General features: G+C 36.8%; 1 protein-coding gene across 1 annotated transcript; it reads left to right on the plus strand.

The window, feature by feature from the left end:
- Window positions 1-40,921: 40,921 nt before the first annotated feature.
- LOC150102417 (muscle-specific protein 300 kDa-like) lies at window positions 40,922-91,916 on the plus strand. Its single transcript, XM_090399585.1, has 5 exons — window positions 40,922-41,125; window positions 51,357-51,479; window positions 59,709-59,921; window positions 88,412-88,669; window positions 91,869-91,916. Exons 1-5 carry the CDS (start codon window positions 40,922-40,924, stop codon window positions 91,914-91,916), a joined length of 846 nt encoding a protein of 281 aa, XP_090255711.1.
- Window positions 91,917-144,179: the final 52,263 nt, after the last annotated feature.

Here is a 144,179-nt window from a genome sequence, read left to right on the forward strand (position 1 = left end):
GACTATGAAGTATTAACATATATTTTCACTTTTCTTCACAACAGATGGTTTATCATCCTTAGCACCATGTGATAAAGAGGATACATCAACGTTGTATGTTGAACAAGGTAACTTTTATGAACTAGAACTTGCTCTAATGGAAATGCAGGAAAGGCTTGATTCTACTGAAAGGATTATTCGCTGCCAAACTCCTGATGGATTTGAAGCTGAAAGTGCTGCTCAGAATTGTGTAGGTATTCGAAGATTCTGAAATAATTAATATAAGTGTATATCTGAATATACAATGAATTTATATATCATCATCATCAAATTCCTGACATGTACCCTCAAGGGGTGTACAGGATATGATAGTACTACATGAAAAATTTACATCATTACTAACTTCCTATCTACAATTTTCCTCCAAATCAGTCTATTACTTGTCAAGACTCCAATATTATCATTATCAGATCTTATATTTCTATCGTCTAAGACACATTGTACCGTATCAATCCACCTATATCTTGGTCTTCCTCTGGGTCGTTTTCCTGCCAACCTGTCAGAGAACACTTGTTTTGCTAATCTTTCCTCGCCCATTCTGTTTAAGTGACATACCACCTGAGATTAGTTCTGCTAGCACATTCCTGGATGCCGACAATGTCAAGTTCTTTCCTAATATCCTCGTTTTTAATATGATATTGCCATTGATGCCATCTGTTCACGCCTCTCATCTTTCTCAGGACTCTCATATCTGTGGTCTCTAGTCTTTGGTCAAGTGTTTTACTTCTGGCCCAGCTCTCAGATCCATAAGTTAAAACTGGTTTGAACACTGTCTTGTATACAGCTGATTTAGTGTTCCAACTAATTTCTCTCTTATCCCATATGAATTTATTCAATTGACTTCCTACCATACCAGCTCTGCTGATTCTGATGTCTATTTCCATATTTAATTTACCATCTTCAGTAAAAATCGTGCCTAAGTAGCTGAAATGTTTTACTTGTTCCACAGGTTCAACATTCAACACAGTTGACATTTTCAACAGTTCTACCTATTGTCTTTGTCTTTTTAATGCTGACCTTCATACCATATCTATTACAACAGTTATTCAATTTACTCAGGGAATCTTTCAAACTTGTAGCAGATTTATTCAGAAGTATAACATCGTCCACATAAAGCAAAGAGCTGACATTAACATCTCCAATTCTGATATCATGTTTAATACCACTTTCCTTCATAATGTGATCCATATGATTCACAATGTACATAACAGAGGGGATAATGTACATCCTTGTCTCACACCAGATTTAACATTAAACCATCTTCCTGTACATCGTTCAATTCTAACTGTCGACTTACAACTCAAATACAGACTAAGTATTGCTTGATATAATGCCCGATTGACACCATATAACTGTAGTGTATTGAATAGCTTCTTTCTTGGCACCTTGTCATAATCCTTTTCCAAATCGACAAAACTTAAATACAGATCTTTGTTATATTCCCATGCTTTCTCGACTATTTGTCGTAAAGTGAAGTCTGATCCTGACAGCCTCTATTTGGCCTGAATCCGGCTTTTTCTTCACCAAGCTTTTCTTCCACAATTCTTCTCAAGTATACTTGCATAGATCTTGCCAGGATCACTCAGTAGGGAAATACTTCTGTAATTTTCACATTCAGTTTTATTTCCCTTCCTATATACGGTCACTATTAGAGTTCTACACCAATCATCGGGAATTCGTCCCTCTGTCCAGGTTTTCTGAACTATGCAGTGCAGCCACTGTAAGACTTTTATACCACCATACTTCAGCATTTCTGGTCAAATATCATCTACTCCTGCTGCCTTTCCACATTTCAAGCCTTCATGGCTTTTTCTACTTCACGTATGGATATGTATTCCTGACTGTATGCCTGTTGAGTGTTTTTTACCACTGTGCTATCACTGCTTGTTTCATTTAGCAGTTTTTCAAAGTAATTACTCCATACTTCAAGGATATCTTTTTCTCCTGTTTTCATGTCATCTTTATCATCTCTAACTCCTTTTACAGTACTCTTTCCTCCATTTCTAAGCTTCTTCAACAACCTCCAGAATATCTTACCACCTTCTTGATATTTATTATCTATGTTCTTGCCAAAGTCCTACCATGACTTTTGTTTAGTTAGTTTTACACAGTGTTTTGCTACTTACATTTGTCTCTGTATTCTCTAAGAGCAAAAGCTGATTTATTTGCCAGAAACACTTTTGATATGATTTCTTCTTTTCCTTCCCTGCCTCTTTAACTTCTTGTGTCCACCATGGAGTCCTGATTTTTCTATCCTTGCAGACAACCTCACCACATGCTTCTCTGGCTGAATCAATCAGGGTTTTCTTCAAAGCTTGCCACTGAATCTCTAAGGTTTGGTTCCTGTTCTCAAACTCTTTCATTTTCTTTTCAATAATCTTTGTGTATGTTAGTCTACAGTTCACATCTGAGAGCTGCTCAACTTTTATTCGCTTTAAAACTTTCTTACATGTTATTCTTTTCAATATGAAATTCAATTTTATCCTGCTCAAGACTAAATAGTGATCACTTCCAATTTCAAATCCTCTGTGTACAGAGGATTTGAAAACATCACTATCAATAATAACGTAGTCAATGAGACTTTTCTTATTCCTTGCCTCTTCTCTTCATGTGTATTTGTGCACATTTTTATGTTGGAACATGGTGTTAGTAATAACCAGTCCATGTCCTGAGCAGAAATCCAACAGGTATTTGCCATTATTATTAGCTTTGCTCTTTTCTCCAAATTTTCCCAAAATATTTTTGTATGTCTGACAATCATTTCCTACTCTGCTATTCAGATTCCCAACAAGGACCAACTTTTCCTTTTTCATTGTCAGTTGCTTTTTCTAAAAGCATCAAAAAATTCCTCCACTTCTACTTTAGTAGAACCTTCTGTGGGACCATAAGCACAAATAAGTCTGATTGTCTAGTTCTCCATTCTCATATTTGCCCACATCACTCTACTTGAGGCTGCCTGCCATTCAAGAAGATTAGCCTCGTATTTTGTTGTGTTGAATACTATGGCTACTCCTTCTTTTCCTTGATTGTCATTGCCTGAATATAACATTTTTTATTTATTGCTCAGAAAGATCTCACCAGTTTTGGTCTTTTTGTTTCAGTCACCCCTATTATGTTGAGATGGTACTTATCTAATTCCTCAGCTAGCTCCATTTCTTTGCCATTCAGGCTTCTTATGTTGATAGTACTGATCTTTAACTCACAACAAATCTGAAAACACACCCCAACTCAACTGATGTTGAGTTGGGGTGTGTTTTCAGATTTGTTCCAGTAACTGACTTTTCACTGTTCGCCCTGGTTCCCTGGTGAAAACAACGGGGGCCTTGTTTAACTGGACGACGCCCCAGCCATCATGAAATTTTGTCATGTTGTACCATCATTTTTTTATTTTGGTTTAACCAATAAGAATACAATTTGGTTGGCTAAATCCCAAATCGCCAGCCCATCCTCGTTCGTTCAGTATCCAGGTAGATACCCAACAGGGTGCACCATGAGAAGGTGAGGATTGGACATTAGGTCAGAAGCCCTGGCCACATTCCTTTAAAGGCTATGTGGAGGTCTCCTCTCAGTTATACAGCTTTGACTTTTAAATAGTTGGATAAATTATTTACAGAAAATTATATATTAAAAACTTGTCTATATCAATGTCCTAAACATATCAGTTCACACTTCATGCACACACAACAAATGAAACTCAGAAAACAAAAACAGCAACTCATGACAAATGACAGCATTCAGTTTGATTGGTTGATACAATTATCAATCTCAGCCACTGATTTCTGGGTATTATTGCCTCAGTGATTTTAAACTGGTTAGTTTTAAAATCACTGGAATGCTAAGAATTTGACCCACTGCACCATCTGTATGTCTGTTGAAAAGAGAATACACACCTGATATATATATTTGAAGTAGATTAAATGACTGGAACCCAAGAAATAACAACAGAAACACTATTTTTTTTATTTAATTAACATCGCGACTAGTTTCATTGTCTTAGAAGACTTCTTTGGGTGCATTACATATAAAGAGAAAAGTTATAAATTAAATTGCCAACGTATTTGTGACTGCACACCCTGCTATTAATGTGAATGTAATGTAATGTTAAATATCAAAAAGTGTCATCTTCATGAAGCATTAGTATATTGTGTTTATTTTTAGGAATCACGTGAATCCAGGAAACAATTAGGGGAGTCTTTAACAGGAATAAATGCAAAAATATCCTATTCCTATTAGTGGTCCTAACAGGCACTTAAAGCACCCACGACCTTTCCAAGTATTCTTGGACTTCACAACCACAGCTGTAACTGGAGGATAAGGTTAGCCCTATGCCTCCCAGTGTGTTCTATGGCTGTAGATGCGTGTATTCAAGGGGCCAGTTTGCCTGTTCTGGGGGACGAAAAACCCGAGCTTCCAGGTGAAAAAAAAAAAAAAAACCTGATCTCCGTATGAGACTGACTAACTCACCTTTCGTTGAAAGAGACAAGATAAAGGTTTTTCACATCACTGACAGGAATTGAACCCAGGTCTTTCTGACCAAAGGGCTACATCTATACCGACTGAGCTACCGAGGTTCAAATGCAAAAATGTAATATTGCACCCTGAATATACACCCGATATATATATATTTGAAGTAGATTAAATGACTAGAACCTGAGAAATAAAAAGAGAAACACTATTTTTTATTTAATTAACATCACAACTAGTTTCATTGTCTTAGAAGACTTCTTCAGGTGCATTACATGGAAAGAGAAATACAAAAAATTACAAGAGAAAAGTTATAAATTAAATTGCCAATGTATTACTGACATTTGAAGGCATCCCAGATAACATTGTATTGTTGGGCACGTACATGTGGTTATGGTCTCATGAACCCCAAAGTTGGATAGAAGAGCAGTGATAATCAGAGAGATTATAGCTGAGGTTAATGTTAAGATGTAATGGTTTGAGGGCAGTTTCCTTAGATCCTGCAATGTTTCTCTCAAGTTTGTAACAGCATCTAAAGATGTTCTCTGATTTGTTCCAGATGACTGGATGAGTGACTGAATTTTAAACATTAGGGTCAGCAGAATTAAAGACATGATTAGACAGTGTGCTGGCTCTAGTTCTGCAATTTGTGATGTCTATTGCACGTTCTTCCAGACGTAATTCATTCGATTTAATCTTCTTCAAATGTCTCCAACCTCTGATTATATATATATTAAAGATATATATATTAATTCACTAGAGATCAGACTAATAGAATCAACAATTAGTCAAATCAGCAATAATTTGATGCACTAGTGTGTATTGTAATATAACTTGTTTCTTTGAATGTGTGCATTGCAAGATGATGGCCTTAATATGGAGGTACTGCCACTGAAGTGATTTAATAACAGCACAACTTTGTCTCTATAGCAGGATTTATCTGACTTTTTGCCCATTCTCATGGTGCTAGTGTATGACATGCCTGATGTTCAATATAATTTGTTTATACCACCAGCTCACGAATAACAGATGAATGCATCCAGAAGAATGTTTTTTTTTTTTTCTCTTTATTTTTTCTCATATGGAGAAGGGCACAGACAAGGTGAGTAAATGATGCATATAATTGAAGTAAGTTCTAATTCATAACAGTTCTTATGAACTCTTTTTAAGGAGAAATTTAGCAGACCTGAACATCACCTTTAGCTTAAATGCATGGCATACATACTGAAGGAGAGTGTCCTGTAACCTAGTTCTTACAACACTATAAATTAAAGATGGCAAGAAATTATATTTTGGTTCAATCCTCTATCCAAGTGCAAGCAAATAAAAATTTGTACATAAAGCAGCATCATGACTGGGCTACTTGTATATATATATATAGAAACTAATGACTTCACATTAATTGCCTTGTTAATATGAAGTCATCAGCCTCTATAGTAGCCCAGTTGTGATGCCACTGCACATGCAAATCTTTATTTGTCACACTTGGATAAAGGATTAAACCAAGAATATAATTTCTTGGCATCTTTAATTTATAATATAACCAAGTGAAAAAAACTTTCAAACTGCTTACAACACTGTTCAGATAAACAACATCTGATGCAGTCAACACCATGAATCGCCATCAAACAAGTTTTAATAAATCACGGAGACTACAACCTTGTTCAGAATGATTAATTTAATTTCCCAACATTTTCAACCTTCATATTAAGATCGTCATCTGGGAACACACACACACACACTATATATATATACACACACACACACACATATACATTCTAGGGGGCTCTGGTGCCCAATCCCCCCAAGTTCCGGGCTGGTAAGCCGGTTCTCCATTGTTTTGAAACGTCCAACAAATTGTTGTCTCATAAAAGCAAACACATTGTTGGATGTGAAACATTTCAAATTTCAGCTTATCAGCTTAACCTGGCTCAAAACAACGAAGAGACAAAAAACGTAACAGAAAAACATTTCAAATTTCAGCTTATCAGCTTAATCCAGCTCAAAATAATAAAAACAATAAAAACATTTGAAATGTCGGCTTATCAGCTTAATCCGGCTCAAAATGATGAAGAGACAAAAAACGTTTCAAATTTCGACTTATCTTTTTATATATACAGTGGTATCTCGCTAATCCGAACCTCTTTAGTCCGAACCCTTCAGTAATCTGAGCTGCAATTTGAAAGGAAAAAAAATTTTATTACGTATTATTATTTTGTATACTATTATTTTTATTTAATAATTATTATTTTAACTATTATTATTTATTTTATTATTATTACAGTAAAGTATTTTTTTCATACTGTCGATTGTACAGTTATACTGGAGGCCTATTTTGATTTATTGTGTGTTCACGTTTGATTTTTTATACTGTATTTACTGTATTGTCGACATGAATCACAAATATACACAAAAAGAGGAAATTCAAAATGTGCATAATTTGGTTAAAAATATAAATCCAGATGTTGAAAATTCACAAACAGATGTTACGGTGTGAATTACAGGTAGAACTGAAAGTGAATTCGAAATCAAATCAGATGCTGAAATTATAAATATGATGCTATAGAATGAATTAGAAGACGATAATGATGATGAAGAACTCGAAGAAAAAAAAGTAAAGCACGAAGAGGTAGTTGACATATGTGTATAGAATGTATAGTTTTAATGTGTGTATAGAATGGGCTAAGCAGAATGATATGCCATTACACAAAGTTTTATTGCTATTGCAGCTCCGAGAAGAAGCATTCGAAAGAAGTTTAGCTTCCAAAAAGCAAAAGAAAATCAGTGACTTTTTTACAAAGAAATGAAAAATTTTTTTTGTGTTATTTTGTGAAACATTTTTTTGTGTTGTGTACAAGAAAGTGATATTTTTTATGCAAATTAAGTTACATACTGAGCTATGCAATTTTATAAAATCAGAATCCTCAACAATACAGGTGCATACAAATTATATTTTTTACTAAAATAAACTTGTGTACTGTATTTTTTTTTTTGTTGTTGTTTTACATTACAGTACAGTAGCTTTTTTTCTATCAGTTAATTTATTTACAGAATTAAATTGATGTAGCATTCGAATCTGATTATTGTCTTAAACGCTAGTCATTGTTGTCTCTTGGGGGAAAATTCACTAATCTAAACGAGCACGGTTTTTATTAGTTCAGATTAGCGAGATACCACTGTATATAGAGTGGATATATATATATCAGCTAACGCTTTTTGTTACCATATAGAGAGTAGGCGAGGCCGTTTTAGCGCTATCTAACTTTTGGAGATTGAGTGGGCAGTTCAATCTTCACTGGTAGCCAATCAGAGATAGTTGGCTATCAAGACTATCACTAATTAACTGATACGCAGTGAAGAAGGTGGCTAACAAGTGCTGCCGTCTCATGATCCCTAAGACTAACACAATATTTTAATGTCTGAAAATAGTGCGAGTTTGACAGACAATTTTCTTGAGTTTACGGGAAGAAAATCCCGAGTGTCCAGGAAAAAAAACCCACTTGCCCGTGCCAGAAACTGACCAACTCAGGAACCAGTTGAGAAAAGGTTTAGAAAATGTTCCTCCAGTCAATGAGTAGACTTGAACTTATAAGTCTTTCTTCGTGTGGTTAAGCACCGTAGAGTGCAAACCCCACTTCTACTGAGCTACACGGGCTCAATATATATATATATATATATATATATATATATATATATATATAAAAGTTTCAGTAAGGAAATACCATGAGTAGACATATTACTAACTATTATAATAACGAAATTAACTGACATAAATTATTCTTTATTCATAGAATTTTCACCTGGGTATCACAGGCATCATCAGTACAGGTACAAGGCTAATTAAACAATAACTGTTATATTCACAAAGCGCCACCTAAGTAGCGAAGGTTAAATTTCCTAAATTTATTTAATTTTTTTAATTATTTAATTATTAAATATTAATTATTTTATTACCCAATTATAATAATTTTTAAAAAAAATAATTTTTTTTTTTAAAATACACATATATATATTTAAAATAATTAAATATATATATGTGTATACAATTATATGTTAGGAAAGCTTTGCTGCTTTATAAAGTACTATCTCCCAAAAGGGAGAAAGACGTAGACCATCGGATCTGTTAAAGTTAGGGGAGTGAAATAATGTTTCACATGTTTCTTTGTATAGCCGTTCCATTAGGAACCGACTTTTGTGAATGACTTTTGTCTTCTTCCACTTAACTCTATGCCTGGTGTTGATGGCATGTTCTGCAATTCCAGACTGTTCAGGTTCAAGGTACTGGATATACGACTGGTGTTCTTCTAACCAGATCTGAGCAGATTGTCCTGTTTGTCTGAAATATGATGATTATTACGAATTATTACGTAATTATTATGAAAGCTGATAAAGGGAAGGCTGTAGTCATCCAAGACAGAAGAGAATACGAGATTAAATATCACTGTTACTCCACGACTATTCAACTTATAGGCCCCTCACTTCAGATCTTACCAGTAGTCAAATAAAAAAGCTTAATGCCCTCATAGGAAAAATATCGATATGGGACGAAGATACAAAGAAAACACTAAAGACCTCTTTCGGGCGCCCACTGAGATCATATGTCTTCCAAAAGTACATAAGCTAGGAATTCCATTAAGACCGGTTGTAGACTGTATAGGTTGTCCCACTTACAAAATATCAAAATTTCTGTCAAATTCACTCACTTCTTCAACTAAAAGAACTGCTACTTATATAAAAAATTCTGTGGACTTCAGAAATAAAATTTCCCATCTGCATCTAGACAATTCGGAGATTATGATTAGTCTAGATGTTGTTTCGCTATTTACGAATGTTCTGTTGGCGGACAGCCTTAGTTGGTGAAACTAGTTGGTATAACATAGTTTTTATTATATGCACTTGATCAATATAATCCCATTAAAAGTCATTCCAGAGCTTTTTGGTCAAGAAAATTAAACGTTTTTTAACATAGTTAATGTCATGTTATGTCATGTTAATGTTATGTTATGAGATGTTAATGTCAGTTCTTTGCTTTATGCGGATGATGTTATACTTCTAAATAAATCCGCTACAAGTCTGCAAGATTCTCTGACTAAATTGAATAGCTGTTGTAATAGATATGGTATGAAGGTCAGCAATAAAAAGACAAAGACAATGAAAATAGGCAGAATCATTGAAAATGTCAACTGTGTTGTGAATGGAGAACCTGTGGAACAAGTAAAACATTTCAGCTACTTAGGCACGATTTTTACTGAAGATGGTAAATTAAATATAGAAATAGACAACAGAATCAGCAAAGCTGGTATGGTGGGAAGTCAGTTGAATAAATTCATATGGAATAAGAGAGAAATTAGTCAGAACACTAAATTAGCTGTATACAAGACAGTGTTCAAACCAGTTTTAACTTATGGATCTGAGAGCTGGGTCAGAAGTAAAACACTTGACCAAAGACTAGAGACCACAGATATGAGAGTCCTGAGAAAGATTATAGGTGTGAACAGATGGCATCAATGGCAATATCATATTAAAAATGAGGATATTAGGAAAGAACTTGACATTGTCAGCATCCAGGAATGTGTTAGCAGAGTTAATCTCAGGTGGTATGGTCACTTAAATAGAATGGGAGAGGAAAGATTAGCAAAACAAGTGTTCTCTGCCAGGTTGGCAGGAAAACGACCCAGAGGAAGACCAAGATATAGGTGGATTGATACGGTACAAAGTACCTTAGACGATAGTAATATATAAGATCTGATAATGTTGGAGTCTTGACAAGTAACAGACTGATTTGGAGGAAAATTGTAGACAGGAAGTTAGTAATGATGTAATTTTTTCATGTAGTACTGTCACATCCTGTACATCCCTTGAGGGTACATGGCAGGAATTTGATGATGATGATGATGAGTAATATATACACACACACACACACACACAGTGAAATATTTATATATTTTATAAACTACTCCATTCATAGCATTTGTGACAGCACAGTAGTTTGAAAAACAGAATGTAAAATTACAAAAGTTACCAGTTACTTTTAAATTCAGAACTACTGCCAAACTTGAGAACAGCTCTACCTATTATAACAAAAGCATGATTTTCTTTCAAGGCTCAGTATTCCTTTTATATTCCGATTATGATACTATTATATCATATTTTATATATTGATGAGAAAATTTATGAAGAGGCATTGATGGAAAGGCAATTTGAACATAGGTAGCTTATCAGACTCACTTGAAATCTGTAAATGGTATTTTATTTATCTGTGTTCATATTTGTGTTCATAATGCAATAGCATGAAAAGATAACCATTTATATAGTTGAAAATGAACCAGATTGAGTTTTTTTTTTATCATATGCATGATCTGTATGATAGCAAAAGGCACTTGTTTATGTATATGTTTATGTAGTAAAGTGCATGATAATCATTCCCGTTTTTGAAGAGGCATTGATGGAAAGGCAATTTGAACATAGGTAGCTTATCAGACTCACTTGAAATCTGTAAATGGTATTTTATTTATCTGTGTTCATATTTGTGTTCATAATGCAATAGCATGAAAAGATAACCATTTATATAGTTGAAAATGAACCAGATTGAGTTTTTTTTTTATCATATGCATGATCTGTATGATAGCAAAAGGCACTTGTTTATGTATATGTTTATGTAGTAAAGTGCATGATAATCATTCCCGTATTAGCACTGTCTTCAGGCTAAAGCATGTAATGTGAAAACTCAGAGTCGGAAACTATCCTGGATCCAATTTACATCATCGATTAATCAAACAACCAGTGCAAAAATTGTATGGGATAAAATCTAGATATAGAATACACTCATTGTCTACCTTAGAACATATTGGATGTATTGTTGCTGATCCCATAACTGTTTTATACCCTCTGGGAGAAAACAACAGTTTCATATCCTCCTGATTTTCTAATTTTGAAAGCACACCAAGAAAAGCATCAGCTAAGCATTTTTATCAAGGTGATAAAGTCGTATAATCAGTCATATAATATTGTTAAGGACAACTCAAAAGAGCACTTCTCCTCTCTCACCCTAGTGCAGTAAGCTCTGATGGCACATCCATTATGAGATGATTAAACACCTCCCTTGTATCCTGTATGGATCTTCTCTTACTATACAACAGAATATTTACAGAGGAAGAGTTTTGGACTTTTGGCATAAGTTAAATAGTCATTGCTATCCAAACCTGATAGGGATCCAGCACAGACCAACAATTATTGCCTGATTGCTCCAACTAGCTGTCTTCGTAAAAAAAATTAAAAAATAAAAAAATAAATAAAAGTAATCAGAACACTTCTGCCAAGTCCTTTAGTCCCAAGTTTTTGGGACTTATCTTTGACAGAAAGCTAACATTCGTTACATACATTCATCTTCTTTGGGAAAAATGCAAAAAAAAAAAGCATTGATTATCTTCTGCACTTTATCCTCTATTAAAATGGAGTACTGATAAATTTTCTTTGCTTTACATTTACCAACGCACATCTGATGGCATCAAAAATGAAGAGTTTTGGACTTTTGGCATAAGTTAAATAGTCATTGCTATCCAAACCTAATAGGGATCCAGCACTGACCAACAATTATTGTCTGATTGCTCCAACTAGCTCTCTTCGTAAAAAAAAAAAAAATAAAAATAAAATAAATAAATAAAAGTAATTGCAACACTCTTCTGCCAAAAACGCACTCTCTATCCCAAGTTAAGAATGGGACAAACTGCTATCCCAATAGCACCAGAGTTCAAGTTTTGGGGACTTATCTTTGACAGAAAGCTAACATTCGTTACATACATTCATCTTCTTTGGGAAAAATGCAAAAAAAAAAAGCATCGAATATCTTCTGCACTCTATCCTCTATTAAAATGGGATACTGATAAATTTTCTTTGCTTTACATTTACTTGTATATTCAAAGCTCAGTTATGGATCTGAGGTTTACAGTTCTGCAAAGGAGAGCACGCTCCAATGGTTTAGACCATATCCATCATCTGGGTATTTGAATGGCTACTGGTGCTTTTTGCACATCACTCATTCAAAGTCTTTACATTGAATCAGATTAATTCCCCATTTTGAAATGCTGATCGATTTTCTTTGCTCTGCATTTATCATTCACTTGTATGTTCAAAGCTCGATTCAAGGTTTACAGTTCTGCAAAGGACATCCTGCACCTCTCACTTTGCCAGCTACAGAAGTCTCATACACCCTCATCTGTCTGTCTACCTTCAATTTTTCAGTGCACACAGAGCAGTCCACTCTGATTTCTTGTCCAAATGTTTTGTCACTTAGATGAAAACATTTGTCTCTTAATTATGTCCTGAAAATAATGTCCCCTTACAGATCATCTTACATTGACTAGACTATGCTGGAAGGGCCTCTATCACACATCAGACTGGCATTCATCATTTTGATATGTGCATTAAAGAGACTATGGAAGCTATTTGCATGACATCCTGCAAACTGTCACTTTGCCAACTACAGAAGTCTCATACACCCTCATCTGTCTACTTCAGTTGTTCAATGCACACAGAGCAGCCCACTCTGATTACTGGCCATCTATACTGATGGTTCAAGATCAGATATCTCTGTTGGCTGTGCTGCTGTCTTTCCTAACATTACTATCTTCAACTAGATCCCACTCAATTGCAGTAATTACACAGCAGAATTGCATGCCATTCAGCTTGCACTTGGACATATCAAAGATAATTCTTACCAAAAGTGTGTAACTTATACAGACTCTTTGAGTTCTTTATAAGCTATCTCCTCTCTGGTGTATAATCTGCATCCAGTGCTTGGTGAGGTGTTATGACTTTTGTACAAAATAAATAAATAAAAATGAGACTAATCCTGATATTAAGCATTGGCAGTCTAGTCAACATAGGAATAGAAAAGAGAAAGTTTCTTACTACACTCTGCATAAATAAGTCACAGTCATCTTACACATTGTTAATTAAAATCAAATTTGATTTTAAATTTGTTTATATATAGATACCACATTCTTGATACTAAACCTTGTTTAATTTATAATGTATTTAATTTACTCATTTATCATCTTCTATTTATTAATACCTTTATAAAACTATTTAATAGTTCTTTAATATGCAGATACTTCACACCTTGTACATGCTTTTTATCTTATTATTCACTAATTTATTTCCCTATGAGTATTTATTTATTTATATAATGTTACTGCTGTAATCTGTGTCCTGTTGCAGTATGCACCTTTGCTGTCCTTGTGCCATAAAACCACAAATCAGTCAATCATGTACTGTTTGTCAGTCCCCTATAGAGACAGTAATAAAAGCAATTAGTTAATCACTAGCTGTCATCCTGGGAGGAAACACTGACAAATGAATTGTATAATATTAAGCCTGAAATAAAGCATTGGTATTCTAGTCTATGTAAAAGCAGTAGAGAGGAAGTAGTACTTGCTAGACTCTGCATAGGTCACAGTCATCTTACACATTGTTATCTTTTGAGGGTTGATGACCTGCCTTATATATGAATAATGCAATGCTCATCTTACCATACATCATGTTCTAGTGGAGTACCAGCACTTTATTCAATACAGGAATGCACCTTTTTACTAATACTGCTGAGCCATATATACTCAGTCAAATAACAAGTTGTCGGACTAGGACAAATTGTATGACATTTTTAAATTTTTAAAAAGAATGTATGTATAGAATTGCATTTGATCATAAATGCTGTTTATGTGTAGATGCAGCATTGCTCAGTTTTTTTTAAACATTTGTTTTTTTTGTACATAACATTATTTACGAATTTACCTATTTATTTTTTTATTAACTTAGTCCCCCTCCATCACATGCTGCCTTAAGTAATTATCCCTTAGTAGGCATATAAATTCTATTTCCTTCCTGCCATGTGAACTTTCTTCCTTCCAATCTATATCTCCATAGTTGAAGTTCCCCATAATAATCACTCGACCTGTACTCATTGTACTAATTTGATGATGCATGTCTTCCAGATCTGTGGAACTCCCTGGTGTTGGATTGTCCATCCTGTCTTTTGATCTGCCATCTTGTTTTAACGTGTTCTTATTAAGATTAATTAATTGTATGTTGATTACTAATCCAAATATAGGGAATTTCTATTATACTGCACCACCCTATATTCAGATTAGTCTATGCAAAATAGTAAATCAAATATTAAATAACTTTAGCAGTCTAATTTTTATATATAGGCTGAATTTGACATCAACATTTAAGGTTCCCGTTAGGTCCGATAATTTTGTGAACGGTGCAGTGGAAAAGAATCAGGCTAACAACAAATTGAAATCAATAAAACAAAACATTTAATGCAGGGTTATATAATATATACGTAAGCATACGTTGGATACAAGATAATGCAAAATTAATTCTGTTCAACAAACAACTCATGATATTCACTCAACTCTTAGTATCAAACATTGAGTCTTTAAAATCTAATTTCTCCCTAATTAACAAAGATAGTTCTAAAGTTCAATATCACTGAAATTCACAGCAAATGTTGAACATTAGAATTTAACAGGAGGAGTTAATTCTTATAACTTCACTCTAAAATGTTATGAAGTATAACTGTTCTTACCGGAATAAATCCTTGTACATATTATTCACTGAGGCACACTTAAAATTTAGTTAACTTAAAATTTAGTTTACATTTCAAAAGTAATCTTTAAATTAACTTAATCTTTAATCCCAGCACATCACAAATGCAGACACACTTGCACTAGAAAATTCACTTATTCCTCATATACTACTTTGCAACAGAATCAACTTTTCACTAATCTTCCTTGAAAGCTCTGGAATTCAACATTAACTTCAGAATTCCATATCAATATTCTGAGTTGTCAATTTACATCTCGATTCTTCGTAATCTGATTACAGCACTTAATTCTTTGTACTACAGCCTCTTACTTAACTCCGTGCTGCTAATAAATTATTTCCTCATCTCTATTGTACTGTACTGAGTGCTCCAACTGTACTCAGTCCCTAGTTCCCCAGTTCTAGTGCTGACTGACTGCCTCCTCTATTTACTCTCGCTTTCCATTTATATACCTTCACTCCTTTTTCCTGCCAAAACTTGTTCTCACCGTCTAGCTCATATCAATTCCATCTAACATCCATAACTCACGTGCTAGCATGCTTGCGCTTTCTACTTTTAACTCCGTCTCCATGACAACAATTATAACAGTACATAAGCATTACATAACATTTTACTTTACATACAGAAATAAAATAAAAGGATATTTTTCAATTCAAATAATATGCAATTAAATATGATGAACACAAATTCTTCTACTATTAATATAGGAATAAATAAAATAATCTGAACGTTATTTTTATACAAAGTCCTTTCCATTATTAATACATATCCTAGATTAAATAATTAAATAAAAAAACTCAAAGGTAATTATATGAATAATAATTTATAACAAGAGATTTACATTAAATAATATCTACAAATGTAGTCTTTGATATGGTGGATTATGTTGGATTCTGAAGGGAGTATTAATAATTTTAATTTCTCTTCATTCAGAATCCAACACTGGCCTTAATCTCACACTAGACTGCTTCAAATGGACAGCAACCCTCCTGCCTATTTCCTATTCTTTTTGGCTGCAAATCATCTGATATCATCAGCAGTTTCAATCCCCCCATCCTATCTTCCTGAAAATACGAAACCCATAATTATCATTTTATATGATTCTCCTTACCTAACACATCCATTACCCTATCATAAAATGCAAATAAATTACTACAGCAGTACCTACCCTTTACAAATCCATGCTTGCCATCATAAAAAATGGTATGTCTGCAGACTGATCTTTAATTGGAAATTACTGTCCTAGAACCATGCTTGTGGAGTGGTAGTATTTTTTTTTCTTTACACTTCTTAGGAACTGTTACCCACTGCAAGACTTTCATTAAATAACCAGGTCAAGGGCATAGCTAACTGTTGTCCACATGTTGTCATAAGGAATGTGCACAATAGTTCATACATAGTGATATGTCATCCATTCCCACAGCCTTATTAACATCTAACCCAACCAACACCTGATATAACTCTGATTCTTTCACTTCCTATTCTCCTACTGCAAAAAATCCTGGTACAGCTCAAACATTGTTCCGAAGCTTTCCATGCTACTGACGTGTGCTTCTTGATGGATTCCATTTTCAGAAGCAGTAAGAACAAACAAATAGCAAAACACAGTATATAAACAACAAAAAATTCCAACAACAACAACACTGAAGACACTTGCATCCAAACTGAAAAAAGTGCAGTGCAATTTGCTATAAAAAGTCACACTATACACTAATTGAATACTTTTTTTTAGCACAGCTCAAATCTACTGCCATGTTCACTCATGACTATAGCACCACTGTTGGATCCTACTACTACTTAATCTATACTTTGGATCTGACATGATTACTATTACGCTGTTCTTAACTAATTGATAAGTTGTAAGTCGATTTCTAACTCAAATAAGAAAGAAAATTTATATTTAAAGACTGCACCACTTTATATTTGAATTATAAATGGGGGGCGCTAGTGGGCCAAGTACTGCGGACGTGTTTTGAAGAGCTCCTGATTCAGATAAGTTTTTACTAGGAATAATTAAGTATATATGTGTAATTGTTTGAGTAAGAGCGGCTGTAAACGTTGTACGCTACCGGTATTATTAGTGTGGGTTTTTTTTTTTCTTGTCTAAACTAAATTACGAAATCGTTATTATTAGACCTATTACCGGCAGAGAGAAAAAAAAAATGGCGGCGGCATTGTCATTCCATGATTTGAATGTAGATTTCAGTCGTTTCGTTAAGTGTGAGGTCTGTTATATGTATTCCTTCGATTACATAAATGATTTGTGGATGTTTAGTGCGGATGGAAGAAGGGTGTGTGTGAAGTGTGACCTGAACGAAGAACTAATGAATGCGAATATGAAATTGATGACAGAAAGTGCTAGTACCGATTGTATCGCGATTGCACGTTTGAAAGAAAAGGATAGTGAGCAAGAGAAGCGAAAAAATGTTAAAAAATCAGGAAAAAAGAAAAAGAGCGATTTGACAACCGTAACGGATGTTAAAAGGGACGAAAGTGAGGTGGAAAGAAACGAAATTGAGAGAACGAATGAAAGTAGAACTTGCGTAATGCAGAAATCGCAAGTAAAAAAAATCGAAAGAATAAATGATGGCGAAAGTTCGACGCATGTTGGACCGAAAGTACTGAAACAAAGAAAGATGAATGACAGTAAAAGTGAGAAGAATGATAGCGAAAGTTGGACGCATGTTAGTACGGAAACAAAGAAAGATAAATGAGAGTGAAAGTGAGAAGATTGATAGTGAAAGTTGGACGTATGTTAGACCGAAAGTACGGAAACAAAGAAGGATGAATGAGAGGGAATGTGAGAAGAGGGGGTCGAGAGTTAGAAAGTTAGAAAGATTTAATGATAGAGAGAATGTGTCGCGAAGTTCGGAAAGTGAATTAGATTGGATGAGGCAAGAAATGAAATGGATGCGGAATGAAATTAAGAGAATTCAGGTCAAAACTATTACAATAAATCATGATGGCATGAAAGAGTTAACGAAAGATGAGCGAGTGGCGTTGTATGGCGACTCCATTATTAAAGGTGTGCTAGAGGATAAAATGCACAAGGTATGTTTTCCAGGTGGTAAAATAAGTAGAGTGATTGAAGCATTGGATATGAGGCGGGCGCGAGCAAAAGAGTTAATTGTATTAATTGGTACAAATGATTTGAGAGAGAACAAAGAGCATGTCAAAATGAATGTCAAGAGACTGCTTGGAAAGATAAAAGAGAATAGTGTGACAGGAAGGGTGGTCAGTGTGTTGCCTAGGTATGATTGTGGTGAAATGAGGCGGAGAGCAAGGATTATGAATGGTATTCTGGCTGAAATGTGTGAGGAGATGGGAGTACAGTTTGTTAATGTGTGGAATGAGTTTGAGGGACGAAGTGAGCTGTATGGGAGTGATGGACTGCATTTGAGTGGTTATGGTGTGAGTCGCTTGGAGAGACTGCTGCTGGAAGGTAGAGAAGTGAATAGAGAAAATGAATCAGATCGAGAGGGGAATGATGTGGAAGAGCAGGAGAGTAAGACGGGAGAGATTGAAGAAGTGGAAATCAATGGAGAGGTGAGTGGTATGAGTATAGAAAATGAGAGAATGGGTGTGCAAGAGGAGCAGGGAAACGGGGAGGCCCAGGGTGGACAGGGATACACAGCGTGAGAAAGGTGGATGCTCCAAGAGGAGGTGAGAGCACGTGTAGGCAGGAAAGTAATGGGATGACCAGGGATCAAGAGGAAACAGATGTTGTTGCAAAGGGTTCTAAAATGAAGAAGCAGAAAGAGAAATGGCCCCAGTCCAGCATGGAGAGAGCACATCGAGTGAATGGTATCAGTGGAACTAGCTGTAGATCCAGAAATGAGTTGTTGTGTTTGTATACCAATGCTAGAAGCATAAGAAACAAGGCGGATGAAATGGTTGCACTAATTGCGTCTGTGCACCCAGAGATTGTCGGAATAAGTGAGACATGGTTAGATGAGGACGACATCCTGACAGGAATAGAGATGGAAAGGTATGATGTGTTTCGTGAGGATAGAAGGGATAAAAAGGGAGGGGGAGTGCTATTGATGATAGAGAAAGAGTTATGTCCATACAAGGTAGAGATGCAAGATGGAAATAGGGCCAGTGGTTTTGAGGCAGTATGGTGTGAGATAGAGGTGAATAAAATCAAATACTTGGTGGGATGTTGTTATAGACCTGGTAATGTGGATGGTGGTGATAGTGAAATGTATAGTCAAATAAGCCAAGCAAATAAGAAAAGAGTGATCATTATGGGTGATTTTAATTATGGCAATATAGACTGGAATGAAGAGATAGCGACTGGAAGTAAAGAAAATGAGTTTCTTGAGTTTTTGAGGGATAACTACCTCAGACAGTATGTAACAGAGGGCACACGAGGATTAAGGGGCTTGGATTTGGTCATCTCATCGGAGGATGTAATTATAAATGAGGTGTCAAATCATCCACCAATTGGTGAAAGTGACCATGAGGTGATTACCTGGGTGGTTGCCAGCAGTGCAAGGACCCCTGTGAAAAAAGGGTATATGTGGAACTACAAGGGGGGTGATTATGAAGAGCTCAGGAGACGGCTTGCAGATGTAGCATGGAATGAGGAGTTAGCTGGAAAAGAGATCAATGCAGCTTGGGGGATTTTCAAAAACTATTTAGTAGATGCAATGTCTAAATGTATACCATGGGTGAGAAGGTTAAATAAGGTAGGTGTGAGATGGATGAATAAAGAGATTAAGCATGCAATACAGAAAAAAAAAGGCATTGTGGAGACAGCATAAGAGAAGTGGAAGTAACCAATTTCATGAGGTCTACAAAGACCAGGCAAGGAGGGTGACTTGGTTGGTGAGAGTAGCTAAAGAGAGGTATGAACAGCAGTTAGCTAATGAAGCCAAAAAGAATCCTAGGGAGTTCTTTCGATATGTAGCCAGCAAAAGAAAGAATGATTATGGAAGGATGACATTGATTGGAGGAAATGGTATAAAGACAGCTGTTGCAGAATGTGTTGTGGAGATACTTAATGAGCAATTCATAAAGATCTTTCAATCTTGTGAATGTGACTTCGTGGAGAGATTAAGAGCAGTTGATGATGGGGAGGAGAGACTGACTGTAAGTGAGCAAGAGGTGTTTGGGGAGTTGAGTAAACTAGATGTAAATAAGGCTGTGGAACTTGATAATATATCACCACGTATTCTGAAGGAGTGTGCTAGAGAGTTGACACCTGCCTTGACATATTTTTTTAATACGAGTCTTGCACTTGGTCAAGTTCCTAAAGAGTGGAAGGAGGGCAAGATTGTGCCACTTCATAAAGGAGGTGATCGAACTCAAGCATCAAACTATAGGCCTATCTGTGTGTCAGGTGTTGTGGTTAAGTTGTTGGAGAAGCTTGTGAGAACTAGGATCCAGAGTTGGGTTGACAACAATGGTATAATTTTTGATGGACAGCATGGATTTGCTAAAGGGAGGTCATGTTTTAGTAATCTATTTACTTATTACAATAAAGTGACTGCTTCCTTGGACAGAGGAGAAGGATACACAGTAATATACTTGGATTTCGCAAAAGCTTTTGATAGAGTACCTCATGATAAGTTGACAGTCAAACTAGAGCAGATGGGGTTGGATATTAGATTAGTGCATTGGATTGGAGACTGGCTATCTGATAGGTATCAACAAGTTGTGTATGGGGGTGCAATATCCAGGAAAAGGAAAGTCACTAGTGGAGTGCCTCAGGGGTCTGTTTTAGGGCCATTACTATTTAACTTATATATTAATGATATTGGTGAAGATTTGGATGGAGATATTCAGTTGTTTGCAGATGATGCAAAGTTGGGACGAACCATAAAGAGTAGTGAAGATGTTGTGGCCTTGCAAGAAGACTTGAATAAATTGAGTGATTGGGCAAGCAAATGGGGATGTGAGTTCAATGTTGCAAAATGTAAGGTTTTAAAATTTGGAAAACAAAGATGGGATGCAGAATTTATGCTTGGTGAGAATATATTGTTGGAAGTAGAGGAAATAAGAGATCTGGGGGTGATAGTGGATAAGGATCTAAAATTTAGGGGACACATCGCCAAAATTGTGAAGACAACACAAAGACTTCTGGGAATGATGCAGAGGACACTGACATGTAGAAGTAGGGAGATACTTGTTCCAATGTATAAGGCTTTGATTAGGCCACACTTGGACTATTGTGCCCAGATTTGGTCACCGGGTTTTCAGAAGGATGAAGAGATGTTGGAAAGGGTCCAAAGGCGAATGACTAAGGTAGTTTCTGACCTCTGGAATGTTGAGTATGAGGAAAGATTGAAAAGATGTAATTTGCAGAGTCTCGTGGAGAGAAGGAAGAGGGGAGATATGATAGAGACCTACAAGTTGGTAAGGGGTTGTTATAGGATCAATGGTGGTGAAGTTCTACAGAGAATAGTGGGAGATCAGGGGAGAACCAGAGGTCATCCATGAAAACTGTATAAGGAGGGTGTGAGTAAGGGAGTGAGAGGCAGGTTTTTTTCGTGCAGAGTTGTGAGTGATTGGAATGCCCTGTCTGAGAGCGTGGTGGCTGCAAGTAGTTTGAATGTGTTTAAGACACGGTATGATGAGATGTGTGTGTAAGATAAAAGGACCTCCTAGATGAGTCTTTGACTCCATGAGGTCTTGTTTTAATAATAATAATAATAATATTAGTTCAAAAATTGAAGATAAACCAACTCTTAACTACCCTTCCTTTATATGTTGTAAATATATATACTGGCCGAGTATATTTAACTTACTTAATTTACCCGCTTTAGTTCGAATATTTTATGAATGGTGCAGTAAAAGAGATTCAGGCAAAATACAACTTTTGATTAACAAAAACAAACATTTAATTTTAGAATCATAAATTTTACCCTTAGATTCAAATCAGTAATTAAGATATCACAAACATTTTAACTCCTCAAATAAATTCAATCATACAACTCATACAATGGTAAATCTGTTATCTCTATAATCTCGCAGTTCCTAAGGTTCCAAATACGACAAAAATTGCAGTAACATCTCTTCACAAACAAACACTTTTAATTTTACACTTCAGCTAATTCTCACCAATAGTTACTGTTAAAATAAGGAAATTCTAGGATGAAACTCACACACTTCTCTGTATAGAAATATTAATGGTTGGAATAATCTTACAGATAATCTTTTTTCTTCTTCTACTTATACGTAAACACTTTAAACAGTATACGGCACTCATCAAATAAATCTTCTAAGCAATAACTAAATTAATCGTCGGTCACTATACACATAAACAAACGTTCTTGCATGAAATACTACTGATCACTTATGAATTAAGGCAATACACAATAATTCCTAAACTTGAGGTTTTGTATGCACAGCTGTTCATTCTTCCTGCATTCATTTAATTCTTTAGGCAATATTTTTCTAAGCACAGCTAACAGTAAACTTCAGCTTTACAGCCTCTACTGTTCGCTAATAACTCTGTGCTTTGCTTCAAGGTTCTGTATGTCCTTGAAAGGTCGGCCCTGAAATTGAATCTCAACTCAAATATCGCTAGTCTATTTAGTAGTCACTCAGCTGTCTTCCGTAGCTATAATTGTTATTCTACAATTTATTAGCTAACCGCCTCTCGACTAGTAGACTTTATTAGCTGCTTGAGTGACTTGCCGACTCACTATTATCGCACGTGATTGCTGAATGCTCCAATTCCAACTTAATGTCAATCCTCTCCTTTCTCTCTCTCTCTCTCTCTCTCTCTTAATCTGTCTAATCTCCCTATATTTTCAGTGTTCTCCCCTTTTTATATCCATTTTTCCCGCCTAAATTATTCTCGTGATTTCTTTCTAAAACTCTTTTCAATAAACCTTCTCTTCACATGGTGTTCCAAAACTCGTGCTTGCTTACTTACATGCATCTCCATGACAACAAAACAAAACATAATAAAATTGAGCTATTGCATAAAATTAAACTTCTACATTTATTTATTTATTCGTAATATCTATTTATTATATCTATTTATTAGGAATAAATAGAGAATATTAACATTTCAATTAATGCGCAGTTAAATTATCAAATACAAGTTCTTATAATATTAACATAGTAATAATTAAAATAGTTTAATAATATTTAATACAGTCTTTTCATTATTAATACATATATCTTTGATTAAATAATTCAATATTAGACAAAATTAAAGTAGTTATATGAATATTAAATTGTAAAATAAGTTGTTTACATTAAATAATATTTACAAGTCTAGCCTTTGTGATGGAAGATCATGTTGGATTCTGAAGCAAATAATAATTACTCCAATCTCTATATATTCAGAATCCAACACCACCCCATCATACCAAATCCTGTGTATAAGAAATTTCTGCCCCAAAACACCACATTTGAGTTGTTTTAACACTTCCATGTTATTGTGTATCAATATGGTGTTGTTCTTGACACCATCTTGCGAACTTGCTTAGGAAGCCCTAGCTAGAGTTAAATGAAAGCAAAATATTCTAAGAATTTCTCAAAATCAAGGGATTGTTGCTAACTGGAAAAATAAATAATTAAGGAAGACTGTGCCACACACAAAGAGCTATCTGTTGTGGCCCATTGAACTAATCAGGTTGCCAAGGGAATTTCAAGTGAGCTCTCATAATTTTATCCAGACTCAAGGAGATGCCATACCATCTGGCGCTGAGAAATCAGTATCATACCTATACTGTATTATATTGATGAAATTTTAAGTTACTCATGTGGCTAATTGCATAGCAAACAAGATTTTCACCCATTTTATCATCAATTGTCATTTTTATAATTTTTCATGTATTATTTATTCGGACTCTAACCTTTTTGTTCTGTTTACCTCTAAGTCTCGATTGTTAGCAGCATGTCACTCAAGTATTGATATTGTGAAACATCTCAGCAAAGAACTCCAAGCAAAATCATCCATTACAGAAGTATCTATTGCTCAAGCAGAAGGTATAGTTAAAATTTTTGTTTTTATTTTGAAAATACAATTTAATGCAATTTTAGAAACAAATCAATTTATTATTTTGATAAAAATCTTGTTTTAAACAAAAAAAAACTCCTTTCTTGAAATTGTATCACAAAGATATATTGAGTATTTTGAAAAGTTCTGTACACCATGCATGCATGGCCAATGGGATGATTTAATAGTTTTTGAAAACCTTCACATCAGCTGTAAGTTGGACTCTGATTAAAAATGTGTGCCCTTGTTTTCTATTTCTAGTGTTCTTGTTCCATGAAATTGTGCAGTGACTAGTACATCAGAATTGAAGCCTTACATGCAACTGACATTCACAATTCATTATATGTGATGTTTGTGGAAATAGTATAGCAAATTGCATCATATTGTTTTGATGGCCATCTTACTTCTGTGAAAGTCACAAGCACGAAAGTCAATCTAAGCAATTGCAGACCATTGACAGTTATGAATGACATATCAGGTGATATGAAAATTGTTTCTTTACTGAGTTGATGCTTGTTGAGCATTTCTGATAATCTTGAGGATGAAAGTTATTCTCGATGCAAAGGGGAAAATTCAGTGTCATAGCACGGAGCCATATATGGATGCCCACTATCCTGCAAGCCATGTCTGCTGTCTGAAGTGGAATACCAGGACAACCCAGAATGGCATATGTCACCACAGCAATCCTTGGTTCCTGTTCCTCAACCATCTGGAAGGAGAAGGCTTGCTGGTGTGACTGTCAGGATTCCCCTTTTGAGTTGTCCATGGGTTGCACTGCACCTGCAACACAACAGAGAGTGTTGGATCTGGAAGATAATGGGGGTCTGGAGGATAGGAGAGTGAAAAGACTCAGGAGAAGTAGAGCAAAGATTATTGGAAGAAAAGAATAGAAACAGATGTAAAATGAAATGGGCCAGTACTATCACCAAAAGATTCCTCCCCCACCACCATCACCACATACTACAAACAAGTGCCCCACGTGGACAAGGTTGATGGTATCAGTTATGGATAAAACTGAAGTTTGCTCACTAAGCTGAGTGAAGAAAGTATAAATGAGCCTTTTACCCAAGTAGAGAATGGTTCTTCAGATTCAAACAAACTGAATTTACAATGTTTGGTTAAAGGAGAAGCTACAGGCACTAATGTAGAGGCCTTGTGAAAATTTCAAGTGCATTTCATTCTTTCATTGTAGATGATGGTGAATATCCTACCATGTAAAGTGTTTTCTGTTTAATTTCTGAGCTAAAATAGATGAAGAGGTAATTCAGAGTGGAGGTGATTTTATAGGAATGTACCTAAAAACTTCCATTATATAACTTTTTTTAAACCTCATTTTGCTATAAACCAGCCCTCTCCCCCAATATATTTTTTAACTCCAAATCTGGGAGGTTCTCATAAGCATTCTTTCTTGGTTAGACAACCAATCTAAATATACTTAAAATGACTTTATAAGGGTCATTTTAAACATTCCGCAAAGTATACTCTGTTAATACATATTTTTTATTTAACAGAATACATTTACAGGCCGTCACTATAAGCCCCATTCTGCTTCATCACTGCTGCCCAATGTTTGGTTAAGTCATATTCCTGTTGACAAACATTTTTTTGTTAATGTGTTTGATATGCTTGGTCACCTCAACAGAAAAGTATCAGTAATACTAAAGCATTTCTCACAGAGTGGGGTTCTCTTCAACTTGGGAAACAGATTGAACTATGTGTTCTGTGTGTGTGGGGGGGGGGGCTGTGTCATTGTGGAAAAAAAAAAAGCAGAGAACATCTGAAACACTTACAAATATATGATCTTTCTTCATTATTCATTCAATAGGTGAACATCCAATCATAAAAATATCAGCCTTTTTTATTCAAAAGGGGTTTGAAAGGGTTAGGAAGATTCCCAAAATATGTTACAAACTGTTTGGGAGATATTCTAGTTAAAACAACTTGCTTGCCTGCCAGAAACAGTCCAATTAATTCTTTCATCCAACATCAATTAGCAAAATACTAATTGTGGAAACCTACCACAAAACTTTAAACTTTTCGAGAAGAGTAGTATCAAAACAAGACACGCTAACTGTTTTTGACGAGCAGATTTTCTCTGAACTAAAAAGAACTAGTCACAGTCATATATAGAGAGAAGATGGAATCATGCAGAAACCTTAAACATCAGCAAAAATAAGGTATCTCACTTTCTCTATTCAGCTCTATGTACTGAATCCTTTATGCTGCTTCAAGTGACAGAAATACTGTCATACTCAGACTGGCTGTGCAATCTGTGCCCACATTTATCAGGTAGCCCACAGTTAGCACATTTGGGTGGTTTACAAAAGCACCCAAATGTTCTAACTGTGAAGATTATCTACTCTATTTCCAAGCATTCCACTGGTGGGTGGATGGAGAAAGAGATTCAAAACATGAATACCTAACAGAACATACCATATCAGCACCAAAGTGGAAGTAGACAGAACAACATCTACTTAAAAACCATCTTACAAACCATTAAAAAGGGTTATCTAAAGGGACATTAGCACATTTCCACCCTCTCACAATTATATCATCCCTGAACAGTTGATGTAATTAAAAAAATTGATGGAATAAGCTCCTCAAAGAAAGGGGGACCTGTCTCCAGACACACCAGTAGATGGGACAGATACCTTTGTTTTCCCCCAGAAGAAAACAAAACTACCAAAATACCCATTCTGCTAGATAGAGTTGAATTTTATGGCATATCAGATGTTTTTCTTGACCATGAAGAGACTGATGATAATTGTTCACAATTCTCCAAAAATGCAAAATCCAAGGCTAATAAAAGCAATGCCTAACAGATTAAAAAGAAACTCTACCAAATTAAAATCAAAATTAAATTATGACAGATTAGTATGTTCAAATATATTTTTTAAGATTTTTCAACATGCTAGTCAATTAATCTTATTTTAGTCAATTGATCTTATTATTTCAATGAATATAGCCATTTTTTGACCTAATTTCTCTCACTCTTACACACTGAGGTAGATTGTATGAGAATCTGAATGTATCTGGTGTCTTTAAATTTTTAAAGCATACTGACATATAGTTTTGTTTCAAGTATATCATTGTGCAGATATTTTATGTAGTTTTATTGAATTTGTATATAAAAACAGAATTTTATATATTATATTTTATTTATACACTGTTACATTGTTAATCTGAAAAATTGACATTGCAGATTATAGCCATAGTTGCTGATATGTCTTAAAAATTCAAAATAATAGCAGTCATAAACCTATTAACACAAGCAGCTTTTACATCATGTGAATATGCCATCATGAAGAAGCTGACAAGAACTGATGATTCAGAAAATTTTTTGATTTTCTTAGATTTCTTTATTATGATTATAACAGTTTGATAGGAAAAGTTCAGAGCTCCACACACTGTATTAGGTTTCTGTCACTCACTAATCTGAATTCTTCCAATTTGGACTCCAAATTTATAACTTGTATGCCTTCATATTGTCATGTTTGCTAGTTTTTATTATTATTGACCATCTTTTATTTTACTTTATATATTTCAAGACTGCCTGTATTGATGAAGCAGAGGTCACTACAGAGGTCTTGCACTATCTCATTTTGTGAGATAGTGCAAGACTACAAGGAACCCCCTTTCTGGATATCTATGGGTCACATTGCATGGAAAACATGGCAAGAGGTTATTAAATCCCAGTGATGGTGTTCAGGAAATTAGAAGAGTAAAAAATATTCAGGAGAAATAAAGCAAAGAATATAATATGTGAAGAATAGAAGAGATAAAGATGAAAAATGAGAATTGTCAGAACCATCACTAAGAGGTCCACTCTGCCACGAACAGGTGTCCCACATGGAGAAGATAGTGTTGTACTTATTAATCACAAATTCAAACTAATACAATTGCAATGTTTATTTATTTTATTCTAAGTGAATTAAACCTTGGTGTATGAAGCCCAGCTATTCAAGACTGCCTGTCTTGAATAGGGTATTTACTTTCCCAGAGTCTGAGAGACAGGATTTAAGGCTTGCCATGTGATGCATTGCACCCTTGCATTCCACTCTAAACACAGTTATTGCCAGATAGCAGGCATCCATGCATGGGACTCTGGGGGTGGGAAGCTCTGCTGCTGACTTCTCCTTCATTTAAGAATGAGTCTTTGATACTAAAGTTTATGTGAGCCTTGTGAAGCTTCAATCCAGTACAAAAACCATTTGTTCATCAACTGACAGCAAAAGCAGCTAGAATTGTGCATTCTTTTTCTGATTATAAGAGTTTTTTAATAACCAAAATCTGTGAAAACCCCCATCTAAGATATACTCTCATTGATTTAGGAACCTCCTAAATGTTCCTCACAAACAGATTTGCTCCAACTGAAAAGTGATAGCTATAAGAATAATCCTCACATGATGGTAGGGATGGTGTCCTAGTGCTGAGGAAATACATCTTTAAATTTAATAGTTCAAAAGTTCCAACATCAGTGAAAATAGAGTAACTCAGTTCCCTGTTAATCTGTATAACCCAAATCCTTTTTGCTGCTTTAAATTTCAGAAATATGCTCATGTTCAAATTATCAGATCTCTACTATATGTGTCCAGTATGGCAGTAGAGAGAATGAGAATAAGACTATACATGCAAAACATCTAAATGAACTAACTGATACAAAGAACATCTAACCTGCTCCCAAGCTTGCCAAAGGTGAAAGAATGAAATTCTTTCACCAAATTCTTGCCAAAGAATTTGGCAAGAATTGAAATTCTTGAAATTCTTGCCAAAGGCGAAAGAATAACTAACTGATACAAAGAACATCTAACCTGCTCCCAAGCTTGCCAAAGGTGAAAGAATGAAATTCTTTCACCAAATTCTTGCCAAAGAATTTGGCAAGAATTGAAATTCTTGCCAAAGGCGAAAGAATTTCATTCTTTCACCTTTGGCAAGCTTGGGAGCAGGTTAGATGTTCTTTGTATCAGTTAGTTCATTTAGATGTTTTGCATGTATAGTCTTATTCTCATTCTCTCTACTGCCATACTGGACACATATAGTAGAGATCTGATAATTTGAATCTTGATCTTTTGAATCTTGCCAATCTTTGCCAAGATTCAAAAGATCAAGCAGAACATACCATAACAAGAGGTAAAGAAGAAGTATACCACAACACCAACAACAGTAACACCATCTAGTGGAAAACTCCCCTATGCTCAGAAAATAATATAAAGAAAGTGTTAAAGTGGATATTAACACGCATGTCTATCCCATCATCACGCAGTTACATCATTCCTGAGTGATATGATTTACTCACAATTATCATACAGTAAATTAGAGGGTTTAAAAAAAAATCTGACCTTACCCCTGAAAACACACCAGAAATGATTCCACTATGAGGTTGGTCTGAAAAGTTCTCGCCCTCGACCATAGATGGCAACACTATCGGCAAGATTTTTTTTTTTAAGTTGTCTGTCATAAGCATCCATGTGAAATTGCAAGTCATCCTATCAAATAGTTGGTGTTATACAGCTGTCTGAAGCAAAAGTGTTGTCTATATCCCTTGAAATGGATAAAATTGAGTATCATGCGGTTATAAAATCCTTTGTAAAAGAAGGTTTAACGCCAAAAGAAATTCATTCTAAGTGCATAAAAGTTTATGGGCACTGTTCTTCTTCATTTTCGACAATTAAGAAATGGACTGCCAAGTTCGTGGCTGTACTAGCCTTGAAGATGATCCACATGAAGGATGTCAAAAAAGTGTAACAACACCAGAAAGCATTGATCAAGTGCACGATATGGTATTGGATGACCGGCGAGTTAAAGTGTGTGAAATTGCTGAGACTATAGGCATTTCAAAAGAACATATAGGATATACTTAAGTATAAAGAGCTAATAAGCTTCATTTCGGCAATGAAAACATCGCTTAAATTAAGGGGATATTAAATCCCGCATAGTTTTAAAACCGAATAAGAAACTCAAAGATCGGAATCAGAGAGTTTCTTGCCGAATATAGTAAACTATAAAGTATCGGCGACACTAGTGTTAGCCAATGCAAGTGATCCTAGTACGTAGTACAATACCGAGCAACTCGTTGCAAAGGTGGAGGAAGTTCAAATCGCTATTCTTAGGTATTTTCCATAATGTAAAAACACATTTCCTAGGAAATGTATGCTGTTATTACATTATGGAGGGAGGTCACTACCCAGACCGGTTTCAGCCTTTTTTGAGGCTTCATCAGTGAGTAGCTAGACCTAATACCAAAGTGTATAGCGAAAAGAACTTATTTACTCTGCGAACGAGTTTTCCAAACAGGAGCAACCATTAAGTTACTTGAGTATAAAGAGCTAATAAGCTTCATTTCGGCAATGAAAACATCACTTAAATTAAGGGGATATTAAATCCCGCATAGTTTTAAAACCGATGCGGGATTTAATATCCCCTTAATTTAAGTGATATAGGATATATTTTGCATGAAGAATTGCAAATGAAAAACCTTGCACAAGATGGTGCCACACTGCTCACAGCAGATCAAAAATGCATTTGCAGTTCTGCAGTTCTGCAAAATGGTTTGCAGAAGAAAAACATCATCTTTCATCAGGACAATGCATCTGCCCACAAAAGTGTTTTAGCAATGGGAAAATTAAGGGATCTGTACTATGAATTGTTGGAACATCCATCGTATTCCCTAGATTTGGCTCCCTCTGACTTCTTTCTCTTCCCAAAACTAAAACTCTCTTCCTCACTGGTCAGAATTTTACTTCAAATCAAGAGGTGATTGCAGCTGTAGAGGGGTATTTTGCAGAACTTACTGAGAACCACTACAGGGATGGGATAATGGCGCTGGAGCATCACTACTGGAATAAATGTATTAGTCTTAAGGGAGATTATGAAAAATAAAAATAATTTTTAAATTATAAATTTGTGTTTTCATTGTTAGACCACCCTTGTACATCAAAGCTTGCTAGTTAGAAAAATAATTCATTGTACACTCCAAAGAATAAAAGTCATGGCTTCAGATTTATTAATAGATGGGGTGTACTGCTACCCCGTTCCCAATTTAATTAATGAAACCTTTAAAATACAGTTGTCCTGGATGGAGTACAGCTTGCCAACATTTTGAATATTTTTCCTGAGGAGAAAGATATCCATACTGGTTGTCTGCAATTCCCTAAAAATAAATGGTCAGACCGATAAAAGCAAATCCTCAAAAACCTGGATGCCAGGTTTATCCACCAAGTACTGTACATAAAGAACTAACAAATTCCCACAGTGGAAGTGGTGTGGGTTTTTCCAAAACATGGATGATGTCATGGACCTTGCAGAAGAATAAACCAGAGTATTTCGGTCTGCAAGAAACATATTAGAAACCTCGTAGAGATTCTACATTGCAGTATACATCATCCACAAGGGCAGGATATGGATGGACCTACCCATGAAGGAAATGAACTACCTTTGTAAATTCTTCCTTAACCGTTTTCCTTACTACATGCAACCAAAATAAAATCCCTACCAGTCCATCCCATATGACCATGTATTTTTTTTGTTAACTTCACCATCAATTCAGAGTGAGAAAAAGTGTACAAAGCTTTTGGACTGCCACATGCCCCTTTGAGTTCATTTGCTTTGTATAAAGATTAGGAATAGGTGATGTTCAAAATGCTCCAGTTATAGTTCAGACAGAGTGTTGGACCAAATCAAATAAGTGTACTGTTTCTTGTTGAAGCATAGTCTTGATACCTATAACTGAGTATTCATCTGATAAGTGCTTGATATAAACAGAGCAATGAACATTTGTCTGCATTCAGAGGTGGAAGCAAGGGCATAAAAGATGTTTTGTCTTTTTTCAACACTTATCATGCAACTAAAGTATATATGATGCTGAAATGTTAGCCTTTGTTGAATATGAGTCTCAAGAACCTTGCTTCTGTTGGAACTGAGATTATTTGTCTTAGTCTTAGCACTTGGTCAGAATGAATCACACCTAGGTGGAAAAAAATATATGTAAACACTTTTCTGTGATGAAATTCTGAACATATTTACAATTTGTAAATATATTCAGAATTTGAAAGATGGATACAGCCAAATTCATCATACAGCTTCTCCTTATGAAGATAAGATCTTTCAAATATTCAGAACAGTGCTTCAATTTTGTACCTGTCTATGCATATGATTCAAAATTAGTCTCTAGTGGTGACTGCATCTGTTTTCCCAGATAGAATATTATCTAATCATATCCTACCATAATATACCAACTATACTACTGATTTGTATGTAATGAGAGCTTGCATTAAATTACATAGAATTGAAATGCTACCAGAGATGCATTATTTGTACAATTCAAAAAGTTCTCTTCAGGTACTTCAAACTTCAGGTATAACAGCTTTCAGCACTCCCTTTCCAGTTGTTCTGGAATCCATCAGGATGTTCACCTGTGTAGGATCTCAATTCATGTCATGATTGAAGGATACAAGACTGCAGCCAGGTCAGCTGTTTCTCTAAGATCATCATCTGCTTGTCCCCTGCACAGATTACAGGCAGATATTATAATGCAATAATTAACATTAGCAAATATCATTGCATACATAGAACAGTAACAAGCTATATTAGATTACACTCAAAATTACACAAGGTTCGTAGAGAGGAAGTTGTTCTTGCTCAGCTCCACATGGGTCATGCTCATCTCATACACTCCTTCCTATTTATGGGTGATGATATTCCTGTGTAATTATGGTTCATCTGCTGTAATCATTATCATATTTTAATCAGCTGCTATCAGTATATTAATAAGAACAGTTATGATTTTACTTTTCTTAGTAATAAATAATCTATCTGAGCATTCTACATTCAGATTTTATCCAATACACCATATATACTGTGTGATTTAAAAAATTTTTATGAAATTAATCTGCACAAATATATAATATTTTAGAATAAAAATTAGTACATGTTTTAATGTACTAATTTTTATTCTATTTTATACATCAGATATACCAATTTTAAATTATTTACAATTACCAATTATAACTTATTTATTTTCCAGTTTTAACCTACTTATTTATTTGTTAGTTTTGTTTTGGCTTTTGGCCAAATTTTTTTGACCATATTATGGTTTGAAATGATGAGGATAAAAAAACAACAACAAACTCACTACATGAATGAAGGGAACTCATGTGAAAATTTCTTTGATTTATGGGAAATTATACATTTTTATTTTCTTATAAAATTTTTGTTATTGTTTTAATTTTTATTCTTATTTAAACTTTTCTCTTTACAACCAAACTGACATTATTCTTAAGTAGTATAAACAAATACACCCCCGCTGTATATGATTATACACCATTATGCTTCTTATATTTGTGAAATATGGCATCTGCCAGTAAGTTAATCCCTTCTATCTCCATGAGTCTAGATTTCCACTAGCAAGACATCAGTAATGGTTGAAACCAGTTTGGAAAGTATATTTTGCTTTCATTATACAAGTTAAGTAGTCTTGAAGATGCTTCACATTTCATTGTTTTAACAAAGAAACTTATTATTATTATTATAATGGGTATCTCCATGGAGTCAGTAGACTCATCGTGGGAGACCCAAAATATCAAAACAATATCTATCATATCTCTTCTTGAATTCATTTACAGACGAAGAACTCACAGCTGAGGCAGGCAATGCATTCCACTCATTCACCACCCTCCAGGCAAAAAACCTTGTTCTGACACCCTTGTTAACCACACTCTTCTTCAATTTCCAGGGATGACCTCTTGTTCTTCCATCACTATCACACAGCTGAAACATTTCCCCTGCATCAGTCTTATAAAAACCTTTTAGTAATTTAAATGTTTCTATCATATCCCCTCTTCTTTGCCTATCAACCAACATCTGCAATCCACAAGCTCTCAATCTATCAAAGTAGGGAGCATTTTTTATATCACTCACCAACTTGGTCTTCAAATTCTCGATGTCTTCATAATAGTGTTAGTATTCCACAATCCTGATATCATTTTTAACACTATCCTTTGCACTCTCTCCACTGTATCATAACAGGAAACCATGACTCCAGGCCTGAGCACAATTGTCCACATGAGATCTTATCAAGGCCTTATAAAGAGGCAGAATGACATCCTAATCCTTGCACATTAAAGTTTGTTTCAGCATTGCAATTATCTTTTGAGTTGTATTTGTAATTATTATTATTATTATTACAGGTATCTCCATGGAGTCAGTAGACTCGTCACGGGAGACCCAAACTGTCAAAACAATATCTATCATATCTCTTCTTGAATTTATTTCCAGGCGAAGAACTCACAACTGAGTCAGGCAATGCATTCCACTCATTCACCACCTTCCTAATCTCTGCTATATGGTCCCTGAACTTCAACTTTATATCTACTAACACTCCAAGATCCCTAGCTTGATCAGTTTCTTCTGACATAATCCCACCAATATAATACAACATTGGATATCTAATCACACCAAGGTGCATGACTTTACATTTGTTGACATCCATTTTCCTATGCCCACAATTCCAGCCTATTCAAGTCATTCTACAAGTACTGCAAATAAGCTGCATTTCTGATTATCCTACCTATCTTTGCATCATCAGTAAATAACTATAAGGTGCCTGTCAAATCCTTTCCAATGTCATTAATGTATAGATTAAATAACAGTGGACAAAGGACTAATCCTTGTCATACATGACTAGATACCTTAATTCTTACATACTTACATTCCCCATATACCATTTTTATCTACTGTATATATATATATATATATATATATAAAAAGATAAGCCGAAATTTGAAATGTTTTTATGTCACGTTTTTTGTCTTACCGGCTTACCAGCCTGGAACTCGGGGATTGGGCGTGGGGGGTGTATATATATATATATACCCCCCTAGTATATATGTGTGTATATATATATATATATATATATAAAAAAGGTTTAATGACTATTACCGAGAGAAAAGATGACAAGATATATTTAACAAGATTTTACTAGTTTCGTTACATGAACATCCTCAGGAATCATAATCAAAGAAGTATATAAAAAATTACAGAGACTTAAAATTGTACTAACAGAACAAGTATAAAAAACAGTAGCGTGCTTGAAAAAAATGCAAGTATGAGTTCCAAACAAACGAATGCTACACGCTGTCGCGAGTGCGCCAGTACTGAACAGAAGCATCGTATGCGTCAGAGAGATTGTAACTCAGGCTGTTGTTGATATGAGAGGAATCTAGAGAAATTTCCCTAGATTCAACAATCTTTCTTTCGAGTTCATCGTAGCACACATGGATGTTAGCAGTTTGAGTCCAGCTTACAATGTGCTGGCGGCCTTCGTCTGAGTTAGCTGAAAAGAGAACGTGGCTAGAGAGAGCGCTAGCTCTAGTCCTGTTATAGGAGATATCTCTACGGTGTTCATCCAAACGTAGAAGGATGGATTTAGCAGTCTGTCCATAGTATGGCTTTCCGCAATCACACAAAATCTTGTATACTCCTGGAAACTGAGTAGGAAGATGTTTCTGTTTATGTTTGCAAAGTAATGAACGAAGTTTTGGAAGCGTAGTGAAGCACGTTTTGAAGTTGAATTTCTTGAGAATCTTTGCCAGTTTTGGTGAAAGAGAGCTGATATAAGGCAAGGAGATAAAGGCTCTTGGGGAAGAGGGATCTTCAGAAGTAGTTGAGTGCCTGGGGGAAAGAAATTTGTCAATTTTCTTTGGAGAGAAACCATTGTTAACAAACGTTTTTTTTAAGAAAACGGAGTTCATTTTCAATTTCTGTTTCTTCTGTAAGTAATGATTTGGCTCGGTGGGCTAAAGTGGAAATAATACCACATTTTTGTGGGGGGATAATGATGGGAGGAAGCATGAAGGTATCTGTCAGTATGAGTAGGCTTTCTAAAAATTGAGATTTTAATGCTCTCAGCACATCTGGTAAGTTTGAGGTCTAAAAAGGGAAGGCAGTCATCTGATTCCAGTTCGTGGGTGAAAGAGATTTTTTCATGGCACTTGTTTAGGTGGTCTAAAAATAAATAGAGGTTATTGACGCCGTCTTCCCAGATGAGGAAAATATCATCAATATAGCGGTACCAGACTTTTGGTTTAAAGTGAAAGGAGTTAATAGCTTTTCCTTCAAATTCGTTGAGAAATATATCTGCAAGAATCGGAGAGAGTGGGCTGCCCATAGCCAGACCTGAGTTTTGTAAGTAGATCTTGTTATCATATTTGAAGTATCCTGACTTTATGCAATGGGAGAGAAGAGCAAAGAGTTTTTTTGATAATTTGTTCTTGAGAAGATCGAGGACTTCTTGAGCAGGAACATTTGTAAAGAGAGAAACAATATCAAAACTGGCCATTAAATCTGTTTTTTTAAGTTTGATGTCCTTGATTTTAGAAACAAAATCTGCAGAGTTTTTAATATGTGAAGAAGAAATTCCAGAAAGATTTCTTAGAAAACTCGCTAGAAATTTGGAGAGATTATAAGTGGGAGAGTGTATGCCCTCAACTATAGGTGTGAGTGGGCAGTTATTTTTGTGAATCTTGGCGAGACCATACAGTCGAGGTATCAAGGGATGAAGTGACCGAAGAGAAAGCCGAATGTTTCTTTGTAACTCTAAGGTGGTTTTTAATAAATAATTAGTTCTATTGTGTAGTTCCATCGTAGGGTCATTAGCAATTTCTGAGTAGGTATCACTATTTAAAAGTTCCAAGATTTTATTATGGTAATAAAATATTAAATAAAATATTCTCGGTAATAGTCATTAAACCTTTTTTTTTTTATAATATTCCAACCGAGTAAAAATGAATTTTGAAAAAAAAAAAAAAAAATATATATATATATATATCAGCCAGCCATCCTCTTATCCATGCTAATATTTTATAATCCAAACCCATATTCTATAATTTATGCAACAGTCTTTCATGTTGTATTCTGTCATAAGCCTTAGCAAAATCTTGCAAAGGCAGCAAAAGTTTGCTGCTATATCAAAAATGATTCCATATCTTGATTTTTTGCACAATCTTTCTGGTCTTTCAAGTGATGATGTCAACAAACTATGCTTTGAAGTTGCTGCTTCACTGTTTAAATCTGGGTTACCTGCATCTAATTTTATCTGTAATTGAATTCCATGCTGCTTTCACTGAAACAGAAAAACCGTATATTTCAAAACATAGTAGAAACGTATAAAGATGACTATGAAAGAAAACAGACCTCGTTTTACAGGATATTCTACTTATCAGGAAATTAGTTTTAACCTTATAACAGAGATTGGGCAATTAAATAAGCTCCTTGTTGAAGCTGTTAACTGGAATGATAATACTTTGTAGAAACTACGTATTCATTTTGGAAGTAGCCCTTGTTTATATGGTCTTCCGAAAATCCATAAAAGAAAGATGTCCTGTATGTGACTCTCTCTCACATATAGAACATCTTTCTTTTATGGATTTTCAGAAGACATAAGATGTCCTGTATGTGACTCTCTCTCACATATAGAACAACAAAGTTTCTGTATTGTCTATTACAGTGTTTCCCAAACTGTGGTTCGTGGAACCCCAGGGGTCTGCAAGTAATTCAAAGAGGTCCACAGGATAGTTTATTTTCATTAAACTTTATCTTATCATGTTGCTCACACCTGGCCTAATTGATATGTTCATATTCTTCCAAATATCTCCATTTATAACAGTATTGCATTGTCATAAATGACACATTTAGTGTTTTAAAATTATAATTTATTATTACTTCACCTTTATGATACGTAAAATATAAAAAATTTCCATTTTGGATTTTATGAGGGCCATGGTGAATTAACATTCGCTACAGGGGGTCTGTGACATATTAACATTCACTACAGGGTATCCGCGACATCAAAAAGGTTGGAAAACACTGGTTTATTAAGTACACAATATCGGTCAATATAGATCATTTATCAAGAATTCCACACATAGTCATACCAGCACATAGTATGACTACACACATAGAGCAGCCAACATACTACAGAGTGTAGTATATTGGCTGCTCTTCTAACCATAATACCCAGACCAGTACTTAGATCATCTGCAGATGATTCAGTGCAGCGTGGGAAGCAGCAGCTGCATAGTCTCAACAGATGCATCATTTTGTATTGTCTCTCTCTCTCTCTCTCTCTCTTTCTCTCTCTTTCTTTCCCCCCCCCCCCCCAGCTGTCATACACCACAGCAACATGCCTCTGAGTGGCCCACCAACTTTTTATTTGTTTGTTTGCACTGCAGTAAATGATTAATTAAATTTAATAAAATTATTAAATTTTATTAATTTACTTTAATTAGAAAATTTAATTAATTATTAATAAGGAAATATTTGTTTAACTATACAGAATTTTCAGCTGTTTCATTGTTAATGCATGCAGATGAAAAGATATAAACAAATTATAATAACACTAGAAATTTAAGCATATGACAATATATGGCATTAACTGCTGGAGGATTACTCCATCTGTAACTATACTATTAGAATTCAGAAAAATTTTAAATAATAATTATTAATTCATTAGACATATGAATGAAGAATATTATTTAGCAGGACTTCCCAAAATTGGGAAAGTTTATGACACTCATTCTTGTTGATGTTCAGTCTATGGATATGGGTGTCGCAACTTTCTTTGTATAGTCTTTCAAGTAAGATAAATAACTTGTATATAATGATAATTTCAATAACTTGGTATTTTATTCCAATGAATTCTATGCCTGATGGATAAGGCCTGGCTGCCAAAACCAGACTCATGAGATAGAATATAATGTTGATGTTCTTCTGTACAAATCTGATCCAAACAACCCATCTGCCATTAACAACAAAAGCCACAACAACATGGAATGAAGTAAACTTCATGATGAGAAAGTGGAGGATATTTATCTTATGGAGAGTCTAGTCCAGGAAGGAATTTAATTTCATAATTGAATGGAAAGAAACTTGAAGGACGATTTGGCAGGCAAAAAAGTCTCACAATTCTTTCCAACACTCTCTTTACATATTCTTGAAAACTCTTCTAAGCAAGGATTTTCATGAAAGCCGTAATTACTAAATATATGAAGAGCCAAAGGCTTCATTAGGACACCACTTGGCAATTCTCATAGAAGGGATGTAAGTTCTGTTCGCTACAAACTTGGTATTAATTAGGTCTACCTACTCACTGATGAGACCTCAATGAAGGTTGAAACCGGTCTGGGTAGTGACCTTCTCTCATAATGTAGAACAGTAATACAGCTCCTAGGAGCTAAGTTCACATTATGGGTAAATATCAAGAATAGTGATCAGACCTTGCTCCACCTTTGCTATGAGTTGCCTCAGCTTGCACTACCTTAAGGGTCAGTTGCTGCTATCCAGATATTTGCTTACGCTTGGAATCGCCAAACTTTATATAATTTCTATATTCGGCATGAAACCCTTTTGAGTTTCTTATTCAGCTAAGAAACAATACGGGATGTAATATCCCTTAACTTAAACAAGCCATAATTACTAATTATTATTTTTTTTGTTGTTGTTGTTGTTGATTATTTTGATATCCATTAGAGATGAACATAGCTCTGATAAAGGACAGTTCTTTAAAGTGAACCAGTAAAACATTGTTCATATGCATATTGAATGAAAGTTTTAAAAATTCCATATTTCTGTGAAAATACATCAGTTCCGTATCACATCAGTGTGATGCACACCAATGTATTTTCCAGTATTAGTTGTTTTTCTTGGATTGCCTTGACACACTTTTTGTAGAAATGAGAAGCTGGCTAAAGGGCATCCAACAGATAAAGTGACTTGGATTAGGTTATGGTCTGGGTATCAAGAAGCAGGAAATATCAACAGTATGTTTATCAGAAAAACTGGTTAAGAAGAGATCAGTGGCATTAGGAGAATGGAGAGGATTATCAGGTATTCTGGTGGGTGGGCAGACAATTTGTGAAGCTGCTGAAATATTTCGATTTCTCTTTAACCTTGATTAATGAAATTAGAGAAGGGTATCCAGTCTGTGTAACAATAAAGAATATAAGGAAGATGACCTCACCATTTGAGTATTTGGACTATAGATGATCTGATCAGTAATGGAAATGGTCAGAGTGGCAGTTGATTTTGAGGGATAAAATAGGAAATGAATACAACTGACAGTGGGATAAGGAACCAGAGCCAATTGGAAAGAGGAGATTCAAGATTTGCCATTTTGTGACACAGGATGTCAGATTTAACAAATACATAGATTCACTCACAGAGTAGAAGGAATCATACAGAATCTAGTTTGAAAAATTGAATGAACACCAGTAGTTGAAGGTGGCAAAAGTTGTGATTCTTGAAAATAAGAGGATAGATTTAGATTAGTGGTGGTGGTGTACATAATTTATATTGGTGTTTAGACCACCAGCCTACCATTAAGGTTAGTTCTGTTTTCAGTAACTAGAGCAAAATGCATGTATACTGCTGTTTGTTTAAGATACTGGATCAATACTATAGAACTTAAAGCGTTACAAAATATACAATATTTTTCGGAATATTTTTAATTGTAATTTTATGAAGTATTAATATAAAAATGTTAAAATTCCAAATCTTTGGATTACTTTGATATTGCCTAAGAATAAGGTCATAAGATCACTTGCTTTGGAAGTGAGATATTGAAATATTACTCTTATTATTCCTCCCATCCTCACTCCTGATATTTTATTTCTTATTGACTTGATACCTTTTATGCCTCTTGGCTTTACAATGTTGAATGGTTATTGAAAGGCTTTTATTTCTTTAAAAATAAGTATTTCTTCAATTTGTATCTTAATACATGTAAAGCAACTTATATAATAAAATTCTGCATGAAGTACAAGCTTTTTTTTCACATTCTGCATATTTGGATTTTAGGTATGATCAGGCATTGGGAAAGTTTGCAGCCAAAAGCAGTGGAAAAAGAAAAACGGCTTCATCATGCTCAAGCTCAGTGGCAGCAGTTTCTTGAAAATTTATCTACAATAGAGGAATGGTTGCAATCAGCTACATTTACACAACAAAGTTGGAAAATTAAGGAAGAAGATGTCATTAAATTAGAGGCCCTTATTCAGATGCATAAGGTAAGTAAATTTCTTTACTGCTGATATGCAAATCTGTGGATATATGGATTTGAGGATGTATATCAAGTAAGTTATTGAAAAGGAGAGAAATAACAGTATGATGAGAAAGATGGTAAGTATGCTGTCCAGGTATGAGAGTAATGATATGAGACAGGCAGGTAAAATGATATACTGGGTGCTGCAAAGCTGTGTGGAATGAATTTGAAAGACAGTAATAGCATGAAAGAGAGAGAGAGAGAGATGGATTGCATTTTAATGTTTAGTGTGTTGAAGATTTTAAAAACTTCTTATTATTTGTAAAAAAGTTTAATTTTTTAAATCTTATATATAATGATAATATTATAGATAATGGCAGATTTCCTATTCCTTGTCAGGGATACAAAAAGTTCAGACTTGACAATAAAATTTTCAAATTCAAACACTGTCTAATTTTTCCTTTAATGGCCTCTAAAAAAAAAAAAATTGCACATAACTGTTGCTCCTTTCCACTTTATTCAAGATTCACAATCTTTTTTTTTCTCGTATTGTGGATTGGATATGGATTGCACCATTGTGAATAAGTTTTAAACCATTAAATCTTGTCTACTGCACCTATTGTAAAAATAATTTGTGTGTGCTATCAGATTTCTATACTGAAATTTAAGCACACAAGTAATATGTGTATTTGTGTGATTTTTGTTGTGATAACTCTATTATTTTCAAAATTCAAGCTTAGCTTCAACAATAATTAAGTAAATTGAGTCTTCACACCTATATATACATATATATAAAACAAAGAACAGTTTCATAATATTAAGATACATTTTAATATATATATATATATATATATATATTATTAAAAAGTTTTAATGACTGATACCGAGAGATAAAGAGATGACATGGTTTATTTGAAAAGATACTACTAGTTTACTAGTTTCATTGAATTGATCAACATCTTCAGGTATCACAATCAAAGAAATATATAAAAAATTACAGAGACTTAAAATGTATTAACAGAACAAGTACAAAAGACAGTAGTGCATTTGAAAAACAGAATGCGACCTTGAGTTCCAAATAAACGTAGACCACGCACTGTCACGAGTGCACCAATACTGAACAGAGGCAATGTGTGCATCAGAGAGATTAAAGCTTAGGCTGTTATTGATATGGGAAGAATCTAAAGAAATTTCTCTAGATTCGACAATCTTTCTCTCAATCTCATCATAGCACACATGGATGTTGGAAGTTTGCTTCCAGTTCACAATGTGTTGGTGGCCTTTGTCTGAGTTAACTGAAAAGAGAACTTGGCTGGCTAGAGAGAGCGCTGGCTCTAGTCCTGTTGTAGGAGATATCTCTACGGTGTTCTTCCAAACGTAGAAGGATGGATTTAGCAGTCTGGCCATATTATGGCTTTCCAGAATCACATAAAATCTTGTACACTCCTGGAAACTGAGTTGGAAGATGTGTTAAAGATACCAAGCTATTTTCAACCTGGTTTTACTCCATTTCCAAAGTAAGCAAACAGACAAGTAAGTCAAGTTTACGCCTGCAAGTATTGCAAGTCTAGGTGATCCCACACGTAGTGCAAGACCAAGGCAACTCATGGTAAAAGGTGGATAAGCTCTGATCACTATTCTTAATATTTACCCTTAATGCAAAGCACATCTCCTGGAGGAAATGTATGAAATGCAAGGGGCCACTACCCAGACCGGTTTCGACCTTTATTGAGGTCTCATCATCATCTCATAAGTATTTTACCAGAACAAGTTACCATAAGGTGTTTTAACCTTATTAAATAAAAATCTCAGGAGGAGAGATAGATGTAGAAAGTATTTTACCTTGGGTATAATAAATGTTAACACGTTCATTGCCAAGCTGAAAATTGGAATTTTGTGTGGTGGCCAAATTTTTTTTACTTGATAGTGACGTCCACGCAATAACGCGTGATCGGCCGTCCGGTAAGAACTCGCATCACGCGATATCGCATGATTGGCAATGAACATGTTAAAGATACCAAGCTATTTTAAACCTGGTTTTACTCCATTTCCCAAGTAAACAGACAGCCAAGTAAGTCAAGTTTGCGCCTGCAAGTATTGCAAGTCTAGGTGATCCCACATATGATGCAAGACTAAGGCAACTCATGGTAAAAGGTGGATAAGCTCTGATCACTATTCTTAATATTTACCCTTAATGCAAAGCACATCTCCTGGAGGAGATGTATGACGCTATGTAAAATTTGAAAAATAGAATGCGACCTTGAGTTCCAAATAAACGTAGACTACACACTGTCACGAGTGCGGCAATACTGAACAGAGGCAACGTGTGCATCAGAGATTTTAAAGCTTAGGCTGTTATTGATATGGGAAGAATCTAAAGAAATTTCTCTAGATATGACAATCTTTCTCTCAATCTCATCAAACTTCCACATGGATGTTAGAAGTTTGCTTCCAGTTCACAATGTGTTGGCAGCCTTCGTCTGAGTTAACTGAAAAGAGAACGTGGCTAGAGAGAGAGCACTGGCTCTAGTCCTGTTGTAGGAGATATCTCTATGGTGTTCTTCCAAATGTAGAAGGATGGATTTAGCAGTCTGGCCATAGTATGGCTTTCCGCAATCACATAAAATCTTGTACACTCCTGGAAACTGAGTTGGAAGATGTTTCTCTTTAGGTTTACTAAGTACTGATCAAAGTTTTGGGAGCGTAGTAAAGCAAGTTCTGAAGTTAAACTTCTTGAGAAATTTTTGCCAGTTTTGGTGAAAGAGAGCTGATGTAAGGCAAAGAGATGAAGGCTCTGGGGGAGGAGGAATCTTCAGAGGTAGTTGAGTGACTGGGGGAAAGAAATTTGTCAATCTTATTAGGAGAGAAAACATTATTAATAAAAGTCTTTTTAAGAAAAAGGAGTTCATTTTCAATTTCTGTTTCTTCTGTAAGTAAAGATTTGGCTCGGTTTGCTAAGGTGGAAATAATACCAAATTTTTGTGGGGGGTAGTGATGGGAGGAAGCATGAAGGTATCTGTCAGTATGAGTAGGTTTTCTAAAAATTGAGATTTTAATACTCTCAGCACATCTGGTAAGCTTCAGGTCTATGATATTTTCCTCATCTGAGAAGATGGTGTCAACAACCTTAATTTATTTTTATACCACCTAAACAAGTGTCATGATAAAATCTCGTTTACCTTCGAACTAGAATCCGATGACTGCCTCCCCTCCAGGAGATGTGCTTTGCATTAAGGGTAAATATTAAGAATAGTGATCAGAGTTTATCCACCTCTTACCATGAGTTGCCTTAGTCTTGCACTATATGTGGGATCACCTAGACTTGCAATACTTGCAGGTGCAAACTTGACTTACTTGTCTGTTTGCTTACTTGGGAAATGGAGTAAAACCAGGTTTAAAATAGCTTGGTATCTTTAACATTTATTATACCCAAGGTAAAATACTTTCTACATTTATATCTCCTCCTGAGATTTTTATTTAATAAGGTTAAAACACCTTATGGTAACTTGTTCTGGTATGAGACCTGAATATGGTAAATTTTTGAAAAATTGGTACAATATGGCAAAATCCCGTCAATGATAATACTACCAAAACAGACTTCCCGACACGTATGGTCATCAAATTGCCATACATCCAAAACACATACAAAGCCTACAAATACATTTTCAAAAACATGGACTATAAGCTAGTATTCACCATGAACCAACAGTTAGCAACTCTCCTAAAACCTAAAAAATCTCTCACACACAAAGAAATATTCGCACTCCACAACGTTGTCTACAAATTTCCTTGTCAAGAGGATTGTGAGGTCACCTACACTGGCTCCACAATTAGGTCCCTACGGACTAAATTACAAGAGCACTTCAGGGATTGCAATATTCCCATTCTGGAATATCTGAACACAAAAAAACATCGCAACACCAAAAAGAAAAATAAAACACAGAGTACAGGAAAGACTGAGATTACAGCTTACACCCTTGAACTAAAACATATCCCCCAAATTGACAAGGCCATAATCATGGACAAACAAGACAACGAAACAATTCTAAGAATATCCGAAACTATTGCCATAAAATGCGATGAAAATTCTATCAACGTCCACCGCCCCTACCTAATTTCTGAATGTTGGACGTTCCAGAACCTACAATTTAAGCCATGCCTCCAGCCATTTAGCGACAACTAATACCCTTATTTGGCAGTTGCAAACTTGCCCTGACATAGCCCCACACTCATTTGCAACAAAGTTCCGAGGATGGTCACACAACCGAAACGTTTCCACACCCCGTTAACCTTGCCCCAGTTGCCACAATAGTCTTTACCGTTCCTCCCCCCCCACAAAAATGCACCCTAATTCAAAATAATAACATTTATATATATATATTATTAATATTAACCTGGGTTATCCAAACTTATTTTTCCTGCATCTAAACACTCTCCTCCCCGCTTGTAAACAACCTTTCAGCAAGATCATGGAAGTGGAAGACATCGTAGAATCAATAAAGGTATGTACCAAAAAATTTTTCCACCTCCTTTATTCTACCTTAATTGCTTTCTATACTCACCAATAATGCCCTAAATATATATATATATATATATATATATATACCCCTTTGAGTATTGATAGTCAATGTATTTAAATAAGGGTCACTCCTAAACAAAAACAGGCTATAATAGCCGTAATTATAATAATTGTAATTTTTTGATTTGGAGGTATATACATTCTTATTTCTGTCCATTTACACCATTTTTATTATTTTTAACTTGTATCCTGATATGATCATTTATTGTTACAGTATGACCACAACTGTCCCTTGTACTATAAAACATCACACGAACAAATTTCCGCACTTCTTCCCTTGCCTTCAAAATACTTCCTATACAAGCATTCACCAGTCTAGTTATTCTTCCACAAGTCTTTCACTCTATATGATGAATATATCTCACAAGCACTACAGCTAACAAAATCTCATATGTTAAATTTACATTCCATTGTTCTGCTGTGCATTAGGGCCATAGCATACAAATAATATCATTTTTCTAATATCTACCTAAGCATACTCTTAAAAAGCAGACAAGCAAACACTCATACACATACTCTTATCAAAGCAGTAAGGCACTAAAAATGAATCCAATATGCCTGGTTATTTTCAAAATAAGACAGATTTCAGCAGGGTGCTTAAGGGTCAAAGCTGTATAACTAAGAGGAGACCTCCACATAGCCTTTAAAGGAATGAGGAGAACCGACCAGGGCTTCTGACCTAATGTCCAATCCTCACCTTCTCGTGGTGCACCCTGTTGGGTATCTACTTGGATACTGAATGAACGAAGATGGGCTGGCAATTTGGGATTTAGCCGACCAAATTGTATTCTTATTGGTTAAACCAAAATAAAAAATGATGGTACAACATGACAAAATTTCATGCCGGCTGGGGCATCGCCCGGTTAAACAAGGCCCCTGTTGTTTTCGCCAGGGAACCAGGATGAACAGCAAAAAGTCAGCTACTGGAACAAATCTGAAAACACACCCCAACTCAACATCACCAGAGTTAAAGATCGGTACTATCAATGTAAGAAGCCTGAATGGCAAAGAAATGGAGCTAGCTGAGGAATTAGATAAGTACCAGATCGACATAATAGGGGTGACTGAAACAAAAAAGACCAAAACTGAGATATTTCTGAGCAATAAATACAAAATGTTCTATTCAGGCAATGACAATCAAGGAAAAGAAGGAGTAGCCATAGTATTCAACAGAAAATATGAGGCTAATCTTCTTGAATGGCAGTCAGTTTCAAGTAGAGTAATGTGGGCAAATATGAAAATGTGTAACTGGACAATGAGATTTATTTGTGCCTATGGTCCCACAGAAGGTTCTACTAAGGTAGAAGTGGAGGAATTTTTTGAGGCTTTAGAGAAAGCAACTGACACAATAAAAAATGAAAAGTTGGTCCTTGTTGGGGATCTAAATAGTAAGGTAGGAAATGATTGTGAGACATACAAAAATATTTTGGGAAAATTTGGAGAAAAGAGTAAAGCTAATAATAATGGCATATATCTGTTGATTTCAGCTCAGGACATGGACTGGTTATTACTAACACAATGTTCCAACATAAAAATGTGCACAAATTCACATGGAGAGAAGAGGCTAGGAATAAGAAAAGTCTCATTGACTATGTTATTGTTGATAGTGATGTTTTCTCCCTGGTGCAGGACACCAGAGTGTACAGAGGATTTGAAATTGGAAGTGATCACTATTTAGTCTTGAGCAGGATAAAATTGAATTTCATATTGAAAACAATAACATGTAAGAAAGTTTTAAAGCGAATAAAAGTTGATCATCTCTCAGATGTGAACTGTAGACTAAAATACAGAAAGATTATTAAAAAGAAAATGAAAGAGTTTGAGAACAGGAATCAAACCTTGGAGATTCAGTGGCAAACTCTGAAGTAAACATTGATTGATTCTGCCAGAGAGGCATGTGGTGAGGTTGTTTGCAAGGATAAAAAAAATCAGAACACCCTGGTGGACACAGGAAGTTAAAGAGGCAGTGAAGGAAAAGAAAAAAGCATATCAAAAGTTCCTGTCAACTTGTGCTCTTAGAGGATATAGAGACAAATGCAAGAATGCTAAACACTGTGTAAAACTAGCTAAAAAAAAGTCATGGGAGGACTTTGGCAAGAATATAGAAAATAAATATCAAGAAGGTGGCAAAATATTCTGGAGGTTGTTGAAGAAGCTTAGGAATGGAGGAAAGAGTGCTGTAAAAGGAATTAGAGATGATAAAGGTGACTGAAAACTGGAGAAAAAGATATCCTTGAAGTATGGAGTAATTACTTTGAAAAACTGCTAAATGAAACAAGCAGGGATGACACCACAGTGGTAAAAAACATTGACCAGGCACACAGGCAAGAATACATATCCATACTTGAAGTAGAAAAAGCCATTAAAGGCTTGAAATGTGGAAAGGCAGCTGGAGTAGATGATATTCGACCAGAAATGCTGAAGTATGGTGGTATAAGAGTCTTACAGTGGCTGCACTGCATAGTTCAGAAAGCCTGGATAGAGGGACGAATTCCCGATGATTGGAGTAGAGCTCTCATAGTACCCATATATAAAAAGGGAAATAAAACTGAATGTGAGAATTACAGAGGTATTTCCCTACTGAGTGTTCCTGGCAAGATCTATGCAAGTATACTTGAGAAATGGTTGATAAGAATTGTGGAAGAAAAGCTTGGTGAAGAACAAGCTGGATTCAGGCCAAACAGAGGCTGTCAGGATCAGATCTTCACTTTATGACAAATAGTCAAGAAAGCATGAGAATATAACGAAGATCTGTATTTAAGTTTTGTCGATTTGGAAAAGGCATATGATAAGGTGCCAAGAAAGAAGCTATTCAATACGCTGCAGTTATATGATGTCAATGGGGCATTATATCAATCAATACTTAGTCTTTATTTGAGTTGTAAATCAGCAGTTAGAATTGAAGGAAGTACAGGAAGATGGTTTAATGTTAAATCTGGTGTAAGACAAGGATGTACATTATCCCCTCTGTTATTCATTATATATATGGATCACATTATGAAGGAAAGTGGTATTAAACATGATATCAAAATTGGAGATGTTAATGTCAGCTCTTTGCTTTATGCGGATGATGTTATACTTCTAAATAAATCCGCTACAAGTCTGCAAGATTCTCTGACTAAATTGAATAGCTGTTGTAATAGATATGGTATGAAGGTCAGCAATAAAAAGACAAAGACATTGAAAATAGGCAGAATCACTGAAAATGTCAACTGTGTTGTGAATTGAGAACCTGTGGAACAAGTAAAACATTTCAGCTACTTAGGCACGATTTTTACTGAAGATAGTAAATTAAATATAGAAATAGACAACAGAATCAGCAAAGCTGATATGGTGGGAAGTCAATTGAATAAATTCATGTGGAATAAGAGAAAAATGGCTGTATACAAGACAGTGTTCAAACCAGTTTTAACTTATGGATCTGAGAGCTGGGTCAGAAGTAAAACACTTGATCAAAGACTAGAGACCGCAGATATGAGAGTCCTGAGAAAAATTAGAGGCATGAACAGATGGCATCAATGGCAATATCATATTAAAAATGAGGATATTAGGAAAGAACTTGACATTGTCAGCATCCAGGAATGCGTTAGCAGAGGTAATCTCAGGTGGTATGGTCACCTAAACAGAATGGGCGAGGAAAGATTAGCAAAACAAGTGTTTTCTGCCAGGTTGGCAGCAAAACGATCCAGAGGAAGACCAAGATATAGGTGGATTGATATGGTACAAAGTGCCTTAGACGATAGAAATGTAAAATCTGATAATGTTGGAGTCTTAACAAGTAACAGACTGATTTGGAGGAAAATTGTAAATAGGAAGATAGTAATGATATAATTTTTTCATGTAGTACTATCATATCCTGTACAACCCGCGCGGTTAGTCTAGTGGCTTTGCGCTTTGCAACCATATGCCTGGGGAAGGAGTGCCCCAGGTTCGATTCCCGTTGTAGACGTGAGGAATTTGCGGATCTTCCTCAGGCATAGCCAAGTTAGCCGGTCTTGGGCGCGGTCAGTAGGGTTTTTTCCGCCAGTTTATCTGGCGTTTTTCATCCCGCAAACAGGCAAACCGGGCCCATGAACATACGCCTCTACAGTCAAAAATATATCCCCCCCCCCAGCGGCAGACCAGGCGACAGGTCGGTTGGGAGTAGTACTAACAAGAAGTCGCATTGAAAGTAACACGCGGACCCTGCATGGGAAGCGGGAAATAACGCGTAGTAGAAGAAGACTATCATATCCTGTACACCCCTTGTGGGTACATGGCAGGAATTTGATGATGATGATAGCTTTTAGCTCTGAATATCACTGTTGGTATCAACAAGTCATCAGATCCTTTCACAGAAAGCATGAATATCTAAAAACATAAAAGTATGAATGTGGATATTCCTCGAGCACACATTTATATTTTATATATCAAATGTAGATGTACCTTGACTTACATAAATTTGGACTTATGGAAATTATTCTGTAAAAGCTATTAATAAAAAAAATTTTAGAGTTAAAAAAATTTTACTTAATGTGAGTATGCTACTCGCATGCCACCAACAGTTTTTTTGCAAGGCCCATGCAGTGTATGCATGTGCCTTTCTGATTCTCCTTTTCTTCACTAATTATTTTATTATAATTTTTAGCATTTACATGCATTGTGTAAGAATACAATCATGACTGGGTAAAAAAAAGGAACAAAAGTAAAAAAAGTGAACGCATGCAGAAATGCAGCAAAATTAATCTTGAGATGAAATGAAAATTTTAAAGAAATATGAAGTTGGATCATGCCTAATAGTCATAGGATATGATCACGGTCTTGTATCATCTACAGTGAATACAATTATGAAGCATGGTGCATGTATAACGGAATATATGAAATGATCTATCTCTTTAAAATCAAAAATAATTTAAAAAAAAAAAACATGCTGATGCTATTCATTATATGGAAAGATTGAGCAGCCAAACTAAACATTTTTATTTTAAATTCTTTATTCTCATACTATTTACTCGTATATATTATATTATTTAGCATTAATAATTACACATTGAATTCTAATTTGTGTGTGTGAGAGAGAGAGAGAGAGAGAGAGAGAGAGATATCCTGTAAATGATATTCATGACAGAAACAACCTTTAAAAACTTAATGTACTACTGTATGTATACAGTAGTACGTTATGAAGTGGATTAAATCCGATTTATGTAAAATTGGTGTTACAGGAAGGTTTGCAGATTGCAACTCTTAGGTAAATTGTATATTTGAAATATGCATGTGTGTATTTCAAAACTAATGGAAATGCATATGGTGTTGTGTAAGGTCCTGTGAATGAAGCCCTTGAAATTCCATAACTATTACATGTTTTGTAAATATTTTGACTTCTTATAATCAGACTGCTGGTCTGATTATAAGAAGATTATAATTTAAAAAAGAAACAAGACTTTTCAAAAGTATATTTTGCAAACAAAATGAAATTATTAATAAAGTAAATAGCATGACATTTTTTTTATTGAAAATACTAAAGAATTGATCATAAATATGCAGAAATTAGTCATCTAGACTTCAGTGAGAGATTTAATTAGCAATTTCTTCAAGTACTTCGACATAGATTTACTTAAAAGTACTGCAGAAATATATGATTACTTGAAGTTTTGAGGAACCCATTGGTGTCTAAAAATGAACAAATTTTTTCTTACAGCAATTCTTATTAGATATGAGTAGTCATAAAACCACAATTCTTTCACTTAATCAACTGGGACAGAAATATATTGCTTCAGCCATGGATGGAACAGAAAAGGAGAAACTGAAATTTAGACTTAAGGTATGTGATTGAAGTAATATCATATAAAGATACTTTTAATTTATGTTGTAAAGAATTACAGTTTTGATTTAATGTCATTAAAAGATAAAAATTTTCTTTAATAGAATTGTCCTTTATTTTTTTTTCTCTCAAATATAATATCATCGTTTTGAATTGAGCACTTCACTATCTAGTCAGCATATGCAGTATACACAGAGTACGCTCTATTGTGTGATATTATTCTAATAATAACATTAAAATAATATAGAATTTTTAATAGTATTACAAAATGCTATTAAAAAGTTTTATATTCTGTGCATATATGTATATAGTCTCATCTTCTCAAAATTGGAGAAACATTAATTCTCAGCCAAGGCTATCTGTGAGCACCTAGGGTGCTGGTAGCTTGCCTAACACCTTCCACTTATTTCATGCATATTATTATATTTTTATGATGCATCCCAGATGATGTCTCTATAACACAAAATCTTGGAAGTATTAAACTTGTATTTAATTTGTTCTTTGTGCTATTTTCATTCTAGTAAATAGGAAGATGAAAATGTAATCTTATTCTTCCCTTACATCTCAGGCTCAGTGGCCTATTATGGCAATGTAACTTGGTTTTAAGAAACCTAATCAAATGCTCTGGTAGTGTGGATAATCTTACCGATATAGCCTGTCAGTTTCATGTATTGTGTGACCAGTTTTTCTGTCTTGCATAACAAGACAAAATTTATGTGAAAATAAAAAGCAACTACGGTCAGAAGAATCATTTTCTTTATTTTCAGTATAATCATCCCTTTACTCAATACAATGTTCACATCATTCATACGTATTTTTCAAACAATGCTGGTAGGCATCTAAAAGTATAGTTGAGCTTGGGATCACACTCTTCTGGATGACCTCCAGCAATTCAAACTAGCATCATTGGAATTTCATTTTCAATTTTGGAAACAGAGGTGATTTTGTGGGAAGAATGGGTGTGTATAAGATAGATGGCCTACACTCGAAAGCATTTGGTATCAGGATTCTTGAAAAATCATTATTTACTATGAGACCTAACACAGAGAGTTGGGGAAAATATTATGAATAAATTATGATGGAAGGAATGGTGAGTATCTGTTAGTATAGGAGTGACAATGTTAATCATTAACTGTGTTAATGATTGAAGAGAGAAAATTTTCAGTGGCCTAATAGTTCGTCTGGTTTGGACTTAAAGAGTTAACCATTCTCCTTCCAGTTGGTGACAATGATTATGTGGTACTCACTTGGAAAGTAGTTAAGTTTATGAATATCCCATTCAGAAAAGGTTAATATGCTGAACTACAAAGGAGAATTATGACCAGCTGAGGAGTATGCTGGGTTCTTCACCATGGTATTGGTTGTTGGATAGGAAGGATATTGACAGTACATGGGAAGCATTTAAAAAAAATACTTAAATGATGCAATATCAGAATGTATCCTTAGAGTTCAAAGAATAAATAGGATAGGGGTGAATTGGATGTGTGATCTTATTAAACAAGAAATTCATAAGAAAAAGATTATGTGGAAGGAATACCATGTGCATAAGCATGATGTCAGTTGTGAAAATTATAAGAAGCAGGCCAGAAGAGTCACAGCTGTTTTATGGAAAGGAAATTCTGAATATGAAAAGAAACTGGATCTGCAAGCTAAAAACAACTAAAAAGAATTATTTCACTATTCTGCAAGTAAAAGAAAGAGTTAATATGAAAGAATAACTCTACTGAATGCAGATGGTATGTGAGTGACAGATGCAGAAGAGATTCTTCAACTAACACATGTCCATTTTGCTAAAAAGTGCCAACTTGGTGTGTGTGCAACATTGAGCTCACTGCTGCTTCTTAACTGGATGTATGTGGAGGAGGTACTACAGCTCTTCTGCAAACTGCATAAGAATTTGGCAGTAGGGATTGATGGGATATCATTATCATTATTATTATTTATTATTTGATCAGCATGGATGCTAAAAGGGTGTTCAGCTAAACTGGCTATTCCTTTGATCAAGCTATATAATTTAAGTCTCAGAATGGGGAAGATTCCACAGAAGTGGAAAGAATGTGTAGTAATCCCATGTACAAGGGTGATGCAAAGCATGATTCAGCATCAACTTATCAGTATCTCTGGAGTGGTGGTGAAGATTTTGAAAACATTGGTTAAGACTCACATACAGAAATGAGCATGGAAAGGTAAGGTCATGTTTGAGCAACTTGCTCATATTCTATAATAATGGGCTCTGTTCTTCGACCTATGTTATTTAATTTGTACATAAATTATTTAGGAAATAATTTTAAGGTATATATTCTGTTGTTGTTTGCTGATGATGCAAAGTTGGGCAATAGTTAATCAAGGTAATGTAAAGAGCTTGCAGGTTGATTTAAATAGACTGACAGTATGGACAAAACATAATGAATGTCAATTTAATGTGGAGAAGTGTAAAGTTATGCATTTTGGGATACAAAAATTACAAGCTGTGTACCACATTGAGGAAACTGTACTCCAGAAAATTGATGAAGCTAGGGATTTTTGGGGGGTGGTAGTAGTAGATAGAGAGTTGAAGTTTAGAGGCATATTGCTTGGTTAGTGGTACACACTAGCAAGCAGAGATATGGGAGTTATCATTCCTCTTTATAAAGCTTTGATACAACTACATCTGGATTACTGTGCTCAGGTCTGATCACCTGGGCTTCTTGGGGATGAGGAAGTGGTCGAGAGGATCTAGAGGCAAGTGACCAACATGATTAGTGGTCTGTGGAATGCTTCCTGTGAAGATAAATATATTGAGGGTTTGGGGATTGCAAAAGTTGGTCGATAGGGAAAAAAAAGGGAGGGGGGGGAATACATTGAAGGTTACTTAAAGAATTGTATAGGATTGATGCAAGGGAAATGTTTCAGCACTTGGTTAAAGGAATTAGAATGAGAGGTCATCCTTGGAAGTTGGGTAGGAGTGGGGTTAGCAATTGTATGACGACTAGATTGTTTGATGAATGAATGAAATGCATTGCTTGAGTCATTTGCAATGTGCTTTGTCTGTTAATTGTTTCAAGGAGATGTATAATAGATATTGTGTTGATAGTGTTGGTCTCTCATGATGAGTGTTAGGACTCCATGGAGGTGCCTGTGCAATAATAATAATTTCACCATTGAGTTAGATAAGAGGGAAGGAATAGATTATTGTTATTATGATGATTATTATTAACATCTGACATCCATGCAATCAGAGACTCATTGTGGGAGGTACACACAACACTCATCCATCCATGCCTTAAACGTCTACATTCACTACACACTCAGGCAATCCATTCCACTCTCCATGCAAAGAACCTTTTCCTCACTCTCTGCTCACACTCTCCTTATACAATTTCCAGCGATGGCTTCTTGTTATACCCCCCACCCCTCTGTAATTCTATGAAGAATCTCTTCCATGTCAACCTGATATCAACCTCTGGCTAGCTTTTATGTTTCAATCATATCCCCCCCCCTTCTTCCTCGTAAGGCTTTGTAACTTACATTCTCTCAATCTGTCCTTGTACTCCACATTCCGAAGACCACTGACCACCTTTGTGAATCTTCTCTGGACCCTTTCCAACATATCCTCATCACCATGAAAACCTGGTGACTAAATTTGTGCACAGTAATCCATATAAGTCCTGATCATGGCCTTATACAATGCCATCATAACCTCTCTATTTCTGCAGGATCCTCCACATCATTGCCATTATCTGATGTGACATCTTCACAACTTGTGCAATGTGGCCCTGAATTTCAGGTCTTTGTCCATGATCACTCCTAGATCTCTTATATCCTCTACTCCCTTTAAAGTTTCCTCACCAACTGTATACTTCACATGCCATATTGCTTACCAAATCTCTTACACTTTGCAACATTGAACTGATAGTTCCACTTACCTGTCCATTCATGCAATATTCAAGTCCATTGTAAGATCATAACATCCACTTGACTCTGCATTGCTCTCTCCAGTTTTGCATCTGCATATCTAGTTAAACCTATATCATTATCATACCAATATCATTAACATACAAATTGAGCAACAATGGTTCCAAACCCCTGAGGTACACCACTAGTGACCTTCCTCTTTTGGGATACTGCACCCCCCCCCATAGTACAACTTTCTGATACCTATCTGACAGCCAGTCACTGATCCAACTCAGAGGTCAGTTATCCAGTTCCATCTGTTTTAATTTATTTACCAGCTTGTTGTCTGGCAGTCTATCAAAAGCTTTTGCAAAATCCAAGTATACCACTGTATATATGCATCTCCCCTCTCCAAGGTATTTGTCATCTTATTATAGTATATAAGTAAGTTAGTGAAACATGGTCTCCCTTTAACAAACCCTTGCTGATAATCACAGAGAATACTGCTGTTATTGATCCATTTCTGTATCTTACTTCTCACCTTCACCACAACCCCAGATATAAAATTGGCCTATGATTTGAAGCTACAGCCTTAACATTTATGTAGTGGAACAGTTTTACCCCCCCTTCCACTCCCTTGGAACCTGTACTGTTGCAAGACTCTTATGAAACAAGCATGCCAATGCTACTGCCAATTCCCTGGAACATTCCCTTAAGATGTGTGGTGATATGTCATCAAATCCTATCCCCTTATTGACATCAAGTTTATTTATTTCCTCAAATACCTCAGATACACCATGGTATTTTTGGATTTTGCTAAGACTTTTGACAGAACACAGCATAAGACTGTTGTGTAAATTGGAAAATATAGAATTGGATTATAAAATATTAGCATGTATAAGAAAATGGCTGACTGACAGATATCAAAAAGTGATCTACGTGTGATGTGAGTTTACAACATTTAAGGTAATCCAGTGGTGTACCACAAGAATCAGTTCTTGATTTATTATCATTATTCGATCTATACATTAATGGCATTAGGATGAATTTGACAGGTCATATACAGCTATTTGCTGTATATGACCTGTATATGATTTGATGCTGTATATGCTGTATATGATTTGATGATGTAAAGGTAGGCAGAATAATTAGAAATGTGGCTGATATGCAGTGCTTGCTGAATGATTTGAATAGAGTGGAATTGTGGTAAGTGAAAATGGCTATCATTTTGATGTTAGTACAAATGTAAAGTCATTCACTTTGATGTGATGAGATATCCAATATCATATTATATTGGTGGGATTATGCTAGAAGAAACTGTTTAAGCTAGGGATCTTGGAGTTTTAGTAGATAGGAAGTTTAGTTCAAGGGTTTACATGGCCTTCATACCTCACACTTGGACTGTTGTGTGCAGGTCTGGTATCCTAGTTTACATGATGATTCTGATACAGCAAAGAGAGCACAAAGGAGAGTGTTAAAAAATGACATCATGATTGTGGAATACTAATTATGAAGACAGACTGAGAATTTATAGACTGCAGACACTAGCCAACAGGAAAATGAGGGGAGATATGATTGAGACTTACAAACTTCTGGCTTCTGAAATTATTCTGCTACCAATGATCTAGTCCAGCTGGTGGTATCCATTAAACATGCCTTCCTAAAATGTGAGCATGTAATATTTGTTTTTCTTTAATATGGAAAATGCATATAACACTGCTCGGAGATTTGGATTACTTAAAGACCTACATAATTTTGATCTCAGAGGGAATCAACCTCTTTTTATCAAAAACTTCTTATCTAACCGAATCTTCCAAGTCTGTGCGAGAACTACTCTCTCATGGCTGTATAACCAGAAGGAAGGAGTCCCACAAGGTTCAGTTTTAAGTCCTGCTTTTTACAAGCAAGGTCAGGTCAACTTGATAACAGAACACCTTCCTCAAACAGTAAGTAATGGCCTCCAAGCAGACCACTTTACTATCTTCTGTCATTCATGTAATATGAGGGTCATAAAAGATCGCTGCAACAAGCCATCGACCATCTCTCAAAATGGGCACTTACAAATGGATTTTCACAGCAGAAGAGTTTGCATGCACTTTTGATGCAGAAATGGTGTTCATTTTGACCCAGAAGTCTGACCAGGATAAGCATTAATTCTAGTTGCACCAGAAGTGATGTTCTGGGGGGGGGGGTTCTTTTTTGCCAGTTTCCTCCCTCACACACATCAGTTATGAAACAAATGCCATAAAGCAATGAACATTCTATGCAGCCTATCTTCTACCCACTGGGATTCTGACAGATGTTCTTTCCTGTGTTTGTTTAGGACATTGTTAAGATCAAAAGTTCATTATGGGTTGGAAGTCTATGCTTCTGCAAGAGAGAGAGAGAGAGAGAGAGTATGCCGCAATGGCTGGACCCTATTTGCCATCAAACCATCAGAATTGCAACTGCAGTGTATGAAAGTAATTCATGGACAACTTCAATAAGTATTCGATCAGATCTCCTTACAGGCTCATAGTAATGGATTCAAGGTTTCAGCAGAAAAAGCTGTCTGTGTACAGTTCTGATAGAAATGCACTCTTCACCCAGATTCTGAGTTAAGAATAGAACAAAGTATTATTCCAGTAGCACCAGAAGCCTAGTTCTTGGGACTCATCTTTGCCAAAAAGCTTACCTTCCTTATGCACATTCATCAACTTAGGGAAAAGTGAAAATCGAATATCCTTCGCACTCTAACTTCTACAGAATGGGGGTGCTGATCAATGTTCCTTGCTCTGCCTTTATTGTACACTTGTACATTGAAAGCTTGATTTTGCATCCCAGGTTTACACTTCTGCAAAGCAGAGTAAACTCCAGTGGTTAGACCCTTTTCATTATCTGGGTATATGAATAGGAACTAGGGATTTTCATCCATCTCCCTCCCATTTAAAGTCTTTATGTTGAAACAAATGAACCATCACTCGGATGAAGACAGTTGTCTCTTCTAGAGCATCCTGTGTGGACTGTTATCTTTTTATTACTTTGAGAAACTCAGTATCACATGCAGACTGCTATTTGCCCATTTGGTATGCATGTATTAAAGATATACAAACTGTTGGAATATATGTTGACAACATTAATTGCACTAAACATAACAGCATTCCTCCATGGGAAGTTTGCACCCTATACCACAACCTCTCTCTCTCGTTGTCAACCACATGTCTGATACTCCAATCATGCACACAGAACGTCCTGCTCTGAGTTCCTACTCATCTATACTGATGGCTCAAGATTTGAGACCTCTGTTGGCTGTGCTGTCATGTTTCCTGAATGCAAACCTGAATCCTGAATATCCAAACAGATCCCATGTGAGCATGTAATATTTGTTTTTTCTTTAATATGGAAAATGCATATGACATGCTCGGAGATTTGGATTACTGAAAGACCTACATAATTTTGATCTCAGAGGGAATCAACCTCTTTTTATCAAAAACTTCTTATCTAACCAAATCTTCCAAGTCTATGTGAGAACTGCTCTCTCATGGCTGTATAACCAGGAGGAGGTTTATATGCATAACAGCTTGCAGTTATGCATATAAAACAAAAATGCTACCAAAAATGTGTAATTTATACAGATTCACTAGGTTCTTTACAGGCCATCCCCTCTCCTGTGTATAATCCACATACACTGCTTTGTGTGATTCTACAATTGTCGTACAAAATGGAGATCCTTCATTTTAAAGATTGGTTCTACTCATTCCCAGCAACTTTTGAATATGGAAATGGATTGCTGTAGTTAGATCAGCTTGTACTTCTATGTACTGCAATCACATATACAGATGCCAGTAGCTTATAAGATCCACTGATTACCCAGTAACAATCTTAATGACAAGAAGCACTGACAAATTGCACAAAATGAAGTGTGAAATTAAGCATTGGTCATATTAAGTTCCTTCTTTTTTTGTTCTTCATTTAATTTATATGCCACTGTTCCTTTGGAACTGCCTTCCTCATAATAGGTCACGATCACCTTACACATTCTTGTTGTTTATTTTTTAACGGTATATATTAGAACACAGAAAAATAAGTAAATAATATTTATTAACTTATTGCTGATATTTCGTTGGGGTTGTAACCAGCATCTTCAGAGCACAAAAACACAGTTTGTCACAATACGCGAGACTATAACAACATGGTGTTGTTATATTCAATGGATAAATATTTAGTTAGTTTAAAAAAATGTATATTTCTAAATTAAGTACTCTGCATTTTGTACTGAATAGAAAATATGTTTCATTGTATATATACTCTGTGTGATAATAATGTCTTTGTCAAAAAAAAAAAAATTTATTATTCATATACTTTGTATTTTTTTAGAATCTGAATATTTCCTGGGACAGTATATGCCGAGCTGCCTCTCAGTGGCTAAATAAATTGCAGAAAGCTCTTCTGCATTGCTCAGAATTCCACAATACAGTTCATGAACTCTTAGCATGGCTAGAAGATACAGAAGAAAAAGTCAACCAGATGGTGTTGCATGAGGATGCTACAGATCACAATATTGTTTCCATTCAATACAACAAATTTATGGTTAGCTGAATAACAAAATTTGCAGAAATTCTAAAGCCATCAAATCTGTATTTATCATAAAGTTTTCAGAAAGATTTTGATTTGACATATTTAATGGTTATTCTGTAATATAATATATTCATATTTCTTATTTTCTTACTCTGTAGATGTAACATACAGAAGTCACCATGTAAATAATTTATTAACAAACGTTTTCCAGAACTAAAATTTGTTCATTTTGGAAAACTGAAGAACCTACTCCCTCTCTGAAGTGGAGTTATACTAGTACTCAAAACGATATCCTCAACTGTATGACCACACAGTCTGGACAAATTAAAAAACATCCTCAGTTCATCATCATCATCATCATCAAATTCCTGCCATGTACCCTCAAGGGGTGTACAGGATATGACAGTACTACATGAAAAAATTACATCATTACTAACTTCCTATCTACAATTTTCCTCCAAATCAGTCTGTTACTTGTCAAGACTCCAACATTATCAGATCTTATATTTCTATCGTCTAAGGCACTTTGTACCGTATCAATCCACCTATATCTTGGTCTTCCTCTGGGTCGTTTTCCTGCCAACCTGGCAGAGAACACTTGTTTTGCTAATCTTTCCTCTCCCATTCTATTTAAGTGACCATACCATCTGAGATTAGCTCTGCTAATGCATTCCTGGATGCTGACAATGTCAAGTTCTTTCCTAATATCCTCATTTTCAATATGATATTGCCATTGATGCCATCTGTTCACGCCTCTAATCTTTCTCAGGACTCTCATATCTGCGGTCTCTAGTCTTTGGTCAAGTGTTTTACTTCTGACCCAGCTCTCAGATCCATAAGTTAAAATTGGTTTGAACACAGTCTTGTATACAGCTAATTTAGTGTTCCGACTAATTTCTTTTTAAATCCTCAGTTTGACTTTGCAAATTGTAATCTTTAGAAATAGTGTTCAACCTTAGGTTTTGGTAATCACAGCAGCATAGAATGGAAATTGCAAATTCAGATGAAACAGCTTGTGGCAGTTTGTATAACTGACGATTTCAAGAACAAAGTGGGTATGCATTCAGATTTTTGAATTGTGCACAAAGTCATGTAGTAGTACTCAACAGGATAAAAGGCAGCACTAAGTGAATTGTGTTTGAAGTGAAGGAATAAAGTTGCCAACTTGAATGTCTTGTAATGTCTCAAAGACATTATCTAGATGATTTCACATGGGGTAGAATTATTGGAAAGCTTGAAGAAAGCTGCGGAATTACTAGTATTGCCAGAGAGTTTGGAATCTTACATAGTGTTGTATCCAGGCTCTGGGCAGCATTTGAAATGGACCAATGGAACGTGTTCCAAACATTTGCTAAGAGTTAGCCGTCATTCTACCTCGGAATATAAAGATGGATTTTTGGTTATAATAGCAAAACATAATCAACACACCTTTGGCAGGTCAGCTTTCAAATTGGCTCCATTCAAGCACAGCTACATGGATATCTCAACAAACTTTGGCAAAATATCTGCGAAAGGTAGGCCTATAGTCAGTGTCCCTTTATCTACAGCTTATCATAAAGCACGTTTTCAGTGGTATTGTATCCATAAAAATTGGACAAGAAACCAATGGGCTAATGTACTCTTTATAAATAAGAGTTGTTTTAGTCTTTCCTCCAATTATAGACGACACTTGATCTGGTGAGAAAGTGGTACTGCTTACCATCACGAGAATGTTCTTGAAAGGGATAGATACAGTGCCGCTGGGGTCATGGTGTGGGGAGGCATTATGCTTAATGGATGCACCAAGATACAAGTGCTGGAAAAAAGGACAATGATTGGTGAACAATATTACAGCAAAGTTCTTCAACATCATATTCAATTGTTCCATGGTGCTGTAGGTGAAGAAATCATTTTTATTAGCTATTATTATTATTACGTGACATGTCCAAAGAGTTCAAAGACTCGTCGAGAGAGGGCACCTACTCTCCATCTCCACCACTCAATCTACCAACTACAGTGAACTGCATCATCTACACCACATATGGGCAACCTGTGAGCCGGATCTGGCCCTCTACTTCTTTTGATCTGGAACTAATCTATTTCAGCGAAGTTTGTCTGATTCAAGGTGGGAGAAAACATGGCGTATTCTACTAACTCACATTAAGCTGACATCATATGACTTGCACAAAACACACTATGTTTTCTCCAAACCAAGGTCTCTTTCTCACTTTGACTAGCGTCATGTGTGAACGTGTTACATGTCAGTTCGGTACTTGCATTGGTGTTGTGCTTTGTTCAGTGCCTGCATTGATGTTATGTTCTGTTCGGTAGCTGTGTTGATGCTGTGTTCTGTTCAGTGCCTGCAGTGTAGAAGACAATTTTGTTTGACAGTTCTGAATATTGCTTATAAATTTGGGACAATGTCAGGGGTTATTGCAAAAAAAAGAAAAGTAGATGCAGAGAATCGTCAATTTCAAGACAACTGGACAGAGGATTATTATTTTATTCTGAATAAAGATTTGCCTGTATGTTTGCTGTGCAAAAAATCCGTATCCATCAACAAAGAATACAACTTGAAGAGACACTTTACTTCGAGACATGCGGATCACCCAAAAATTGATGGACAACTACAAAAAGATGAAATACAGAATTTGAATAAGAACTTGGATACCCAGCAGCAAACGTTCAACAAGCAAAGAACGCAGCACCACAGCATTGTCAAAGCCAGCTTTGTGGTAAGCGAAAAAATCGCTAAGCATTCTACGTCATTTGGTGAAGAATTTATCAAAGAATGTCTGCTGGATGTTGCAAGTATAATATGTCCTGAAAATAAAAAAGACTTCGAGAATATTCGTTTGTCGAGACGTACTGTTGTCCGACGGATAGAAATTATGGCTGATGATATCAAAAAAAGTTTAAAAGAGAAGACTGCTAGATTGGAAGCATTTTCAATTGCTTTAGATGACAGCACTGATGCCTCCGATACAGCACAACTAGCAATATTTATTCGAGGAGTTGATGCAGATTTCAACATCACAGAAGAATTATTGGCGCTTTGGCCGTTAAAAGGAACAACTACCGGTGAAGATATATTTGAAACAGTCAACACAGTCTTCGAGAGATTTGGTCTTAAATGGAGTTCACTATCTGGCATATGCACTGATGGAGCCCCTACAATGGTTGGTGTACAGAAGGGATTTATTGGAATAGTTCATGAAAGAGCAATAGAACTACAGATCCATCTGGAAAAATTAACAAATTTTCACTGCATTATCCACCAATAAAATCTGTGTGCAAAATCGATTAAATTCACAAACGTTATGGAAGTTGTAGTAGCCAGTATTAACTTTATTAAGTCATGTGCACTTAATCACCCAATTTAAGGAGTATTTGGCAGACCTATTTTCGAATTATGACGATGTGTCTTATTATTGTGAAGTGAGGTGGTTGAGTAAAGGTAAAATGTTAAAACGATTTTATGATCTGAGACAAGACATTGCAGATTTTATGGACATAAAAGGAAACACAATTAACCAAGTAAAAGATGAGTCATTATATCAAGCAATACTTAGTCTTTATTTGAGTTGTGAGTCAGCAGTTAGAATTGAAGGAAGTACAGGAAGATGGTTTAATGTAAAACCTGGTGTGAGACAAGGATGTACATTATCCCCTCTGTTATTCATTATCTATATGGATCACATTATGAAGGAATGTGGTATTAAACCTGATATCAAAATTGGAGATGTTAATGTCAGCTCTTTGCTTTATGCGGATGATGTTATACTTGTAAATAAATCCGCTACAAGTCTGCAAGATTCTCTGACTAAATTGAATAGCTGTTGCAATAGATATGGTATGAAGGTCAGCAATAAAAAGACAAAGACAATGAAAATAGGCAGAATCATTGAAAATGTCAACTGTGTTGTGAATGGAGAACCTGTGGAACAAGTAAAACATTTCAGCTACTTAGGCACAATTTTTACTGAAGATGGTAAACTAAATATAGAAATAGACAACAGAATCAGCAAAGCTGGTATCGTGGGAAGTCAATTGAATAAATTCATATGGAATAAGAAAGAAATTAGTCGGAACACTAAATTAGCTGTATACAAGACTGTGTTCAAACCAATTTTAACTTATGGATCTGAGAGCTGGGTCAGAAGTAAAACACTTGACCAAAGACTAGAGACCGCAGATATGAGAGTCCTGAGAAAGATTAGAGGCGTGAACAGATGGCATCAATGGCAATATCATATTAAAAATGAGGATATTAGGAAAGAACTTGACATTGTCAGCATCCAGGAATGCGTTAGCAGAGCTAATCTCAGATGGTATGGTCACTTAAATAGAATGGGAGAGGAAAGATTAGCAAAACAAGTGTTCTCTGCCAGGTTGGCAGGAAAACGACCCAGAGGAAGACCAAGATATAGGTGGATTGATACGGTACAAAGTGCCTTAGACGATAGAAATATAAGATCTGATAATGTTGGAGTCTTGACAAGTAACAGACTGATTTGGAGGAAAATTGTAGATAGGAAGTTAGTAATGATGTAATTTTTTCATGTAGTACTGTCATATCCTGTACACCCCTTGAGGGTACATGGCAGGAATTTGATGATGATGATGAAAGATGAGTGGGTGTTTGATTTAGCATTCCTTGTACATGTCACGGATACCTAAACGAACTGAATCTTAAATTGCAAAAACAAGGACAATTGGTTCATGAACTGCATGGACATGTCAAAGCTTTTTGTAATAAACTAAGATTGTTGGAAAATCAGATCTTCTTCTTCTTCTGCAGCTTCTCCAACTTAAGTGGGATCACTGTTGATGATGAGTCTCCTCCACATCCTCCTGTCTTAGGCTGTCACCACATCCAAGTTTTTCATCCTCAAGTCCTCTTCTACCAGCTCCTTCGATCTCTTCTTTAGCTGCCCATGCTTACTCCTTCCTTGCACATCCATCTGCATGACTCTTCTTCCCACATATTCGTCCTCCCTCCTCATCACATGACCAAACCATCTCAACCTTGCCTCCTGTATCTTCGCTCCTAAGTTTGTAACTTTCACTGTTCCCCTCACATAGTCATTTCTCAGACAATCCTTTCTGGTCACACCGCACATCCACCTAAGCATTCTCATCTCTGCTACTTTCATCCTGCTGATGTTATTTTTCCTCAGGGCCACAGTTTCTATAGCTTACGTCATAGCTGGCCTCACTACTGTCCTATAGATTTTGCCTTTCAGATTGATCGGCACCCTCTTATCGCATAACACTCCAGCCATCTCCCTCCAGTTCCTCCAACCCGCTTGTATCCTGCATCCCACTTCCTTCTCAGCTCCTCCATCTTCTTCCACTGTTGAACCTAAGTATCTAAAGTCCCTCACCTTCCTGATGACATTTCCTTCCAGCTCCAGATCTGTCTCCTGGCTGCTGCCCACTGTGCAACACATATACTCTGTCTTACTTCTGCTCAGTCTCATACCTCTCTCTTCCAGTACTTTTCTCTATCTTTCCAGTTTAGTTCCCACTTCTTCTTTTGAATCTGCACACAGCAAGATGTCATCTGCATACAACATTGTCCAAGGCGCATCTTCTCTCACCTCCTCCATCACCACCTCCATCACAATATCAAACAGAAATGGACTTAATGACCCTTGATGCAAGCCAACTGTTACTTGAAAACTTTCTATCTGTCCCAGACAGGTCCGAAAACTTGTCTTCACATTTCTGTACATCTCCACACCAACCTGACACATTTCTCTGGAACTTTCTTCTCCCTCAGACACCTTCGGACTTCTTGCCTTGGCACTCTATCGTATGCTTTCTCCAGATCAATAAATGCCAGATGTAGCTCCCGTTGTTTCTCTCAAAACTTTTCCATCATCTGCCATAACCCAAAGATAGCATCTGTTGTTGATCTACCAGGTATGAAGCTAAATTGTTCCTTTGCAATCTCCACTTCCTTCCTCAATCTTCCATCAAGAACCCTTTCTAGGATTTTCATTGTGTGGGACATCAACTTTATTCCTCTGTAATTTTTACAGTCTTGTGCATCCCCTTTACCCTTGTAGATGGGGACAAGAGTACTCTCCCTCCATTCCTCAGGTATATTTTCCTGTTGTCAAACTTTCATGAACAGGTCCCACAGAAGGTCGATTCCCTCTTCCCCCAGTGCCTTCCATGCCTCCACTGGAATCGTGTCGGGGGGCCCACCGATTTTCCATTCCTCATCCCCTTCATGGCCTCTGTCACTTCCACTCTACTGATCTGCCTCACATGTAAGATATCCTTTGCTATTTTATTTCTACATTTTGCTAGTTGGTAAATTTTTCTCTGTCCTTCCTTTGTTTCTAATTGATCATACAGATCTTGATGTGCCATGGCCTTCGCCTGTGCCACAACTCTCTTGGCTTCTTGCTTTCTCTCTCTGTCCTCTTCCACTCTTGACTCATCCCACTTCTGCTTTGCCTCCCTCTTAGCTGTCACTGCCACTTGTACATTATTATTCCACCACCAACTCTCCTTCTGCTCTCTAATCTTTCCAGATGTCTCACCAAGCACCTCGATTGCACAGCTCAGGATTACTTTTGAATTGTTGGAAAGTCAGATAAGAGCTAAAAATTATTATCATTTTCCTACTCTATCAACTCATAAAAATATCCCTTATAATTGTTATGGAGATGAACTGAAGGCACTAATAGAGCAATTTGATAATACAAGATTTGCTGACTTCAAAAACAAAGACTCCACATTTGCTATATTTGTTCATCCGATGGATGCTGATGTAAATAATGTGCCAGAAAACTAAATCCACCTGAAGCTCAATAAGTTCCAACTTACAGTTGGAACTTATTGAGCTTCAGGTGGATTTAGTGCTAAAATCACAATTTAACAACATTGCTTTGACGAATTTTTATAAATTTTATTTGGTGGAAGAAAAATATACAAATTTATGCGCCTTTTCAAGAAAAATCATTTGTCTTTTCGGCAGCACATATATGTGTGAACAGTTTTTTTCGAGGATGAAATACAATAAATCAAAAATTCGGACAAGAATAACGGACGAAAACTTCGAAAATTTTATGCAATTATCCTTAAGTAATATTAATGTTGATATTGATAGTCTCATAGTTGAAGTACAAGGCCAATCTTCACATTAAATTGTTATGTCATTCATTATATTATAAAATTTATGTAGAGCTTTATACCAAATCATTATATTATAAATTAATGAAATATAAAGTAGCAACTTGTTTTAATTCATTTAATATTAATTTATTTTATTTAATAATTTGGTTCGGCCCTTGACTTGGAGACAGAATGATAATTTGGCCCCCGAACTACGAAATGTTGCCCATGCCTGATCTACACCAACACCATCTACTGCCTGCGACCACCACCACTACTAGTATTTTCACACAATCACAAACGCCCATGCCAGGGAACCCTCAGCCTTTTGGTTGGAGAGCATAAAAGCTAACCACTCAGCCAACAAGACACTGGCACGAGTCTGAATTGATGGCATTGCCACACCACATTGTACACGAGCAGTGGAGATATTCTGGAGACTGAGGATATTAATTAAATCGAGTAGCCAGCATGCTCTCCCTGATTTCAACCCCATTTGGGGCACAATACGAAGATGCATTGCTGTTCGAAATTCTCTTCCAGAAAACAAACAAGGACTTATTCTCACTCTGAAGGAGAAATGAGTCGCTTTGCCTCAAGAACTCCTGAATTGCTTGGTGCTAAGCATAATACAACATTGTGAGCGCTGCATCGCAATTCGAGGTGGACATATTCCGTAGTGAAATGTCTCTCCACATAATTTTCTAGAAGCACTGTACAATAATTCCTTAACTACGTCCTTAGGAAATTTGTAACTTGTCCCAAAAATGTATTGCTATTTAATTTGTATGAAATTTATAACACATTTTTTGAGTAATATAATTCATTAGTATGCTGGCAATATTTTTGTGCACATTTGCTTAATCATGAAATTTTTTTCATATATAAGTAAAAATGTAGTTTCTCCTTAGCTTTTGGACACCGTTTTAGGAATCCACTCACATAGACACTATCCTGATTGAATGAATAATGATGCTGATCCTTTCATTCTTCCATTCATACTTATCTTTTATGCCATATTCTTTCTACTTCTAAGTTTACTTTATTGTTCTCCAGGCCACTGTCACTGAAATTAACCCTCCTACTACTGTCTTTCTAGTATAGTGCAGCCTGTGTTTATCCAGTAAAGTTGAACCTTGTAGTGTGCACGAGGTTTAACATGAGTTTCCATTGCAATGCACATTTCTTCTTTGCTACGATAGCAAACATCCAAATAGCTCCATAGTAGATGAGGAGCTCTAGCATGAAATTTAATTTCCATTTGAGCATGAATCCTTCATTTTCCATTCGTGGGTATTACATTTTAAATGAAATTAAAAAGCACTTAACATATAAACATACTATCATTGCTAATACATACTTGCAACAGCAAAAATATCTAACATGAAAATACCACCCTACTTTATCCAGGTTTTGGAAAGGTTAGAAGGTTCTCCAAAAAAAAAAAAAAAAAAAAAAGCACTTAATTCAGAGCAGCTGCTCTAGGCAACATCCATAATGTATCAATTATAGTAATGTATCATATGCCTTTTGATCTGTCCAGATGTCCATGTGGCACACTACGCAGAGAAGATAACCCAGTGTGCCTGATCATTTTCATTCTTCCTCGTTTTCTCTTATTTTCTTCTCGTATTTATTGTTCTGCTTCTTTTTCTGGATCATTTTTACTTAAATATTTTCCAGTGGTGTGCATGCTTTGTTTTGGCCCCTAATTTAATAACTGATAGTTCTGAAGTTCTGTTCCCCCGTCTTTCTTTCTTCTCTTCTTGCTCCTTACCCCAATGCTATTAGAGTATGTTAGGGCTAGAGGTGAATCTTTCCTATCTTGCTATGTCATTTCGCCTATTGCAGCCACTGAAGGGAGCAAGCTATCCCCAATAGGTGCTGGTCCCAAGCCCAGATAAATGGCGAGGGTTGACGTTAGGAAGGCATCCGGTCGTAAAACTTCACTGCCAGCTCTAGCTATGATCAAATGAGTCACAAAAAAAGTGATACAAGGGCTAGGGCATACCCCAGCGATGCACAGACACATCACCCTATAGCTGCAAGAAGTGGACGAGGGCTACCGCATCAAGAGCAGGTGCGGTTAAAGAAGCGACCCCAGCAAGTGGAGAGAATGATGCGAATCAGAACATTAAATGTTGGAAGCATGACTAGAAGGAGAAGAGAGGTGGCAGACATGATGAGGAAGAGGAAGTTGGACATTTTATGTGTGCAGGAGACAAGGTGGAAGGGTGTTGATTGGAGTTTAACGGTATAGATGCAAACACAGAAAATAACTATTTATTAACTTAAACACTAATATTTCACTGGTATTATATCCATCATCTTCAGAGCATACAAACAAAGTTTGGTATAGTAGCAAGACAACCGCAATCCGGCGTAACAGTGGGACTAGTATGAGTAATTGTAGCATGTAACACAAAGACTAAAGTCCTAATTAGGCGCCATCTAAGTTAAGAAAAAAAAACAGATATTAATTTGGTGTTAGGATGACTGTCTCCCAAATCTTTGGTAGATTTATACAGCCACACTTGTTGAGATTTGGAGTATGTTTCAGGGCTTCTGTTGATTCCAGGAACAACCTCTCTGACTTGTAAAAGCTTCTGTGCAGTACTTTTGTTTTTTTCCAATTGATCCTGTGTGCAGGGGTATCCAAAGCATGGTCTGCTAGACCCTATTTGCCATAGCGAAAGTGCCGGATATATTTTTTGTGTTCACCTTGGCGGATGTCCACAGTTTTTCCTGTCTGTCCATAGTAGGCTCATGAACAGGGCACTTATTAGACTCCTGGATGCGATAAAGAAGAGAATCTGTCCTTAGGTGAACGGATGAGAGTTGCCAATTTCACATAAGGTTTAAATACGGTGCATAGTTGGTATTTGTTAAGCACCCTAGATATCTTTTCACATGTGCCTTTAATGTATGGTATGGTGATAGTTTTGTTGTAGTCTTCTGTGGTAGATAGTGTGTGGGGGGGGATTTTTGGAGAGCATTTAGTATTTTATCTATCTTATGCGGATTATAGCCATTGGTCAGGAAGGTGTGACACAGGTGAGAAAGTTAAGCAGTGAGAGCAATGTCATCGGAACAAATTGTTCTAGCTCTAAGGATTAGTGTTTTTAAGATACCATATTTTTGAGAAGGGTGGTGATGTGATTGTTTGTGTAAATATCTCTCTGTATGTGTGGGTTTTCTCTAAACCGAGAATGATAAGGAACCTTCTGGCAGACGTGTGATAAGTGTGTCCAGGAAGGGTAGACAGTCATTAGTTTCTAGTTCCATTCTAAAGTGGATTTTAGGGTGTTGGCTATTTAGATGCACTAAAAATATATTCGATGTGCCTGGGCCATGTGGCCAAATAGCAAACACATCATCAACATAGCATAGCCAGAGACTAGGTTTGTGAGTGGCTGTGTTGATAGCTAGCTTTTCCAGATGTTCTATGTAGAAGTTGGCTAAGAGGGGAGAAAGGGGGGGGGATCCCATAGCTGTCCCATATAATTGTTTGTATATTTTCCCTTTCCATGTATAATAACCTACCTGCCTGTACTGTGAATTTAAATAGCTGAAATATATCGGGGTGGAATTTTGAATTTAGTAAGTTAAGAGTTTCAGTTAATGGTACATTCGTGAATAATGAGGAGATATCAAAACTCACCATTAAGTCTGAACTTTTTAAGATGTGGTTTTCTAAAATACTTTTTAGGTGAGTAGAATTTTTAACAAAAGAGGGAAAATTGTTTGTGCAAGTGGCTAGTAGTTTGGCTAAATGTTTAGCAAGTTTATATGTGGGACTGATTATACTATCTGCAATAGGGCATAAAGGTGTACCTTGTTTGTGAATTTTTGGAGCTCCATATATCCTTACTGTTTTAATGTGGAGAGGTTTGAGGTTGTTGACTGTTTCTTTTGGCCAGGAAGTGATTTTGTTCAATAACTTGCACACATTATTCTTTTGTGAGTCGGTGGGATCTCGATCTATAATTTGATATGTTGACTGGTCTTGGAGAAACGTGTGCATTTGGCTTTCATATTCTGTTGTATCCATCACTACAGTTGCATTTCCTTTGTCTGATTTGGTGACTTAATAGTGAGTTTTGATATCATTTCATTATTCACGAATGTACCATTAACTGAAAAACTCTTAACTTATTAAATTCACACAATTAAGGTGGAAGGGGGGAAAAGACGAAGGAACTAGGAGATGGGTATAAATTGTTCTACTCTGGAGCAAATAAAGAGGAAAGAAATGGTGTCGGAATTGTGGTGTGTGGCAGAATGAAGGGCGAAGTACTGGAAGTGGGTAGGAGGAACGACAGGATCATGCGAATGAAACTGGGTCTTGGAGAAGAGCAACTGGTCATCTTATCTGTATACGCCCCACAGTTGGCTGTACATCAGAAGAGAAAGATGAATTATGAAACGTGCTAGATGGAGAAATGAGGGAACTGGAAGAAAACAAAATGGTGATTGTCAGAGGAGACTTGAACGGATGCATAGAGAGACAGAATAGGGACTGTGAAAGGTACATAGTGGCCATAGAGTGGGAATGATGAACCAGGAAGGAGAGAGAATTTTGGACTTTGCAATAGCATTTTATCTGGCAATTGTGAACTCCTTTTTCTGTAAGATGGAAGAGCATTTGATAACATTTAGAAATAGCAACAACAGTTCACAGATTGACTACATTTTGACTAGAAGAAAACATCTTAAGGCAGTAACAAATTGTAAGGTATTCCCAACAGATCAAATGGCACAGCAACACCGGCTACTGTGCACAGACTTTAAAATAAATCAAAGATAAGAACCTTTGGAAGCCATGGTAGGAAGACAATTAAATGGTTTCGCTTAAAAGAAGAGAGTGTGTGGAACCGTTTTAGGGATAAGGTGTTAGAGAAAATTTCGGATGGACTAGAAAGTGTACAAGATTGATGGAGACATAATGCAAAAGCACTTCTAAGCTGTGCAATTGAGGTGCTTGGTGAAACATCTGGAATGATTAGAGAGCAGAAGGAGGGTTGGTAGTGGAATAATAATGTACAAGAAGCAGTGACAGCTAAGAGGAAGGCAAAGCAGAAGTGGGACGAGTCAAGAGTGGAAGAGGACAGAGAGGAGTACAGAGAGAAAAAGCGAGAAACCAAGAGAGTTGTTGACAGACGAAGGCCATGGCATATTCAGACCTTTATGAACAATTAGAAACAAAGGAAGGAAAGAATTATAGATTGGCAAAATGTAGAAATAAGGCATCAAAGGACATCGTACATGTGAGGTAGATCAAAGACTAGAGGAAGGGTATTAAGGAGGGATGTGGACATAAGAAACAGATGGAGAACATACTTTGAAGGACTTTTAAATGAAGAAAATGCATGGACTCACAGAGAAGATGAGGAACCTTATGAGGGGATGGTGCAGAACATTAGTAGAGTTTAAGTGAAGAAGGCCATAAAGAGGATGAAGAATGGAAAATCAGTGGGCCCTGACAGGATCCCAGTGGAGGCATGGAAGGCACTGAGGGAAGAGGGAACTGACCTGCTGTGGGACCTGTTAATAAAAGTTTGTCAACAGAAAAATATACCCGAGGAATGGAGGGAAAGTACTCTTGTCCCTCCATTCCATGAGTAAAGGGGATGCACAAGACTATAAGAATTACAGATGAATAAAGTTGATGTCCCATACAATGAAAATCCTAGAGAGGGTTCTTGATGGAAGACTGAGGAAGGAAGTGGAGATTGCAAAGGAGCAATTTGGCTTAATGCCTGGTCGATCGACGAAAGATGCTATCTTTGGGTTACGACAGATGATGGAAAAGTTTCGAGAGAAGCAACTGACACCTCCAGACTTCTTGACTTGGCAAGAAGTCTGGAGGTATCTGAGAGAGAAGAAGGTAACGAAGAAATATGTCAGGCGGGTGCAGATGTACAGAAATGTGAAGACGAGTTTGGACCTGCCTGGGAGAGAGAAAAAGTTTTCAAGTAGCAGTTGGCTTGCATCAAGGGTCAGCATTAAGTCCGTTCCTGTTTAATATTGTGATAGAGGTGGTGACAGAGGTGAGAGAAGACATGCCTTGGACTATGTTGTATGCAGATGACATCGTACTGTGTGCAGAAGCAAGAGCAGAAGTGGCAGCTAAACTGGAAAGTACTGGAAGAAGAAAGAGGTTATGAGACTGGGCAGAAGTAAGACAGAGTGTATGTGTTGCAAAGTGGATGGCAGCCAAGAGACAGATCTGGAGCTGGAAGGAAATGTCATCAGGAAGGTCAATGACTTTAGATACTTAGGTTCAACAATGAAAGAGGATGGTGAGGCTGAGAAGGAAATGGGATGCAGGAAGGAGGAACTGGAGAGAGAGAGAGAGAGAGAGATGGCTGGAGTGCTATGCAATAAGAGGGTGCTGATCAATCTAAAAGGCAAAATCTAGACTGTAGTGAGACCAGCTATGATGTATGCTATGGAAACTGTGGCCCTGAGGAAAAATAAATCAGCAGGATGGAGATAGTGGAGATGAGCAGGCTTAGGTGGATGTGTGGTGTGACCAGAAAGGATCGTCTGAGAAATGACTATCTAAGGGGAACAGTGAAAGTTACGAACTTAGGAGCAAAGATACCAGGAGGCAAGGTTGAGATGGTTAGGTCATGAGGAGGGAGAAAGAGTATGTGGGAAGAAAGGTCATTCAGATGGATATGCAGGAGAGGAGGAAGACTTGTGGATGAAGCACTTGGATGTGGCTACAGCCCAAGACAGGAGATTGTGGAGGAGACTCACTACAAACAGTGAACCTACCTGTGGGAAAAGCTGCAGAAGAAGAAGACAGTTCTGAAGTACCTGTCACAATCAGATAAATAGCAGGTTTGCACAAAGTAAACAGAGTTGCAGCAAGTTTCTTTCTCCATAATCCAGGTTTAGGGTCCAGTGCTTATGACAGTGGTAGTACAGTATAGTATCTGGAATAGCTCTGATGGTATTCAGTGCCAGAGTTCCTTACCAGGGAACTCTGGCACTGAATAAATCTCCCATTGATTATACATTATTTTCCTAAAATTTATCAGTTCTTCACAAACCTCCAGTATTCAGAAACTGTAAAAAGACAGTAAATGATACTATGAACAAGAAACAGAGAATAGCAGAAACATTCCTGACATGTACCCTCAAGGAGTATACAGGATATGATAGTACTAAATGATAAATTTACATCATTACTAACTTTCTATGTACAATTTTCCTCCAAATAAATATGTTACCTGTCAAGATTCCAATACGGTCAGATCTTATATTTCTATCTTCCAAGGCACTTTTTTACCATATCAATCCACCTATAATCTTGGTCTTTCTCTGGGTCTTTTCCTAGCAGCCTGGCATAGAACACTTGTTTTGCTAATCTTTCCTCTCCCATTCTGTTTAAGTGACCAAACCACCTGAGATTAGCTCTGCAAATGCATTCCTGGATGCTCACAATGTCAAGTTCTTTCCTAATATATCCTCATTTTTAATATGATATTGCCATTGATGCCATCTGTTCACGGCTCTAATCTTTCTCAGGACTCTCATATCTGCAGTCTCTAGTCTTTGATCAAGTGTTTTACTTCTGACCCAACTCTCAAATCCATACGTTAAAATTGGTTTCAACACTATCTTGTATATAGCTAATTTAGTGTTTTGAAATGTTTTACTTGTTCCACAGGTTCTCCGTTCACAATGCAGTTGATATTTTCAATGCTTCTGCCTATTTACATTGCCTTTGTCTTGTTATTGCTGACCTTCATACCATATCTGTTGCATCAGTTATTGAATTTAGTCAGGGAATCTTGCATGTAGTACTATCATATCCTGTACACCCCTTGAGGATATGTGTCATGAATTTGATGATGATGTGTATTAGTACATGTTTCTTGTTCATAGTATCATTTACTGTCTGTTTACAGTTTCTGAATACTGGAGGCTTGTGAAGAACTGATAAATTTTAGGAAAAAGGATTTATAATCAATGGGAGATTTATTCAGTGCCAGAGTTCCTTACCAGGGAACTCTGGCACTGAATACCATCAGAGCTATTCCAGATACTATAACTGTACTACCACTGTCATAAGCACTGAACCCTAAACCTGGATTATGGAGAAAGACACTTGCTGCAACTAAATAAATTCACAGCACTTGTAGCGGATTTATTTAGAAGTATAACATCATCCGTAAAGCAAAGAGCCGACATTAACATGTCGAATTTTATATATCAGTTTTAATACTGTGTTCCTTCATAATGTGATCCATGTAGATAATGAATAACAGAGGGGATAATGTACATCCTTGTCTCACACCAGATTTAACATTAAGCCATCTTCCTGTACTTCCTTCAATTCTAACTGCTGACTTACAACTCAAATAAAGGCTAAGTATCACTTGATATAATGTCCAGTTGACTGTAGTGTGTTGAATAGCTTCTCTCATATGCTTTTTCCAGATCTACAAAACTTAAATACAGATCTTTGCATATTCACATGATTTCTCAACTATTTGTTGTAAAGTGAAAATCAGATCCTGACAACCTCTATTTGGCTTGAATCCTGCTTGTTCTTCACGAAGCTTCCCATCCATAATCCTTCTCAACTGTTTCTCAAGTATACATGCATAAATTTTACTAAGAACACTCAGTAGAGAAATACCTCTGTAATTCTCACATTCAGTTTTATTTCCCTTTTTATATATGGGCACTATGAGAGCTCTACTCCAATCATCTGGAATTCGTCCCTCCGTCCAATCTTTCTTAACTCTGCGGTGCAGCCACTGTAAGACTTTTATACCTCAATACTTTAGCATTTATGGTCAAATATCATTCACTCCAGCTGCCTTTCTATATTTCAGACTTTTGATGAATTTTTCTACTTCAAGTATAGATATGTATTTCTGATTGCATGCCTGATCAGTGTTTTTTTACCACTGTGCTGTCACTGATTGTTTCATTTAGTAGTTTTTCAAAGTAATTACTCCATACTTCAAGGATATCTTTTTCTCCAGTTTTCATGTCACTTTTATCATCTTTAATTCCTTTTACAGCACTCTTTCCTCCATTTCTGAGCTTCTTGAACAACCTCCAGAATATCTTGCCACCTTCTTGATATTTATTTTCTATGTTCTTACCAAAGTCTTCCCATGACTTTTTTTAAGCTAGCTTTGCACACTGTTATTTCTTACATTTCTCTGTGTTCTCTAAGAGCACAAGCTGACTTATTTGCCAGGAACTTTTGATGTGCTTTTTTCTTTTCTTTCACTGCTTCTTTAACTTCGTATATCCATCATGGTGTTCTGATTTTTCTATCCTTGCAGACAATCTTACCACATACCTTTTTTGGCTGAATGAATCAGTGTTTTCTTCAGGGCTTGCCATTGAAGCTCTGAGGTTTGGTTCCTGTTCCCAAACTCTTTCGTTTTTTCATGAATAATGTTTGTGTATTTTAGTCCACAGTTGACATTTGAGAGCTGCTCAACTTTTATTCTGTTTAAAAGTTTCTTATGTGTTCTTCTTTTCAATGAAATTCAATTTTATCCTGCCCAAGGATAAAATTGAATTAAGGCTAAATGGTGATCACTTCCAATTTCAAATCCTCTGTACAGACTAGTGTCCTGCACCAGAGAGAAAGCATCACTATCAATAATAACATATTCAATGAGACTTTTCTTATTCCTTGCCTCTTCTCTCCATGTGAATTTGTGCAAATTTTTATGTTGGAACATGGTGTTAGTAATAACCAGTCCATGTCCTGAGCAGAAATCCAACAGGTATTTGCCGTTATTATTAGTTTGCTCTTTTCTCCAAATTTTCTCAAAACATTTTTGTATGTCTGACAGTCATTTCCTACCTTACTATTTAGATCCCCAACAAGGACCAACTTTTCATTTTTTATTGTGTCAATTGCTTTCTCTAAAGCCTCAAAAAATTCCTCCACTTCTACCTTATGTAGAAGTGGAAGAATTTGTGCGACTATAGGCACAAATAAGTCTCATTGTCCAGTTCCCCATTCTTATATTTGCCTACATTACTCTACTTGATATTGTTAAATTGTGAATGAAACTATGTTCTGTAATTTATTTTTTTTCATTCACATTTAACATTGCTTATTATGTATTAATCATAATTTGTATAAAGATTATTTATTATTCCTTAATTAAGGATTACTATTTAAATATTGATTCTAAACTTAACCTACTATTAATTTATTAAATAATAATATGTGTAGAAATTTATGATAACTAAATATATATGTAAAGTAACGAAAAGTGTATTATGAATAATTGTATACGTAATAAAAGAGCGCTGATTAAGTAGCTCAAATATTCTGTTTATTCTTATTTGTGAAAATTTAACGTTATGTAATCACTTATGTAAGAGTAGAGCGTTGTGTTACATTAGCGAAATGTTTACGTTCATGCGTTGTCATGGAGACGCATGAAATAAACAAGCACGAGTCGAATACAGCGTGACCTTCGGACTGAAAGGGTTGGAAAAGAAATAAGAGAAGATTATTAATTAGAGAAAAGAGAGGAAGTTTTTGCAGAGCGGAAAGGAAGGTAGGATACAAGCAAAAGAAGTGGAAGAAAATTATAAGTTCTCTAGGGCAGAAATTCATGAGAATAGTGTTAGAAGTGAGCCAGAACATAGTAAATCATATACTTAGCTGCAAGTGAAGTCAGCTGTATTGTAAAGGAAGATTAATGCCGTAACCGGATAAATAAAGAACTGGACATTCAATGCAAAATTCTGATTAGTTCCAGTTAATCTTGGATTACGTCTTAATTCTGTGTTGCCCTGAGAAGAATATAATGAACTTAACTTGTTGTAGAAAAGTAAACAAGGAAGGATATCAGTACCTTATTGCTGTTTTTTTTAGAGTAGTGAAGCGCGATTAACAGTAGTTCAGTTAAAGCGTTGGAGAATTTTATTTAATGTGTTCCGCTAGCTCAAATAAGTTAATTCATAAGTGTGCTCGCAATAAATTGATGTATTGAAGATTGTATCTGGTAAGAGTAGTCATACATGTTTGTTTATTCTAACATTAACTATAGCGTATCTTCGAAGTTCAAGGTCCGAAATAAGATTGCTTGGAATAATGTCTACCTTGATTAGTGCCTGCTGTGAATTTAAACATTAAGTACAACTGATAGATGTGTGCAGACTGATCAAATGAGAAGTTTTGTTGTATTAACTTGAGTTAAGAAAACTTGTAATTTTGAAGCTGTGAATTGTATGTTAAAGTTTAGAACATTGAATTGGAATGAATGACTTAGCCAGATGTATTAAGTTATTTGTATTGTTTCATTTAAAAGTAGAATTCTTGTATTTGTTATATATCATATATTAAATGTTTTATTTTGTTAATCTAAATATTGTGTTTGCCTGAATTCCCTTTTATTGCACCGTTCATAAAAAATTCGAATCTTGCGGGTGCCCCAAGTGGAATAGTAAATAATTCGGCCTAAACTAATGAGAAGACTGCTAACTTAATTAAGAATTGATCCTACTATTTTATATAGACTAATCTAAAAATAGGGTGGCGCAGTATAATTATAAATTTCTCTATTTTTTGGATCGGTGATCAATTTGCGATTAAGTGTTATATTGATAAGAGTGACTTGAACCAAGATGGCAGATTTAGAACATAACATGAAAATAGAACGTCACGACAATATCACCTGCCATTCATTCAAGAAGATTAGCCTCATATTTAGTAGTGAATACTATGGCTACTTGTTTTCTTTGATTGTGATTGCCTGAATATAACATTTTATTTATTGCTCAGAAAGATCTCGCCAGTTTTTGTCTTTTTTGTTTCAGTCATCCTTATTATGTCGATCTGGTATTTATCCAAATCCTCAGCTAGCTGCATTTCTTTGCTATTCAGGCTTCTTATGTTGATAGTACCAATCTTGAACTCTGGTGGTGTTGAGTTGGGGTGTGTTTTAGGATTAGGATGCTAATACACTAATGTTCTTAATCACTACTTCAGTAGTTGAACATCCAACTGGGAAAATATCCCCATTCTTCTTGATCGTTTTAAATCTTCTAAAAAATGTAAAGAAACTCTGTTCAGGTGATGTTCTTGTTGAAAACAACTAATTAAAAAAAAAAAATCAGAACTCATTCGTTCAGCATCTGTCGGAGGAATATAGTCTACAATCAACCCTCCTTCCCCCTTTCCTCCCATCTGAAACGAGATCTCAGATCTCCTTGATGTTCCAGACAAGACTATCGGTTGAAATATGAAGAACCAAGGAGAGGCAATCATAAGGCATATCCTTATATGTAATATTATATAGCAATTTAATCCTAGCCAGATTTTGATATCTCTAAAATCTCAAACTTCCATAAAATCAGACTATTTGAATTGCCATATAAGGCTGTACATTCTAAATCCTTTAAGATGTTAGCGCTAGAAATAAGCTATGTGCAGACTGATTGTAATAGCTCTACCAGCTGTGCCCATAGTAAAAACATGCATCTGAGGACTGTATGCTACAATAAAACCTAAATAAGTCAGCTGTAAAAGAGAACATCCAGTTTGTTCATAAACATGTCAGAGAAGAAGGATGAGAAAGAAATTCAAAAGATTAAGACAGTACACATTATTTCATATCAGGAGATGAAGACAAAGTTTTCCACAACATCTGGTGGAAAATCTTTTTACAACAATAAAAGACAACATTAAAAATTCTTTCTTTTAGTGTTACATGGTGATCAGCATTCATTTTAGAAATTATGGACACTTTCAACTGTTTTATAAATAACTATTTTAATTTCCTGACATTTTGACCTTCATATTAAGGTCATCATCATGAGTATATACAAATATACAAGGACAAACTGAGTTACACTTCACACAGTATGCTAAAGAAACAATGATATGATTAGTGAAAATATAATAGAACACCATTGTTACTGTAAGAAAACTATCTATATGAAAGAATGTTTCTCTTATGTTATCTTAAATAAATTTAGCTTTGATGTAGTTTCTAAATAATTAATTTTTTAATTTTACCTGTATTTTTTTTTATTATATATTTGCTAGAGGTCTTACCAGTAGAATAACCATTGATAATCATTGTTTCTTTAGCATACTGTGTGAAATGTAACTCAGCTTGTCCTTGTATATTTTTATATACTCCAGATGATGATGCTTGATGATTTTATATACTCCAGATGGGGGTGATTAAGGGTCAAAGCTGTATAACTGAGAGGAGACCTCCACATAGCCTTTAAAGGAATGAGGAGAACCGACAAGGGCCTCTGACCTAATGTCCAATCCTCACCTTCTCGTGGTGCACCCTGTTGGGTATCTACTTTGATACTGAACGAACGAGGATGAGCTGGCAATTTTGGATTTAGCCGACCAAATTGTATTCTTATTGGTTAAACCAAAATAAAAAATGATGGTAAAACATGACAAAATTTCATGCCGGCTGGGGCGTCGTCCGGTTAAACAAGGCCCCTGTTGTTTTCACCAGGGAACCAGGGCGAACAGCGAAAAGTCAGCTACTGGAACAAATCTGAAAACAAACCCCAACTCAACATCACCAGAGTTAAAGATCGGTGCTATCAATGTAAGAAGCCTGAATGGCAAAGAAATGGAGCTAGCTGAGGAATTAGATAAGTACCAGATCGACATAATAGGGGTGACTGAAACAAAAAAGACCAAAACTGGTGAGATCTTTCTGAGCAATAAATACAAAATGTTATATTCAGGCAATGACAATCAAGGAAAAGAAAGAGTAGCCATAGTATTCAACACAAAATACGAGTCTAATCTTCTTGAATGACAGTCAGTATCAAGTAGAGTAATGTGGGCAAATATGAGTATGGGAAACTGGACAATGAGACTTATTTGTGCCTATGGTCCCACAGAAGGTTCTACTAAGGTAGAAGTGGAGGAATTTTTTGACTTTAGAAAAAGCAACTGACACAATGAAAAAGGAAAAGTTGGTCCTTGTTGGGGATCTAAATAGCAGAGTAGGAAATGATTGTGAGACATACAAAAATATTTTGGGAAAATTTGGAGAAAAGAGCAAAGCTAATAATAATGGCAAATATCTGTTGGATTTCTGCTCAGAACATGGACTGGTTATTACTAACACCATGTTCCAACATAAAAATTTGCACAAATTCACATGGAGAGAAGAGGCTAGGAATAAGAAAAGTCTCATTGACTATGTTATTGTTGATAGTGATGTTTTCTCCCTGGTGCAGGACACCAGAGTGTACAGAGGATTTGAAATTGGAAGTGATCACTATTTAGTCTTGAGCAGGATAAAATTGAATTTCATATTGAAAACAATAACATGTAAGAAAGTTTTAAAGCGAATAAAAGTTGATCATCTCTCAGATGTGAACTGTAGACTAAAATACAGAAAGATTATTGAAAAGAAAATGAAAGAGTTTGAGAACAGGAATCAAACCTTGGAGATTCAGTGGAAAACTCTGAAGAAAACATTGATTGATTCTGCCAGAGAGGCATGTGGTGAGGTTGTGTGCAAGGATAAAAAAATCAGAACTCCCTGGTGGACACATGAAGTTAAAGAGGCAGTGAAGGAAAAGAAGAAAGCATATCAAACGTTCCTGGCAAATAAGTCAGCTTTTACTCTTACAGAATACAGAGACAAATTTAAGAAAGCTAAACAGTGTGTAAAACTAGCTAAACGAAAGTCATGGGAGGACTTTGGCAAGAATATAGAAAATAAATATCAAGAAGGTGGCAAAATATTCTTCAGGTTGTTGAAGAAGCTTAGGAATGAGTTAGAGATGATAAAGGTGACATGAAAACAGGAGAAAAAGATATCCTTGAAGTATGGAGTAATTACTTTGAAAAACTGCTAAATGAAACAAGCAGTGATGATAGCACAGTGATAAAAAACACTGACCAGGCATGCAGTCAGGAATACATATCCATACTTAAAGTAGAAAAAGCCTTCAAAGGCTTGAAATGTGGAAAGGCAGCAGGAGTAGATGATATTCGACCAGAAATGCTGAAGTATGGTGGTATAAAAGTCTTACAGTGGCTGCACTGCATAGTTCAGAAAGCCTGGACAGAGGGACAAATTCCCAATGATTGGAGTAGAGCTCTCATAGTACCCATATATAAAAAGGGAAATAAAACTGAATGTGAGAATTACAGAGGTATTTCCCTACTGAGTGTTCCTGGCAAGATCTATGCAAGTATACTTGAGAAACGGTTGAGAAGATTGTGGAAGGAAAGCTTGGTGAAGAACAAGCTGGATTCAGGCCAAATAGAGGCTGTCAGGATCAGATCTTCACTTTACGACAAATAGTCGAGAAAGCATGGGAATATAACAAAGCTCTGTATTTAAGTTTTGTCGATTTGGAAAAGGCATATGACAAGGTGCCAAGAGAGAAGCTATTCAATACGCTACAGTTATATGGTGTCAATGGGGCATTATATCAAGCAATACTTAGTCTTTATTTGAGTTGTAAGTCAGCAGTTAGAATTGAAGGAAGTACAGGAAGATGGTTTAATGTTAAATCTGGTGTGAGACAAGGATGTGCATTATCTCCTATTTTATTCATTATCTATATGGATCATATTATGAAGGAAAGTGGTATTAAACCTGATATCAAAATTGGAGAATGTTAACGTCAGCTCTTTGCTTTATGCGGACGATGTTATACATATAAATAAATTTGCTACAAGTCTGTAAGATTCCCTGACTAAACTGAATAACTGTTGTAATAGATATGGTATGAAGATCAGCAATAAAGACAATGAAAATAGCCAGAATCGTTGAAAATGTCAACTGCGTTATGAATGAAGCACCTCTGGAACAAGTAAAAAATTTCAGCTACTTAGGCACGATTTTTAGTGAAGATGGTAAATTAAATATGGAAATAGACAACAGAATCAACAAAACTGGTATGGTAGGAAGTCAAATGAATAAATTCATATGGAATAACAGAGAAATTAGTCACGACACTAAATTAGCTGTATACAAGACAGTGTTCAAACCAGTTTTAACATATGGATCTGAGAGCTGGGTTAGAAGTAAAACACTTGACCAAAGACTAGAGACCGCAGATATGAGAGTCCTGAGAAAGAGTAGAGGCGTGAACAGATGGCATCAATGGCAATATCATATTAATAATTAGGATATTAGGAAAGAACTTGACATTGTCAGCATCCAGGAATGCGTTAACAGAGCTAATCTCAGGTGGTCACTTAAATAGAATGGGAGAGGAAAGATTAGCAAAACAAGTGTTCTCTGCCAGGTTGGCAGGAAAACGACCCAGAGGAAGACCAAGATATAGGTGGATTGATACGGTACAAAGTGCCTTAGACGATAGAAATATAAGATCTGATAATGTTGGAGTCTTGACAAGTAACAGACTGATTTGGAGGAAAATTGTAGATAGAAAGTTAGTAATGATGTAATTTTTTCATGTAGTACTGTCATATCCTGTACACCCCTTGAGGGTACATGGCAGGAATTTGATGATGATGATGATGACCTTAATGTGAAGGTTAAAACTTTGGGAAATTAAAATAGTTATTCAAAACACGGTTTTAAAGTCCATAATGTAAGTGAGCAAGAGGTGTATGGGGAATTGAGCAAACTAGATGTAAATAAGGCTAGGGATTTGATAATATATCACCACATATTCTGAAGAAATGTGCCAGGGAGTTGATGCCAGCCTTGACATATTTTTTTTAATATGAGTCTTGCACTGAATCAAGTTCCTAAAGGAGTGGAAGGAGAGTAAGATTGTGCCACTTCATAAAGGAGGTGATAGAACTCAAGCATCATACTATAGGCCTATCTGTGTGTGTCAGGTGTTGTAGTTAAGTTGTTGGAGATGCTTGTGAGAACTAGGATTCAGAATTGGGTAGACAACAATGGTATTATCTTTCATGGACAGCATGGATTTACAAAAGGGAAGTCATGTTTTAGTAATCTACTTACTTATTACAATAAGGTAACTGCTTTCATGGACAGAGGAGAAGTACACAGTAATATACTTAGATTTTGCAAAGGCTTTTGATAGATTACCACGTGATAAGTTGATAGTCCAACTGGAGTGGATGGGGTTGGATATTAGATTGGTGCATTGGATTGGAGACTGAGTATCTGATAGGTATCAACAAGTTGTGTATAGGGGAGTGATATCCAGGAAAAGGAAAGTTACTAGTGGTGTGCCTCAGGGGTCTGTTTTAGGACCATTACTGTTTAACTTGTATATTAATGATATTGGTGAAGATTTAGATGGAGAGATATTCAGTTGTTTGCAGATGATGCAAAGTTGGGATGAACTATGAAGAGTAGAAAAGATGTTGGGGCCTTGCAAGAAGATTTGAATAAATTGAGTGATTGGGCACGGAAATGGGGGATGTGAATTCCATGTTGCAAAATGTAAGATTTTAAAATTTGGAAAACAAAAATGGGATGCAGAATTTATGCTTGGTGAGGATATATTGTCGGAAGTTGAGGAAATAAGAGATCTGGGGGTGATAGTGGATAAGGATCTGCAATTTAGGGGACACATAGCCAAAATTGTGAAGAGAACACAATGAAGGTAGTTGTGGTTGGTGGAGTGATGGAGACGGAGAGTTGTAGAGTAGGTACCCTCCCTTGATGAGTCTTTGGACTACCTGGAGGGTGTTACTTAATAATAATAATAACAACACAAAGGCTTCTGGGAATGATGCAAAGGATACTGACTTGTAGAAGTAGGGAGATTCTTGTTCCATTGTATTAGGCCTTAATTAGACCACATATGACTACTGTGCACAGATTTGGTTACCTGGTTTTCAAAAGAATGAAGAGATGTTGGAAACGGTCATGAGGCAACGACTAAGGTAGTTTCTAACCTCTGGAATGTCAAGTATGAGGAAAAATTGAGAAGATGCAACTTGCAGAGTCTGGTGGACAGGAGGAAGAGGGGAGATATGATAGAGACCTACAAATTATTAAAGGTTGTTTATAGGATCAATGCTGGATAGGTTCTACAGAAAATAGTGGGAGATCAGGGTAGAACCATAGGTCATCCCTGGAAACTGTATAAAGAGGGTGTTGAGTAGGGGAGTGAGAAGCAGGATTTTTTCATGCAGAGTTGTGAATGATTGGAATGCCTGAGTGTGTTGTGTCTGCAGAGAATTTGAGTGTGTTTAAAGCACGGTATGATGAACTGTGTGTATGATAAAAGAAACTCCTAGATGAGTCTTTGACTCCATAGGGTCTTGAGTAATAATAATAATAATAATAATAATTTCTAAAATGAACGACAGTAAAAAAAAAAAAAAGGTTTCTGAAAGGACATGAACTCATATGACTCTCCCAGTTTTTCACAGTGACAATCCCCCCCCCCAATGCCATAATCTAGTCTACTTTTTTTCACTATAATGTAATTCAACTTATGAATACAGCCTCAAACTCCAGAAAATATACCAAAAAATGGTCCAATTCAAGGAAAAGTCATAAGTCAAAATTGGAAACCAGATCGATGACCAAACACTACTAATGAATACATTCCAATAATGGAATTGTTGCATAGTGTGAATTATCTTTGTAAATCCTACCTAAGCAAACTGGCTGAGTAGTTAGCATATCTGTTCTCCCACCAACATACTGTAGATTTCACTGTAGGCATGGATGTTTTATAAATTTAATTGCCTGGTATCAGCCTACCATACTTATTGGAGTCTTGAAATTGGCATGAAAAGGTTTCATGTTTTTCTCTAAAACAGGGTTTCGAAGCTTATCTAACTCTAAGTTTGACTCACAAACGGTACTAATACACTTTTGGGAATTTCAGCCTTTTGTGGACGGGATTCATGTAAATTTATATATATGAATATAAATGGCATCAAAGTCCTCTTGCAGAAGCATAAACCCCTTTCCATAAAAGGTACTAGTCTGTGTTGGAAGATGCTACTGGCCTTTCATTTTTCATCATTGTCTTTTCCTTTCTTCCCAGCTTTTTCACTCTACTTCTGCTGTCTTTTTCTCTGTCTCCTCCATGGGGTACCTTTTTTTTGTAGTGGAAGGGAATCCGAATGATGTTAATGGCCTTTTCATTCTACCTCTTTTTCACTATATTCATGCTTTTCTTCTGATATTCTTTGCTCTACTTTTCTTGAATATTTTATACTGTCCTGTCCTGAAGACCACCATCACTGAAATCCAACACCATACTGTCATGTGCCATGTGGTGTGATCCATGGACATTCAGAAAGGGAGATTCTGGGAATCCTGCATTGCTGAAATAGAGGCCAAAGGCAGTCCTGGAAGGTCCAGCCAGGACCATTTGGCTAGTGGGTTTGCCTACATGGGTCAGCAGTAACCACCAGGCAGTGGATAACCCTTCTACATTATTATTATTATTTTTTTTTTTTTTTTGCATGTTTATAATATTTATATTGTGTTCCAATATCAGAACAATTGAACTTGTGTTTAATTATTTCTCTGCTGTTTTCATTCCACTAAACCTAATTATGATTGATTTCTAGCCAGCACCTAAGCCTTAATACCAGCCATTAAATAATAAGTAATAATGTTGAAATTATTGGTCACATATTATTTTGGATTTCATATTTTCAAATGTGAGAGGTTGTGTCCAATGTAAACACTAAATAGCCACTTTATTAGGAATGTACAAACATCAATTTAGGAAAATAAGCCATTCCTGATTATGTTGAGCCACGTGGCTGCAGTTTGCTATATAAATCTGGCAGACAGGCATCAGATGGTTCTGTTTTTGTGTGTGTGTGCGTGTGTACGTGCACGCGCGCGTTTTTGTTGCATCAGAATGGATAAAAGGTGTGGTATTATTGTTGATGACAATATCTCACAAACATCTACTCGTCTGGGTATTTCATGCACAACAGTGTTAGAATGGACCAGGAGTGGTGTAATAACCACACAACTTCAAGCCTGTGGACAAAAACAGTTCATTGATGCACAAGGTCAGAGAAGAATGACAAGGATTGTGAAATGTGACAGGAGGGGGCCACAACCAGTCATATTACAGCTCAACACAACAGTGGTGGTCAGAATCTCAGAGCACACAGTTCATTGTTGTAATAGATTTCACGATATGATATGAACACAGATGGATAAGAAAATAACTATTGACTTAAAAGCTAATATTTCGCTGGTATTATATCCAGCATCTTCAGAGCACACAACACAAAGTTTGTTACAAATGCAAGATAACCACAAAAGACTAAGAACTTTCTAAGACTATCATTTGGACTACTATTTCAAAACTTTGAACTTTTTTTTTTAAACCTAGATGGCACCATATTAGGACTTTAGTCTTGTGTTGCACGCTGCAATTACTTATACTAGCCCCACTGTTACACCGGATTGTGGTTGTCTTGCATTTGTAACAAACTTTGTGTTATGTGCTCTGAAGATGCTGGATACAATACCAGCGAAATATTAACTTTTAAGTTAATAAATATTTATTTTCTTATCCATCTGTGTTCATATCATACCATGAAATCTACTACAACATGTCTGACGAACACATAAGCCTATCCACACAGTTCATTGATGGGAGTGCAGGAGCAGACGACTATCTCGGGTCCCAGTGCTGTCAACTAAGAACAGGAATAATATGGCCTCACTGGGCATATGATCATCAATACTGGACATCTGGTGACTGGCAAAATGTCACCTGGCCTGAAGTGTCCTGGTTTGTTCTGTATCATGCTGATTGCAGAACCAGAATATCATGGCTACAACATGAGGCCTTGAATTCTTCCTGCCTAGTAGCAACAGATCAGGCTGATGGCATGGGGTAATGGTGTGGGAAATGTTTTCTTGGCACACATTTAGGTCCCTTAATACCAGTTGAACACTGTCTGAATGCTACAGAATATCTTAACATCATCACTGATCATATTCACACATTCATGGCTGCAGTTTACCCATCATCAAAGGGGTACTTCCAACAAGATAATGCACCATACCATAAAACATGTAGCCATGTTTGAGATGGTTTGAGGAACATGACAGTGAGTTTCCTTTATTTCAGTAGCCAGCTTAGTCCCTGGACCTAAACCCAATACGTCATCTCTGGAATGAGCAATTCACAACAGCAACATTCTACCATCCAGTCTGCAACAAATGGGTAATGCCATTGTGGCAGTGTGGACAGACATCCTAGAGAAACATTTTAGACATTTTGTTGAATCAATGCAACAGAGAATACAGGCCATTCTTAATGCAAAAGGAGGATCCCACTCATTATTAAATGCTGTTTCTAATAAAGTGGCCACTCAGTGTATATTAATCACATATACAGATAATAAGTATGCGAACTATGAATAGATAATTAGTAGTCCTAATCAGAAGTTCTTGTAATACAAAAATTCATTATATTATCACTTTCATATTTAGGAACTCAAACTGGAGCTAGAAAAATGCGAACCTCGTGTAAAAGCGCTTCAAGTGACAGCTCTCCATTTCTTAACACCGGCTATTATAGCACCTGTTTTATCAACAGAAATGGAGGAGAAAAATACTCTGGAGGAAGTCCAGGAAAAGTTACAAGCTGTGTCCCAACGTTTTCACTCCCTCCACGCATTATGCGATAGAGAAGTTCAAAGGCTACACAGTTTATTGCAGAATGATGATGATGGGACTGAAGAAATTCCTGTAAATATCAATAAAATTTTGCTATTTTTAAGAAATGTTCATGTTATTTTTTAAATGATGAAACCATTGAACAGTCAGTAATGCATAGTAAACCTAACATTGAGAAATTAAAATGGCTAAATGTTTAATTTTATGAAAATAAACTGACTGAAGATTAAATAATATGATATAATTAATTTATATATTCAGCAAAATTTTGTTATAACAAGTATGGAAATGAGATCACGGATGTAATTAGCAAAAGGCCACAATTTTAATTTATGTATATTCCCATACAATTGCTCACTTTATAACAAGCATACTACATGGATATACCATACAAATTTTAGTAACTATGCAAACATTCTTAATTGTATGGGTAGTTCTAGTTGTCTAGCCTCTAGCCCTTCTCCCTCACTTCACCCAACACCATGACTGTAAAATCAGTTAAAAACGAATCCTTCCATCAGAAACATGTCTACTAAAAGAAAGTCTCACTCTCCCTCTCTCTCTCTCTCTCAGTTCATGAAAAAGTTGAAATTATTTGTGAGTTAGAATGTAATGTGAAAAATGTTGAAGTGTGTAAGTTTTCTTTGTCCTCTTCAACAGTATCGACATTGTGGAAGATTAAAGTTGTTTACATATCAGCACTAGAAAACAGCACAACCAGGAAAAAAAAAACTAGAAAATAAAAGTCTTCAAACATCAATGAAACATTGCTTCAATGGTTCACCATGCAAAGTGCTGGATTATCAAAATACAGCATGTCTTTTCAAAATGAAAAAATAGACCCATGAGCATTCTCTAAAACCCCTAACATGACATCTGCGACCATCAGCAGAGCTCAAAAAGTGAAAATGTTTCAGAGGCTGCCTGAGAGGGGCTTGAGAAGCAGACAAAGAAAATGAAAGCAACTTCTTCTAAATAGTTCCAAAAACCTACTCTCGGACAAAATTTTAGAATAAAAATACCAGATATTGATAGAGCAAAGATGGATCCAAAATCAATAATAGCCATTATCACACGAAGAATTTTATGAACTTGGTACTAAGTTGGGTAAACTAAAAGCATTGTACACAAGAAACCAATTTACCTTGTTCAAAGAAAATTTTTTAAGCATCGAAGAAGTCAGAAAGGAAGAAATAATTGTACGTGAAGTGGTAAAAAAGCTTTCTTTAGTTGGTGGACAAGGATTCCACAAATGCAACTGTTCAAAGAAGTGTACCACGAAGATATATTTGTGCGAATCAGCCAATTTACTTTTTAACTTCAAATGTCACAACAGTCAACCTTGCTATAGCAAATAAGTTTAATTATGATTTGATAATGTTGAAGGACATTGTGATTAATAAGTTACTTTTATGTCATGAACATTTTCTTATAAAACATTAATTAAATGGTAGTAAAATAAAAAAGCAGTTATGTTTAATGTTATTCTGGACATTATGTTTCAAATTTAAATTGACAAAGGTAAATTATTATAATGTAAACAAAACGGGCTTTTACCAATTGGTGTTGGTAAATACTGGCATTTACCTAAATGGTTTAGTAAAAGCCCAAAATGGAAGTCTTTACAAGCATTTTTCAGACTTTGACCACCTCACTATGGTAAATGGTAGGATTTACCACTTTTCAGGCTTTTACAGTAACACATATATATATATGTATATCAACCCCGAGACACCAGCGGTCTCAAAACCTATAACAAAACAGTGGCATGTGTAGGTAAGTGGTTAGAAAGAAGAAAAGGTTTTTTTTTTTTTTTTTCTTTTTTTTTTTTTTTCGAAAACTTGAAGGTTGTATCGTAGGGGAAGACTGTGTAGAAAATGAAGGCAGATGATGAGAAGTTGGTTCAATAAGTTGAACTATATATGAGTGTCAGCAGCTGCTCATGTTCGTATGTAATTAAAGGAAAGCACAGATGGTTATTGCAGCCAGTTTAGTATGGTGCCCATGGAAATACCCATAGAAGAGACATAATAGAGCAACAGAGTGTCTATGGGAAAGTGACTGAAGGGATCAGTGAGAGAGGAGATCATCAATTAAATGAATTGCTTTCTGCTGTATACAATCAAGCATTCTGAGGGAAGTTTTAGGTGCACCACACTAAATGTGAGACAGTATTCTAAGATTGGGCAGATTTGAACTTTATAAAGTGTTCAGGAGTTCAGCAGAAGAGAAATACTATTTGGAACGGAAAAGAATACCAAGCTTTTTGGAAGTTGAGGATGCTGTGGCTCTGATGTGCTTATGCAGGATAGATTAGATGTGAGAGTTAACCAAGGTGAGAAAACTGGTCCTGGTTGGCAAGAAGAATATTGTCATAATTGAAGGAGAGAGAGCAGTGGTTTCTTTCTTCCTGAAAATGAGACAGAATTATGTTTTAGTGACATTAAAATACACCAGTTTATTCTCACCTAGGGTTGCCAGATTGACCATTTCATGGCCAAATTTCAAAAATTTGGCATTTTTTTGAATTATGGGGCCATGAAAAAATCAGTTTGGCCATTTATGCAAATGTGGCCACTAATTTGGCCATTTTTACAAAGATTTCAAATCATATGCATTATTTACTTAGTTTAATATTGTTGTCGCATTGTAAGGCTAGCTGTTGGTACCCCTTTACACGGCTTTTGATTGGCGGTGATGCACTTGATGTAAATTGACTGTTACTGAAAATGTTTGTTCAATAACATCATAAAGAGCCTTGGTAGCTGGCTTATAGTTTGTTACTATGACTCCCTTAATAACACCAAGCATGCTTGAGTTTCATTCTGTACTTGTATAAAAAAGTACACAAAGCTCCTGCTCGCTATTGTTGCTATAAACTTGATCCAGTTCTATTGATAAATACCACCAAACACGATGCAGCTTCGTTTTGTACTCGTATAAAACACATACGCAACAGCCATACCAGCTTGAGTCCATGTCTGTTTTGATCGTCTCTAGTTAGTTATGGCAGACTTTGTGTTGCAAGTGTTGTTCCGTTGCATGATATCAGACATTTGGTGCTCTTTGGTGATAGTTCTATCTCATAAGCTTTTGTACTGGAATATTTTGCATAAACTTTACCCACATTGTGACAATATGCAAGTAATATGTTCAATTTCGTAAGAATGGTAATTAAGTGATTTTAGTATAATTAATGAATAATTTTTTAATATCATTTATAAACTCGATCTTTATCTTGCTTATATTTTTGTTATTTTCCCTTTACCAGATTGGTGTTTGCTGTGCCAGATTAGTATTTGTACTACAAATTTTGTAGTACTATTATCTATCATTTGTTTTTTGTTTCTTCATTTTCTGAATTGAGATATTTTGTTTTTTTCAAGCTCTTTAAAATGCCTAAGTACAAAAGTGATAATAGAGGTGGAAGAAAATATATAAAAGAGTGGGAAGTAAAATATTTTTGACTGAAATCTTCTGATGATGGACAACATGCATATTGCACATATTGCAAAACTAACATGCTGCCAAAACTTTATAACGTTCACGAAAAATCAAAGAAACACCAATATAAATCTTCCAGTACATCACAAACAACTCTAGATAAAGTTATCAAATCATCCATGAATAACCAGGAAAAACAAGCAGAAATAGAACTTAGCCTTGCAATAGCATGTCATTCCTCAATTCGTGCTGTAGATCATATAGTTAAGAAACATTGCCAAAATAGGGTTCTTGGTGGCATTAAACTGCACAGAACCAAATGTATTGCAATTATAGAAAATGTTATTGCTGCTTCATTGAAAGAGCAACTGAAGCATGATTTAGAGGGTAAAAAGTATGTATTACTAGTAGATGAATCTACAGATATTGCAATACAAAAGCATTTGTGCATAGTTCTTAGATTTTTTTGTAATGAAACAAATAAAATTCACTCAGCTTTCTTGGGTCTTATACCTGTTGTAGAGACAACAGCGGAGGTTTTATTTAATAAAATTTCAGAAGTGTTAGCTTCATATAATTGGGTCGCTTGGTGTCGTACGGATTAGATCGTCGGCTTGTCTAGAGCTCCTGAAAAGATCAGTATTATTTTGTGTTAACATTAGATATTTTACTAGAATTTTAAGTAGTATTGTTTGCTTTTTGTTTCTTGGTGTGTCTGTGCAATTTTTGCGTGTTTTCTGTTATTTTAATTATTATTTTTAAGAAAAGTTAGCGTACACATGGCACCGATAAAGAAAAAAATGGCGGCCAGGTCGCCATGCTTGTTTAAGAGTTTTGATCTAAAAGAATTTATGCAATGTGCTGTCTGTGAGATGTATGCCTTGCGAAGAGCGGTAGGAGTCTGGTTAGAAAGTGATAGTGGAGTTAATATGTGTAGAAAGTGTAAAGAGAATGAGGACTTCAAGCGTGTTTCGTGTATCGAGACTGATATTGTTAACGGTAGTCAGAATGTAGAAAATGGCGGTGTACTAGAGAATTGCGTGGTAGTGCCAGATATGTGTGAGAGCGTCGCTGAAAGTGTAAATGAAGGTAGAAACACCGAAAGAATGGATGATTTGATCGATAATGAAAATGGTGACATTAATGCGAGTAGCGAAATTGCCCGTTTAAATGGCGCGATACACAGAGCCAAAAGACAACTGGAGCATATGCAAAAATGTGTGTTGAACGTACCGACAAATAACCGGCGGAAGTCTGTGACGGCAAATAATAGAATGTTCGTAAACGTCAATAAAATGAAGGAGCGAGTGCTGTATGGGGATTCGCTATTAAGAGGCGTAATAATTGAGAGTTTAACGAAGTCGTACCAGCCAGGTGCGAACATAAAGGACGTCAGCGAATCTATTCGACTGCAAAAACAGAGGATGAAAGAGATGATAATAGTGGCAGGAACGAATGATTTGAAAGAGGACAAAATGGAAATGATAGAGGATGTGAGGGAGTTGTTTGAGGTAGCAAAAGAGAAGCGTGAGAGAGTTAGGATGGTGAGTATCTTACCGCGGTATGACAGCGAAGTGTTTAGAAGGAGGGCCATAATTGCCAATGACTTTATGCGTGGGTTATGCATGGAGAGTGGTGTGGAATTTGTGGATGTGTGGAATGAGTTCGATGGACGAAAGGACTTATATAAGATGGATGGGTTACATTTGAATGGAGTTGGTGTACGGAGACTTGAAAGAGTGTTGATGAATGATGTGGAAGTGGATGTACAGACTCAGGGAAACTAGATTTATTAAGAGGGGGGGAGTAGATATGCAGACTTTAGGGGGGGGCAGTTAAGTGTATGAATGAGTATATTATGCCAGGGCGAGTACGACGGACAACAAATCAGAATGGGATAGTTAGTATAAGGAATCAAAGTAGGGATGGGACAAATGCTTCTGCGATTCATGTACACTAATGCCAGGAGTATTAGGAACAAGAAGGAAGAGTTTTTGGCCAGGGTTGGCACTTCCAGGCCACAGGTTGTCGGTATTAGTGAAACATGGCTGACAGAAGATGATAAAGCTAGTGGGATTGAATGCGATGGGTATAGCGTGTTCAGGAGTGACAGGGTGAATAAAAAGGGGGGGGAGGAGTGTTATTGATGATAGCTGATAAGCTTCAGCCAAGGAGTATAGAAGTTGAACTGCAGGATGGGGAAAAAAGGACATTTGAGGCTGTTTGGTGTGAGATACAATCTAGCAGAACAAATTATACAATTGGGTGCTGCTATAGACCGGGTGATGGAGTGGATGGTGGGAATAGTATGCATAAGCAAATAGAAGAAATGAGTGGAAGGAGGGTAATTATTATGGGTGATTTCAATTATGGTAACATTGACTGGAAAGAGGAGAGGGCACATGGGAGGAAGGAATTGGATTTTATGCAGTTATTAAGGGACAACTATCTATGGCAACATGTATTGGAAAATACCAGGGGGCAGAGAGTGCTGGACCTAGTAATTGCAACTGAGAATGTAGCTGTAACGAACATGACCATGTTGCCACCAATTGGTGAGAGTGACCATAACGTCATGACTTGGGAGGTGGCTAAAGGAGTCGAATTTACAATTAAGACAGGGTACATGTGGAATTACCGGGCTGGTAAGTATGACAAGCTTAGGTGTGTGCTTGGCTCAATGCCATGGCATGTAAAACTGCAAGGGCTGGATGTAGATAGTGCATGGGAGGTGGTTAAGAACTGTTTGCAGGAGGCAATGGTTGACTGTATACCAAGAGTCCGAATAATAAATCAGGTAGGGGTTAAATGGATGAATAACACTATTAAGCTTGAGCTGCAAAAAAAGAAACAATTGTGGAGGGAATTTAAGGAGAAGGGTGACCATCAGGTGCATGAACAGTATAAAGCTTAGGCCAGGATGGTAACAAGGGTGGTAAGAAAAGCAAAAGCAGATTATGAAAGGAAATTGGCCATGCAGGCTAAAGAGAATCCCAAACAGTTTTTTCAATATGTTGCAAGTAAAAGGAAAAATGCTCATGGTAGAATGATCTTAAAAAATGCTGAGGGTAGGGAGGTAACTGAACCAGTCGATGTTGTGGAATTACTGAGCGAGCACTTTGCAAGAGTATATCATCCAGGTGGTGACTTTGCGGAAATGGAAGAACCAACAGCTTATACTGGAATTGTGATGAATGAGGTAGAGGTAACTAGTCTATTACAGAACCTCAATGTCAATACATCTGTGGGATTGGATGGTATACCAGCTCGTGTCGTACGTGAAGCGGCCAAAGAATTGTCAGTGCCCTTGACCATTTTGTTTAATTTGAGCCTCAGGACTAGGTCAGTCCCAAGGGGGTGGAAAGAGGGGAAAATAGTTCCACTGCACAAAGGTGGTTCCAAGACTGCTGTGGAAAATTACCGGCAAATCAGCATAACAGGAATCATTATCAAAGTCTTAGAGAAAATAGTCAAGAGGAAAATACAAGATTGGATAGAAGAAAATGGGATACTGTATCGGGGACAGCATGGTTTTGTGAAGGGTAGGTCATGCCTCAGTAACTTGCTCACGTATTATAACACAGTGACGGCTGAACTGGATAAGGGTAATGGGTTTACAGTGATTCTGCTGGACCTTGCTAAGGCCTTTGACAGGATACCACATGGAATTCTAATCAGTAAATTGCAGCATATGGGAATGGACATAGGGTTGGTGAGATGGATAGGAGGGTGGTTGACGGAGAGATATCAGAGAGTGGTTTACTCAGGAGTAGAGTCCACAAGACGGCCTGTGACTAGTGGTGTACCACAAGGATCTGTTCTTGGACCACTGCTGTTTAATTTGTTCATAAATGATATAGGAAAGGATCTGAGAGGAACAGTTCATTTGTTTGCGGATGATGCGAAGTTGGGTAGGGCAATAGTGAATGCAGATGACGTCAAAATTTTGCAGGATGATTTGGATAGATTGGAGGTCTGGGCTAGGGAGAATGGATGTCAATTTAATGTGGCAAAATGTAAGGTTATGCATTTTGGTGTGAAAAGATTGGAGGCAGTTTACTGCATTGGTGGAACCGTGCTCCAGGAAATTGATGAGGCACGAGATTTAGGAGTGTTGGTGGATAAGGAATTGAAATTTAGGGGACACATTGCAAAAGTGGCCAAATCAGCTCATCAAATCACTTGGTTGCTGAAGAATACGTTGACAAGCAGAGACAAGCAGGTTATTGTTCCTCTGTATCGAGCCTTGATAAGACCTCAACTCGACTACTGTGCTCAGATTTGGTCACCTAGGTTTCTTCTTGATGGGGAGGAGGTGGAGAGGATCCAGAGGCGAGTGACCAAGATGATAGCAGGTCTGTGGAATGAACCGTATGAGAACAGGTTGAAGATTTGTGAGTTGCAAAAATTGGTTGATAGGCGGAGGAGGGGAGATATGATTGAGACATTCAAATTACTGAAGGGTTTCTATAAAATTAATTCAGAAGATATTTTTGAGAACAGGGCTGGTTGTGGGAGGACTAGGGGACATCCATGGAAACTGGGAAAAAGTGTGGTTAGTAAAGGTGTTAGAGCTGGGTTCTTTACTTTTAGAGTAGTGAATGAGTGAAATGCGCTCCCTGAGTCTGTGGTGGATGCTGTGACAGTGAATGAGTTTAAGGCGAGGTATGATAGATACTGTATGAATGTCGAATAGTTGTGATGAAAATGATTTGGGGCCTCCCTTGATGAGTCTAATGACTCCCTGGAGTTGCCCGTAATAATAATAATAATAATCAAACTCTTAAGAACTGTATTGGGTTTGCTAGTGATGGTGCTGCTGCTATGGTTGGAAGTATCAATTCCTTGTGGACTAGGATTAGAAATGAAAATCCGAACTGTATTCAAATGAAGTGCATTTGCCACTCTCTGGCAATTTGTATACAGCATGCATTTTCAAAGCTGCCATCCAATGTTGGATTCATTTTGACTGAAATTCCTTCATGATTTTCAAATAGCAATATGAGAAGAGAAGATTTTAAGGCTCTTTTTAAAGTGATGAATTCAGCAGTTGAAGATGACCAGGAACAAGATGCACCCCTTCCATTTATGAAATTGTCCAAGACAAGGTGGTTAGTGAGAGATAAAGTCTTCAATAATATACTGCTAAATTGGGAAGAATTAATTGCCTACTTCACCTGCTGTGAACAATCTGGAGATCAGGATACAAGGTATAAGGCATTATTATTATTATTATTATTATTTTCGGGCTACTCCAGGGAGTCCTTAGACTCATCGAAGGAGGCCCTAAATATCATGTACACACAACTATATGACATTCTCACAGTATCTATCATACCTTGCCTTGAACTCACTCACCATCATAACACCCACAACAGACTCAGGCAGCTTATTCCACTCATTTACCACTCCAAAAGTAAAGAACCCAGCTCTAACACCACTGCTAACCACACTCTTGCCCAGCTTCCATAGGTGTCCCCTAGTTCTCCCACCACCAGTCCTGATCTCAAAAATATCCTCTGAATTAATCTTATAGAATCCTTTTAGCAGTTTGAATGTCTCAATCATATCTCCCCTTTTCTGCCTATCAATCAGTTTCTGCAACCCACAAATCTTCAACCTGTTCCCATATGGTTCATTCCATAGACCTGCTATCATCTTAGTCACTCACCTCTGAATCCTTTCCACCTCCTCCCCATCAAGAAGGAACCGAGGTGACCAAATCTGGGCACAGTAGTCAAGATGACGTCTTATTAAGGCTCGGTACAGAGGTACAATAACTTGCTTGTCTCTGCTCGTTAAAGTATTTTTCAACAACCAAGTGAGTTGATGAGCTGATTTAGCTACTTTCGCAATGTGCCCCCTAAACTTCATCTGCCTATCCACCAACACTCCCAAGTCGCTGGCCTCATCAATCTCTTGGAGTACAGTTCCACCCATGTGGTATACTGTTGCTAATCTTTTCACCCCAAAATGCATAACCTTACATTTTGTCACATTAAATTGACATCCATTCTCCTTAGCCCAGAACTCCAATCTATCTAAGTCATCCTGCAAGACTTTGACATCTTCTGCATTCACTATCACCCTACCCAACTTTGCATCATCAGCGAACAAATGAACTGTTCCACTTAGATCTTTCCCTATATCGTTAATGAACAGATTAAACAGCAGTGGTCCAAGAACAGAACCCTGTGGCACACCACTAGTCACAGGCCGTCTTTTGCACTCCACTCCTGAATAAACCACTCTTTGATATCTCTCCATCAACCACCCACCTATCCATCTCACCAACCCTATATCCATTCCCATATGTTGTAGTTTACGGATTAGAATTCCATGTGGTATCCTGTCGAACGCCTTTGCCAGGTCCAGCAGTATCACTGTAAACCCATTTCCCTTATCCAGTTCAGTCGTCACCTTGTTATAAAACTTGAGCAAGTTACTCAGGCATGATCTACCCTTTACAAAGCCATGCTGTCCCCTGTACAGTGTCTCATTTTCATCAATCCATTCCTGTATTTTTCTTTGACTACTTTCTCCAAGACCTTGACAACGACTCCTGATATGCTGATCGGTCGGTAATTTGCAACCATAGTCTTGGATCCTCCTTTATGCAGTGAAACTATTTTCCCCTCTTTCCACGCCTTCGGGACTAAACCAGACCCGAGACTCAGATTAAACAACATGGTCAAGGGCACTGATAATTCCTTAGCCGCTTCACGCAAGACCCGTGCCGGTATACCATCCAATCCCACAGGTGTATTCACATTAAGGTTCTGTAATAGACTATTCACCTCCACTTCATTCATCACAATTCCCGTATAAACTAATGGCTCCTTCATTTTTTCAATGTCTCCACCTGGATGATATACTTTTGCAAAGTGTGTGCTCAGTAACTCCACTATATCGACTGGTTCAGTGACCTCCTTACCATCGTCATTCCTTAAAATCATTTTGCCGTGTACAGTTTTTTTCTTGCTTGCAGCATATTGAAAGAACTGTTTGGGATTCTCAAACAGTTCTTTCAATAAGGCATGGTTGATAAAAGAGATGTTTCAAGATAGGATGAATTATTTTTACTTTGTATTTGCTACTCCCATTGTTAAAGAGTTTGAAAGGCTTAATGTTTTGTTCCAGCAAACCTATGCTGATCCTTACGATCTTGCCAAAGAACTGCGCACACAGAGAGATAGTCTTTATCAAAGGCTGTACAATGAAGATGGAACATGCAAAATAGTTGAAAATGTAGACTTTGGAATTAAATTTGATCAAGAAATTAGGACATACTTGATCAGCTTTAGCACTTCTCCTAATATGGAACAAGAAAATAATAAAATAAAGTCTGTGAAATTTAGGTGCCAAGTCATGCTTCAAGAATCGTTGAATCAAGTGAATAAGCGGCTCCCTGAGTCAGCTGATATATTTAAAGGTCTGTCTTTTAAATCCTACTGTTATTCTAAGACAAATTGAAAAGGAAAAATTTTCTGATCTGTCATTGTTCCACCTAATAAACGATGTTGATGTAGTCGAAGACCAATACAGAAAAATTAGCCTTGTTGCGTGGAATGAAGCAGAAAACTTCAAACAAGATGGAATCCTAGAATTTTGGCAAGCAGTATCCAAACACAATAATTTTAAAGAACTGTCGAATTATGCCCTAACATGCCTTATCATGCTAGTAAGTAACGCAATAGTTGAATGAATTTTTTCTTATGTAACACCAACAAAACTAAACCCAGAAACAGGATGCAAATTAAACTGCTGGATTCAATTGTAAGAATCCATTCATTCTTAAGTGATAACAATATGTGCTGCCAAAACAATTTGTAGCATTTCAGGAATGTATTCCCGAAATGCTACAAATGCACAACAGCAAAACCCTTTACGACTCAACTGTTGAAAAAGAACAAGATATTCGATATCTTGAGGAAGTGCTGTCAAATTAACAGCTGAGTTTCACTGTAAGTATTTTAAGTTTAATTAAAAGTATTTTTTGATAATATGTAATCGAATATATAGGCATACTTTATGCACACTTAATTGTTGGTAGTTGATTCACACCATTCAATCATTTTATATCTTTGGCCATATTTTTGGCCCAATACTTTTCCAAAGAGGCCATATTTTTGGCCTAATACTTTTCCAAAGAGGCCATTTTTGGCCATATTTTCTTTAAATTTTGGCCATAAGCTGTTGTGTTCATTTGGCAACCCTGTCCTCACCCCACTTGAGAATGGCAAGGAAATCAGTGTTTAAGACATTGGTTAAAGACTATCTTCAAGCATGAGTTACCTGAGCAGTTCAATTTCAAAACTGAAAAAGAAGAGTGGAGAGTGCTGTGATCTGCAAAGCTATGAATAGGATTGGATGTCAGGGAGAGAAGAACATTGATCATAAGAGAAGTGTAGGTGACAGCACTGAGCACTGGGGCACACCTGCATTACTTGAAAAATATGATGAAAGAAAACCATCCACCATGACCCACTGAACAACTGAAGAGGAAGCTGGCAATCCATTTGCAAAGATATGGATCAGTACTGTCAGATAGTAGCTTGGAAAGAATGTCACAAAACTAGACTCAATCGAATGCCTTGAAAATATCCAGAGTAATCGTTTGAATTTCTCTGAATTTTTCCATGGCCTGCATCCAGAGGTGGGTGATGTTGGCAAGAAGATCTGCTGTGGAACGAGAATGGCAGAATCCAAATTGATGATCACTATGTAATTGAATAGCTATTGATGACTTTTATCTCCATTTTTGGAAAAAGGCTGGATAAAACTTGTTTCCAGGTTATAGGATAGATGCTACATAAGTATCAGATCTTAAAGATATGATACAGGATGGGTGAGTTCTGGAGCACAAGCTTTTAGTACATTTGAAGGAATGCTATCAGAAACAGAAGACTTATTTGTATCGAAAGGCTACTGAGTATTTTTCTCATGTCCTTCTGGTGAAATTTCAAAAGAGACATACTGTGAATAGTTTGTGGAATGGTAGTAGGAGATCTGTCTTGATTGTCTCCATGAGGATTGGAGGAAAAAACTTATGCCAAGAGGTTGCCTTATCTTTGGAAGATGTTACCATTGTACCATCATGATGAGAGAAAGAGATGGAAGGAGAGAATCAAGGGACTAGAAAGCTTGGCTGCCAATAGGACAAAAAACAAGCTTAGAAGGTCTGTTTTGGATTTATTCAGTTTTTTTTTTTTTTTTTTTTTTCAATTGTTATGAGTTGAGTGAGAGGCTAGAGTTATTTGATTAGCACCATTCAGAATATGCTGAATTTTTGGATTGGACTACTTTGGCACAGTTGTTGGAGAACCAGATTTGCTTTGAGTGAAGCAGGAAATAAAAACACTCATCTCAACAATAGTAATTTCTGTTATTAGATCAGAGCAGGTGCTAGGAACAGAAAAGTGGAAGCAATAATCAGACCATAAAAAAAAGAAGCATAAAAATCACAACGGTCCTTCCATTTTGGCACTGTTGCAGTGCCACAGAATATGAGGTTGAGAATGACTGGAAGAAGGATGATCTGTACCAAGGGAGACATGGTCTTAGTCAGACTTACTAAGAAGAGAGCTAGTTGTCAGTGGTGTAATTAGAGAGAGAGCTAGTAAGAAAAGATTGAAGGTGTTTGGAGAATGAAGAGGTTATCTGGAATTCTGGTAGGTCGGTGGGAAATGTGTCTTAAATCTTACTCATAGCAAGCAGTTTGGCTTCTTTAGTAGCTTATTCTGTGAAGTTGGAGAAGTAAAGCCAGTTTGAATTGTGAACATTGAAATTGTCGAGAGAGATTATCTAATTATTGAGGTAGTTTGATTGCACATGATTGACTTTCAGAGATAGTTAGTTAAAATGATCAGGAAAGCCATTGGATTTTAAAAATGATTGAGTTGAGTTAACATATTATTATTATTATTATTCCTGATACCTCCAAGGAGTCCGAAGACGCGTTGCAGGAGGACACCTACAACCGTCTCTACACCGAATCTCTACTATGAATCATCTCCATCAACGCCATCTACCGCTTACCTCCAACACCATATGAAGGCAATAAAGTGGGATAAAGAGATCTTGAGCCAAAACAGATCATATACGGGGATTCCAGTAACCTTTGGCATAGGATATCAGACCTAACAAAAGCACAGGTCTTTCCCTTCTTGTGAAAGGCATCATGGAAGATGTAAGAAAAGTTGAGGTGAGATGCTGTAGAGGATGCTAGTTGTGGTTCAATGGTTAAGGCCTCTGACATTAGTAAAATTAATCTCAAAGGATTTTTATTGGTAGGAATTTTGAGATTTTGTTGGATTTGTATTGTCTGTCTGTGTATTTGCAATTTTTTTGGCAAAACATGATAAAAGCCACTTCACACCTCCAAAAAAAGCAGGGTGATGGTGTTCCAATGGGCAATGAAAGACATCTACCACTAGATTTGGTAAAAATAATTTTAAATTGATATAAATACATTCCATATGATTTTATATCATTCTCGCTCACACACACACACACACACACACACACACACACACACAGCAAGTTGCAAAACTTGATAGCATATTAGTGCTGTGCATGAGTTGAGAGAAAGAGATCCTGTTTACATTTTTTGGAAAAAATGAAGGTTATAGTCCTTACGGTAGATTGGAAAGAGGATGGCTCTACCAGTGAATAAGACAGATGCAATGGAGAGAAGGAACTAGTTTATAGATGAACTCTAAATGGATGTTGAGCAGCAGCTGCTTGTGTTATGAGCATAGCAAAAATTAGAGAAATGGTGAATACTCGATAGAACAGCACCATTGGGTACCTGTAAAAAAAGACACACACATATACACAAAAAGAACATTTACAAGATGCAAGTTGGAATGGATCTGTGAAAAAGATCGTCAATTTAACCAAATTGTCCTATTTAGACTACATTTGGTGCAAGCATCCCAAATTAAAAGCTCTATTCTAAGAGGACAAAGATTTGGGATTTGTACAAAATTAGCAACTAGACAAATGAGATATAAAGCAACTTAAGTGGAAAAGGTTTTTTTTTTTTATTGTAGTAGACGCAATGCATGCATTTATGCACAAAAGATAAATGTTAGCTCAATAAGAAAGGTCTAATCTCATCTCAGAATTTCTAAGAATATAAGAACATGAACTGAAGTGACAACTTTTTTGAGAAAGACAGTACTGTGTATTTCTCATAAAATGTTTATTAGGTTATCCTCACTCCACTGAAGAACAACATAAAATCAGAAGTTTGGAATGTTTGAGAACTAAAACATTTGTCAACTTTAGGGTAGGAATAGTGTACGTTCCTCACATTATTTGGAAGAATTATTTGAAATCAAGGAGAGGAGAAAGTCATATGCATATAGAAGGAAGAGGTAACTGAAAGAATGAAGTCCATATATTCCTGCATTGTTAATAAATCTGAAGAGAGAAAACTGCCCCCTCTCCCACCCCCAATGATACATTGTCAATCAGGTCTGATTTCAGATCCAATCAAATGTCCTGAAAGTGTCTAGAGAGATTTATACAATTTTTTTTCCAATCATCATCTTTGTAACTGTTCTTTGCATCCTTTCTGCAGCTTCTTCATCCTTTCAGAACTAATAGAGACCAAATCTGTCAAGCAGTCCAGATACTGTTGTATCAGGCCTTGTAAAAAGGCAAAATGACTTCCTAATATCAGTGTTCTTTTCTGCATTGCAATTGACCTCGGAATTATATTTGCTATGTGCCCTTTGAACTTCCTATCCTTTGTGACTCGGAGATCCCTAACCTCAGCAGTTTCTCCAAGCATGCAACCACTAATATAATATGCTATTAGAAATCTTGTAAAGTGTACTTTGTCTTTCAACCCATTTCTATATGCAAGTTTTTACCACCTTCTCTAAACTCATTTCCACTACTCCAGATAGGTCGGTAGTTAATTCTCATAGAAAGGTTTATATGTTGGCTATTCATAACTATTTTTTTTCTGAGGATATTACAACATATACTGAATATTAATTAGAATAACTTTAATTAATACTTTGATATTTCAGCAAGGTCAAATTGCTATCATCAGGGAACACAGAACAATGATATGTGCACACATACACTAACATTGGGTAAATGAGGCTGAAGAAAAGCAGCTGAAGTTGGGCCTAGAGTCCTAAATGGTACCCCTAGTAGGCTAAATTGGGTGGTCTTGGCCATTGGGCTGAAGATCTGAGGATGAGCGCTTCCCAAATTTGGGGTAATTTTATGCATCCAAATTTCTTTGGAAAGTTTCTCAGGGCTGTGGTAGAGTAGAGTTAGTCTTCTTCGAGCATATCTTGTGGTGGGTGTCCAAAGCATTATCAGCAAGTCCAGAGTGGTCATAATGGTGGAACTGAATGTAGTCCATGTGTTCAAAAATTCGGATATTGGCTGTCCTGTTTTTTTTGGCCATAGTAGGACAGCTTTCGACTACAAGGAACCTGATAAACACCTGGAAGGTCAAGGCAATGTGCCTAATCTTTGGTAGTGCAGATAAGGGATGCCAATTTTTATGTGATCTGTAAGCGGATGTAAGGTTGTGTTTCTTTAGGATTTTTTAATTTTTCAGATGTGTGCCAGATATATGGAAAAGAAAGAGGTATATGGAATGGTAATAGATATGGTGTAGTTTCTGTTCTAGGATGGGGAGTTGTCACAGGGTTTTAATGTTTGATTTTAATATTTGATTTGGTTTTCATTTTTGATTTTCTGGAGATTTTGATTAGCCATTGGCTAAGAAAGTGTTAAGCACATGATAAAATTCAGTAGTTATAGTACTGTTATCAGAACTGATTAATTTTGCCCTGTTATATAGGATTTTTGTAATCCCATATTGTTGAGAGAGGAAGTGGATGTATTATTATTATTATTACGGGCAACTCCAAGGAGTCGATAGACTCATCGAGGGAGGCCTTAACATTATGTCAAGAACAACTATTCGACATTTACACAGTATCTATCATACCTCGTCTTGAACTCATTCACAGTCGTGGCACCCACAACAGACTCTGGCAGCTTATTCCACTCATTCACCACTCTCCAAAAAAAACCTAGCTCTAACACCCTTGCTAACCACACTGTTACCTAGCTTCCATGTATAGCCCCTAGTCTTCCCACCACCAATCCTATTCTCAAAAATATCTTCTGAATTAATCTTATAGAAACCCTTCAGTAATTTGGATGTCTCAATCATATCACCCCTTTTCTGCCTATCAACCAATTTCTGCAATCCACAAATCTTCAACGTGTTCTCATAAGGTTCATTCCATAGACCTGCTATCATCTTGGTCACTCGTCTCTGGATCCTCTCCACCTCCTTCCCATTGAAGAAACCCTGGCGCCCATATCTGGACACAGTAGTCTAGATGGTTATCAAGGCTCAATACAGAGGAACAGTAACCTGTTTGTCTCTGCTTGTTAAAGTCTTTTTCAGCAACCAAGTGATTTTATGAGCTCATTTAGCCACTTTTGCGATATGCCCCTAAACTTCAACTCCCTATCCACCAGTACTCCCAATTCCCTGGCCTCGTCAATCTCCTGGAGTACAGTTCCACCAATGTGATATACTGCTGCTAATCTTTACACCACAAATGCATAACCTTACACTTTGCCACATTAAACTGACATCCATTCTCCTTAGCCTAGTCCTCCAAACTATTCAAATCATCCTGCAAAATTTTGACATCCTCTGCACTCACTATTACTCTACCAAACTTTGCATCATCTGGAAACAAATGAAAACTTCCTCTCAGATCCTTTCCTATATCATTAATGAACAAAATGAACAGTAGTGGTCCAAGAACAGAACCCTGCGGCACACCACTAGTCACAGGCCGTCTTTTGAACTGTACTCCTGAATAAACCACTCTTTGATATCTCTTCATCAAACACCCTCCTATCCATCTCACCAACCCTATATCCATCCCCATATGCTGCATTTTACTGATTAAAATTCCATGTGGTATCCTGTCAAAGGCCTTAGCTAGGTCCAGTAGAATCACTTTAAACCCTTATCCAGTTCAACCGTCACTGTGTTATAAAACGTGAGCAAGTTACTGAGGCATGATCTACCCTTCACAAAACCATACTGTCCCCCCCATACAGTATCCCATTTTCATCTATCCAATCCTGTATTTTCCTCTTGACTATTTTCTCCAAGACCTCGACAATGATTCCTGATATGCTGATCGGTCGGTAATTTACAACAGCAGTCTTGGAACCTCCTTTATGTAGTGGAACTATTTTCCCCTCTTTCCACCCCCTCGGGACTAACCCAGACTCGAGACTCAAATTAAACAAAATGGTCAAGGGCACTGACAATTCTTTAACCGCTTCACGTACGACACGAGATGGTATGCCATCCAATCCCACAGATGTATTGACATTGAGGTTTTGTAATAGACTATTCACCTCCACTTCATTCACCACAATTCCCATATAAACTATTGGTTCATTCATTCCTGCAATGTCACCACCTGGATGATATACTCTTGCAAAGTGCTCGCTCAGTAATTCCACTATATCAACTGATTCGGTTACCTCCCTGCCATCGCCATGCTTTAAAATCATTCTGCCATATACATTTTTTTCTTTTACTTGCAACATATCAAAAAACCTGTTTGGGATTCTCTTTAGCCTGCATGGCTAATGTTCTTTCATAATCCGCTTTTGCTTTTCTTACCACACTCGTTACCCTTCTGGCCTGCGCTTTATACCGTTCATGTGTATACTGCCAGTCACCTTTCTCCTTAAATTCCCTCCACAGTTGTTTCTTTTTTTGCAGCTCAAGCTTAATGGTGTTATTCATCCATTTAACGACTATTTGATTTATTATTCGGACTCTAGGTATACAGTCAGCCATTGCCTCCTGCAAACACTTCTTAATCACCTCCCATGCACTATCAACAGCCAGGCATATAATCAGTGTCTAGGGAGGGGAGACTATTATTGTTTTCCTTTTCTAAGGCTAACTGGATCCTGGAATGTTGATAGTTTAGATGTGTTAAGAAAATGTTGACAGTGTCTGGGCCATGTGGCCAAATGGAGAACCAATCATTTATATAGCATAGCCAAAGAATGGGTTTATAGGGCAGAGTTTTTGTCTTCGAAGGTCTTCATAAAATAATTGGCCAGGGATGATGAAAATGGGGAACCTATGACTGTGTCATCTATCTGTTTGTAGAATTTCTCTTGCCAAACAAAATAGCCCAAGTTTATGGTGATCTGAAACAGGGCTGATGTCAGGAGGAAATATATGGCTTGAATAAGGTCTAAGGTGTCTTTGAAGTGGGACATTAATAAATAAAGAGTATATATCAAAACTGACCATTATGTTAATATGTTGAATTATGAGGTTTTCTCTACTGGCTTTAAAGTAGGCTGAGTTTTTTTTATCTGTCAGGGAGTATTGCCAGAATATTTTGAGACCACTTTAGCTAAATTTTTGTCTTATTTGTATGTGAGTGAATCAATGTCATCCACAATAGAGCATAATAACACATTTTGTTTATGGAATTTTGGTAGCCCATATATCCATGGTTTTAGTTTATTGGTGACTCCACAGACCAAGAGGTGACCTTGGTTAAGCAGGCTACTTTTCAAGAAGCTTGTTAAGTGTTCTGATCTGTGTATTGGTGAGATCATGGTCAAATGGACAGTAGATAAAATAATCCCTAAGCAAGAATGCTGAGGGATTGCTTGCTTAGGATTTGCAGTGATGATGGAAATTTGACTTTGCCAAAATATCAGAAGTATTAATTAAAGTTATTCTAATTAACACTCAGTACACATTGTAATTTCCTCAAATATAATAGTTTTGTTAGATTGGGTGGTAGATAGGTTGACAAATAGTTAGTTGGTAGTCAGTTTTTGCATCACCTTGTAAAATGGACTATACATTATGTAAAGTTTTTTCACCTATTATAAATTAAATTTAAAATGCCAAGAAATTATAGTCTTGTTTAATCCTTTATCTAAGTGTAAACAGAGGTTAATGAATTCCTAACAAGTTGCCTTAGTATCCCATAATACAAACATACATCCTTTCAGGTGCATAAAATACTATGAGTAGTGGCACGAACCACTACTCAGATGGTTTTGGTCTTTATTGAGGTCTCATCAGTGGGAGCCAGACCCAAAAGAAATACCAAGGTTAAATTAATGCAGAAGTCATTCCTGTAGGATCTTCACTGAGTGACTGAAATATCCATCTCATATATCACATCTATCCCTGTTGAAGAATTCTTATTCTTGTTATACAACAGCTCTAGAACCTCCTCATCTATCCCATCAAATCTATCTCATCATGCAATGTAGTAGTAGACTATGCATCATGTTTCATACTCCAGATTGAGTATGAAGCATTGAGCACTCACTATTTCAACAATCATATCTGCTTCTGAAACAAGCAAAATGTTGGCATTTAGCAAAATTATTCTTCCTCATTCATTCTTTATTTTAACTGCAGCATGATGATAAATTATTTTGGATTGTCTTTAGCCCTGCACAGCTAATTTCTTACCATACTCTAACTTATCTTTCTGTAACTTTTCTGGCCTGAGTTTTATATATTCATTCTGCTTCTCATCCATTATTAATCTTTCTTTATTATTATTTAGGCCTCCAAGGAGTCAAAAGGCTCATCGCAGAAGATCCTTCCTAGGAAACACAAAGTCTATCAAGACTCACCGTGGGAGGTCCCTCCTAGGAAACACAAAGGCTATCATACCACTCCTTAAAACTCATTGACTGTTCTCACTCTCACCACTCTATCAGGCAATGCATTCATGGTTCAACCACCCTCCACGCAAAGAAACCACTCCTCACCCTCTTGCTCACAGTTTCCTTTCGTAACTTCCAGGGATGGCCTCTTGTCATCACTCCTTCCTGCTGTTCAACCAAGCGAAAGAACTCCCCAGTGTCAACCCTGTAACCACCTCTCAACAGTTTAAAAGTCTCAATCATATCACCTCTCCTTCTTCTATCCACCAAACTCTGCAGTCCACATTCCCTCAGTCGATCCTCGTAACTAACATTGTACAGTCCTGAAACTGTCTTTGTTATCTGCCTTTGTACCCTTTCCACAGTTAATTTATCCCCTTCAAATCCTGGGGACCAAATCTGAGAACAATAGTCTAAGTGTGATCTGATCAGGGTCTTGTACAATGGAATGATAATCAGGTTATACATTCAGTTTACTCCACCCTAATTGTTCTTTGAAATCTATCAGTTCCACAGCACTGACCACAGTATTCTTCAGAGTTTGTCATAATTTCCAATTTTGTAGTTCAGCGCACGTAACCCTGTCTAATTGGGAATATCCATTTGTTGAGCTACTCCCCCAGGTTAGTACATCACATCTTTAACTGAGACTCCTTCCGATAATCTGATTGTATCTAATGGAACCTTGAGTTTGTTCTTTCACATGCTGCTTGAAAAAGTTGTCTTGTAACATCTCAGTAAATTCCCTATCACTATATTTAGAAAACTCAAGAAAATGAAGAAAAATTTACCAATCTATGTTCAGATAATTTAAGTCATCCATAATTACTTGTTTAGTACCCATCATAGTAATTTGGTAATGCATTTCATCCCACCATATATTTTATTTCAACACTCCCCCCCCCCCATATATTCCATCCTGTTAGCCTCCACTTTGCAAATAGCCTCAAACTCAATGCTACATTGAAACATTATTACTATTATTGCATTCATGTGTTTCTACCCTAAATGGATTCAAATCATGTGATATCATTAATAGTATCACCCCCTTTCCCTTCTGCCCTTCCTAAAAATACTACACCCTTTAGTAAGGAGTGTAGTTTCCAGATCCTATATCTGACTGTGATAGAGCCAGATTGTACTAACACCAACAAACTTAGGCTATGTTGTATTCACCAAGGCTACAAGATCAATGCCTCCTGATGCTTCAGTCATTTGTGTATAGACATAACAAGGCTACCTCCTGGTAACTTGTTATGTGTATAATCGTATATTACAGAAACTGATGGACCACTCAATTTTGAATTTATGATTATGTGTGGAAAAACAGAATAGTGAACGGTTTCCTCATTTTTAGACAAAGCATTAATTTATTTATGGCAATCATTTGTGTATAGCCATAACAAGGTTACCACCTGGCAACTTGTTGTGTATGTAATCATATATTACAGAAACTAATAGACCACTCAATTTTGAATTTATGATTATGTGTGGAATGACAGAATAAGGAAAGGTTTCCTTGACAGAGTTGTATTTTTAGACAAAGCATCAATTTCTATTTATGACAATTCAGTTGTGCCTGTTTACATTGTTTGAGGGATGTGCTGATATTATTTTAAAGCCAATAGTAGGCTTGCTAGAAAATTATCAAGTATATAATCTAATTTTAAATTCAATTTTATTTCTCTATAATCTAAGGTATATATGCTTTTGTTGCTACAGTTGCTGTACAAGTGTTGGAGTAGATGGCAAAAGTTATGTTACAAGTAGGATGTGTTCATGACTTATTTTTAAAAGTATTAACAACACCAAACAATTTTATCAAAAGATGTTTTATTAACTGCTTATATTTAACTGAATTTCAAATCAGCATCATCAGAGCACAACACAGCTAGTATAAGTGACAGTGAGTAAGTGAGTCACTTAGTAAAGAGTGTAGTATTCTTTCCGGATCCTATATCGCAACAGTAAGTGAGTCACTTACTCACTGAAATAACAAAAAATAAAACATCTTTTGATAAAATTGTTTGGTGTTGTTAATACCATTAAAAATAAGTCATGAATAACCATCAACACCTAAACTTATCTGTTAGAAAGTATGATGTGTGTCAAGTTACATATGGAATTCATAATATTGAACTTGTTTATTCTAAATAAAAATTTTACACTCTAGATCAGCGTTTCTCAACCTTTTTGCCCTTGCGGAATCCTTAAAATAATATCCATATCTTTAACTCCATAAATAATATCTTTCTTTATTATTTATGAATTTAAAGATCATGAGGGAAAACAAATAATAAGTGCTATAATAACTTTATCGTTTATTTGTAATTTTCAAAATAAGATAAATCAAAGTAAAATGTCATATAAACAAAAACATGTGCCAAAAAATTGTTAGTTTTGAAACAAATATGAATAATAAAGTTTAATTTTCTAATGTGAAACCTGTGCTTGTCTTTTGGTACACACATACTTAATTGAGGGTCGAATTTTAGATAAACAAACACAGATTTCATCTTCAACAGAAAGGAGACGATTTCTGTCTTTGCTCTTAATACTTGTCAAACAAGATAAAGCTTGCTCACACATGTAAGATGGTGAAAACCCCAGCAATATATTTATTGCTTTCCTATGAAGAGTAGGATACTCTTCTTTAACAGAAATCCAGAACTTGTCCAGGGATAGATCAGTAAATCTCATCTTGAATGTACGATCAGATTGCAGCCCCCCTCAAAGTTTTTCCTCTTCTCTTAAGGTCAAGTTCTCAGGATGAGCAGAAGAGTCTGAGTATGAATCTCTCACCAATCATACATTTGTGTTGGAAGGGACAGAAAATAATGTTCGATTTTTATCATCAGTTCTCCAGGTGGGTTACAATAAGACTTGAAATTTGATGATATCCTCTACTTTTAAGCCTCACCAGTAACTGATACGTATCAAGATTCCCTTTTGCAACATGATTTTTGTTAAATTAAATTGATTGAATTTTGTTGAATTAAATTGAACATTTTGGTTAAATTAAGGGGCCGAGAAAATTAGTTTATAAAACAGATTCAGTTATGTTAGTAATATAATATTTATAAATTAATAAAAATATAATAGAAAAAGTATAATAAAAAGAAATTAAGCAATCATGAAAAATCGGGTGGCCCTCCGTTAATGCATAAGTACCAAATAATGTAATTAATAATATTATTTAAACATAATTATTATTTATTTGAGTCTAAATTTCATAAATACATAACACCTAAATGCACAATTTGTAATGATATAACTAATAAACTGATGAAATAACAAAACTCGGATTGCTCAAACTATCGACTGCAACCTGAAATAAAGTAGTAACCTTCCCCAAAATAACAATCACTGTAAATTGGAGTTTAGCCGAGAAAACATACAAACTTTTCATATTAATGAGTGAATACGTACCTACACACTAGAAAACACATAGGATTGATAAGAGACCAATTGCACTTCTCATGTTTCTTGCTTGCACTGACTCATAAGCGACACTAGCTAGCGCCAGAACTAGCTCCAGTTGTCGTATGATAAGTGGATCACAGACAGCATTGCCTCGCATTCTAGTGGGAGTTAATACAACTAACGCAAACTCGAATTTATTCCTTTCAGAGAACGTTTATTATTTTCTTCCACTGTTTAAGTTCACTTATTTGCCACTGCTATTCATGATTATTTCTCGCGGAACCCCGGTTGAGAAACGCTGCTCTAGACTGTCATTCATGAAATTTGTTAGTGCCATATATTAATTTTTTCAATAAATATTTTCATTTAACATACCATACAGCTTTTTTGAAGTCCTTTATTTATATCTGGTATAGCTTCAAACAAAATTCTATAAAAGGTTTCAGAAAATTTATTCACAGTCTGTTTTATAAAATAGTTTAAGAAATATATGTCAAAGCATCACTTTTAAGCACAAGTAATCCTTCTCCCTCCTAGCACAGTTAGAAGTGCATGCAACAAGAACTTATGCACTGTACTTTATGTTTCTAGCCATATCCATCAGCACTGACAGGAGCCAAAGAAGTGAATAGGGACACAGACATTAAAACGTATGCTTATTTCCTTTTACTTTCATTGATTATTTTATTTAAGCACTTGATTGTTTTAACACTTTTTAGTAGCATTTCATCTTTTAATATGGCAGTTCATAAGTTAATTTTGAGCACCTTAAGTCATTTTGGAATTGCATCATGCTATTGTATTTATTTAACATATCAGATTAAAACAGCATTAAATCTTTATTTTATTTTATTTTGTTTAATTAGCACATGATTACTATATCATCCAAAAAATAATAATAATAATAATAATAACAGGAATAACCAAAGAATAATACAGTATATAATGAATCTTTGGTTTGTTTAAAATTAATAGTAATTAATTTGAAGTATTGCAGTATAATTCATAACACCAAAAGAAACAAATACTTCGCTGCTAATATTTTACTATTTTTCTAACATGTCCAGAGTACAAAGTAATTGTGCTCTCAAGATTCTTAGTAAACAAATACTACCCATGGGCTAACAGTCAGTTATTAGTGAGAACAACTGACTTAGGTCTTAACTGGTCTTTGGGATATGAGGACAGATTGAGGGAATGCAATTTGCAAAACCTTGTGAATAGGAGGAAGAAAGAGGATATGTGGAGACATTTAAGTTGGTAACATGTTGTTACCAGTTTAATGGGGAAGAAATTTTTCATTGAATTGGAGAAGGACATAGAACAAGGGGAGATAACTGGAAGCTGTATAAGGAGGATGTGAGCAGGAGCAAAAGGAGCAGATTATTTGCATGGAGTGGTTGGAGAATGGAATGAGTTGCCTGACATTGTGGTGTCAGGAATTATTATGGATGCAGATACATTGAATGAATTTAAAGCACAATTTCATGGGCTTTGTGTATAATGGTATTTGCTTCTCATGATGAGTCTCTGACTCCATTAGATCTGGTGTTAATAATAACACTAATAATAAATTGTAACAGACAAAAAGAAATGAGCTAAAACCTAATTTAGTGCCTTCTGCTGGTGTGTAAAAAAACGTGTTAAGTAAAGGTTACCAAATTAGGACTTTAGATCCTTTCTTTTGTCTGTTGCAATTTTAAAATATTCACATTAATAGCTGATTATTGTTTCTGGATATTTATTTATTTATTTAATAGTTCTAGATATTTATTTCACTGCTAATATTTTGCGGTGAAATAAATATCTTAATTATTTGTTTCTTTTGGTGTTGCAAATTGTATACCATTAAGCTTCAAATTAATTAGTGCCAACAGCTAAGCTTATCTATACACCTGGTCGTCGACTTACGACCGTTTGCACTTACGACCACAAAAAAAAATAATAATAATAAATTAATGAATAAATTAATAATAAATCAGGCAGCTGGGATACGATAGTTATCATTTGATAACCCGCGTATGATAACTATCTCTCACACACACTCAGTCGCTTTCAAGCATCTGTTGTGTGTGGTGTATTAATTAAAATTCTACTGAAATACTACCCATAAAATGTCTAGTAAAAGGAAAATGCCTTCATCTACAGATATGCCAGCTAAGAAGTCAAGGAAAACTATTGATTTAGAGTGTAAAATGAAAGTTATCCAGAAGTATGAAGGCGGGAAGAAAGTGAATACGATAGCACGTGACTTGAAGTTATCACATTCCACAGTATCGACAATACTTAAGGAAAAAGAAAGAATTCGGGAAGCTGTCTATAATTTTAACCAAACAACGACAGGGACCCACCCATGAAATGGAGAAATTGTTGTTTATGTGGATGGAAGATTTAATACAGAAAAGTTCATCCATGAGCTTTTGCACAGTGCAAGCGAAGGCTAGAAGTCTGTTTCAGAGTTTAAAATCACGCGCCGGAGACGATTATGCAGAAGATTTTCAGGCTAGTACTGGATGGTTTAAGCATTTTAAAGAAAGATTTGCTTTGCATGATGTATGTGTCACAGGAGAAGCAGGAAATGCGGATGAAGATGAAGCCCAAAAATTCGTTGATAGTTTCGACTCTTTAATCAAAGAAGAAGGTTATCTACCGGAACAAATATTTAATGTAGATGAAACCGGCTTGCAATGGAAGCGCATGCCTAATCGTACGTACATACACCAAGAAGCAAAAAGGATGCCAGGATTCAAAGCTTTTAAGGATCGGTTGACTTTGTTGCTTGGTGGGTGTGCCGCGGGTTTTAAGGTGAAGCCTTTTTTCATTTATCGTTCAGAAAACCCTCGTACATTTAAGCACATCAACAAGCACACACTGCCCGTTGACTGCCGTTCAAACCCTTAAGCTTGGATGACTCAAGCACTGTTCGAAGACTGGTTCATAAACTGCTTTATTCCCCAAGCTCGTGAATATTGTGCGGAGAGAGATATCCCTTTCAAGATTTTATTGATTATGGACAATGCCCCTGGCCACCCTCCTTATCTGGATGACCTTCAACATGATGTTAGAGTGGTTTTTATGCCATCTGACACAACCGCTCTCATTCAACCCATGGATCAGAGTGCTATTTCAGCATTCAAGGCTCACTACCTCAGAACGACATTCGCACAAGCCATCAAAGCGATAGATTCTGATGCTGATTTATCTTTGCGAGACTTTTGGAAGCAGTACAACATTCTTCAGTGTATCAAGAATATTTCGATCACATGGGAAGGTGTAACAAAGAATTGTATGTCGGGAATTCAGAAAAAGTGTCTAAAATGTTATGCAAATACGTTTGAAGGATTTGAAAAAGGAGAGGAACTGGAAGTGATTACAGAAAAAATAGTTAAACTTGCAAAAAATCTTAAATTAGAATGTGAAATAGAAGACGTAACGGAGTTGCTAGATTGTGAAATAAAAGAATTTTCGGATGAAGAGTTGATTGAATTGGAAGCACAGAGAGTGTCAGAAGAAAAAGCGGGAGAGGAAGAAGAGAAAGAAGAAGAGGAGCCAGAAAAGAAATTCACTGCAAAGCGTTTATCAGATTCTTTTTCGCAACTGGATAAAGCTCTCGCCAGTTTCGAAGCAATGGACCCTAATGTCGAATGATTCACAAAGGTTGAACGTATCATTCAAGATGCTTTGCGTTGTTATCATGAGATATATGAAGAAAAAATAAACAAACTGTTCAAACAAAGCTCAGCATGTTCCTTATCAAGAGAACATCTCCTACCTCAACCCAAGAACATGACCCTGACGATCCACAACCCAGCACAAGTAAAGAATAAAAATTGATTTTGTAAATTTCATTTGTATTAATTTTTACATTAATTTTAGATTGTATTTTTGTGTTTACAGTATGTTCAGTATTATTTTTCACATTATGTACAATATACATAATTATAAATTTAAAAGATTATAAAAATAAATTATAAAGTTGATAAAAAGATTAGAAAGGTTAAAGAATACTGTTAATAAATATATGGCCGACATACGACCTATCAGTCAGAACGAAAGTCAGTCAAAAGTCAACGACCAAGTGTATATCTAAAATTAAATACTAGTTTTTAATTTTAGATATACAAGTTTTTTGCTCTAATAAGCATCACATTCTAAAAAGTTTTGCATTTTGATATACATGCATGTAATGCTGTGTGCAAGTCGTTTAAAAAAACAGATTAAATAACTGTTACTGGAAACACCTGAAAATTTCTTCATAACTGATATCCTAAGTTACAAAGAAACAGCAATTTTTGCAAGTGTATGTTTTAGATCAGTATTTTGTACAACAAAAATGTAAAAATGTGAACTATCCCCTTATAATGACTTATAAGAGGCTTACTTCATATCAGTATTGCCTGACTAATGGGAAAAAATATAAATACTCTTTAGCAGATTGAAGATGCTTCCATCCAAATAACACACATCAAAGATACTCTTTTTTTTTAGAATACCTGCATTTGGCAGAAAATAATCAAAACATGTTCTGATTATCATTTGTGAGTCATAGATCACATAGTTATAGGTTTGTTTTTGCTATCCTTATGGGTTTTCAAAATAAATTTTTTTCTTCATGCAAACTGAAATAATTTAGACACATCTGAAATTTTTGAAAATTCTAAAAATTTTTTTCTATATTCTTGGAATACCATATGCATAAGTTGATGTCCATTATAAAAATTACAAGCAGCAGGCCAGAAGAGTTTGCAGCTGTTGTACAGAAAGATAAGTCTGAGTATGAAAAGAAACTGGCTCTGCAAGCTAAAGACAACCCACAAGAATTCTATCAATATGCTGCAAGTAAAAGAAAGAATGATTATGAAAGACTAATCATTTTTTAATAATAATCTCCTGAATGCAGATGGTGTGAGGGCAACAGATGGAGAACAGGTGGTTCAACTAATGAGCACCCATTTTTCCAAAATCTATCAACCTGGTGTGTGCAACATTGAGTTCACTGGATGAGGAAACTTGGATGTACGAACAGGAGATATTAGAGTGGTGCCGCAAACAAAATAGGAACTGATGGGATATCAGCACTGGTGCTAAAAGAGTGTTCAGTTTATCTGACCAGGCTATATAATTTGAGTCTCAGAACAGGCAGGTTTCCACAGGAGTGGAAAGAATGTATGATAATCCCATTTCACAAGGGTGGTGAAAAGACCAATGTATCCAACTATCGACCAATCAGTATCTCAGGAGTGGTGGTGAAGATTTTGGAAAAATTAGTTAGGGCTCACATTCAGAAATGGGTTGACAGTGTATCTCTACTTTGCAATGAACAGTATGGGTTTACCAAGGGAAGGGCATGTTTTAGCAACTTACTCACATTCTATAATAATGTTACTATTCAACTAGACAATGGGAATGGATACACCATGATACTTTTTGATTTTTCTAAGGCTTTTGACAGAATAAAACATGGAAGACTGTTGCAGAAATTGAAAAATATGGGTTTGGATTATAAAATATTAGCATGGATAAAAGGATGGCTGGCTGACATATCAAAAAGTGGTATATGGGGGGATGTGAGTCTACAAGATTTAGTAGTGTACCACAAGGATCAGTGTTCGGTCCACTGTACATTAACGACTTTGGGAAGGATGATGTTAAAGATAGGTAGGGTAATCAGGATGCTGCTGATATGCAGTACTTGCAGAATGATTTGAATATACTGGAATGGTGGGCATGGGAAAATGGGTGTCAGTAAATGCAAAGTCATGCACTATGGCATGATTAGATATCCAATGTCGTATTATATTGATGGGATTATACTAGAAGAAACTGATTAGGCTAGAGATCTTGGAGTATTAGTACATGGAAGTTGAAGTCAATGGACCATGTAGCAAAGATTGTAAATACAACTCAAAATTTGTTAAAAGTTTGGATTTTGTGTGATTGGATTTTGGTTTCATCCTATAATGCAAAACACATCCGCAATGAGATGTGTTTTGCATTATAGGAGATACTGAGTTAGGAGTGTTGGTAGCTTTCTCCACCTTTGCAACGAGTTGCCCTGGTGTTGTATCACTTTACCCTAGTCCTGAGTTGCCACAAGGTGCACCACCTTATTATTAAATTATTGTAGATTTAGAGAAAGATGTTGGAAGTTTTTTTCCCCCCACTTGGATAGACTATAATAAATTTAGTTTAATCCTTTATCCAAGTGTAAGCAAACAAAGTTTGCACCTGAAGTATCTTCAGGACTGAGGCAACTTGTGGTAAAGATGGACCAAACTCTCATCACCCCTTGTCTCAGTTAATATTCTATAGAATGATAGGATAATTTATTTTTTGATAATTTTGCATGATAGAGTAATTATAATATAATTTGGCTATATTATAAATTAAACATGCCAAGAAATTATATTCTTGGTTTCATCCTTTATCCAAGTGTAAGCAACCAAAGTTTGTGCATGAAGTAACTTCATGAAAGGGTAACTTGTATATAAAGGCTAATAACTTCACATGAATTGCCTTAACTATTAAATTATTTCAGGAATTACACCATATACTAGATTAAACTAAATAAAATTAGTTTAATCCTTTATCCAAGTGTGAGCAAACAAAGTTTGCGCCTGAAGTATCTTCAGGACTAGGGTAAAGTGATACAACACCAGGGCAACTCGTTGCAAAGGTGGAGAAAGCTACCAACTAATTTTATTATACTCTAACCAAGTGAAAAAATAAACTTTCAACATCTTTCTCTAAATCCAGAGTAATTTATTAAAAAAGGGTGGCACACCATTTGGCAACTCCTATAGGTAGAGATGACCTGCTAATGCTTCTGCCTGGTATTTCCACTAGGGCCTGGCTCCCACTGAAGAGACCTCAATAAAGGTCGAAACTAGTCTGGGTAGTGGCCCTTCCTTTAATGCATAACATTAGACATATCCGCAAGGAGATGTGCTTTGCATTATAGGAGATACTGAGTTAGGAGTGTTGGTAGCTTTCTCCACCTTTGCAACGAGTTGCCCTGGTGTTGTATCACTTTACCCTAGTCCTGAAGATACTTCAGGAGCAAACTTTGTTTGCTCACACTTGGATAAAGGATTAAACTAATTTTATTATACTCTAACCAAGTGAAAAAATAAACTTTCAACATCTTTCTCTAAATCCAGAGTAATTTATTAAAAAAGGGTGGCACACCATTTGGCAACTCCTATAGGTAGAGATGACCTGCTAATGCTTCTGCCTGGTATTTCCACTAGGGCCTGGCTCCCACTGAAGAGACCTCAATAAAGGTCGAAACTAGTCTGGGTAGTGGCCCTTCCTTTAATGCATAACATTAGACATATCCGCAAGGAGATGTGCTTTGCATTATAGGAGATACTGAGTTAGGAGTGTTGGTAGCTTTCTCCACCTTTGCAACGAGTTGCCCTGGTGTTGTATCACTTTACCCTAGTCCTGAAGATACTTCAGGAGCAAACTTTGTTTGCTCACACTTGGATAAAGGATTAAACTAATTTTATTATACTCTAACCAAGTGAAAAAATAAACTTTCAACATCTTTCTCTAAATCCAGAGTAATTTATTAAAAAAGGGTGGCACACCATTTGGCAACTCCTATAGGTAGAGATGACCTGCTAATGCTTCTGCCTGGTATTTCCACTAGGGCCTGGCTCCCACTGAAGAGACCTCAATAAAGGTCGAAACTAGTCTGGGTAGTGGCCCTTCCTTTAATGCATAACATTAGACATATCCGCAATGAGATGTGTTTTGCATTATAGGAGATACTGAGTTAGGAGTGTTGGTAGCTTTCTCCACCTTTGCAACGAGTTGCCCTGGTGTTGTATCACTTTACCCTAGTCCTGAGTTGCCACAAGGTGCACCACCTTATTATTAAAGTGACTCGGAGTATTGAGGGAGGACTCGATTGAGGAATGTGATATTATAGTGATATAGTGATATTATAGTGTTTCAGTGATGGACGAACCAACTCGATTCCGAGGATTGGATCTGGAATAAAACGTGTTCAGCGAAAGGTAAGGTCTTGCTACTAATTTACTTAGTAAGTTGGACTTTGTTATTGACCAGTATCCCCCCCCACACACACACACGCACCCTAACTGGACAGACATGGACGTCACCGATGAACTAGTTCAAGCCTTTACCAAAGATCAGCTGCTTGACCTATTCAAGAAAATTCTGAAAAGATTTGACACAGAATTCCCAGGATACCTAAACATATATACACATGTCAACGATCAAGAGGGAGACGAAGAGGAAACAGATGCCGAACTCACAAACACATCATCACAAACAACCGATAGACAGTTAGACTTACAAGATGAACAGGCACCCAAGAGACGGAAGACAGAACAAGAACACATGGAAGAAGACGTAACACCACAGAACACAGAAGTTAAAACTGAAAAGGTCCCACCAGTCATCCTCCGGGACAAAGAGAAGTGGACTTTAGTCTCAAAATCGTTAGGCCAACAAAACATAAAATTCTCGACTGCCAGAAACACAGACGATGGCGTAAAAATTCAGCCAGACACAGTCACCGACTACCGCAAAATGACGAAGATGTTGGACAACGCTAAGCTACCCTTCCACACATTCTCACTGCCAAGTGAGAAAAACCTTAAAGTGGTCCTCAGAGGGGTTGCTGAGGGAATCACGATCGACGAGATCACTGCTGACCTAATCAAACAAGGCCTGACACCAGTCAAAGTCAGCAGAATGATAAGAGCTGACAAAAAGCCAATGCCACTTGTGCTTGTTGAAATAAGTAATACCCAAAAAAGGATTTACGAAATCACAGATATCTGCAGGCTCAAAATAACAACAGAGCCACTAAGGAAAAAGGCATCGGCAGGGCAATGCCACAGATGCCAAAAGTTCGGACATGCACAAAAATTGTGCAGAGCAGCATACAGATGTCTGAAATGTGGCGAGGGACACCAGACCAACACCTGTACTAAACCACGCACAACTCCTGCACGATGTGCAAACTGTGGAGGACCTCACCCAGCCAATTACAAAGGATGCCTCTACCACCCAAAAAATCGAGAATCGGCAAGAAATAACCCAGCTCCCACTCGCATTTACACCAAAAGCAATGAAACAGGTCACCCTTCAATCCGAAATACATCAACACAGGAAGGCACGAGACCCACAACCAAGATCAAAACGTACGCAGAGGCTGCAAGCAATCATATCCCCACCACCCATGAGCAAGCAAACCCAGATTTAACAGCAGCCTTAACAGCATCGCTGTACAACATGATGCAAGAATTTAGCAAAACAGTCATCCAGAATCTCACCACTTTCCAGAAAGATACCCCCACAAGGAAGCCAAACCACCATAACAGCCACACACGATGAACAAAAAATTCAAACCAAAGTCACTCAAGATAGTCGCATGGAATGCAAACGGATTGACAAACAAAGTCCTGGAGCTGCAAGAATTCGCAACCAGACACAGTCCCGATATCATCTTAATTGGAGAAACCCACTTAAGGCCAGCAAACAACCCAAGAATACGTGGCTACACTACATACAGAAATGATAGACTTAGTGCAAGAGGAGGAGGCACTGCTATATGCATCAAAAGCTACCTAAATCACAATACAATACCCAAACCCAAAACAAGGAACCTGGAAGTAACCGGAGTGGAAGTACATACCAGCAACGCCAACAGCATAAAAATTTATGCTGCTTACAACCCACCAAGCATACCCATACTGAAAACAGATCTGGAGTCCATCCTAGGATTCAACGACTCCATTATCATAGCAGGGGACCTCAATGCAAAACACACATCTTGGTTTAGTTCATCAAACAACACCAAAGGAACCACGTTATTCAACTATGCACTGACCAATTCTATGGTTGTGGCTGGTCCCACTGAACCAACCCACTACAGCCCTACAGGCAGCACAGATGTGCTAGACATCGCCATTCTTAAAAATATCAAATACCAATACCAACTGAAAACAATAAACGAACTCTCTTCGGACCACAATCCCATAGAGCTCCAGCTAGGATCATCAGACTTACACTCTCCTCCACACACATTCATACCATGGGACAAGCTAGCAAATGTTCTCCCACAGCACATCGGTCCAGTCCCAATCATCCGCAAAAAGGAAGAGATAGACATAGCGATAAACAGTTTAACCAGCCAAATCCAGAAAGCAATGGAAGCTGTCAGGCAAACCATAGTCTTCCACCCAACCAGCCACATCCCAGAGGAAATAATGGATCTAATAAGAGCAAAGAATAAAGCCAGAAAGCGATACCATAACACAAGAGCACCACAAGACAAAAGATCACTCAACAACCTAAACAGACAGGTCCGAGAGGCTCTTCAAAAACATAGAAACCAAAAATGGGAAGACAAACTGACCAACATCAATGCGGAAGACCACTCTGTCTGGAAATTTCTAAGAACTATCCGCATCAAACATCAAATCATACCCCCCATACAAACCAAGAAAGGAATGGCACACACAGATAAAGAGAAAGCTGAAGCACTAGCAGATAAACTGGAATCACAGTGTAATCCATCTTACACAAACTTAAACATCAACCTCATATATAAGATACACCGTCAGGTTAAGAGAACCTTACAACTGCAGAAAGATAACTCAGAACCCATCACTCCCACCACTCCGGCAGAAATAACGAACATCATTACCCATCTAAACAGCAAAAAGGCTCCAGGCCCAGATGGCATAAGCAACCGGATAATAAAACTTCTCCCAAGAAAGGCCATAATACATCTCGTCAACATAACTAACGCTGTCCTCAGATACCAACATTTCCCCACAGCTTGGAAGATCGCAAATATCATACCATTGAAGAAGCCGGGAAAGAACCCCCAACACCCTGAAAACTACAGACCAATCAGCTTGTTACCCAACCTCGGAAAAGTGACCGAGAAAGTGATACTCTCAAGGCTTCAAGCGGAAACAGACAAAATGGGAATAGTACCAAACGAGCAGTTCGGCTTCCGCAAGGGCCACAGCACAGTCCAACAAATACACCGGCTAGTGGAGATCATCACACAAGGCTACAACTGGAAACAACACACAGCTGCTATCTTCATCGATGCAGCAAAGGCATTCGACAAAGTTTGGCACCAAGGCCTCCTGTACAAACTCATAAAATTTAACATACCAGTTAAGTTAACGAAAATCATCCACTCGTACCTAAAAGAAAGACAGATGCAAATAAAAATCAATGAAACACTATCATCCAGACGAAAGGTATCGGCAGGCGTTCCTCAGGGATCACTTCTGGCACCTCTCCTGTTCTCAATCTTCATAGCAGACATCCCTCTGAATCCAAGAACAACAACCACAGCATTATACGCAGATGACACTGCAATACTGGCAAGATCTAGGAGTCCAAATCTGGCAATTAGAAAACTACAAAGCAACATTCACATAATTGAAAAATGGCTGGCAGACTGGAGGATCCAAGTAAACCCTGAAAAAAGTTTAGCCGTTCTGTTTTCCAGAAAGAGAGTCCAAAACACGGATGACATTCACCTCTTAGGAGTCAAGATCCCATGGCAGAACGACATCAAATATCTCGGAGTAACACTCGACAAAAAACTCAACTTCAACAATCACATAAAGTACACTGCCTCAAAGACATCGAAAGTAATCGCGCAGCTCTACCCTATGATCAACAGGAAAAGCAAACTGGACATACAAACCAAGCTTCTCATCTACAAGATGGTAATACGCCCGGTCATCACATATGCATCCCCTGCATGGAGTCATACTACGAATACAAACATCCAAAAACTACAGAGAATACAGAACAAATGCCTGAGGATGATCTTAGATGCCCCGTGGTTCATCAGAAACTCACAAATCCACAGAGAAATGAACATCCCTTACATCTCCCCCCTACTCACAGATCTTGCAAAGAAATTCTTTGCCACAACAAGCAACCATCCAAACCCGTTGATCAAGGAAGCCTCAGAATATAACGAAGAAGAAAGACACAAACACAAAAGGCCAAAGTCTATTCTACGTCCAGCTAAACACAGCTAAACTCACAGCCATCAGGAGGCGAGCATAAAGCTCATTAAACAACCCACTCAAAACACTTACGTAACAGACAAAGGGGAAAACGAAAAGCATATTTGCTTCACCCATCCAGCCAGTAATGTTATGCGTTATGCGTGGTATTTCCACTAGGGCCTGGCTCCCACTGAAGAGACCTCAATAAAGGTCGAAACTAGTCTGGGTAGTGGCCCTTCCTTTAATGCATAACATTAGACATATCCGCAAGGAGATGTGTTTTGCATTATAGGAGATACTGAGTTAGGAGTGTTGGTAGCTTTCTCCACCTTTGCAACGAGTTGCCCTGGTGTTGTATCACTTTACCCTAGTCCTGAAGATACTTCAGGCGCAAACTTTGTTTGCTCACACTTGGATAAAGGATTAAACTAATTTTATTATTATGTGGCAACTCACATGGGTAAATATGACTTCTCCATTGCTTCTGCCTTAGTATCACCTCTTCTGGGTCTAGCTCCCACTGACAAGACCTCAATAAAGGTTGAAACTGGTCTGGATAGTGGCCCTTCCCTTAATGCATAGCATTATACATGTCTGCAAGGAGATGTGCTTTACATTATGGGAGGTACTGAGACAAGGAGTGATGAGAGCTTGGTTCACCTTTACCACGAGTTGCCTCTGTCCTAAAGATACTTCAGGCACAAAGTTTATTTGCTTACACTTGGATAAAGGATTAAACTAAATTTATTATTATTAATTAAAAGAAACTTTAATAAATACTTCCTATATTTCGGCAATGTCACATCGCCATCTTCATGGGAACATATAACTATGACACGTGCATGCAGGCACTAGAAAAAGCAAATAAGGCAGAAGAGAGAAAACTAACGCTATTCCTAGAGTCCTAAGGGCTCTCTAGCAGACTATATTGTGTTGTCTTGGCTAAACTTTCAACATGTTGTCTTGGGTGTTGAGCTGAAGTTCTCAAGATGCAAGCTTCCCAAATTTGGGGCAGTCTCGTGCACCCAAATTTGTTGAGGTTTGGAAAGTTTTTTAGAGCTGAGGCTGATTCCATGAACAATTGACTTTTCAGAGGTTCCCGGATATAGGGAATGGTGACGGATTTAGTGAAGGGGGGGGGGTTAACTGGTTTTAATATTTTTTGGAGGTTGTAGCCATTGGCTAAGAAAGTGTTCAGGATGTGATTTATTTAGTTCAGTGGTTAGGGCATTGTCATCTGAACAGATTAATTTTGCCCTGTTATATAGTGTTTTTATAACCCCATATTGTTGTGAGGGGGGGGGGAATTGCTGGTGAATGTATCTGCCTGTATGGGTAGGTTTTCTTTAAACAGAGAAAGCCAGGGATCCATCAGACTGGCCAGTGATTAGAGTGTCTAGGAAAGGGAAACTGTTGTTTTCCTCTTTTTCCAAGGTGAACTGGATTCTGGGGTGTTGGTTGTTTAAGTGTGTTAAGGAGTGGAATGTATCTGAGCCATGTGGCCAAATAGCGCATTATCAATGTAACGAAGCCAAAGAGTGGGTTTTTGTGGGGCTAAGTTTAAGGCTTTCTCTGCAAAAGTTTCTATAAAGAAGTTGGCCAGGGGTGGGGAGAGTGATGAACCCATGGCTGTCCCCTCTATCTGTTTGTAGAATTTTCCTTGCCGAATGAAATAGCCTGAGTTCATTGTGAACTGAAATAGGGCTGAAATATTGGGAAGAAATTTGGCTTAGATGAGCTCTAAAGTTTCCTTGAGTGGGACATTTGCGAAGATCACTGTAGTGCTGAAATGAACATTAACAAGGATGTCATTTTGCCTTTTTACAGGGCGTTGAAAAGACCTTATTTGGACTATTGTGCACAGGTCTAATCTCTGATTTCCGTTGCGATTCTGATACAGAAGAGAGAGTGCAAAGGAGAATTGTTAAAAATGATAACAGGATTGTGGAATACTGATTATGAAGACAGGTCGAGAATTTGTAGACTGCAGACGCTAGCAAAGAGGCGAGAGAGAGTGGAGTGATATGATTAAGACTTAAACTTCTAAAAGGGTTATACAGAATTTCAATTCATTAATGGAATTTTGCATTTTATGGTGGGTGGGATTAGCCTAGTGGCTTTGCACTTTGCAACCATGTGCCTGGGGAAGGAGTGTCCTAGGTTCAATTTCTGTCGACAACATGAGGAGCTTAAGGATCCTCCTCAGCCATAGCCAAGTTAGCTGGTCTTGGGCATGGACAGCAGGTTTTTTTCCGCCAGTTTATCTGGGGTTTTTCATCCCGCAAGCAGGCAAACAGTTCCCGTGAACACATAGGCTACAGTCATACATACTTAATGCAAGGAAGGCAACGGGAAACCACCTTGCATCACTATCTCCCTAGTAATCAACTGCAACCCTCTCAAAGAGAGGAAGCCATATGATTAGGTGGTTGGGGAAAGGACAGGGAATCCTTGGAAGCTGAGAATGAATGCCACTGAGGAGGAAGTGGGGGGCTAGATTTTTCTCTCATAGAGTGGTGCGTGATTGGGGATTGCCATTAGATGTTATGTGTGCTATTAGTGTGAATGAATTCAAGTACAAGTATGATAGCTTGTGTGTGTTGTATGTGGTCAGGGACTCATCGAGGGAGTCCCTGACTCCTTGGAGATCTCCTTAATAAAATTATAATAATAAATTATATACTTATGGCCCTGCCTACTCCCCGTATACGGGAATAAAAAGGCGTTAGCTGATTTTTTAAATAAAAAAAAAGCCTGTGTAGCTCAGTGGATGTGGCGTTTGCATACCACGGCGCTTGGCTGCACAAAGGAAGACTTGGTTTCGAGTCTAGTCGGCGACTAGAGGAAATTTTTCTAAGCCTTTTTACGACCGGTTCCCGAGTTAGTCGATCTCTGGCATGGGCAAGCGGGTTTTTCCTCCCGGAAACTCGGATTTTTCATCCTGTAAACTCAAGAAAATCGACCGTAGAACCCACATTATTTCAGACATTAAATATATTGTGTTAGGGACCACGAGATGGCGGCACATTTGAGCCATCTCTCTTCACTTGGTACCGCTTAATTAGTGATAGCCTTGGGCCACCTATCTCTGATTGGTGCCAGTGGAGATTGAACTGCCCACTCAGTCTCCAAAAGTTAGATGGGGCTAAATGGCCTCGCCTATTCCCCTTATACGGGAATAAAAAGGCGTTAGCTGATTTTTTTTTTTTTTTATTATTATTATATACTCTCATGAAAAATTAGAGAGATTATAATTTTTATTGTAGCTAAGTAATAAGAAACATTTTTTGACTGCTGATGGTTATTAAAAGGAACTAGGATACAGAGCTCGCTAGTAAAAAAAAAATTGTAAGGTTCAAAATTTAGTCAATCCAGTATTTTCTCAACCAGCTTGCTTTCATTTAGATCCTCATAAGTGAACAGAAGGCCTCCCACACCACCAGCAGTATTTTGAAGCTTTGCAGCATACCACTGTCACATAACCTCAGCTGATGGTAAATTTACTTTTGAAAGTTTCATCATTGTTTGCTGAACTTAATTATGGTAAAACAGCAATTATTATTATTACACCCTCCATGAAGTTGGTAGACTCAATGTGAGAGGTTCATTCAGTAAGTGAACCTCTCAATGTGAGAGGTTCACTGACAACATATTTATCATATCAAATCATAAAATCCTAAACACTCCTTGCATTAACAAACACATTCTGGTAATAATAAATTTAGTTGAATCCTTTATCCAAGTGTAAGCAAACAAAGTTTGCACCTGAAGTATCTTCAGGACTGAGCAACTCATGGTAAAGGTGGACTAAGCTCTCATCACTTGTCTTAGTATCTCCCATGATGCAAAGCACATCTCCTTGTGGAGATGTATAATGCTATGCATTAAGGGAAGGACCACTACTCAAACTAGTTTCGACCTTTATTGTGGTCTCGTCAATGGGAGCCAGACCCAGAGGTGGTGATACTAAGGTGGAAGTAATGGAGAAGTCATATTTACCTATACGAGTTGCCAAAAGGTGGAAGTATCTTCAGGCGCAAACTTTGTTTGCTTGCTTACACTTGGATAAAGGATTAAACTAAATTTATTATAGTCTAACCAAGTGGGAAAAAACTTCCAATGTGAGATCTAAATCTGGAGTAATTTAATAATAAGGTGGGACACCTTTTGGCAACTCGCATAGGTAAATATGACTTCTCCATTACTTCCATTTTAGTATCACCACCTCTGGGTAATGGCCCTTCCCTTAATGCATAGCATTATACATCTCCGCAAGGAGATGTGCTTTGCATTATGGGAGATACTTAGACAAGTGATGAGAGCTTAGTCCACCTTTACCATGAGTTGCCTCAGTCCTGAAGTTACTTCAGGTGCAAACTTTGTTTGCTTACACTTGGATAAAGGATTTAGTCAAATTTATTATAGTCTAACCAAGTGGAAAAAAACTTCCAACATTCTGGTAATGTGTTCCATTCACTAACAATTCCTCATGTAAAAAGTCTACTCTTCACCACACACTCTTACATGACCTCCAGGGATGACTTCTTTTTTATAATCTCATCTGGATTAATTTGATAAAATCTTCTCACTAACTTAAATGTCTCTAATATATCACCTCTTTTCCTCCTATCCACCAAACTCTGCAATCCATATTTTTTCAATCTCTCTCTCTCTCTCTCTCCATAGCCAGCAGTGCAAAGTCTAAGAATATCACTGTATATGATTCTCCCTTATCTAACACACTTGTCGCCTTATCATAAAATGCAAGTAAATTACTGAAACAGGACCTACCCTTTACAAATCCATGCTGACCATCATAAAGAATGCCATGTCCATCAACCCAATTCTGTCTGCTCAGTTAGCCTAGTAGCTATGCGCTTCGCAACCATATGCCTTGGGAAGGAGTGTCCTAGGTTCGATTCCTGTTGACAACGTGAGGAGCTTAAGGATCTTCCTCATCCATAGCCAAGTTAGCCGGTCTTGGGCATGAACAGCAGGTTTTTTCCTCCAGTTTATCTGGGGTTTTTCATCCCGCAAGCACGCAAACCAACTCCGTGAACACACACGGATACAGTCAGGAATACTTAAGACAATTCCTCCAGCCATAGGTCTGAATTGTCAGCTATGCCGGTCCCGAGCCTGGATAAAAATGGGGGGGGGGGGGATTGAGGTGTGCCGTACTTCCCCATAAAAGAGGCTCACAACCATTGAATCACCATATGAAATGAATGAATTCTGTATTGTATTCCTTATCACTCTCTCTAACACCTTGACCACAACTGCGCAGTTATACAGACTGGACTATAGTTGGAGACTTCTGTTGTAGAACTTTGTATTTTGCCTTCTTTCACTCCTCAGGAACCCTACCCACTGCAAGGCTTTCATTAAATAACCAAGTAAGGGGACATAACCAACTGAGGTTTGAGGGACATAACCTTACTCACACCTAACCCAACTGACAACTGATACACCTCTGATTCTTTCACTTTCATTTCTCATAATACTTACCTCTCTTCTATATATTGTACCAAGCATTTTTTTTGTTTTTTTTCAAAATGGTTGTTGTGGCTTTAACCTTGCTATTAGGATAGTGTTGTAAATTAGTGAGAAGTATGGCGAAGTCGAGTAAGGGTAAAGGAGGAAATCAAAATATTTAAAGGTAAGCTTTCTTTGTTTTGTGACTACAGGATCTCTTTTTGCTGGTAGATCATCGATTTCATCTTTGGGATTTCACATTTAGGTTCTAGGACCAGCCTTTTAAACTTTAAGTTTTGATAATTCATAGACATAGACATGGAAAATCTGATAGACGAGACAAAGTTTGAGGACGTTTATCGGGAATTTATCCACTTGAGTGAGGTGCTTAGTAGTAGGTGGCCGGGAAAAGTAAAACTCTATGACACATTTCCCCACAAAATTGTCACAGCTGATCAGTCTGGATAACTTGATGGCAATAGACATTGGACAGTGAAGCTCGGGTTAGTCTAGATCCTGATGATACGCAAATACCCCAAAACAATGCCCACCGTATATTGGATACAGCTGACGCAGAGGAAGAATTCCAAACCATTAAAACTAAAAAAAGGAAAATATTCATTACTAGAGAATTACCCAAAACAGTAGAAATGGAGACTGATATATGAATACAAATACTAAAGAAAGAATATCCCCCCCCCCAGTCATACTAAGGGATAAAAATCATCGGACATCAGTTACTTCACTCCGAACTCTAAAAATATCGTTTACGAAAGCCATTAACACAGGAGAAGGAATTCGCATCCAGCCAAAAACTTCCACCGATTACAGACAACTAACTAAATTTCTGGATAATAATAATAATAACCTTCCCTACCACACATTTGCACTCAATAGTGAAAAGAACCTTAAAGTTGTACTCAGAGGGAGTAACAGAGTCCATTACAACAGATGAAGTACAAGAAAATCTCCAAAACAAAGGCTTCAGTCCTATAAAAGTCAGTCAAATGCACAGAGCTGATAAAACCCCATATCCTCTAATATTGTTAGAGATCAGTAAAGACCAGAAACACATCTGCGATCTTCAGACTATTTGTGATTTCGTCATAAAAACTGAATCGCTAAAACATAAACAAACAATGATGCAATGTCATCGCTGTCAAACGTTTTGCCACTCACAACGCTGCTGCAAAGCAGATTACCAATGTGTTAAATGTGATGGCAAACACACAACCATTGAATGCCAAAAATCCCACACACAACCAGCAAAGTGTGCAAATTGTGGAGGCCCACACCACGCAAACTATAGGGGCTGCATAGCGTTTCTTCAAAACCAAAAGACTCGACTCAAAACCAACAAACCTATACAAGAACGCACATCCTACCATCAAACCACAATCTCCACAACGGATGGAAGGATGTATGCTGACGCTACAAGACCAACCTACCTAAAAGACCCAAAACCAAAACAGTCTCTGCAAACCAATAAACCTACCCTACAGAACATAACAAGCCACATAGGAGAAATGCTTGCTGAACTCCAGCAAACCAACCCAACTCAAGAAGCTATCATCTTAAGACACACACACACACACACACACACTCAATCACTGCTTGTTGAAATCCTTAATAAATAAGACAAATAGAAAACCTAAATCACTAAAGATTGTCAGCTGGAACGCAAATGAACAATCCAACAAAATGCAGGAACTACAGAAGTTTGCAGCAGAAACCCAAGCAGATATCATCTTTATAAATGAATCACACCTTCGTTCAAGTGACAAGGTCAGAATCAACAATTATAGCACTTACCGTACAGGCAGATCCTATGCAAGAGGAGGAGGCACCGCCATCTTTGTCAAAAGAAACATAAAGCATAATGCAATAGCCGAACCCCAAACAGAACACATGGATAGAATAGAGATACATATGGAAACAAACAAGCCAAACCAAACAGAACACAAGAATAGAAATACATATGGAAAACACAAGCAGTATCAAGATATTTGCAGCCTACAACCCCCCAAATAAAAAACTCCTAGATTCAGATCTGGATGAAATACTAAACGCAGGTAAAGCAGTAGCTGGTGACTTTAATGCCCAACATTCCACATGGAACAGCAGAAACTCAAATATTTTAAATGCAGACTACTGAATTCATATACCACTACAAGAAACATGACAGTAATAGGACCCACAGAACCCACACACTACAGAGCAACCGGTCATCCAGATGTACTTGATATAGCAATACTAAAAAACATTGCGCACAGCTATCAAATACAAGCAGTTAATGTCTTAAGTTCTGATCACAACCCTGTCATTTTGCAATTAGGAACCATACAAGATTTAACGGAAAACACCACCACCTTTATAAATTGGAAACAACTTCCCTCAGCCCTCCAGGAAAACCTTGGCCCAGTGCCACATATAACAACCACCGAAGATATAGAAAAAACAGTGAAAACCTTTGAAAAACAATTACTAACAGCAAATCACAGGTAACAAATATAACCAACCAAATAAACTCCCAGAGGACATAAAATATCTTATCTGTGAGAAAAACAGATTAAGAAGACAATACCATAGAACAATGGATCCTGCAGATAAGCAGGATCCATTGTTCTATTGTTGCAATTAACAGAGCAACACGCTAGGTTCGGTATGCTCTAAAGGACTACCGAAACCAACTTTGGAATAACAAAATACATCACCTAAACAATTATAGAGGATCAGTCATTGTGGAGAATGATCAGATCACTTCGTTCAAAGAGCTACACACTTCCTCCAATTCAAGGTGAATATAGAGTCGCCTACAATGATGAAGAAAAAGCAGAAGTATTTGCAGACAGTTTAGAAAGACAATGCAGCCCCAATTATACCAATATAGATATAAACTTCATAAGAAAAATCCACACACACAAGTATGTAAAATTACTCAAAATGCCTCATTCCAATCCAACAACAAACCCGTATCACCAACAGAAATATATGAGATCATAAGAAAGTTAAACAACAAAAAGGCTCAGAGTCCGGATGGAATAACGAACAAAGCACTCAAACTACTCACCCAAGAAGGGGCTATGCATCTGGTAGCCATCACTAATGCTATCCTTTGGCTAAATTATTTTCCAGGGTGATGGAAGCTTGTGGATGTCTTCCTAATTACAAAAGCTGGGAAAAATGCACAATTTCCTCAGAATTATAGACCGATCAGCCTTCTTTCATGTGTAGGCAAGATAGCCAAATGCACTATACTCACACAGATTCAAGAGGCAACAGATAACAACCATGTCACACAAGACGAGCAATTCAGCTTTAGGAAATATCACTCCACAATGCTGCAAATTTATAGTCGTTGAATTCATCACACAAGGATTCAAATGGCACCTACATTCTGGCTCGGTCTTCCTGAACATAACACAGGCATTTGATAGAGTGTGTCACAATGGTCTAATTTTTAAACTACACAAAGTTGGAATCCCATTACCACTAGTTCTACTTATCAAGTCATATCTGAATAACAGAAAATTTAAAATAAAACTCAATGGAATCAGATCCACAGAGTCACAGCTGGGCTCTCTGCTGTCCCCCCCTACTCTTCTCTATATACATAGCAGATCTTTCCAAGTTGTCCCCATCCATCACTGCTCTTTATGCAGATGACACAATTATCATAGCCAGATCCCTTAGTCCACATCTAGCCTCAAGCAAGCTACAAAGAGCAGTTCACAAATTAGAGAATTGGTACAAAAAATTGCGTATTACAATCAACCCAGGAAAAAGCTCTGCAGTACTTTTCACCAGACATAAAGCAGAACCGAACACAAGCATACAAATGTTTGGAAACGTCATCCCTTGGCACAACTCTACCAAGTATCTAGGAGTTCATCTGGATAAGCACCTAAATTTCAAGACACACACATATATAGTGTCTCCACTAAAGCAAGGCAGACTATTGCACAGCTATATCCACTTTTAAATAGGACCAGCTTCCTAAACATAAACAACAAAATTCTCCTCTACAAATCAGTGATAAGCCCTCAGATAACTTACGCCTCACCAACTTGGAGACATACTTCTTCTAAACAGAACATCCTCAGATTGCAAACAATACAGAACAAATGTCTTAGAATGGCATTTAATGTCCCCTTGGTTCATCAGAAACCTGCAATTACACCAAGAAGCCAGCCTTCTTGCTTTCAAGACATACATGACAGGCATTGCAGAAAAATTGTTCATAATCACAGATATCCGCCATCGCTAGAGAAAGCTAATACAGCTTACAATGCCTACAATAAACCGGTAAATTACACACAATAATCCCCTCACACTCGAGCTAAAATGAAAATCAAGCTCCAATGAAGAGTCGAGGACTCGGTCCATCTCCCAAAGAAGTTCCATATTGTACCAGATAATTTATACCAGTATGATATACACTGATAAAGTGCTTGTTCAATAATTCCACTATATCCTTTGCAGCTGTTAGTCTGCCATAATTATTCTTCCTCTTGCTTGCCATGTAGCAGAAAAATTCCCTTGAGTTAACCTTGGCCAGACCAGCCAATCTCATCTCATACTGCACCTTTTCTTTCTTTACAATTCTTGTCACATTTCTAGCCTGCACCTTATACTCTTAATGGATCTGATCACCACCAACTGTCTTGTACCTCCTCCATAACATTTTCTTTTCCAGCACAGCTTGCTTGATTTTGCTGTTCATCCATTTCTCCCACTCTATTTACTTGCACTGCTATGTACTGATACTAACTAACTACAGAGCTTCCTATAATCACCTGCCTTATACTTCCACATGTATCCATTTTTGACAGTGACCATTTCTTGTTTCATCACTTCCCAAACAAGTACCTCATGATCACTCTCACCAACTGGCAGTAGTGTCAACACCTCATTAACAACTACATCTTGTGAAATTATCACCAAATCCAAAGCATTAAGACTCTAATTGCTTCAGTCACATGTCATTTAAGATACTTATCTCTCAGAAATTCCACAAATTTGCTTTCCTTGTTCCTATACACTATCTCCTCCTTCCAGTCTATATTCCTGTAATTAAAGTCTCCAATCAGGATCACCTTCTTTTTACATGCCCAACTAATTTACCTAAACATTTCACAATCATTATTCTCTACATTCCCTGGCCTATAGCAGCATCCTATCAAATATACTAACCTGTTTATTTCAACTTCACACCACACGGATTCAAAATCTGTGCATTCACTATCAACTTCTGCACTTTGCAGACACAATTCCTCTGCAACCATTAACAGCACTCTCCCTCCTCTTTTTACATTTCTATCCTTCCAAAAAATTATAGATCCTTCTATATCTATTCCTGACATCACATCCTCCTCGGACAACAAAATTTCACTTATTCCAATTATCTTTAGGCATACTGACTCAATCAATGCAATAAACTCAGCTCTCTTGTTTCGAATACTTCTTGTGTACAAACATGACAATCCCTGTTTCTTTGGGGCCATTCTAACAGCACCAACATTCTCTATTGTAGCTGTTATACCGCATCTCTCTCTCTTCAGTCTGACTTCTCCTGTTTCCTTGATCCTGACTCTGATTTCCATTCCTACCTTTCTCAATCTGACCTTTATATTCCATCATCTTGTGCTGCTGCAACCACATCTTCAACCTCATATCCATCTTCTTTCTGTCGTACAATCTGTTTAGTTGTGCTGTCCTGCTTGACAAATAGATTCTGATCATTTACTACATAACATCTTAAACTGTGCCTTCTCACAAAACAATAGCCTTTCTAATTGCCCAATGCAAAACCCATTCAAATGTAAACCAACTTTAAACCATTCCAGTTTCCCCTTCAAATTCATATTTACAAATTTGAACCCTCTTTGCCTCACACAGCAGTCTTGTTACTATTCATTATCTCTGCTCTCCTTCTCAGTTCACTGTTGTCATGTCTGGGCAGCATGCCTGGGACTCTTCCAACAACACTATTCTTCTTTACTGTAACATCTTCCTCAAGTCTCTATCAACGTGCTTTTTCCCCCCCAACTAAGTCATTTGTGCCCATGACTACCACTAATTTTGACTCCCTTCTATCCTTTTCTGCAACGCATCAGTTATATGCTTCATTGTTTCACCAGGAAGACATGTCTTGTGCACTTTATTAGTCATCACAACTCTAATGATCAGGTCTCCATACATTGATATTTGACTATCCTTTAACTCTTTTCATAATACAAACTTCCTCCTCCTCATTATCATCAGCCATCTCTTCTCTAGATGTTTAAAATCCTCTTCCAGATGTTTCATTTCCCTTTTCATTCTCACTACCTCCTGCCTAAGCTCTTCTACAATGGTCCCAATGCTTGCACCTATTTCTAATCTATCAAGACACTTTTCAATACATTAATGCTTTCATCCTTTTCCTTTACTCAAACAATCCACAAATCTTTCACATTTTTTGGTGCATATAGCAATTTTCACAATGCATCCACTGCAAAAGTTCCAAGACAGAGCTAGACTTTCATACAGAAACCTTCCGTGCTGCCAACGTACAGCAGCACAATGGCAAATAAACATTTCTTTATGGATGCCATTTTCAGAAACAGAAGCAGTACAAACAAACAACTAACAAAACACAATATAAGCAACAAAAAATTTCAACACCACTGAAGTACACTTGTATCCAAACTGAAAAAAATGCAGCACATTTGCAATAAAAAAAAGGCCACGTTATGCACTAATTAAAAACTTTTTTTAGCACAGCTGAAATCTACTGCTATGTTCACTCGCAACACTAGCAACCAATGCTCCCAAATTTTTTTCAGTAGATATTAGCTGTATCAAAACATAAAACTAGAAATGCATTATGATTAGTCTATAAAGCCAGTTATCTCAAATATGAACATTTAGTACTGTGTTATTTCCTCAAAAAAAAAAAAAGTTTCTTCAATATTCTTTATTTTTGTGTTGGCTTGCATAACAATGATGACATAATATGATCAGATGTCATTCCAGATGGTATGTTGCTCACTTAAAGAAGGTCTCACTCTTTTTTGTCCTGAAACAAGAGAACAGTGAAAAGTCTGTTAGTTTAATAACCTCAAATTTAACAGCATTCAACCTCCACATATGATGGAGGGGACCTCCCAGTAATAATACTGGCTTCTTCCTCTTTTTCTTTGCATTTCTTCAAGTATTCTTTACTCTACTTCTGTTTTTTTTTTTTTTTTCCTTTCTTCCAGACATCCATCAATGAGATCCAACACCTTGCTGCCATGTGTGCCATGCAGTGTGACCCATGGAATCCTAGTAGTCTTGCACTAATTTGGTCTCTGCTTTGGCAAAATGGGTGGTCCTAGATGATCCATATAGGATCAATCGGTTAGTGGGTTTGCCTGAAGCACAACAGCACAGCAGTAAGTCATCTACCTCATAGTCTCAGGGTGGGGGGGGGGGACCTAAAGTAGTCCTCACATAGCATCTGGGATAGATCAGGAGTTTCACTCTGAACCACAGATGTTAGACAGTCAGTGGATGTCCACGTTTGGCTCTGTGGTGGGTAGGGATTTTTGATGGCAAACAAAAAAATCTCTAGACAATGAATACTTCACCATCAAATGAGGCCAAGCACTGATACCATGGTTACATCATTTGATAACAGAAGTAAGAAAGAAAAGTCGATGTCATTTATACTTGTATCACAAAAGTCATGTTATGTACCAATGTTTCTCGTTATCCATGCAACAGGTAAAAAGCCAATGAGAAAATGTCTTCCCTTCTTTATTCAAAAGGGTTTAGGACTGGAAGAATCTCCTAAAACTGTCAAACTAAGTTCTGATGATGATATCCTTGTGGAAACATCTAGTCAGCAACGCTTGGAAAAATTACTCGAGGCTACATCAATGGGTGGAATACCAATTACAGTGACACTGCATAAAATACTAAACTCTTCTGCAGGAGTGATATCAGAATGGATTTTCTTAATGTTCCAGTTGAGATATGTTCAGAGCTTAAAGATCACGGAGTCCAACTGCCCTGTTAGACTGCACATCCCTAATCCTCTGAAATGCTTTAAATGTCTATGATGACTGTATGACATGTGCCTGATGTGGTAGTAAAAACCATGACAGTTAACCACTAAATGTCTCAACTATCAGGCAGATCATCCAGCCTACTCCATTTCCAGGATTTGATCCCATACAAAAATTGTATACGATAAAATCTTGAAAATGAAAGATAAATACAAAGTGGTCCATGAATCATGGAACATTCTGTAGAAAGGGCCCATCTTTGTAAAGCCAAAAATAGAAAGCATTTATGTGATGTGGTTTTTCATAACTAATAAAAAAAATCTGGTGGTTTTTAAAAATTATGCAGTTGCTTCACAAAGATAAGTCCTTTCTACAGCATGTTCCATGACTTAGGCCACCATTATAAAACACACTCCTAGTCTACGTTTGAAACATAATGGATATGTCACTGATGATTCCAAAGTTATTGTAGACACATTGAGAGAAAATTTTGCTAGTATCTCAGCAACAGCTTCCTATCCTCTTGAATTTTTAATGTTAAAAGAACAACAACAGAAAGAGCAGATAAAGTTTGCCACCAGTGCAATGGAGCAATACAATTCTGCCATTCATAAAGGAGGAAAAAGAGAGCTGTTTTACTGTCTCACCTCAAGGCACTGATACCATGCAATAGGTCCTCATCACTTCCATTATGAGTTCATTAAACATCTTCCATCATCTCCTATGAATCCTCTTCTCTTACTGTACAACAGAATACTTACAAGGGAAGTGATTCCAGATTCTTGTAAATCAATTTTTCTTGATTTACAGTAAATTTTATCACAGCTCTTTGCTTCATGACACAACTTTGTACACACTCCACTCACACATTCTTACTTCATCGGTTGCCACACGAAAACTGCTGCATCACCTGATTCGAAAGTTGCACCTGTGATTAAAATGCACTTTGGTCAAAACTATAAACATGTTTGTTACTTTTATTCAATTGGCTATCCTGTAAAAAATCAATCTCATTGTTTAATGGACACACTGTGTATTCTTGGAACATTGATGAAGAGGTTTACTATATCCAGGCTTGCAATTTTATCATTTAGAGCCGATGTGATGTCGTTGATATTTTCTATGAAGCATGTTTTGTGTTCTTCACATAAGAGGATGTTTTTACCTGATGTGTGGTTTGAGTAGGTTTACCAGATGTGGAGAAAATCTTGCAACAACAATTATGCAGTTATAGAGATGCCATATATTCTAAGAATAAGAGAATGTCTAGATTTAACCCTGCGGAGGTCGCAGTCGAAAAAATTGCACATAGGGCGCATGTATCTGAGTAATGAATGTATCTCTCATTCATTACTAGCACATACTAGTAATGAATGAGAGATACATTCATTACTAGTATGTGCTAAAATGCGATAAAACTTTAAAAAAAAAACAAAAAAAAAAGACTACAAATATAATACATGATGGTTTATTTATTTTCAGTTACAATCTAGAAATTATTGAACAAAGAAAAAAAAACAATAACTAAACCAATACTATACTGACATCAGAGTTCGTGATATCTCTCAGATACAATTTACTATTGAATATCACTTTCGCATTTGACTCTATCATTCTCATCATCGGACTCAAGTAACAAAATCGCTGAATCTCTTCAACATCTGATGGATTATCCAATTGATATATTTTTCCAGCCATTTTCAACAGTAAATAAAAAAAAATCAACTAAACCAATACTATACTGACATCGGAGGTCGCAATATCTCAGATACAATTTACTATGAACTATCACACACCTTTACATAACACTTGTTAAACCAAAACTGACTGCATAAACAGTGTGGAATATCACCCATAATATATGCATGTGCAGCTACTCATGACCTCCAAGCTATACACTGAATATGTGTAAGAATATTTATATTAAACAATTTGTTTGTATCTGTCAGATCAGCCACGACCTCCGCAGGGTTAAGGGTTTTTTTGTTTCTTCAAACCAATTCAGTATGTTTTTTATTAAGTTACTAGTTTTATTATGAAAATATCCTGTGGGATTTCATTCCAACTTTTCATAGGTCTTTGTGTCTTCTAGAAGTGATTTCCTCCTTTTCATGTATTCTGCAACATTCAAAATGACTGAGTTGCTTTTGTCAGCTTTCAGTATTACGATGTGTTTGTCCTTTTTTAACGTTTTTAAGGCCTTTAATTCCATTTTTTTGATATTGTTTTTAGGGGATTTTGCTTATAAAAGGAGGAGGCTATTTGAATGCAAAGAAAATCTGCAACATTTCTTAGTATTCTTTGAAGTCTTTTTTCCACATTGGCCATAGGATCTAATTCAAGAATCTTACTGGGAGAGATCACAAAATTGAAACCACGGGGAATGGATGTTCATTTCAGGATCAGAAAACTTTTTTGAGGACTTGGTGAAAACTATTTTACTGAGTAGTAATCAGTTATTGTGGTTGTTTCTTTCATACATAAGATTTAAAAGCTTCTTCTTCATTCTTTCTTTACTTATAGTACTAATTTGTTCAGACTATTATTATTATCATCATCAGCATTATTATCCTAAGACCCCCCCCCAATGGAGTCAAAGACTCACCTAGGAGGTCCCTTTGTCATACACACAGCTCATTATACCTTGTCTTAAACACATTCAAATTCTCTGCAGACACCACACTCTCAACCAAGGCATTCCAATCACTCATAACTCTGCATGCAAAAAACCTGCTTCTCATTCCCTTGTTCACACCCTACTTATATGGCTTCCAGGGATGATCTCTGATTCTTTCCTGATCTCCCACCATTTTATGAAAAACCTCTTCCATATTGATCCTATAGCAACCCCTTACCAACTTGTACATCTCTATCATATCACCCCTCGTCCTATCCACTAGACTCTAAATTGCATCTTCTCAACCTTTCCTGATATTCAACATTCCACAGATCAGAAACCATCTTAGTTAGTAGCCACTGGACCCTTTCCAACATCTCTTCATTCTTTTGAAAACCAGGTAACCAAATCTGTGCACAATAGCGATATGTAGTCTAATTAAGGCCTTATACAATGGAACAAGAATCCCCTTACTTCTACAAATCAGTATCCTCTGCATCATTCCCAGAATTTGTTGTGTTGTCCTCACAATTTTGGCAATGTGTCCTCTAAATTTTATATCCTTATCCACTATCACCCCAGGATCTTTTATTTTCCTAATTTTAAAACCTTACATTTTGCAACATTGAACTAGCATCCCTACTCTCGTGCCCATTCACTGAATCTATTCAAGTCTTCTTGTAAGACCAAAACATCTACTGTACTCATCTGCTCTACTCTTCATAGTATGCATCTATGTCCAAAGTTTGCATCATCTGCAAACAACTGAATATCCCCATCCAAATCTTCCCCAATATCATTAACATATAGGTTAAACAGTAGTGGCCTTAAAACAGATCCCTGAGGCACACCACTAGTGACTTTCCTCTTCCTTGATATTGTGCCCCCTTACACAACTTGCTGATACCTATCAGATAGCAAATCTCCAATCCAATGCACTAGTCTAATATCCAGCCACCATCTGCTCTAGTTTGACTATCAATTTATCATGCAGTAATCTATCAAAAGCCTTTTCAAAATCTAAGTATACTACTGTATATCCATCTACTTTGTTCAATGAAGCTGTCACCTTATTGTAATAAGTAGATTACTAAAACACAACCTCCCTTTAGCAAATCCATGCTGTCCATAAAAGATAATACCACTGTTGCCAATCCAATTCTGGAACCTGGTTCTCACCAACCTCTTCAACATTTTAACCACAACAACTGGTAGACAGATAGGCTTGAGTTCTGTCACCTCCCTTTTGAAGCTGTACAATCTTGCCTTCCTTCCACTCCTTTGGTACTTGACCCAGTGCAAAACTCATATTAAATAAATATGTCAAGGCAGATGTCAACAACCTTGCACATTCCTTCAAAATATGTGGTGATCATCATCATGCGTATCAAGGATTGAGGCCTAGCATGGCCTGTTCCATCCTTAGAAGTCATCGTCTAAGATAATGTCCTGGTTTTCTTTTTCCTAATGGCTTGTACTTCTGTTTTCATTCTTTGAACGTGTTCCATTCATTTATGTTTATATTTTTTCATTTTTCTATTACTGGTTCTTGGTTTAATTCTTTCATGAAACCATCCCCCCCCCCCCGCGTCATGTCGCACTGATATGATTGTTGGCTTGTCGAGAGCTCCTGAAAAGATCAGTAGTATTTTAAGTTATCGTTGGCAATTTTACGTAATATTGTTTGCTTTTTGTATTTTAGTGTGTCTTTGCGATTTTTGTGTGTTTTCTGTGTTATTTTAATTATTATTTTTAAGATAGGATAACATCCACATGGCACCGATAAAAAAAAAAAAAAAAAAAAAAAAAAAAGAATTTTGATATAAAAGAGTTTATATACAATGTGCTGTCTGTGAGATGTATGCTTTGCAAAGAGCAGTTGGAGTCTGGTTAGATGGTGATAGTGGAGTGAATATGTGCAGAAAGTGTAAGGAGAATGAGGATCTAAAGTGTGTTTCGGGTGGCGAGAATGATATTGTTAAAGTCAGAATATAGAAAATAGTGATGTGATAAGAAATTGCGAGGTAGTACCAGATAGGTGTGAGAGTGACGTTGAAAGTGTAAATGAAGGTAAAAATACAGAACGAATGGATGATTTAAATGATAATGAAAATGGTAGATAGATGCAAGAAGTGAGATCACACGGTTGAGCGGAGTGATACATAGAGCAAAACGGCAACTGGAGCGTATGCAAAAATGTGTACCGAATGTTCCAACTAATAAACGCCCAAAGTCTGATACGAAAAATAAGAAAATGTTCATAAATGTAAACAAAATGAAGGAGCGAGTGCTGTACAGAGATTCGTTATTAAGAGGTGTAATAGTTGAGAGTTTGACGAAATCATACCAACCGGGTGCAAACATAAAGGACATCAGCGAGTCAATTGGAGTGCAAAAACAGAGGGTGAAAGAAATGATTTGAAAGAAGACAAAATGGAAATGATACAGGATGTGAGGGAATTACTTTAGGTAGCAAAAGAGAAGAGTGGGAGAGTTAGGATGGTGAGTATTTTGCCATAGTATGATAGTGAAGTGTTTAGAAGGAGGGCTATAATTGCCAATGACTTTATGCGCGAGTTATGCATGGAGAGTGGTGTGGAATTTGTGGATGTGTGGAGTGAGTTCGATGGGTGAAAGGATTTATATAAGATGGATGGATTTGGTGTACTGAGGCTTGAAAAAAGTGTTGATGAATGAAGTGGAAGTAAATGTACAGACTCAGGGAAACTAGATTTATTAAGGGGGGGGGAGTAGATATGCAGACTTTAGGGAGGCAGTTGAGTGTATGTATGAGTGTAGTGTGCCCGAGCAGGTGCGAAGGGCAACAGATCGGAGTGGGATGGTTAGTATAAGGCATCAAAGTAGGGATGGGACTAACAGGCTTCAGCAATTCATGTACACTAATGCCAGGAATATTAGGAACAAGAAGGAGGAGTTTTTGGCCTTGATTGGCACTTCCAGGCCACAGGTTGTTGGTATTAGTGAAACATGGCTGACAGAAGATGATAAAGCTAGTGGGATTGAATGCGACGGGTATAGCGTGTTCAGGAGTGACAGGGTGAATAAAAAGGGGGGGGGGGGAGTGTTATTGATGATAGGTGATGAGTTGCAGCCAAGGAGTATAGAAGTTGAACTACAGGATAGAGAAAAGAGCACATTTGAGGCTATTTGGTGTGAGATAGAGGCTAGCAGAACAAAATATACAATTGGGTGATGCTATAGACCATGAGATGGAATAGATGGTGGGGATAATATGCATAGGCAAATAGAAGAAATGAGTGGAAGAAGGGTAATTATTATGGGGGATTTCAATTATGGTAACATTGACTGGAAGGAGGAGAGAGCACATGGGAGGAAGGAATTGGATTTAATGCAGTTATTAAGGGACAACTATCTGCGACAGCATGTAACGGAAAATACTAGGGGACAGAGAGTGCTTGACCTAGTAATCACATCTGAGAATGTGGCTGTAACGAACATGACCATGTTGGCACCAATTGGTGAGAGTGATCATAAGCTTATGACTTGGGAGGTGGCTAAATGAGCGGAATTTACAATTAAGACAGGGTACATGTGGAATTACCGGGCTGGTAAGTATGACAAGCTTAGAAGTGTGCTTGGCTCAGTGCCATTGCATGTAAAACTGCAATGGCTGGATGTTGATAGTGCATGGAAGGTGGTTAAGAAGTGTTTGCAGGAGGCAATGGTTGACTGTATATCAAGAGTCCGAATAATAGATCAAGTAGGGGTTAAATGGATGAATAACATGATTAAGCTTGAGCTGCAAAAAAAGAAACAATTGTGGAGGGAATTTAAGGAGAAAG

This window comes from Typopeltis vanoorti, chromosome 10 (genome assembly GCF_054136105.1).
Source record: "Typopeltis vanoorti isolate ZY-2024b chromosome 10, IOZ_Tvanoo_1.0, whole genome shotgun sequence".
In the NCBI taxonomy this organism is placed as follows: Eukaryota; Metazoa; Arthropoda; class Arachnida; order Uropygi; family Thelyphonidae; genus Typopeltis; species Typopeltis vanoorti.

What these genes read in the sequence shown, in the direction of transcription:
- LOC150102417 (XM_090399585.1), top strand. Translation starts at nt 40,922, where the DNA reads ATGATCAGGCATTGGGAAAGTTTGCAGCCAAAAGCAGTGGAAAAAGAA. An exon ending in CCCTTATTCAGATGCATAAG is followed by an intron (nt 41,126 to 51,356) that starts GTAAGTAAATTT and finishes TTTTTCTTACAG; the next exon opens with CAATTCTTATTAGATATGAG. An exon ending in AACTGAAATTTAGACTTAAG is followed by an intron (nt 51,480 to 59,708) that starts GTATGTGATTGA and finishes GTATTTTTTTAG; the next exon opens with AATCTGAATATTTCCTGGGA.